This window comes from Takifugu rubripes, chromosome 10 (genome assembly GCF_901000725.2).
Source record: "Takifugu rubripes chromosome 10, fTakRub1.2, whole genome shotgun sequence".
NCBI classification, from domain to species: Eukaryota; Metazoa; Chordata; class Actinopteri; order Tetraodontiformes; family Tetraodontidae; genus Takifugu; species Takifugu rubripes.
This window is the reverse complement of record NC_042294.1, coordinates 4,516,538-4,657,944: the sequence shown is the minus strand read 5'-3', so window position 1 is coordinate 4,657,944 and position 141,407 is coordinate 4,516,538. Positions and strand designations below refer to the sequence as shown.

Below are 141,407 nucleotides of genomic sequence, written 5' to 3'. Positions count from 1 at the left end.
TAACTTGACCCACTTTCAAGCTGTTATAATTATGTTTAAGAATAAAGAAGCCTGGCGTTTCTTCTTGTAGTCTTTTACCTCAAGGCAATTAAGTTGCTCCCAGAAAGTACGGCAGCGTGGCATGTTGGGATGATGTTATGATTGCTAATTATCCTCTGATGCGGCTCCGAGAACTGCGCGGCGCTCTGGCTTTTGTCTGGCCGCGTTTGCCAGGCCCAGATAATATTTATGAAATGTAGACATTCTTGGGGCTAAAGCAGAGGCTTTATAATTCGAGACAGATGGGGTCTGCTTCGGATTACCAACGTCGGCTCTGCTATCTGTGGGAACACCTTCTCTCCACGTGCGCACGCACTTAAATGCGCCTCAGTGTTTTGCATGTGTGTGTGTGTGCGCGCGTGTGTGTGTCAAGGCGATTGTCTTTGACAGCTGCAGTGTAGTTATTTTTTTATGCATTTCTGAGCTATGATAACCATCGCGGTCAGCCCTTTTCAGTGGCTCGTACGTCTGGCAGTCAAAATGGGAATAATTGCACAAAATAACACTTTCAAAAAAAAGAAATGCCTCACAATTATATCGCTGCAGTTCATTTGGACCAAAGATATTTGCCAACTAAATGTCTCTCTGATGGTGGTTCATCAGAACCAACGACCCTCTGGTACCTCCGTGGGATGAAGACGGACGCAACAGGATGGCAAATTATACACGATAACAGCAACAATATACGCTGTGGTGCATTGCACCACCCTAATGACGTCAAACTAACGCGCTAATGGAGATTCCAAGAGCGCAAATGAACTGAACATCTTCCAACGGCCAAAGTGTCGTTGTGACCGTCTATGTTTTGCAGTCATTGAGATTTAATTATGTGATTCCCAGAAAGGGCGATGAGAAGCGAAGGTGTCGTGTTATGTTCAGGGCTGCAGTAGGTTGCGTTGTGTTCATTAGCTTCCAGAACATCCATAAGATCAAATAAAACCTTAGAATTCACATTCTAGGTACTTCCGACAGGCACTGATGATAATGATGCCGGGATATCAGCATGTTTCGTTTTATCTCTGTGGTTTCTTCACTCTTGAGTGTGAATATTTCCCTCCCTTATTCTCTACACTACTTCCATCTTCCCATTCCTTTTGCTCCTTCTATCTTTCCCTGACAACCATCTCCAATCGCTCTGGAAAGGAAGCTGACCCACATGGTCCAGGAAAGGGTTAATGCACATATTTATGTGTGTTTGTTAGGGTTCCTACATGCGTGTGCTGCTGTCCAAGCCCCACAGTCGGCTATCTCAGACGAAAGAGACAGAAAATGGAGTCAAACTTGGCTGATCACATTACCATTGAACGGGGCTCAGATTTAACCGGCCAAACGCCGCCTCTGTGAAATACGCTGGCAGAAATTCATCAGGACACTGAGGCTCCAGGGAATCGATATTTTTTAAAAATATTTCTTCCACTTTGGACTCCTCCAGTAATGCCGGAGTTCACCTCTCTCGCACTAATTCTGAATAAAAGGTTATTAAACACCACAATATCCATATTCATGTCAGCGATAAATCCCCAGCCAGCGGTTTCAAAGACAAGAGAAACAAGGTTGAAAAGTCCATTTTGGCCCATATTAATACTTACCCTCTGCCAAAATGAGCAGATGGAAATTAACTGAATCTATTGAGGCCATATTAGTCCCATTTGGGTAAGTGTCATGGAAAAGATAGCGCGCACTGACACTTTTCAGCTCAATGAATTAGGCACAGTTAAGGATTAGCCTACAATGGAGGTCAATTGATTAACAGTGTTAAACACAGCATTAAATGTTGAAGTTTGAATAAAGGAAACACGGAGGGGAAGAAAAGAGAGGGGGTGAGTCCAGTTTCTCCCCCTCATCTTTCAACATGTCAGGTTTGTATAATTGTAATTTACCAACTCCGTTTACGATTCTCGTTCGGGAGTATCACAGGCTCAGATCTTCCTTCCTTTCTTCTGTCCTTCACTCTTCTCTCTTTCCAGCCTCTTTTTTTTATCCCTTGCCCCCCTCCGCCATATCTTCCCTGTCATATCCCATCCCATCCCTTTTTTTGTTGTTTGCTTGGTTTCATCCGGCAACAATGAGGGCGAAAATTACATTTTAGCTGGAACGTTTCATGTCGCGTGGCGCCGGCCGCTGTAATCTTTTTCTTCTCTCTCTCTCTTTCTCTCTCTCTCTCTTTTTTGCAAAGGTGAAAACATCAGGCTGCATTTGCAGCACTTCCTTTATGGAAATCAGACGGGTGATGCACACCTTCTGAGACCAGCGTGATGATGTGTTTAGACTGCTTAGATACTGAGTAAGCTCTTGTCTCTTGTGTGTGTGCCCACGCGCGTGCGTGTGTGTTTACACCCTTTAGTGACAGCTTCAACATAATCTGGGTTTGCACTACAGGCCTGGTGGGATGATACTTCAAAGTAAGTAGCTGCTAACAGACATTAGCCCATGTAAACAGGGCCCACCTGCCTAAGCTGGCTGTGCAGCAGCGTGTGTGCATGCACTTTTGTTCATCTGCACACACTACTGATACAATTACACACTTGTGTAATGAATGTGCATGCGCGGTGACGGCATTAAGCCACGCTGCGCCGGACATTTTGGCGTGCGTGCACAAGAGAACGCAGGAGTAGGCACAAGCGCGCCGTGCGTTGGTGTGTCGCGTCGACTCGGCGGCGGCAGGTGAGGGAGTTAAACGTAATGAGGCTGTTTCCCCTCATGATTTAAACATGAGAGGCAAGACAGACAGAGAGAATGAGTTTAGTGTCTTGAGGCAGAGGGATGAGAAGAGGCAGCCTTCAGCCGGTTAACAGTTTGATGCGTTTATTACAGCACCAGATAAAAAAAAAAGGCAAAATACAATAGATATTTTTTGCATCTGTGCATAGATTCATTTAACAGGCATTTATTTGGTCCGCTTTTGAGTGCACAGGGCATGAAAAACACAATAAAACCACCATTACCGACCGCATTCCTGGAGTGCTCCTCGAATTTCGAGGCCGAACGTAGGAGTGATTATGGATTATGGCACATCTGGTTCATGCTGTGATCTGTTCTTTCAAGCTCCTGAAGACATCCAGTATATAGGGCACCATATATATGTTTCTGTCAGATATGGGTTGATCTCAGCATGTTGCAATGGAATATTAAGCTTTTGTAAATATGCACATTTGGTATTTAAGATACTGAGAATGAACACAAGACTGCAAACTGTGCTCAAGCATGGCAACTCAACCATACAGACAAAAACAATATCTATCTCTCTGTCTGTCCGTCCGTCCGTCCGTCTACCATCCTTCCTCAAATTCAGGCTGTAGAGAGAAAAGAGAGCAAGAACTGAAACTGCCAGAAATCTAACCTGAATTCAAGAAAATTGCACTGAAGATTAATTAAACAAACGGCACCTCTGTGATTTTTTTTTTACACTATTTGTGGGAGAAAATGAGGTTTAAGAACCCAGCATGATTCACTGACGGAGATGAGATCTGTTGGGGCAGATAACCTCAGAACCACCACCTTTAGCCCACACTTCCATGTGATGCTGATGGGATATACATCAAGAGCCCTTATCAAACACCATTATCACACCTTTGGATGCCTCGCTAGTTAACCAGACTGGCCAGTTCATCACGTCACCATCTGCTTCTTTTTTACACCTCCCAAATAACACACACACAAAAAAGAGGAATTCACATTTGGGATTTCATTTCATTCAAACCTACTTTTTATCTACACGTTTTCTTCTGTGTTCTTCACTCCTGTGTTTCACGCCACCTTCCTTCCATGTCTGGGCTCGTCTCTTATCGGCGCATGTCAAACACAGGCCGGGGGACATGTCTCCCTCTCTGTCCACTCTTCCTTCTCCCTCCCTCCATACTCCCGCTGAGACAATAGGCGGTCAGGATAACCCTTACTCCAGAATTAATTATCTACTCCTTTAATTCTGGGCCACACTGATTAGCCTCGCGTGTAAAATGGAGTTCACATTAACATAATATTTGGCTATATACTCTAAGCTGAGGTCCCTTGACCTTTTCAGCCTCCTAAGTCCACCCCCCCCCCCCCCCCACACACACACACACACACACTCACTCCCTCACCCACACTCTCTGTCATCATTTCCTCTCAGGAGGTACCTGACAGTCCCAGCCTATGAATGTGATTTGAAGGGGCAAATTAGATTTTACTTCTCTCTTTCTGTCCATCTCTCTCTGCCGTTGGTATCTGAAACCAACGGCAGTTCATTTCACAGCCTGGGTATAATTATGTCCTGTTATTTTCTTCTTTTTATTTTCCATCATTGACTTCTCTGATGGCAATGCTGATATGCTGTTTTAGGATAAACGTTTAGCTGGGTTATTATGAGCCCAGAGAGTCATAAAGGACATCTAGCTTGTAGTCTTATTGTCTCCCGGACAGAATGTCCACCTTTGCTGCCTGCTGCTATTCTTTCCGTTATCAGCCCACCCTCTTTCTTCCAGTTATCACCATCTTGTTGCATTTTCTCCATCTTTGTCTCCACCAAAGGTAATGTTCCTTAGCACAATTAGAGAGCCAGGAGAGCTCTTTAATTAGCTTTCTCCCGTCTCTGCGAATGGTTGGCAGGGAGATGGTGGCTTCTGTGTGAATTAAGATCATTTGAAGAAATGGATGTCAGCGCCGCGCCGCCGATCAGGGGAGCTAACGTGCCATCGCTTTTATGGCAGAGTCATCTAGCGGAGACATCTAAAAAAGCAGCAGTTTATTCTCATAAGGCAACGCTCCAAATGTCCCACAGGCCCACGCGTCAGGTGAAAAATATAATCAAAGAGGAAGAGCCAAGCCCCCTGCACAGTTAGAATTAGAAATACCAGTAAGATGCTGGTCGGTTGCAGAAAATAAAAATTAAACGGTTGTTTCAATCACAGATGCAGGAAAGAAAATCTACACATTAAAAAAAAACAATGAAAGTCCTATCCAGACCTTTACATTTGAGCCGCCTGAGATGGCGATGGCGTTCAAGTTTGCCTTGTTCAGTTTTTTTGGACATTTTCCCAACGTGTGTGTATTGTTCCCAGTTGTTAAATACAGTTCCACTGTTATTTGAATTTATTGCAGCGCTGCCCCAACATTCTTTCACACAGAATTAGCAAGGATCCATGATATCATCTGGGAAATTGGCCTTTAATTGCTCACTGGTGTGCAGGAGCTGGTGCGCGCATCCCGCCGCTCTCCTCAGGCCATTAGACACGGTAGGTGTTATTTTAGCTCTGAGCAGGTAAACAGTTAGAAGGGCATTAGCTTCTAATCAGCCCACACTATATCACCTAGAAGTTTAATTAATTTGAATCCATAGGCCATGTGGTATAGAGGTCTGTGCATTTGTGTTTGTGTCCACTTTGCCTCCCTTAAAAAACATGCACAGTCTAAACCTGCAGGAAAAGGTTAGCGCTCTCTTTAACTCGCCTCGCATTTTAATTGACTATCTCCCATGTGCCGTCCCAACACGCGTGCACCTTCATAGGCCCCGTCATTATGGCGGGTATGGATTCCAGTATGAATTGATGATGTCCTATCTGAAGCCTAATCAGTCTGCCAGAACTCGGCAAGGCTCCCGTCATCCATTTCCCTCCTGTTATCCACAGGAATCTCGCTTTCACATGCTGAGCCTGTTGATGAGGAGAAAATGAGCATCCTACCTGGTTTATTGGAGTTCACGGAAAATTCCCGTGAAAAATTGGAACAGACATGGCGTCGGCACCGGGTGCCACTGGCAATGGGTGAAATTGATGGATGTGAAAGCATTAGTAGGAACATACAGCAAACAGTAGCATGTAAACGCAAATTTAGACATAACGTGGCAAAATAATTAGCTTTTTATTTGTAATTTTTCAAAAATAATTGCTGCATAGGCATCTATAAGACAGGGTAAGTGCTGGAGGCGCGGATAGAGCACAACTGGTTTTTGGTCAATGGCAAGTTAAAGGAACAGCACATTCTTTGATTCTGCGTATTTATTGAGAACTGGATTCTTGCTGCGTGCTTAGTGCTCTAGTCACTTCCGCAGTGGAAATGTGTCTGCAGATTCTAGTGTAGTTGTGAATTCAGGGTTTTTCTAACCTCTAGTACATCACTGGTAGTCGTTGTCGGGTTTGGACCCCACCACGACACAGGAGCCACCTCATGACTGAGATCATTGCAGTTACTGCAGTGCCTTCAAGACAAGAATACAGTAAGCATAGATCAGTAGGGCCGTTCCTCCAGCTTGATAGAACCTCCACAAGAAAGCTTTCACTCTCTGTCGCATCCTCAATCAACAGGGTCCTTTTTCTTCTTCTTTCACAGTCGAGCCTGCACAGTTATTCCATCTGTTCCGTTATTGCAGACGGATGCACAAAGAACATGGTGCTTCGGTGTGCTTGGTTCGGCAGACAGGTAGATGTTCTAATGTGTATAATGAACCTGTTTCAGAGGAAAAGAAGAGTGAAAAATGTGCCCCAGTGATATTTAAAGATGAAAAATGTCTCTGTGGATCAACAAAAATTTGAGAGTAAATAAGGCTGGACTGTGCAAGCATGTGTTAAATTTTACATTTTTACACACTGTAAGTTTATTTGGGACCCACAAGAAAATTACTTTTTCCTGCATCTGCGTTCAGCACCGGCTGTTGAGCAAGTTAACCCGCATCATTATATTCCACTAGAACACACAAGATGAAACAATTTTGATGAAAAAAGAGGGAAAAGACACACGTGAGCTTTTTTGGAGAGGAAAAATTTGCATTGATAATTTAATTGGTAATAATAAAGGTTTCAAGCTTAAGTACATCATAGCTAATTACATTCTCGGTCTTCCCACATTCCCAATAGCCGTTTTATGTAAAAAAAAAAAGAAAAAAAAAATGTTTTTCCTTTTTCTTGTAGTGTTTATATGCTATATTAAAATGTTATAATTATCTGCACCTTGTGTAATGACTATTAAGGAGCCAGACATGCAGACCCTGGGTGGTTTTTTAAACTTTTCCCTAAAGCCCATTGATGCACCAGTTCTTGAACAAGAAGACCTCCACATCGACACACACCCCAAGATACACACGTACACATGCACACAATGGCCCTGACACAGGCTCATCTTTGTCTCAGACTTTTGCAAGTACAGAAGTGGGAGTGTGAAAATGAGCAAGCCAGAAAAGAGGGGCCCAGGATGAGGTGCGTTATTCATTTTCACCACGGGGGGTGAGGACAACCAGGAGCTGAGGAGAGTCTGCCCATTGTCCACGTGCACCGCACACATATGCACATGTCAGACAGAGAGTGGCCACTTCCGCAGCTCAGCCCAATATGTTGCAACATTTGCCAAAGAAAAGTGAAAATGAGTGTAAATTGAGGTTATTTTATCCACCTCGCCGTCTCTGCCTCACACTCGTTATTAAGTCGCTCTCAGCTGCGACTGTGGGGGGGAGCAGAGACTGTCGGCGGGGGGAGGTGCCTGACATCTGCCACTAAAAAAGTAGGAAACAAGAAGCACTCTTCTGCTTTTCCCTTTTCTCTTTGTAAGCCAGATTTTATGAAACAACGAGGAGTGACCTGTCAGTCTTATAGAAATCCGTGACATCACACAAGCAAGTAAATAATGAATGTTCCAAATTCACTGTTGTGTGTTTAGTGTTTCATTTGTAACTCACTGCCTTGGTGATGCAAGCCTGCTGAGGGAACAATTTGCAACAGCCTCTCTGAAATCTTCTTGGTAACCACGTTAACCAGGTCATGAGTAATTTTGTCTTCCTCTCTGCTTTTATCTGAATTTGACTAAGCGGTTTGACCGATTATTTTGTTACACCGAAGACGACATATTCACATTTCAGACGTCCTGAAACCCCCGTGCCAACGGCGAAGCTTCTGTTGCATCCCGTTACACTGAGGCTTATGCAGCCTCCCGCCGGTGCGACAGGATGTACAGGATGAGCCGACAAGCTTATTTCCTGATGGCCTCTTATTTCCTTTTGGTGTGGCTCCCGGTGTCGGGCGGCGGCCCTGTCCCTGAGGCGCGGACGGCCTTCCTGAGACGCTGTCGGTAATTAAACCTGGGAAAGTCTCTATTTTCCACAGACTTTCTCATCTTGGTTGATATCACTGAATAGATAGCTAGCTAGCTTTTGTCATAAATGGTGTTATAACCCTCATATACTGTATACGTGAATATAAAATAGATGACTATTTACAAATAAAATAAATGTAAATCCTGAAATACCGACCTCGCAAATTGTAAAATGTAATGAAACACCAGCCTCTCGGACAAACTGTGAGACAGCCATAAAAAAGTGTTTCAGTTTCACACTAACAACATTTCCATCTCTCACATGTCTCAGATGCCATGGCAACCAAAAATGTCCCAACAGAAGTATCGCACATGTCAGGAACACCTGACCACAACAGCGAGCGCACTGGTGCGTCAGTCTGTGGGAGAATGGCACCAGAGACCGGTTTCTGGTTCGACACCCGGATGTGGATGGAAAAAAAAAATTGTGAGGTGGTGCTGGTAGCAGGAGAGACATTTCTAGAATAGTGCTGAAGTTCCCTTGAGCAAGGTACACTCTGACACCGCTCCCTTAATGGTTACATACGCTATATTAATTGCTTCTCCTCTTCACCTTCAAATCATAACATGCTTAATTTCACTTCCTCATTCTCAAATATATATGTCGACGACTGATAGTTTTCTTTGTTCTCCTTTGTTGTTTTCTCCTGGCTTCATTTCCTTTTTGCTGGTTTTGAGCAGAAGATCTGTAGTGGTTTATTATATGTGAGGAACATAGATTTTAATATATCTCATACTTGACCTAAATTTAAGGCTTTTTTTTTTTTTTTTTTTTTTTTGCTGTGTCCTGTCTAAATTCAAGTAAATCCAACTGTGCCAAACACACCCGTTTTTATAGAGATGACGAGATCAGGGGCTTTAGGATGAACTCTTCGATCCCATATTGATTCCCCACTTTAAACTATGTCTCTTGGGGCTTTAGGAGAAACGCGCAGGTTAAGAAAAGGATTTGCAAATTGACAACCGGATTGTGAAAAATTGGATGGGGCTCATTATTAAAATGTCGTTTCCAATATTTTGTGTGCGCTGGTTATTAGTGCGGCAGAGGTCTTAATTTGAACTGTCTTTGCACATACATCTTATTACCAGACACCAGCTTCCTTTCTTCTTTTGGTGCATGTTTCCCAGTACACAGTGGGGACATGTAGTGCACATGTAGTAGATGCTTTAAAGAAATAAAATTAAATAAAAAAAAGTTAAGGGTTGGTGATGATATAGACAACAACAAGAGGAACTGTCATCAATTGTTCTTTGTGCAGTCTCACAAATCAAAACTCCAAACTGGAGGCTCTCTGTTTGTCCCTGAACATTTTGATCATCAGGCTTTATCGCTTTCAAAGGCAATGCTGCGATGAAAAATCAGAGCTACGACAGTGATGCTTGGGAAAGGAAAGCTGGAGCTTCGATGAAGGCGTTCATTGTTGTTCAGCATGTCTGTTTGTGTTCTCATTCTGCGCTTTGCTGATGGCGCTGTGCAGCTGCTTTACGGAGGTGAAGGTAATTTGTAAGTGTTGACTTCTATCAGGTACAATTTTTGAGCAAGAAAATTACATTTTATTAGGTTTCACACAGCAAAGCTCCAAAATGTATGCATTTGACATTGGTGACTGAAAATACATTGAAACAGAAGCGTCTCATGCATCTTTTTGTCACTGACGGTGTGTTTACTAAGGTTTAATAATGCTGCTTTTTGCCGAAAAAGTTTCTGTCAGGCCCAGAGAGAAAAGAGCTCCTCAAATTAGTGAGCTTCAGAGTCAAGGGGAAGAAAATGATGGACCACTAAAGCAAAGTCCTCATCATTTTAAATTATGGCTGTCACTTAAACAAATGCACATCTGTCGCCTTGTTAAACGTTCCATAATGTGTTCCCAGAGAGGCTGAGAATGGCGACGTGAGTCTTCCCTTTAATTGCTGCAGCTCTGGATGTGTGTGTGAGTGTCTGTCCTGATTTACCCTGCCACACACATGTGCGCTGTATGTTTATGAGTGTTTAATGATAGATTCACAAGCTGCTCCTGGAGGACTGCGGTTCCTCTGACCTCTGACCTTTAAATCTCCAGTCAGGTTTAATGATCCAATCCTCTCACACCCTGGAATATGTAACCATGGAAACATAGCCTCTTCCCCCCTGCTCATAATGCAGGAGAGGTCTTCCTCTCCCATGTCTAATTCAGTCTCAAGCCAAGTCAGTGACCTCTGAAGAGGTGTTTGCAGTCTGGAGAGGCGCAGACGTACTGTTCTTCTCCCTGAAGATGATGTGAGGATTTCTCCAGGTTAAATACTGCAGTTAATGTAATTGGCACTGACCTCTAAGAAGCAGCGCTATGCAAAAGAGTGCTCCCAATGAAAGAGGCGCTAGCATTGCACGGTTGAGGAAAACTAGGGGAAGAAAAGCTCAAAATAGAAGTCAACTGAAAAAACATTTGACTATTTGGAAGTTATTTTAGCTCCAGGATATATTTCTGGGGCATCAACATTGGCAGGAAGCTGCTCTTACGACTAAATATTTTGAATTAATTGGTCGGCGTATTCCATCTTGTGTATTTTAATGCCTTCCCTTTTCTTTTAAAAATGCACGTTTTACAACCACGATGAAATATTTAAAGAGGAATCCGATTTTATCACAACCGTGAATATTAAAAGTCAGAATAAAGTTGGCTTGAAATCTGCATTTTACTCAACCACGTTACATCATCGACGCAATAAAAGTGGCAGCAAGCCACGTGTTAGCTACATAAAGTTGGCGGAATATGGATTCGGCCATATCGTTGAGCCACTGCGAAAGAGGAAGGAATGATCCCTTTTAATCAATGTGAGTAATATTTGTGTCTATGAGCAGGGAAGCAGCCACATTATCATGTCAAGTTACAAATTAAAATGCCCGGCCGCTAACAGAGCGGGAATATAAATGGACCATCTCGGCCATCTGCAGTAAGTGTTCTAATGACGCTTTTTGCCTGTCAGACAATTAATTCTATCAATCTGCATAACCTTTCCCAAAGCTCGGAAAACAATGCCATTTTTATGGGTCAAAATGAATGAAGTCCGAGTGAAAAGCACGCTTAGGCAATCATTACATTATTTAACAAACGGGTTTAATTGGATTTTGATCCCAGTGTGTCTGTTTCTGGAGCGCCTGCACCAGTGCGGCGACTTGGGCTCCAGCTAATTCAATAGGCTAAATGGAATCACTGGAAACACTCTGCAGTCATCACTGCATTAGGACGCTCGTTCCCATCATGTAAACATTGCTGCGAGCTCTCGCCATTTATCCTCCGGTCTCTCTGTCTCTGTTTCCTCTCTATTTCCACCACTTCTCAAGACATTCTTTCATCCTCTGCCTAATGAAAGTTGGGGTTGAGTTCCGTTTTGGACTCAAGTGAATTCGCAAAAAGCAATTTAACTGAAAAAGCTAGCACTTCTAGACGCATGAATTGCTTAGCTCCTCACTTTTCAGAAATTAGGCGTGGAAGGCTTCCATCAGGCGGTGTCTCGGAGGGATTAGGAAGGTGCTAAGCATGTCTGCCTTTAACGGAGGTGAAAAACAGACTAATTCATTAAGCATTGATCACCCCAAATGACAGCAAAGTGCTTCGACATTTAGCGGGCAAATAACTGACAAATTGGCACACAATTTTTGTACATTTCCAACTCTTTAATGGCTAAAGTATGGAGCAAAAAGGCAATAAAAATGTTAGCAGACAACCCGATGAACCCACACCCAACCCATTATGCTCACCACTCCTTACAGCTAAATGCCCTTAATGTCTTAAACTGTGGCCGAGGGCTGCCCTAATGACGCATTTTGGTGAGTGTTTCTTACTTTTTGATCAAAATTACATGTCTTATTTGATTCTTTTAAATGCAGTTTGTAACAGGAGCCCCATTACACTGTGGACGGATGGACCCATTATGATACAGGCTGAAAGTACCTGAGTATGTATTCGACTAAATGTTCTTAATCTCACACAGCCTAATATAATTTCTATCAATACTCCACCCTGTTCCGGCCAGTGCGATGAATACTTGTATGACCTCATTATTTTATTATTGGTCGATTTCTCACCTAACAGTCTTATGCCACATACACACACGCACGCGCTTTTGTCTGCAGACTTTTGTGAGGGCTGGAATAATGTATAATGTATAAAACTGAGGGTATAGATGCTGCCTGCAGACACGTACGGTATACGGTCCCACTATGACTACCGATTTAATGGATTCAGCCTTTGCCACGGCTTCTGCTCAAGGACAATTAAAAGGGGTTAGGCCATGTCAGTCAATACAGGAATGCTGGCAGACAGCGCAAACACATGTGTGTGTGCGTGCGTGTGTGTGTGCGTGCGTGTGTGTGTGTGTATAAGCGATGGCTCGGCAGTACTAGATGAGCAGCGAGCTGACCTAAGCCCCAGCCAGACTTTATTAATCAAGGCAGGAAACGTGCACAACCTCTAACGCTTGGCCTAAAGACTCTGCTCGCCACGTTCCTGCCATCTCTGTTCCTCCGTCTCGGCGCTCTTTCTGCCCGCCGCCGCTTCAGTCTTCTTAGATCCTGCTCTACCCCTTAACTATCTCTCAGCTGATAACTCTGGGAAGGTTTGCAGCACAGAGGATTTTAGAACAATACCTCTCTGAGGGAGAATCTGAGAGCTGCTAACGATTGAACCCAGGAACACGTGGCCAGCAAAGCTACTGATACTTTTCAATCACCAGGTCAGCTTTGCTCCCCTCGTTGCGTGTTTTTGTGTGGCTACTTTATTGTTCGGTTGATGTATGATTGTTGTTGTTGTCATTATTTGCGACCTGTCCGCTCTTCTCCATCTTTTACAGCTTTCTTTGTGTTCACTGGAGATGTTCGTGGAAATGTTTTTCATCCTTCCTTGCCCTTTCTTTTATGGTCTAAAAATGCTAAGTAAAGTTCCTGTTAGCTCGGTGCCAGATGCTAAATTGAATTGGTGATAATTGAATCCACAAAGTTTTTGTCTGAAAGTCACATTTTCAAGGACTTTCTTTGACATATTTTTAGTCATTGGAAGGTGCAATTTAGGGTGCATGGCTCTTATTTTTCAAAAACATACACTTGTTTTACTAAGGCAGAAGGTTTATGTCAGTCTCTTTAATGTAAAGTCTGATAGGTGTTTTTTAACATGAAAAACAATCAGAGGTCTTTTTTTTATTACAATTTTTATATACTGTCTGTTGCAATAAAAAATGACTTGCTTACAGTAAAAATAGTTGCAGTAGGAGCCAAAGAGAAATTCTGAAAGTTTGAGAAACCTTAAAGAAGTTAAACTTTTGAATCCTGCTGACATGATTTCACATGAAGAAAAGAACACATTGAAGCAAAGTACATCTTGCTGGCGGGGGGCACTGTCTTATAGCACATGATGCAAATAAGGCAGAGGAAAATGATTAGTGTGATTGCACGAGTGATTGCAGGATCGATTGATGGCTGGCAACGTTTAATGAAAACTTTGCGACAAATAACGTTTTTCTCGCGACGGGGGAGTCAGAGAGGAAACCACCCAGAGAAGTTGGTGCAATATTGACGGTGCCATCTGTGATGTGTGTGACTTCAAAGCCAAAATTACTTTGAGCGGGTTTTTAAGGCCGATACCTGTTCGTGTTAAAAGGAAGGCGCTCACCTCCGGAGAGCCGCCTGCCAGTTGAGAAATAATTCAGTTTCCTTTTCTGAAGAAACTGAAGGGAGGGCAAAATCTGCTGTGCAGCTCTCTTCAAAACTTCAAAGAAACCCAAGTTCCTACATGAAACAATAGAATATTTGGCTTCTTATTCATGTCATGAACCTTTTTTTCCTGCCAGTGCAGGGTTCTTTAATTCCTCTATTGTTGCTGATGTGCCATACTGGGAGCACATAAGAGGCTTTTTTTCACCCCACTGGACACTCTTAAACACAGACCCATCAAACGCATAATAACAAGTGCAACATTTGTTCCAGAACTGCGGGGAATTTGCTATCAAGATGATCTCTATCTTTAAAACAACAATAAAATAGTCCCAAAGACATACCGGCTATTTCCATGAGAGGCCATTTTGTTCAGTTTGGCGGCTTCCTCGCGTCTTTTAAATGACAGCTTTGCTGCAGCCATTAACATGCGTGCCACTGAAACAAGTATTATAGTTTAATTCCTACCATGAAAAGCTTCCAGAGGCATAAAAAGGAGCGACCATATGAAGGGAGGGGGTGCGGAGTCAGACAAGCTCCAGAGGCCTCATTGCTTGTCTGTTGCTTTGACTTAATGGCAAATGGATGTCATTGGAATTTTGAGCGCAGCAGCAAGATCTTATCGAGCAGATAAATGAATTAATATTTTACACTTACGCCAGAGTTTTCCCTCTGCTACATGAAGCCTAGAGTTGAGAAGGAAGTCAAGTAAATTAAGGGAAAAAAGAAAATAGAATGGAAAGAATGGGAAAGAAATAAGAGCTGGAACTTCTCTAATGTTATTCAGAGGCAATGAGTCAGGTGAGAGAAAAGGATCTTTTCTTGTACTATTCAAGGACATTATCTCCTCCTGCTAGCAGTTATTAGCATTAGCATTTATATATTCAATGCAATTTTGAGGTCTGGTGATACTCTGAGGGGGTCAGGAGGGAGAAATGAAATGAGGGAAGGAAGGATAAAAAAGGTCTTTTCTCTGTGTGCAATTGGCGCTAACCAGGACAGAATAAGCAATGAGGTAAAACACAAGGACATCTCATGGCGGAATTCAATCTGTGATCACGGCTCAAATTTTCGGAAGAGAGCAGGTATAATACAGACAATTTAAATACGATCAGGAAATGAAGGAATTGTTGCGCTCAAGCAATTGTGCGTATTTATTAAAACTTATGAATATCGGTGATTTGTGGAGTTAAAGCCTGAAAACGTTTGGCGGTCAGATTGTATTCACAGCAAATGGCTTGAATAATTTGAAATTGGCTGTTAAATTGTGTTTTCTATGAAAGCGGGGGGACGGTTATTCACTAGATGAACACACACGCGCGCGCACACACACACACAAAGCATAGCTAATGATGTGTGCCCCGCCCACCCGCACGGAGGGGTCAGAGGTCATGAGCTGAAGCACTCAGACATTTTGATGCATCATCTGTTCAAATTAAAGACCAGAAAAGAGAATAACTACATCACTGGGAGAGTTTTGGTCTCCGGCTCTCCCCTCCCCAAAAAAATTTCGACACATTTTTGTGAAATCTGCCTAAAAAGTGGTTACTATGGTTACATACACGATATAACCCCAGTTTCAGTTACATGTTGAATGATAGTTGTAATCATAACCGACACAAGAGACGAAAGGGGTGCAGTAAAAAGTGGATATTGGTGGATGTGGCCCATTTTTCTACAACAAGACTAAAAGAATAGCCTATTGTGACTGGTAAAATGATTGTATTTTCTTCTGGGACTCATTAAATAAGAAAATTATAGCACACACAAGGTAACCATATGATCTCCTCTTATTTAATTATCATATATATGGTCAAATGCCGCATGCTTGAATGTGCTATTTCAAATGCGTAAGCTCTATAACATAATATGTTGGACTTGGAAAACAACAGGAACTCCCGCCTCCATGATCGGTCCGTATTTCACGCATCTACATCCTTTTTGAAGGCAGGAGTAATGTAATGCCCTCTTTTCTGCTTGTGATATGCAATAAGGAATGTCGGTGAAACAAAATGGGCCTTTTTCTGTCGAGACAACGGCTATAGGAGGGGAACAAAAGCTTGTGACTAAAACAGCAGCCGTTGTTCATTTTAATATGGAGCTGGAAGATGGAGCTGGAAACCATGAATGTTTTATAGACATTCGTATTTCAATGTAGCTTCACCTTTCTGAGAAATCATTGTTACCTAAATCCCTCCCACAAACGTCATCTAATCTCCACTATAATGAGCTTCATCATCTTTTTGTTTGTTCCGTAAGTAATTCGCGGGGGCCTTAAGTGTCACAATTTGGACCCCCACCCTGCCGTGTTCCCTCCACACACACAGGGCCCACCTTGTCCTCAGCAGCCATTGTGCAGTTGTATTAAGTGGTAGGGGGCAGACGAGGAGGGGATGGAGCACAGCCAGGGGAGCACATACTCTTCTGAGGCCGACTTTGAGATTGTTATTATCATTTTCAAAGCATCAAAGCTTTCTCTCGCGCTTTTTCTCACTCTCTCTCCATCCGAGCTTAAAGAGATGAAAGTTTGCCTTTGTTCCATCCCCTGCTACATTACCTCTATGCATTAGGCCTCCTCTTTATCCGTGAAATTACCTTTTAGCTTTCTCATTCAGTGCAGGCAGTCTGCATGCGACGAGATGGCTCGCAGTTTTTCACCACATCATATCCTCCCCCTGCACACCTCTCTCTCTCCCTCTCTCTACCTCTCTCTCTCTCTCTGAAACGATTGTTACATTTTGCAGTTTGATTTTGTCTACATCTCTCTCCCTCAATGGCCCTGCATCTCTCTCCTTCCATCTCTCCCTTTTCCACTCCATATGAAGTCCATCTGTCCCTTCATTATGTGGTTAGCGCTGTTCTTTGATCGCTCCATCTCAAAAGCAAACACAGGGGTCTGTGTTGTTCCCCCCATCGCGCAGATGGGTCGGAGATGACGGCTGAGATGCTTCTGTTCTCGTGGCGGTTCTGAGAGCCACTTTCTAGGCCTCTTAACGTGTTCTTTGATGCTGACAGGAAGCACTCCAAGAGAGAAAAGTTGCCTGATCACAATTCAAAACACACTTTCTTACCCTCTATTTGTGATAAATGTTACCTCTTTTTGTTTATGAATGTTTATCTATCTATCTATATACCTATCTATCTATCTATCTATCTATCTATCTATCTATCTATCTATCTATCTATCTATCTATCTATCTATCTATCTATCTATCTATCTATCTATCTATCTATCTATCTATCTATCGTTACAAGCACACAACAGGAAGTAGCAGAAAGGTAATTTCCTGTACAACCGCTGCCAACTCAATAGATTTAACAAATGTTTCTCTGCTCTGTAAAATGTTTGTGCTGTAGGAGCCACCAAAGATGAGTAAAAGTCCCCTTTTCCCCCCTCATAAACTCATGTCTCGAAAACTTAGCGGCGTTGTTTGGCCCCGAGCCCTCATATACAAATGAGGAAAAGTGTACCCATGTAAAAGTGGAAGCTCCACACAGGCGGAGATACACACATAGTCTCCTCAGTTGGAATGAAGCTTTGCTGCGCACTAATGTAATTAATAGCTTTTTATCCATGTAGAATTTGAAATGAAGATGTAAATTGTTCGTTTAACATAGCCATAGGACATGGAGGCTTCTGCTGTCAGAGTCAATTACAGACTCAGCATAGCCCCAGACTTTATGAAAACCTAATCACAACGTGTGTGTGTGTGCATGCGTGTGTGTATGTGTGTGTGTGTGTGTGCGTGTGTGTGTGTGTGTGTGTGTGTTAAACACAGATTGTGTCCAGTTACGCCAATGTACAATTATCTACAAATCCCATCTTATCACCAGATGTAGAGGTTCTGTGGCTATAATCTTAAAAAGCCGTCTGATCGCTGAGGCTGTTTTTATTCCATTTTCATTAGCCTCACCAAAAAAGTGATTTGAAGCAAACACAGAAGTAGTTTAGCACCGCGATCCCTTTAGAATTGTTACAACTGTGAAACTGAGTATTGGAAACTGTCAAGGTGCACGTGTTTACATGCTTGGGGAAATAAATTATCCTATTATTTGTTCATCATTTTTATGTTCCTATATTATTGATCATATAAAACAGATACGACTAAGCTAAACTGAGCCTAAACTTACCCAGGCTGTACCTACAGGTTCCCCCAGGACCACCGTGGGGCTTCAGGTGACGGATGGAGCTGCTCCTTGTGGCCAAAGTGTAACATTACACCTAGAAATACCCCTAAATCTAATCAGACATCAGAGACACAAAGCATATACACCTAATCTTTTACACCTTTTTAAACCAATGCTTCATATTGCTGCCATGTTTCATTATCTTGATGATTCATTTGTTTAGGTGATTGACAAGCACGTGTTTTGCAAATTGTAACCACATTAGCCTCTTCAAAAACAATGAAATAACCACTTGGGTGATCCCAGGATGGCTGTGCTGTCGCCTTGAACACAGATTTACAATTAAAATCACCATATTATCTTCTTAAATGTCAATATGTCGTATTTCGCGTTGTGTTTGAACATGACCTTACCGTTCGTCCGGCGCTTTCCTGTAGTTTTTCTGCCCCTTAAAGACCAAACAGTTGATCCATTAACCAGAAAAATCACTGGTAATCAAGGCAATTGTTGACTGGTTCACATTAACGAGACTTTGACATTAGGACGTCATTTTAATCAGTGTCTTCTTTTTCGAGTAGAACCCATGATTGTTACTATTATCGGAGACATACAGACGCCATTCTCCTGTCTACCCGTTGAGCTTCAACCAAAGCTCTTTGGTTCATCTATTTAGCAACAAAACAACATTGTTTTTTTTTTTTAACACAAAGGTCCGAGTATTGTGGACAAACCTCGTTAAACCTCATTGGAGCTCAAATACCCAAATGACTTTGGTGGAGTGAGTCGTGCCAGCAGAGGTTGGCTTGGGCGGAGAGCCATTTACAACCAGCAAGGGTAGCCATTCATGCTCAATGATTTAGGACTTTCAAAACACATTTCTAGCTCATTTGAATAATAATGGGCATAAAAAACATTGCCAGAGGCGCAGCAAGCATACATCAAGCTACAACAAATGCCTTCTGAAGTTGTCGAAAGGCCACAAACACGGAAACAATTAGGACGCACAACTTAATTTGAGAAGGGTATGTTTCCCTCTAATGCCGCCCTCATTTTAATGAGTTTGAAGGCAGCGGCGGCGGCGGCCGGTGCCGAATGATTGACTGTTCCATCCGTACGAGTTCAGACAGGCCCTTTATTAGAACCTCTCCATCTCCTGTATACCCTTTTTTTTTTTTTGCACAGAGAAGCAAATTTTCACCCGCCTTTGTTCCTTATGCCTGATTTAATCGCGCCAGGTAGCTGATGATAAGACATTCAAACACCCACGTGCACACACTCGCACAAAGATGGATCAAACAAGCTGCTCCACTTCAAACAAATGACCTCATGATTGCGCTACATCAAAACTAGCAAGCAATTAAGGCTGAGTAGTGTTCATCAGTCCGCTGTCGCTTTGTCCAGAGGCTTTTCATTGTCCAGCTTACTTTGTAGCAAAGAGCAGTGAAGTGAATCAGAAAGATGAATGTAATTACATATTGCCAGTCAGAGGCAGAAAAGTCAACCCTTAAGTCTAAATAGGATGAAAATGTGATTTCTTCAAACAGTGTTGCCATGTGAATTGCTCGAACCCACAAGCACAAAAAAAATGTAGATAACATGGAGAAAAGAATCAGTTCTTCTGTCTATCTTCCATCTCCAGGTGCTTCTTTGATGGGGGAGCAAATCCATCATTGAGTTAGACAGCACGGGAGCCTCAAGAACCCCTTTAATTAGACTGTTAAAGAGAGCTGGCGTGTTTTTTTTAAAAAGGGAAGGTTAGCACCGAGGCCGATAGGTTTATATGTTAATTCAATTCAACTATATTTATGTAGCTTCTGTTACAATTAAAAAGGCCTCATAGAAGAAACCTAGAGTCTGACCCCCAAACAAGCCACAGTGGCAAGGAGACGCTCTTGAGCAGGACCAACTTCAGGACCCTCCTGCTGATGGCCGGATGGGAAAAGGAGTAAACGAGCTAACAATGCAGCAAACAGTTTTTTTTTCTTTTTATTCTTTGGAATAAATGTCTTTTCCAGGATGGTTTGACCGTGAGAAAGGAGGTAAAGCTCAAGCTAAAATGCTCTGAAAAGGTCCACTTGGTTAATGCAGCCCGCTAGAAATTTGGAATATCAGGTAATCTAAAATAACCAGAGAAAACAGAGGAAGAGTGTATCCCATAAACGTTATTGAAACTTTGTTTCTGGCCTCTTCCATTAACTTCATTACACTGTTTATTGTCTGTAAAAAATAAACCTACTATTGTCTCAGCACAAACCCAGACTACACGTGCACAAACGCACACACTCAGCACAGCGAGAACAACATAGTCTAGATGGAAGTGACAAACAAACACGCACGGCGCGCCGACTAAAAAAGCTCCCAGCTAGCATTGTCAAGTGAAAAGATATTAATATTTAAATAGATCATTTGCAAGATTGGTATAATTAGTGACTCATATTCATGTATTCACTTCAGGGATATCACGTTGAGACACGTCTACTTATTCAAATAAGATGCAACATGTCACCGGGTGCGTATATGCAAATGCACATATGCCGCTAATTACACAATGCCTGTCACAAAGAGAGAGACGCTTTCAGCAAAAATGTTCAAAGTTTTCTATGAACTGTTCAACCATGCTGCCGAGGCTGCTCAGGTCTAATTAAAACATGCACGTCCCCCAGGCCTTATCAAAGCTACCGTTGGAATATGTACATCTCAAATAGTGGAGAATTAGCTAAATAAAGGACCTCCCTGGTGCTTTTGTCCTGCTCAGATTTCAGGCTGCGCGCTAACAAACTTTATTTCTGATTGGTACTGATAGCCCACCGCAGGGATTCGAGAATATTTTGACCTGAGGCGGGGGACGTTAATTTTGACATCTCCTCCCGCGGCACAATCCCAGATTTAATAGCGCGCTTGACACCAACTGTAGTGAAGGCTGTCGTGACAGAGATTGTTATTTTAATGAGGTTGAAATGAGAGGTAAACCTTCTTGGAAATGTTTTCTAATTAACCAAATGATTTGGCCTATAGGGGTGACGAATTCCACGTCCGTCGCCGGGCGGGAACGCTGCTTTATTTTAAGGCATCAAAGCAAATCAAGCAAAGGGTTGGGCTCTTCCACGAGCGCAGCAACTTTTGATTGACACGCTAAGGGGGGTAATTTCATTGAGTTTGGGTTTGATGTAATAACAAAAGTGAATCATTTATGATTAATGATCAGAAGTTCTGTTTTTATCCAAATAGCCGGGAATATTCCAAATTTATTCTTCCGCAGCGTGGCAAAATTGCGTTAACTTGTCAAAACAGCTACTTCTGTCATTCCATGCTGTATGTATAGTAGATTATACATTTGACATATTTATTGCAGTGTGCCACAATGAAAATATCAAACTCACTCGTTTCTTTTCTCTTCACATTGTGGATCCAACGTGTCAGCGCGGCGTTTTGGTTTTTTTGTTTGTTTGTTTTTTTGGTGACGGCAAAACTGCTTGTGAAATTTCTGTACACCTCTGACAGGTGTAACAAACACAGGCATTATTTCCAAAAGACGTTTGGGGGAAATGTGGCGGATATACGTCCGTGTTGACATGCGTTTTTGCATTCCGGCACACAGCGCGGCTCCTTTCCCGCCCGAAAAAGCTCATCTGTGTGAGTCAAATGTACGCGTCTCCAAACCAAAGCGGCCCTGCCCACGGTAATCTTTCTCCATTAAGGATGTCACTTTTTGCAATCTTTTCGCAATTGCGGCCTAATATCCCCGACCACACCAGTGCTCAGGGTCGGCGAGCTGCCACTGGCGCCCACGGCTCCATCACGCACATCATAGCGTGGAGGTATCTGCTCAGAGAGGCAGCCATGTGTGTCTTTCAGATAGGAGATGAGAAAACCCTTGATTAGGACAGGAAGTCATGTGTGTAAAACTCACGGGTTCCTCGGTGCACAACGGGTGTCTGGCGCCTACGTGCATCACACGCACGTCCGCAGAGTTTGCAATTAACTTACGTAAAGGTAAATAGCAATATAAAATTAATTACATGCCAACAGTGGGTTCCTTTGTACCTTTTAAAAGTGATCTGTTCTCATTTTCGGGGTAAAAAAATAATTATATCCAGAGCTGTTTTGGAAATGGGACGCCTTTCTTCTGTTATGAAAGTGCAAATTATTTACACTTGGTTTGTTTCCGCTGATGAAATTCAAAATTGAGGAGCACCAGTCTTGTGAACAGGAGATAAAGGGGAGCCATTGTCTAATTCGACTGATCTTCCTCAAGCGAGTTTTGATCGTTTTTTTCGTTATTAAACCTCATTTACTTGAAACCTGCCCTGATTCGCTCTGATGGTCACGCAAATTTCCCTCAGAATGCTAATGTGAGATATTTGAAAGCATGGTTACACGTCTAATTCTGTATTATCTGCAATATCCTACATTTTAACTACATTTTACAACTACATTTTAGAAAATCAGACCCAAATGTTGAACTTCCTAAAGGACACCCCATGGTGATGTGAACTATGGAGACAATAGTTCAACTGTATGGTTAGGCTAACGGCTAATGTTCTAAAAGGCTTACATAAGGCTAGCCCGAAGCCACCTTCTGGCCACCCCTAGTTTAAAAGTCTAGCTCCACCACTGACGTTTACCCATCTAATTCTGAATTATCTGCACTATAATCTAATTATTAAATGACATTATGAGAAAACACACTTGCTAATGTTGCTAATGTTGAAGGTGAATGCTAACATGACCACTTGCAACCTCCACCAAAGCAGATGAAAAGAAATTTGAAAGCAGGGTTAACTGTCAACAGAGATGCTACACTTATAAAAACATCCAAATGTTGACCTTATTGCTTCCAGCAGTTGAGGTACGTGAGTGGGTGCAGCGGCCAGAAGATAGACTGAGGGGCAAGATTTTCCATTTGAGAAAAAGTGAGGGTCACCAATTACTCAAGACACAACATGTCTCATGACTGCATTATCACATTATGGACTATTGATGTGACTGTCAGTGGGGAAATTGCCATCTCTGCCTCTTCCATGATGGATTTCTCCCTGATTGCCGAACGTGGAAAACGGTAAAAGGTCCTTCCTCCTTAATTTCCCGGTGCTGAAAAAACAAACATCTATGATTTGAAGAGGCTGTTTTGCACACAATTTTACAGCCATTCAGCGCACATTTATCTGCACGAATATGCGTTGCTGTGACCATTATATCAAAATTTCTCATGCTTGATTGCAGACAGAGGTGTTTTTTCATTCGGGTTGATTGCCATTTACACTGCTATTTGTCTCAGAAAGAGACCTCTGGATGGCAAAGGGGCCCGAGTCTCAACACTGTTTTTTTTTCCCTCAACCTATACATCTAAAGCACCTCTACCTCTTTTCAGACCTTTTAAGAGGCGTTTTTGTCCTCAGTGACATTTTTTTAGCCAAATTGTGCTCTTTTACATGGATTTCCCTTGAATTTTGGCCAACCTGCGTCATTGGTGAGCTACACCTACACACAGTAACCCTCACAGAACCACTAATGTTGTGCTTTTTTCCCCCCCAAGTTCTTAACAAACACGAGGTCAGTGACGTGATCATCCATCCTTTCCTTTTCAGAGTGAACGCGCAAGCTGCGCCGCTCCGAATCCCTTTGAATGCCGAGGCTGTCGTTTGAACCGCACACCAAAGCATCTCATTTAGCCGAACAACGCACCTCTAACCGGGGGAAGTGGGAGGACGGCGGCGAATCGGTGGCTCGTTTGGAAACAACGAAAAACCCCGTTTGTCTGGATGTCAGATCGACTGTGCTGACGGCATTTTCAAAGTATCCTGAACATCTGCACTTAACTTTGATGGCGGGCTTGTGCCTGCTTTGATACCACCTCTCACGGGGAGGGCACAGCGCATGTAAGGAGCATTTCTCAGTGCATTTGCATTATTGACCAAGTTCCAGAGGTGTCCACGGCTCCCAGGATCTGGAGGATCCTGGGAGAATTTTCCTCATGCAGATGTAGTTATCTGAAATCACAGCTCGGGCGTTTCAGGCCTCTCCTCGCTCCCTCCTTGCCCGTCACCCCCTCTCAATTGTGTCCCTTGCCTCCGGCAAATGGGAGTCATTTGTTTGTGTGAACTTCCCATAACCCGCCGCGCGCGAGACACTTATCATTCAAAGTGGGGCTGCCACCCCCCCACCCCCTGACGCACAACTCCTCTCCTAGTCTTCCTCCTCTTCCTGTGGCTTCCACTGCAGCAGCGGCTTGCATGTTCCTGCAGACTCTCACCATGGTTCATCAGAAATTAGTCCCCCCCCCCAAACACACACACACTCACACACACCCTGCAATCTCATTCTCTGTGTAATCTCGGGGTCCAGAGGACCGATTTTATTACCACACTGCTCATCTTATCATCCACCCTGTCATCTCTTCTGTCTTCTTTATTTTCCTTTATTCCAACAAGGCGGCATCTCAGAAGCCATCGCTGGTCCACCCCGTTTCATTTCCCTAATGTGTACCCCCCACCCCACACACACAAACACACCATCCCCCTTCATACCTGACTCTCGGGTCTAACCCCTACTTTCATTGCCCCTAACCCACATCCCATCATCATGATGCTGAGCACCCCCACCCTCCCACTCCACCCCAATGAGTATGCAGCTGTGTGTGTTTTACATTTTATCCTTTATTCCACAAGCAAAGGGGGGGTGGATGGAGGGGGGGCAAAGGTGGGGGGTGGTAAATGAGGAATGAAGGGAGACGAACATCAGTGAATTCTATAAAAAGTGACACATTCTACCTTTTTTGTCAGGGTTTAGTCCACTGTTGGATGTCACGCCATAAGAGAGAGAAGAGGGGGAGAGAGGGGGGAAAAGGGGGAGAGACAGGTGAGGACGTGGGATTTAAGGCGGGGACGCTGCCACCGACGGCCGAGGTGAGCCTTAACCCTCTTGCTTGCTTGATTTAATCCCTCATTTACGTGAACTCAGCATTGGAAATGAAGCTGTCACTGTGTTTCCCTTCCCTTCACCCATGCTGGGGTATAATGAGAATCCATGCATGCAACACACACGCACACGCGCACACACACACACACACACACACACACACATGCACGATCATAGGACAGAAACACAGAAAATCACTCAGAAGAGGGTTTTTTTTAGATTCATTCTGAGTTAGATGCAGAACTCTGCACCAGCTCACCTCGTCAGTGGAGGGACGGGGGTATATGTTGGAGACAGAGGGGAATTGTGGGTAAATGCACCTGTGAGGAATATAGCTTGCAATCTCCAGGTCTGATCTGGGATCTGTTTTCACTGACACGTGCCATTCACTTCAGCTTTGGCCCAGAGAAACCTGCTTGATTTTCCCTTTTTGGTTTGTGTTTATTTAAAATAGTAATGCAAAACCTGATGTATCATCATCAATCATCATCATCACCATTATTATTATAAATGGGAAAAATCTAAATGCAAGTACTGTTTCTGAGAGGACTGCAAATATAATTACCAAAGATATGTATCCCATTGGAAAACACCGCAATGAGTTCATAACACTCTAAATTCATTAAGATGGTACTAAAGACTTTTACAAATTCATTTGCCTCCTATTTTTTATTATTTTTGAGTTAAATTGACAGAAGGACGTTTGTTGTAAGACAAAGTGGAATTTGCCCTTTGAAAACCACAGAGCTGTACTGCCATCTGCTGGCCATAAAAGGAAAATCATAGGGAAAGATTATGAATGCTATCAAATCTCCGCTGTGATTCAATGTTTTGAATGAAATCATCACGTTTTAATGTTTGTTTTTATATTCTTGAAATGTTTTTTCTTCATTTTAAATATTATAAACTAGTGATCCTATAAAAATACAGAAAAGCAACAATGGGGGCGATGAAGACAAAGGAGTCATTTTTTTAAAATGGTAACTTCAAATAAAAATAAATTCAATTAAATAATAAGGCAGATTTCATATTCCCATCCTTCCTTTGCTCCTCTGTATGTCCATCCCTCTATTTTCCTCCTCCTCAGGTGGAGTGAGCGTCACACTGTTGGGTAATAGGGTGCTGTCAGCGTGGGCAGCAGGGAGGAGAGCGCTGCGTCTCAGATGAGATATGTGACTGGCATGCTAACGCAGAGTTTTATCTGATGAAAAAAGACAGACAGAGCCTCCATGTCTCTTTACTACACACCTTTGATTAAAGCAATCAAAAAAAGCCCACCATACATTCGGGAGTGTACACACATTTGCACAGATTAGAAATAAAGGCAGGAAGGAGCAAACACACATACAGTATATATGCATACACACACCCTGCTATTGTCAGTGCTGTTGAATTGACCTCGGTTGCTTGTCCATTATGGAGTCGATAGGAGGATTTGGCCATGTTGATTCTGGGCAGCATCAGCTCCTCTGCCTTAAATAACCTGAGTGTTTTCTCCAAGTCGCACAACAATAGGAGAGGAAGAGTTCTTAGCTTTGTCCCTTGCTTTCTTCCTCCACGTACTAATGCTCACCGACACACATGTAAACCCGGAGAAAATGATTTGTCTGAATGACCAAAATAAGATATTTCAAAACTCAGTTTCCCGGAGCACATTATCATTTTACATTCCAGTTTAGCTTCAGGAAGAGTGTGTTTTCTCAGATGGTCGGAGGGGCAAAACTAGTTTCTGATTTTAGATGAGCAGCGTCATACAGCAGTGTAGTCTCAATGACTTGCCAATAAAGTTTTTGGATACAATATACACTTGATTACTGCGACTATGGGGAAGCTTGATGGCTTCCAAAATGGAAGAAATGAACAAATTACACTTCCCTTTTCCCCACTAAAAGCCACGGTGGTGATGTGTTGTAGCTACAGACAAATCGTTTTCTTACAGAAAAGCTTTGAATGCATGCTCATTTTCACATGGAGCACCATGCAGCATACAAAAAGACGTGTATTTACAATTGGCCACTAGGGGGCACCGTTTCACCAAAACGCCATTATCTTGTATTATCACTTTGAGTAATTATGAAAAGTACACATCATCAACCCAAATTAACAGAAAGAAAACTGACATTTAGAATTTTACATTGGAATTTAATTATTGAATTATATAACTTAAACAAATAAAAAATGGTAAAGATGGTTAACATATTAGAATTATGTTATTTGTATATATTGGCTAATCTGCTCTTGTTTTTGCATTTATTAAAGCTCTGCATTAAATAAAGCTAGTTACAATATCTAATTGCACATTCACACCTTTAACCATGAACAAAAACAATCACAAAATCCGTAAAACTATTATAGTTATAGTTATAAATGACATTTTGTTTTCATAAACCTTCGGTTAAAGTATTGAACAATTTCCTTAAATTTCCCATCAACTACAGAGTTATTCAAACAAAACCTGTTACCACCTATTTACAGAAGAGTTTTGTTTAGAATAAGCTTTTGTGTTTTAATAGCTGGCTACATCTTCATATTGACACTTTTGACTTCACAAAGTGCAGATTTAAAGTATTTCAATCCAATGTTTTGGTAGACTGAAGTGGACAACAGGAAGGGGCAGATCTGACCTCTCAGCGAGAAGTCAGGGGTCTTTCTGCGAGGACAGCGAGGGGCTGGCTGGAGGACAGAGAGGCTGGGCAAAGGGCTTGTACTTGTCTGGCGCAGGCCCCTGAGGGGGAGATGGGATGGGAGTGTCTGGAGAGGCTGCAGGGTGACGGATAAGGACAGAGAGACATTTGCATTTTATCTTTAAAAAGGATCATTTACGTTTGTGCGGGCAACATCGGCTGGAAACAAAATGAAATCTACGACTTTTGCGTTACAGATGCAGGTTCAATCAATCCTGTGTGTCCATTAGGTGGTGTAATATGGCCAAATGCATTTTTTTAAATGAAAGCATACAATTTGGCCAATTCTCATCAGTTATTTTTATAGACTCTTTTCAGCTCCAGGGTTCATATTTATTCATTTTAACTAAGTTAATGGAAACAGTCTGGCACATGTTTAGCATTTTATGAAAGGTAATAAATTGTGATGTGGCTCTCACCTATCAAAGGAGTGTGAGCTGCAGATACAGCGCTGATGACCAGTGTGTGACCAGTCAAAGGGTCCTGGGCCAGCTGGGTGTGTGCAGGGTGGTGCAGGTGGGAGGGCTCCGACGTGAGACCTGAACAAATAAACGGGCAACTCTCCATAAAAATGTTGTGGACTTGCTTAAATCATGGTTGTGTTACATGCTATTTCATTTGACATCACTGTAAAATTCACATATATAATTAAATATAATCTCAAACAGGTAAATACACCAAGAAGCAGCCACCTAAGAAAAGCAGTTGCACATTTACACAGTAAGAGATTAATAAATGAGCACAGGGATGAAAGATGAAGCACATACAGCCATTCACATTCTGTCCTGTGAGTTTCCTCAAAGCCAATTTAAATTTAAGACCTTTTTAGAGCGAGAGATGAGCAGATATGATAGTTCTGCTCGTTGGTGCATCTGATTTAAAGAGAATTCTCTATTTGTAAAAATTACAAATACTTTAGCAGCAACTCTTGAATCTACTTTGCCTCATCTGTTTTTGCTGCAGATTCCTGCAGAAGCTGGGCAGAAACCTACGTGGCTGGTGCTGAAGGCCACCACGTGTTTGGTACTGGGAGTTCAGCCTCACAGTTTTACCTCCGAGGAGCATCTCCTGCAGCAGGTTGTCGATCTTGGCCAGGCCGCACAGCTTGATGAACTGGAGCTGCTCGATCATCTGCCAGGTGATGCTCTGCAGGGTGGGCAGTAGAAGTAACAGCTCTCCAAAACGACCCCTGGAGTCATACTGGCGGTCGTTGATGTAGTCTTCCAGGCTCATCTGGACCTGTGTAAAAAAGGTATATTTCATAGAAATCACTCTAAAACTGATTTTTTTTTTGTCACCCATCTGGAACTAAAATAAGGGCAGCATTCAGCAGGAAGTCAGATGATTGGTGTACCTGCAGTCGCATGGCCTTGATCTTTGAAGGATTCCTTAAAGATTTCGCATCTGCAGATTAGGGAGAGAAGCGCAGGATTGAGGGGATTGAAGGACAGCTGAACAACAAAAACAGAAAGATCAGGCACAGTATTGAAGATATGAATAAAATTGATGGAATATTTAAAGTCAAGCTGGGCTTTGAAGGCAAAATCAGGAGATTTAGCGTGTGTGTGTAGGGGGGGGCGGGGGGGGGTCGATTGTCATCAAAGCAAAGAGAGAAAAAGGTAATGGGGGGCTTGAATCTAACATTGAGGTGAAATGTAACCAAAGGGAATGATCTGCATGGGGAAAAGAGGGATTTGAGTTAAAAATGTTGTCCCATGTTGTTTTTAATGGTTTTAATGCAACTTGGAAAATGTACATATAATTTATATTTAATGGCAGGTCTTTGACAAGTCACCAGTACACTTGTGCCTCATTATAAGACTCCAGATGAAAAAAGTTATAATAAAACACACAAAGTTACTGATTAAAACTAGATCTTATATCCTTCCCCATCCAACAATTGTGTATCTCAGAGAGATGGGTTTTTTTTACTACCTGGATCAAAAAAGACGATGGCCTTGAGGGCCGCATACTCGTTGTCGTCGATCTGAATATCCTGGAAAGGCTGCACCAGCTCGTCCAGCACTCTGTTGGCTATCCTGCAGATCTCCGGTTCAGGACTGTTCCTGTGGATCACGCAGCCATTGCCTGCAGACACCAAGCGTGTGGTTCAGTGGGGAATGTGTCGGGATGGGAGGGGTGCAGCGCTGGTATCAAAGAGTAGGAGAAATAGTTCATCTGGATGGGAATATGCATGGTTTTATTGGGCTTTCTTAAGGGTCCAGTTAAGTCTGCAAAAGCAGGTTGAGCAAAATAATGAAGTGCTGTGCACATGTGTGCCTGGGTGTTGGGACCTGTCATATTCTCTTACAGTATGTTCAAGCACGCCCCTGTCATGAGTAATGCTGTTTGCATTTTCCAATTACAAAGGAAGAAACCCCCTCAGTTAATGATTCTCAGCTAGCACAACATTTGATTACACTCCAGCTCCAAACCGCCACATATGAGCAGCACGGCTGGTCCGTACCTAAGAGCAGGAAGTCCCTGAAGGACATGGACCTTTTAGCGACCCCGAGCAAGAGGTGTTCGCCTGCATGAGCCCTGAGCAAGCTCACCTGAAGATGAAGAAGAGCACAGAAGATTGAGAGATATACCGTGATACAGTCTCATACATGGAAACACTGAACTGAAACAGAACAGGCTGACTTACTGACAGACTATTGAGTGTTTAAGATGGAAAGTTACCAGGTTAAGTCACTGATAAGCCCTGTTACCTGGTCGTCCAATGGCAGTTCTCCAAAGGCAGGAATGTATTTGGCCCATTCCACCAACACCAGTAACTGCTGCCTCATAGAGTCACAGACGTCCCCAACGGTGGCTGCCTTCTGCTCTGACATATCTACTATCCCAACTGGAGATGTGATCTGGATGGAAACAGAGAATCAGATCAGGAGCAGGCTCATATGGGGAGGGAAGGAGGGATGGAGCAGGGAGAAGGGCAGAAAGAGAAAGAGAAGAGACACATGCAGCTACACATACAAATATATCAGGATGCAGGATAGAAACTGAGCAGGTCAGTGGGGTCAAAGGTCACCAGGTCACATACACATAAACACAGGAAACGTTACCTGCTTGGACAACGTTTCTGCTTGGGCCAAAATGGTGATGGGAGGCAATTCTTGAGAGTCGGGAATGCTTCTTCTGGAGCTGATGCGATCTCTTTCATTCTGTACAGCTAGTAGAAGAGAAAGAAACCCGCATCTTTAGGAATTTGCAGAGGAGTGAATTCAGTCTCGAGTTGCAAGAATGGCAGACGAGTCTGCAGTTAATATTTAGGAAAATAGCCACACAGGCAGGCCTCAGCAGAAGGAGTCAAATATTAACCTGTTGCGATCCAGAACAACATGCTTGAATAACTATGATTAGGTGTCATAAAAGTGAGGTGCCAAGGTTATACTCCTCATAAACACACACACACACACACGCACACACGTACACACCAAGCAACCACTTGTTTTATGGCGTGGCCAGTTTCAACTATCTTGAAACTGCTCCCAGGCTCGCTTTATTTCCTCAAATGTTCAGGCTATTTTTAAAGTAATAGTTCATCCAAAATTCACCGTCATGAGGGAGGGAAGCTAAGTCAGGTTCAGTTTTCGTGCATAAAACATACAAAAATACAGGGAAAAACTAAAATGCTTCACAGGGCTTGAGAAAAAGTTACCTTGGGTTAAGGGTAAATTGTCAAAAATCAGTACATCTAAGCACATGCCACAGTATAGAACCATTGATATTAATCAAATATTTCACAATGCAGTCATTGCTTTCTGCAGTCCCCCATTTCTCTTGATTCCTAAACTATTTTGTGAACAAAGACAACTACTAATGCGCAAAAAACTGAAACATTTGAAGGGGAACCAACTCATACATGTATCTTATGTCAACTAATGGCATCAAAGGAAGGAGATTACAGTTTGTGAGGTAACCATCAGGGTTCCTTACCTTCTTTTTTCATGCCGGCCCTGAAACATTTGTTCAGTCGACAGAAACGACACTGGTTCCTCTTGTCTTTATCAACAATACACTGCCTGCTGAACCTGAACACAAGTCAGTGACGCAAGCAGCTACCATTAAAAGATGCTGTGAGCAAGTTTAAGTTGCATATCTGCATTTGTGCAAGCTCGATTAGGTTCCAGCTGCACGTATGGGCGCTCACCCTTGCATGGTTTCCGTACCTGCATGTATAGATGTGGCTCTTGCGTATCGAGCGTCTGAAGAAGCCTTTGCAGCCATCACAGCTGGAGGCTCCGTAGTGCTTCCCTGTGGCCTTGTCCCCACAGATGGCGCAGTTGGTGGTGACCCCATCTGGACCGGGCAGGCTGGGCTCCGTTGGCATGCTGTCTGCTTCACACAAAAACAGAGCTATGCAGGTAAGTACACACATGCCGCAAATCAATGAGCTGTGCTGCCATGATGGGACATACTAACAGCAGTTCATTGAACCGTATTGGCAATGGTCTAATTTCAGCAAAACAACAGCGTTTTATGACTGTTGCTCAGTATATTCGACATAACAACAACATATCTGTGCTTGGGTTCTGTAATTGCAAAGTAGTTTATGCACATTTAATTCAGGGAATGGAAGAAATGGAAGTTCAGCCACCAGCCGTGTAATATCGCTGATATTTCATTTTTATTGTCCTCTCTACGCTGTCATGACAATCATCGTGATCATTTTCATTATCTGAAACTGTAACGGCGCCGTCTCCATAATCAAAGCTGTAATCATCACCGCTGGCTACACATTTATGGTTCACTCAAAGCTTAACTAATAGAAGGGAATGTTCTATTAGGCACATGCGAAAACCCATTGGCACAGGTGGCCATAGCACCACCTCCGTACCAAACGCCCTGTAGCCCCGTTTTGGCAAAATGAGTCAGCGTTTCACTTCATTACTGTCTTCATGCTCAGGTGACATCAGCGTAACGTATAGATGTACCGGGCTATAAAAATGTATTTTATGACACATTTCTACTTCCACATTAACAAATATACACATTTGTATTTAGTACTAGATGGATATTGTATGATTTAGGGTAAAAACCATATCCATCAATGCCTTTAGCCAATCTCATTAATCAATCAGTCCAATCAATTAAAATTCTGTGTGTGTGTGTGTGTGTGAGTGTGTGTGTGTTACCTCCTCCTCCATAGAACACCTCTGCATTCTCAAAACCAAGGGTGCTGTACGAGGGATCCAGGCCTTCACAATAGTTGGCTACTTCCATATCTAACAGAGACTTACTCTGAGAAGGATACTTCATTCTTCCTCACCCTCGGGCCGTCCTCGTCTTCAGACCAACTGAGTCAGCTGGTCTGGGCCTAATCTAAAATTTACAGGTATGACAGGGGACATCCCTGACATAAACGATGGATAATCCCATCTGATTGGGCAGAAGACAAGAGGAGGGGCGGGGCTGTGCTAAAGGCTTCTCACCTTATTGCAAGTACTTATCTGTTTTTCTCTGTTATCACAAGGAAGAAGTGATAGTGTTGAATGAGTTTCTTCACTTTTTTTTACCTTTTCACCTTTTCTTTTAAACCACAAAGCAGAAATCATTAGTGTATTGTTGGTACATGGGACAGGTTTATTAGAGGAGACCCCAATGTGTATGTGCGTGTTTGTGTGTACATGTGTACTTTGGGATAAATCTCAGCTCAGCTAAACCCTCAATAATTAGGCACGCATAATCAAGTTTAGGGTTAGCAAAAGCAATACATGCACAAATATATAAATGACTGCTAGTAAAGACCTCACAAATACAGCTATGCAAACCTGTACGTGTGTGTGCGTGCGTGCGTGTGTGTGTGTGTGTGTGTGTGTGTGTGTGAGAGAGAGAGAGAGAGAGCTTTCCTAATCTAATCAATCATGAGGTAATAACACCACCACCTCAGCAGATAAAATTTGCAGAGACTGTGAAGTGAAAAATACTGATAAGTTCCCATAAAGACCCTTTTTGTGTTTGATTGGTTAAACCAATCCTGTCCTGATGCTCCTGTATGTCACACATTTAAACAGCTTGACCACTGATTAGAGCTTGTCTGAAATCTTTGTTTTAGGTTAGAATCAATCACTTTTCCTTAAAACGCTTGTCTTTTTGTTTGTGACATCCAACATTTGGGCACATGTATCAACTCCTTGTCCTTTTCCTTAATAATCAAGGACCAATCAGCTGGTAAGAACCAAAGAAATCTAATCAAACTACTTAAAAATAAATTAAACTTCCACCCAAAACTCAAGACACAACTTCTCACTAAGATGGCTCCTCTTTTAGTGGAGGAATGCTGCCAACATTCCAATTTACTGTCATAAAAGAGTTAAAGTGTCCCAGCCTGCCCCTTTCACATCAGGAATTACATTGCACTAAATCTGGTGTGGCTTGCAGGTAATCAGTTAGAGGCCTTGTGTTGGGGAGGCTGTAAATGATAAGGAGCACCGTTGTTGCAGATTTGATGTCCTACATCAGAAAAGCACCCACCCTCCTTCTGAAAGCGCATTTTCAATCGTGAGCAGACAGCGATGACAGCACAGCAGTGACGGCTGTTACTTCATGGAAGAGGTTGGATTGAATCACACACTAATCCTGCGAATTAATGGAGGTCAGACATCCCAGCTAATTTGTGGAAGCAGTGAATTTGTTTTTGTGACAGTAGCGGTCACCTAATGCACTAATGTGCACAAAGAAGCATTAAACTGACATTAATATAATCCTGGCCTCACAGAGACAAAGGTGGGAAAATTTAAAATGTGTGATGTCTTAGAGGTGTTGGATCAGATGTTTGTGACCAGTCAATTTTCCTCCTTAGACCAACGGTGCTAAAAGCCAGTCCTCAAGGGCTGGATGCTTCCTCCAAGGAACCTGGGATCCCAGGTTAGAGGATGTCTACCTGGTAGGACGGAAAACCCTGTCCCTCTGCAGCCCTTGAGGACTGGATTTAGGCACCCCTGCCAAGAGGGCAGCTAAAAGTTTCTGAAAGTCAAATTTTCATCACATAAATACTGTATAGAAAAGATCTCTTCCATGATTTTGTGCCTATTTCATATCAATACTTTTCAAGCTATATTATCAATCCAAACATATGGGTCCATTGAAAATAATACAAAACTTTAAAAAATCGAACTACACTGAGATATATATATAAAGTTATGAAACCTCTCACGACTATGTTGGGTACATTGTGTACACCTAGCAACCAAAACCTCTCAGAAGCCATAAAACCCTGCGTTAAGAGGCTATCTGTGTGTGAACCTGCCATAATACTGCCACTTCTATTTAGCTTAGAGCCTTTAACAGCCGCAGATGATCAGACAGCAAACTGTCTCCCGTAAACCAACACTGCGAATGTCCCAACAGCAAAGTACTGAAAAATGATGCTCCAAAAATTGTAATAAATAATAATAAACTCACAAATAACCAAAAAAGACTCAAAGTACTTCGTTATTAATGAAGTATTATAGAGAAAAAGACGGGGTTGTAAATTTCTAGTTACAATTGATTTCATGAAGAGATTTCTTTGTACATTCCATAGATACTCAATCAATCAATCACTCAATCAATCAATCAATCAATCAGTCAATCAATTTCACTACTTCCTGTGTTGAGCTTCAAATGTTATCAAGAGATTAAATCATCATGGAGATAATTCAATTAATCACATCATCTTTACAGCCCAACATGCACGACAAGGTAAGTTTCTTATCTCTGTTAATTAAATGCTCCATCAGACACACAGACCAATACTCAATACTCAGCAACATGCTAGAGAAAATGTGGTCCACTCGGGCCACCGTACTGCGCACCACAACTTTCAGCACAGGTTTTGACAGACACAGTGTGTGAAAGTGGACCGCAGCCACAGTGGAACGCAAAAGCATGTAGTTTATTTTAGAACCTGGTACGAAACATGCCTAAATTTACAAGAAGAGACAAAACAGCCGCTCTTATCAGCATGTTTTTGGCCTCACAGGCACAGAAGACTTCATAGGATGAGACCGTCTTACCTGGTTTTCTTTTTCCAGCTGGGATGTGCATTTATCCAGGTGCACCGCTCTCAGGGCGACATGGATTTCAATGAGACAGAGTTGGTGAAATGTTGAAGGTGTCCAATAACAATGAAAGGGAAGGTTGGAGAAGCGAGCAGCTTATGATTCATGGAGCGACACATTGGATGGCGCCACCATAGTCCTGTCATTAGATCGATTTACTAAACAAACTCAAAGTAGGGTGGGGATGTTAAACAGTAACCCAGTGCCATAAAACCTGAAGAAAAAAAAACGAACACCAGGTGTGTGTGTGTGTGTGTGTGTGTGTGTGTGTGTGTGTGTGTGTGTGTTTGTGTGTGTGTTTGTGTGTGTGTGTGTCAGCCAGGGCCTCTAACACCACTCTGAGAAGAAGGTAAGAGATCCATGAGGGCTGAGGTAATGTTTCACAATAATGGTAGAAAAGTAACAATTTTAGACATTTATTTCTCAGCTCTTTAGGTAAATGCTACAAATGTGCACATCAGGGTGAAGGTTTGAAATGCTCATAACATACAGGAAGAGGTTATGACAAATGGTTTGCTTTAAACACCAAAGCAAAGCAAAACAGTAGCCCTGACCAGGAGTGTATCTTGTTTTTATTCCCAGTCCACCGCTTTAATCTAACATTTCCTTTCCGGCATCCACGGCACTAAAACAGGCTCTCAAAAACTAAAGGCAACTTTTGAGGTGTTTCTGAACTTAGAGTATGAGCAAATTAATCAACTGGGTTAATCTCTGAGGTACATCAGCCACTAACAGCAGATAGGTATAAGTAAAACAGATGTATATAATTTAATATGGCTTCAATGTAAACACTTATGTAATGGGTGTCATGGTGGTGTAGAGGTCAGCACACTTATCAATCCTAGGTTCTGGTTTGGATTCTTCTATGTCTTCTCTGTTTCTTCCACTTTTCTCCCCCAGTCCTCAAATGTGACCATTAGGATGATTAAAGGAGCCAAATTTCCCCAGATCAAAGTGTGTGAGCAAACAGCATACCAGGAACCTGTCCAGAATGTACTGTCTCTCACCTGGTGACAGCTAATTTGGTCTCCAGCCCCGCCACGAGCAGATTAGGAATAAGTGACAGCTACTATTATAATGATGAACAAAATTGTGCATAAGTATAAAAGCCACAAATAATTTTCAACATTAAATTCATTCTAGCAATGACTTCACTGTTCTCTGATATATTATGTTACATGGAAATAATTACAGTAATTATATATTTTTTTAAATTCTTAAACCTAAATCATCCTTTGCGTTGTGACAGCCAGCCAAAATGTCCTCACTTCAATTGTAGATTGATTAATTTGGTACTCAATCTGTAGCAAGAACGAACACACACACACAAATCATTGTACTTCTATCTTTGTGAAGACTTTCATAAATATAATACATTCTCCAGCTGTAGCTCTCCACCCTTAAACTAAACCTCGAACTCCAACCAAATCTTCACCCCTCAGAACTTTGAAGTCCCCCTCCCCCCAAATTCCCAATATTTATTTGTGATAAATCATTTATTTATTATATGAAAAATGCCATTTGTATGTGATAAGCTGATCAAAAAACACATTTTGAGAAAGAATAATCTTAAATGTATTGAAGAAAATAAAAGAAGCAAACTAGTAACAAATATTTCGTTGAGGTTATTCAACTTGCATAATTTCATTTTATATGACAATAGGAAAAAAAAAAAATTTCACATCTTCTTTCGGACTAGTACTACTAAAAGGTTTCAAATGTTCTTTCCAAGCAGACACATGATGCACCGCCTGTTTCCTAAGAATGTGAGCATGTCTACACAGTTTAGAGTGGTCAGACTTAAAAACACCTCATTGACATTTTGCAGATCAAGGTTTTCCAAATATGTCAGCCGGAAGATGTGATAGGGAATGAAGCAGACTGCCATGATGGCTGCAAAGTACAAGCTCTTCAAATGGGCCGCAAAGTCCTGCTGGAAAGTGCAGGACTCCCGATGCTTTCTGTACAGAACCCACGTAGCGTTGGCCTGAAGGGCCGTCAGCATGGAGGACACCAATATGATCGCTATGCTAACGATGTAGTTGAACACCTTGCCTCCAGACTTGATGTGTTTGCCGAAGACGAAGCAGTGTGTTATGTTGTGTGACCTGCTCTGCTCTGGATCGTTACCGTAGTAAACGAACATTACGCATGGGAACACCACGAGCACCACCAGCCACACCACGATGCTGACAAAGAGGGCGTGAACCCTGTTGATGGAGACCTTCCGCCCTGATCTGCAGTAGAACGTGACTAGACGCATGGACAGGATGATCACGTAGAAAATGAAGGACATGTACATGTGGATGTGGATCATCCCACTGATGGCCCTGCACCAGCCGTGGCCCAGGTTCCAGCAAGTGGTGGCGTGATAGTACATCCTGAAAGGCACAGTGAGGAGGAAGATGAAGTGGGTGAAGATCAGGTTCAGCATGGCAATGGAGGTGCTGGAGGTCACGTTTGACTTCATCATGTACATCATCAGGCTCAGGCTGATGGTGCCGCTGAAGAGAACCACACAGTAGATAGCCAGGAGAGCGGTGTGGTGCTGTCCCGTTGGCTTGTTGTCATCCGTTGAAGTTGGTGTTACTAAAGATATATTCAACTCCATTCCGAAAGGTACAGAACTGGACGGAACATTCGGTACCATAGAAGTCATGTTGTGCAAGGAGACTGCAGACAGATTAAAAAGTGTTAGAAAGAGAGCAAAGTTGGTAATGACCATCATGGGATTTTTGCTAAAAAACCTGCAATTACACAAGAAGTTTAAACTGCTCACTTTCAATGATGAAACGGGAACTACAGCCTGTAATTCTACCCATTTTGGTTTGCAATTGTACTATTGTTGAGCAGTTTGATCTGCTGTTTAAGAGTCTTACATTGTCTATACTCTCCAAAGGTAGCATCATATTGACCGAGTACAAAGTCAAAACAATGCTCACCGTTCTTACTTACCGTACATTGTGTTTCGCAGAAGCCCCCGCTGTTGATTGCTTTTGACTACGACGATCAACACATCCTCTAGTCCATTATGCTGGCAACAATGTCAAACAGTTGGTGTTTTACATTGGACAAGCACACAAAACGTCCAAAGAAAATGCCCGAGTCTGACAAGCCTCAGTATGTAGCAGCATGAAGGGTGGAAGTTGGCATCTTCATTTGTGAGAAACCAAACTTCTAGTTTTGCATATTGTGTGCACTGTCTATGTGTGTGTGTGTGTGTGTGTGTGTGTGTGTGTAGGGTTGTGTGTGCGCTCTCTCAGGCAGATGGGGGGTGATTTCACACATGCGGACTCAACCACAGCCTGTTACTTCCTCCTTCCTGATACTTACAGGCAATTAAAATGGCTCATTTATATTCTTTCTGCATTCTACACCTAAACAATTAGAATAGGAAAACAAAGAAAACAAAGGCACTATAGTATGGTTCAGTTAGGGAAACTCACAAAAAAGGAAGATTAATGTAATTTACAGTTGTACAGGCAGTTTCTGCATTTTCTTAAAATGAAGAAAACAATAATGTAACACATTATTAATATAGTATATTATTTTACCAACATTGCTACACACATTTTCATACAGTTGAGCCAGGTAGAGTTCAGGATGTGGTCACATTGGTTATAACTGAATGATTTCTGATGAAACGCACTCTTCATATTACTGCAGTACTATGAGCCCTCTAAGGTGATGGTCGTGATGTTTACTTGGTCAGAAAAATGATGCTACTTTAAGTGGAAAAAGGAGGAAAATGTCACACAACAGAATTGGATAATTTATTTTTATTTTTCAGTTTCAATAATCACTGTCCCCACATTAACAAACATTCCCCACCTAGTACTTTAAATGCACCCAAGCCTGACTTTTATCTGTAAGCCATATTTAAATTTTGCCCATCATTCTCTGCCCATCACAATAGTTAGAATGTAAAAAATATAATTGCTAGAATGAAATCTGTTTTCCGCCATTTGTACATGCAGTAGTCCTGTACAGTTGAACTGATACAGTAAGTTAGATCAACTTCCCTTTTTTAGAAAGTGCTACAGACAGCTTGACAGGAACTTGTGCCAGACACTTTTTTTTTAAAGTTTTCATTCTCTGGGAGCTCATAACTCAGCAGAGTGGCTTATTAATTATTTAACAATGATTAATAAAAACACAATGGGCATAGACATAATGTACAAAGTATATAAATGAAGTAATACAACAAATATTACTTCATAATTAATAATTAATCATTTGATTTTGCTTATAACATCTAACAGTTTCATGTCATTTTCACAGCAATAGACAGTAAAAGACAGTCCTACACACCTCACATAAATACTCTAATATTGTAAGAAAATATATTAAAAAAAAGATTAAAGGCAATTCCTCAACCAACCAATATTTCCTCTCTAGTAGAGTGTGTGTGTGTGTGTGTGTGTGTCTTGTGCACAATAACACATTTTGTCTAAGGAAAATGGATCTTGGGTCTCCTCCACAGCGCCAGTCTTTGTGAGGTGAAAGTGTGTGTGACCACGCTGAGCAGCATCAGAAAAATGGTCATCGACATCACGATCACGTAATGACTAATGCTGCAAGAGACAAGAGTGAACGTGCAGTTGAAAGCCACGGAACAGGGAGGGGGCGTTTGTGTGCACAAGCCAAGTTTTTAATCTGTTATTAATTAGGACTTTAAGAGCCCGAGCTGCTCAGCTCGCTCACCTTGTACCAATGTCCAACCAGCTCCCGTAGTCTTGCACCAGGAAGAAAAAATGCTGTGCGTAAAAAGAGCAAGTTAAAAATTCATTGTGCAAGTTTCACATCCTGTGTTCTAAAAGGTGCAAATGAAACATCTTCTACATGAACTGGAAATGTCTTACAAGGGCCATCAAGTCAGATATGACCAGGACGATGAGGAATAGGCTGGAAGACAATAAGAATTTATCGATGAGTAAGAACTTTAATCCATCTGCCTATAGAATCAAACCTTATATTAACAAATTAACTGATACAATACCTTCTTGAAGACAGCTGTGTTACAACTTGAATAGTCTCAAATGTGCACATGACTATAATGAATGGGATGATGACCTAAAAGAACAAAGAATAAGATAGCTAAACAATTGACAATAACTTTTATAAACTGGGACTTTATTGTAACAAGGACTATTGAAGAAAATGCTTTAAAGGTCATTAAAAAGTAAGTAATATCCCATGGTTAATTATCAACCTGCTCACAGGAAGTAGACAGAGAAATTACGGCTCCAGGCTGGTTTACCATGCAAGGGTCAATAATATGCAATTCCTAGTTTGGTCACTAAACAAGGTGAAGCATTTTATAAAATGTATGCAGCAAAAAGTGGATCCACAGCCTAACACATTTGGTTGCCATGTTCATGAGGTAGATGATAACAAGTCAAACACAGAGACACAAGAGGCCTTTTTTGGGGGGGGTACATATCAAAATACATTACCTTCCACATCATCAGGCCTCCCATGATGAAGGGGTTGAAGACAGTGAGGAAACAATAAACTGATGTTGGATCAAAACTAGGAAATAAAGGAGAAAGAAGCACTTTGTAAAACTATGCACATCCATATACGTCTCTAAATATGAATATATACATGCCTGTTGATAGATGCTATGTTCCCTGTGCCAAAGAAAGCAGTTATTATAAAAAACACCTGCAGAAAAAATGTTAAGGACAAAGTGTGTTTTCTACTCTTAAACACCACACTAAAATATGGTGCAAGTTTAATACTCTGCTAGTGTGATTTAAATAACATGGATACAAAAAAATAAGATCTTCTGATGTCATCCAGCTTCAACTGACGGATCTTGGAGATGTCGATGTTTGCTGAAAAATCAATGGTGGAGAGCTGAAAGGAGATGTGGACAGGATAGCCAAATTATTCTCCAATCTGCTCACACTCAGGGTACTTTAACTTTCACTCAACATGTATGCATGTCTTTGTACTGGGACAGGAAACCAGAGTCACTGGAGGAAACGAGCGATGGCATTAAGACAACCATGCTGTCCGTCTGAATAGTGCTGGTCACGTGTAAAGAATCAAATCTAAGCTATTGAATGCGCTACCTCCTGTCTGCCAGGAACACCCTGAGCCAGCATGGCCTCCTGTTCAATATTGATCCACACATACATCAGCCAAGATAACGCCGGGGGAAACAGTGCTTCCGATCTGTGGAGAATGTATTTGCATCAAGAAGGTTTTACTTAATGTTTAATTTGCAGCACTGTTGGGAGACTTACCCAGTGCTGAGAAGCAGGTACGTGGCAGTGAGTGAAAGGAGGATGCTGAGGAGCCTGTGGAAAAGTCGCGTGGAACTCAGCAACGGAACCAGTAGTGAAGAAGCTGGTGAGGGAGGAATGGTAAATAACAATGACATAAATTAATGTATGGATGAGCTATCAATTTAAATCTCTAATTATTTAGTGGTCTCTTGAACCCATCTACCCAATGTGGTCCAGCTGATGATCTGATTTAGAAGGGGCAGACCCTGTTTCTGCTGCAGACTGGAGTGTGTGAGGAATGGTACATACGCACACACCACCACGTGGAGCATCTGTATAGTTCAAAAGCTCAGGTTTGTGATTTTTGTTCGGAATTCACACACTCAATTGCATTCTAAATCAGTAGAGGTGCTACCTGGACGGCAAACTGTTGTCTGTCACATGGATGTAGCACTGATCTCTGCCACAATGAGAACAGGAAGCAGGCTGAAGTGAAGAAAGTCAATACACCACCGCACAAGCTGAGGAAACAATTGTCACATGTGGTCTTATTTTTGGCATCAGCCATTAAAATGAACACTTGTGTCTCATAGTATGCACTGTGATGATGATGCATAAATAAATAGAGGAAGCACTCACACCAGATGAATATTAGATTCTCTACCCATAACAGGCATCAAGGGGAACACAGCCAGACACAGACAGCTGAAGAACCAGCTTAATGACCGCAGCTACACAAATACAAGAAATCATAACTTTAGGCATTGTGGGGAAACTGTCACAGTAGACTGCTCATATGTGCAAAAAACCATAAGTCAATTTAAAGAAAAATAATACAGTTTTTTCACTGGTTTATTTCTAAATTCAGTCAGACTCAATCTGACTTTCTTTTAATTAATTTTGTCCATAAAAAAAATAATAGTTTGAAGATTCAGTGCTGTTAAGGCTTGTAGGTAGCAGAGAATAGCTAAAATGTAACCTTAAGAAATGCCGAATTGTGTACAGAAGTAGAATAAAATATGTTTATCGATATAAATAAAGATTTCATCGTGTCACCCTGCATTTGTAATTTTCTTTGCTTTTCAGGTATGCAGAAAATCTATTTTTCATTACAGCGCTTTGGTTTAAGTACCAGTGCTGTAATTACCTTGGACCTGCCAAAAATTCCACACACGAAAGGCCAGAGAGAGAGGACGGCCAGGCCCAGGGTCAACATGGCGCGGTGGAAGAAACTCACCACCTGGGGGCAGCAAAGGTGAACATTCAGCATTATTCAGCGCATGAAATAATTATGAGCGCCAAATAATCCAGATTCAGTGTATTTAATCACCTACCAGCAGCTCAACTCCTAATGCTACCAGCAGAAAATAACTTAAACATTTCCAGAGTGGCAGAGAGGGAGCAGAGTGAATCAAATCTGTCAGAGTTCCAGACCTGCAAAGGATCAATAAAGCTGTTTAAAGAAGAAAAGAGAGAAGAAAAACCTAAAAATCTAAAATATTATACAACAGCTCTCAGGAGCCGATAACAATGAAGGAAGTGACATGTAATGTAAATAACTTCAAGATACAGCTGCTATGTATTGATTATTCATTGATGATTATTATTTTGGCGCTGGTTAAGATCCAATGCTTGCAAGACAAGATTTGCTAATCCAGCCTCGCAACCGTAGGTGGTAGTTACACAGATAACTGAGCAGACTGCAATAACTCTGCATTTATAATCTGCACCTGTTTACATTTTCTGTGTTTTACTCACTCTTTAAGGACAGAATACCACACAGGGACAGGCAGCAGGCAGTAAATATAGTAGGTCATCGGGCTCTTTTGGACAAGTAGGAATGCAACAATCGCCACAGCCAAGCACATAAAAACCCTCGCTAATGTGTGATTCGGGATCTGCAAAGAAGTAAGAATCTAGTCTGACCCACGTGTTTAATAGAAAGTGATTACAAAGTTGGGTACATTAACTTGTATGCTCTGACCTGTCGGAGGATGCTGGGATTTCTGATGAGGCTGGCGTGTGTCTTCAGTATTAGAAGGACAACATAAGATGTCCAGCCTACAAATCCAAGAACAACACTGCAACCCAGAAAAAACCTGTCGTAGGTGTGGTAGTAGACCAGACCTTCCAGTGCGTGGGATATCAGAGACTGACACAGAGAAACCTGATGGGAGACAAAAGAAAGGCGGACTAATTTTAGCAAATGGTTCAAATCTAAGCAGTCTAACTGGCTTTTAGTTGTTTTCAGAATACTCACAGCATCAACATACTTCTGTAACCGAATCAGCATTTTGGCTCTTTCGATAAATTCTTCTTGTTTTGACTCAGTCAGAAGTCTGGAAGAAAGGTTTAGCGTGAACAATAACAATTGCAAAAATCTCCCTCTTCTTGATTATAAACCCAAATGTGTTTCTTTTGCCCTGATACAGACATTAGTATATAAACGACAGTGACCTGATATATGTTCTTGGCTGCACTTACTGATATGGGGTGAAGAAAAATGACAGCGTTGTATCCTTTCTCTGGGACATTTTAATCTATATTAAAAAAAATAGTTTACACAAATTTCTGTAAAAATATTTAAATACAATATAGGAAGACGGTGTGTAAAGTTACTGCTTTCAAGTTACTACGATAAACCAATTCTACTGTGAATAGCACTACATCTTATCACCTGATTATACAGTTACCTATTATTGCTAATGAAAACTAATATTTCCTTTCATTCAATAACTAAGGAAGAAGTGGTGTGTTTATAGTCATTTACAATCCTGATTAAGGATAAATCTTAAGTTAGGGCAGTGCTGCATGATTTAGTACCTTGAATTGCTCCAGTACTTGAAGAGCATTTGTGTACATGCTTTGTGCCTTGAAGTGGTCAGTGTTGTTGAGGTAGGGAAGAGGTAAAACACCCTGAAATTACACATAGCATTAAGATACATAGAAAGTGAATTTAAAAAAAAAATGTGTACAACCAGATTGTTGTTGAGAGTTTTATGGAGAATCAAGATAAGCATTTTAAGCTACAAATGGTTTGTGTATGTCCATTATGATGAACATATTTGTGGACTTACAACAGAGTTGACAGGGATGGGAATGCCAATGAGAGATGCCATGAGGGTGGCTATGTCAGCCTGCAGAAAAGAGTTTTGTACTGTCAAATTTGATTTATTTGCATATTTACATATATGTCAGCAACAATTTGATCCTGACCTGATTGACGTCAACTCTACGAATCTCCTCCAATTTCCAATCTCAGTAAAAAGAAATTGAAAACGTTAGCATAATAACAGTCAGCCAATGTCACAAAACAACCAAAATGTGTGTGAGTTTAGTACCTTGTAGGTACTCATCGATGTAGGGTTGGGGATCAGTCGCTCTCTGAGCAGTTTGGACTCCAGCTCCCCACACCACCAAAGGAGTAAGAGTCTCTGAGGGATGGCCTGCGCCATGTGAACCTGGAGACACGGGCATAAAGTAATTCTTGAGAGGAAACATACTGTGCGACAGACATTTGTGAGGCATATATTAGAGAAATAATTTCACCCCAGTTTGTCATTCCATGATCAGAAGTAAACACGTAAGCTGTTCTCCCATCATAATTAAAAAACTCCTCTATGATAGAAACCACCTCAGCAACACCACTGTCCACCAAACCAATGTTGTTAAGATACTGCCTGGAAAAAACAAGAAATAGAAGTAATTCAGCAAACAATTAGTATTGAGCAGATTTACATTCGATATTAAAATGCATAAATAAAGAAACAAGGAGTCATAATGTTATCCTTAGTCTTACTGTGACATTGGTCTGTGTGCGTGTCCATTTGTGTCGATGCCCAGCAGATGTAGAAAGAAGACATTTTTATCTTCAAGGAGATAGGCCTTCAGGCTGGAGTTTGACTTTGCTGAATGAAAGAATGACTAGTACACAAAAAGAAAAGTCAACACAGACATTCACTTTGGTGAATTCTTTCTTTAAAAGAGAGCCACCTCTGAAAAAAAGCCTTTATCGATTACAATATTTATCATTGGCAATGTTATTAGCAATTCCACTAGCATACTTTTACTTGAGTGAACACCCAGGTGTCCAGTCTGGACGCATCTGTGGAGGCAAAATCCTCTTCTTCTGCTGGGTACGTGTGTGTGTACACATGATCTCCACTAGCACCTGGGGAAAATGGCACAGCATGAAATGGCATTACGGTTTTCTATCAATGATAAAAAAAAACAACAACACGTTTTTAAAACCACAAGAGAATATTTCACATAGTTTAGTAACTCATTATGTGCAAGAGAGTGTGTGTACCTTTGGCAAACATGGGCAGAATATCAGGGCTGCCCCAGCACCAGGTGCGTCTGCTCTGGTTAAACACAGAGTCGAACTCAACTGGATTCTCCTTCCACCCTAAACAGACACATGAGTACATATAACCCAAGCTTCAGCCAAATATAAGCAAAAAATGTCATGCAGCATAGGGCACACACCCACCTTTAGCAACGGCACTAACATCCTCATAAAAACCTGCGATGAGAGCAACATGACCAGGACGAGACTCAGTGGGAACCCGTGTGTGTGACACCCCCCAGGTGCCCTTCTCTTCGATAATACTTCTGATATTTGAGAATCACATCGTGGCACAGTAAATTACGTACCACAATATGGTAAAGGCAAGCTAGAACACAGGAAAACTGTATCCTAGATCTATAAATAAGGTACCTAGTAGCACCCAATCAATTACAGTTTAGAGCCATACCTTAGGTATGGGGTCCTGGAAGAACCATTGTGCAGAGGCATGAAAAGACTGTCTGCTCTGAGACCGTCAGCAACAATTAAGATAAGTCTGGAAGCAGGAGGTGGCAATAGCGTGGCATGGGGAGGCATGCCATGGACCAGAGGGGATGTGAAGTAGATGTCAAAAATAGACAGGAAGAAGACAATGTGCACTGTTAATCCAACCAGGAAGAAGGTGATCATCCTCATTTTGGAGTGAGCCGAGTCTGCAGGGCATTAGAAGGGTGAAGACCTAAATTAAAACACAATACACATGACAAATGAAGCGGAAAAGCATGATTTGTTTGTCCTTGTGTTCAAGATGAAGATATTTCAACCCCAAAACGTGTTAATGACCCTTTATTCAACATGAAGAGAAGGTTTCTGTAGTATGACAATGGAGAATTCCAACGTGTTTTCAATCGATGTTTATTTCTGACAGACCACAATCGGTAAAGTACGCTTGTTGACATAGGTAATCGGTTACAACGTTGCCGTGACAGAATAAGAAACCTTACCTGTTTGTTACGTAGTATTCGTGAGTAGAGTTAGCCAAAAGAAAGGGAGAATAGAGTCTGTTTATGAATGAATGGGAGAGTAGTGAGATTTACAACCAATTTAGCCATTCCCCTGATTCAGCATCCACTCCTCGCGTGTAACGAAAAACAAAACCCGACGGATGCTTTACTTAAGGGAAGCAAGATCAACATAATCTTTAAACGCTGCCAATTACAAAACCAACTGTGCCGGCGTTTAAGAAGATTAGCTCAAGACATTCAGCTATAACTGACATCAACTTCCTTATTGTGACTGACGTTCGACGCTGTTGCGCGTCCTAGTAATTTACATGGAATTATGGGTATTGTAGTTAAATTCGGACAATGGGATTTCTTTAAATATTATGTTTAAAATCAAAAGCATTTTCACATCAAGATACATAATTGTGTTTTATATTTTACGTTGTGTGAAAATGCGCGTTTTTTTCTCCATATCGACATTTTCATAATTTATCGTTCGATTATAGCACACCAGCTAGCACACATTTGTGCCCTGCCTGTCTTTCTGTTTCACTGGCATCCAATCATATTACGCTGTCCAATTTAAGAGGCGGGATTTTACGAAAGGGTTTGGATAATTTGGCCTATCACGTGTTCGTATTTTCTCTCCATCGTCAAAGCCGCTAACACCCATGCCATTCAGGAAGAAGTGGGTCTAGCTAGCATAGCTAGCTCGTATTGCTAAAAATCTTTATAGTGGAAAAATGGCGTCGGTCAACCCGTTTACTCTCAGTGATTCAGAGGAAGAAGCTGAGCAGCGCCCAAATGAAACAGTTGACACAGAGCGAAGCCCAAGTGACGGCGCGCCAGGACCCCCGACAGGCAATCCATTCTCTCAACCTGCGGACGCCGACCCTCCAACGCTCCTGCTGTCTAGCAACCGCACCAGCCCCAGTGGTGAAGGCGTCTCGATCTCAGCCACCTCAGCTATGGCAGCAAGCACCGAGGCGCGAGTATCTATGGATGTAATCGCTGCTCAGCTCTTACGGGACCAATACATTCTCACGGCCCTAGAGTTTCATACCGAGCTACTAGAAGCAGGCAGGGAGCTCCCCAGGTTGAGGGATTATTTCTCTAACCCTGGTAACTTCGAGCGACAGAGCGGCACCCCGCCCGCCAAAGACCAGGTACTCGTACCGGGAGGACCACTGAGTAAGTACCGCCATGGAAATAGTGACAGTCATAAAGCTAGCCGGTGTTGCACTATTGGATGTTGGTCCGATAGCTAATGAACGTGAGGCTGAATGATTGATTGATTTGGAATGGCAGCCAACCGACACCTGCCGTCCCGGTGCAGGGCCCACAAGTAGCAACGTTCATGTGTTTGCTGTCATGCTGACGAGACATCCCAGACGGGAGCACTGGTTGCTTTTGCGTCCATCCAATGGGATCAGCTGGGTGTGTAACATTATGACCGCCTGTCTGCTTATTTATTGTCAAAAATTGTCAGGATAAGATCCATAAAAGGAAAGATATATTTTTAAAAAAAAATAAAACGTTGCCTATCCTAGCCTTTTAGTTGGACGTTATAGGGCCATGAAGCCAGAATAATACCTTTTATGGTGGCAATATTACCCACATCCCTTCAGAGGCCCTATCTACTGGAAAAACCTGTAGCATTTCATGGTGGCTGAAGCTTCTGGACCTATAAACTAACATGGGGTGCTAACGTAAGCATAGAGATGAGCTGAGCCACAAATCAACAAAACCCACTCAGAACAATAAGACTGGACTTAATTGATGTATATGTGCTGTTTATGTAGCTTTTTTTTTTTTTTTTTAAACATAATGTGTGACTACATGCATGTATTCAATGCTGCTAATTGATGCCCTGGTCTTCAGTGATGGTGTTTGGTCCTATGCACATATTTCCTAACAATCTTCAGATATTCAGCCGCAGGGGTAGTTTCACATTCACCCTCCCAAAAACAAATCATAGACAGTCTTTGCATTGTACACCATATCAAGGCCAGCGTGATGGCTCTCACATGCTCTCCATCAGCACGCCCATGGCTGTTTGCACTATGTTACTCTTCTTTCTTTCTTTTTCTCCGTTCTCACTTTAATGCATTGAGGAACTGACAGCCAAAGGCAAAGCAATACCAGTGACAAACCAGAGAGAAATAAAAGTAAAAATACCAGAAATGATATTGTGATTTAAAGCAGCTGATGACTGATGCATGCTTAGAGGACAGAAGTTAGAGTTCTTATAGTTGTAGATCATCTTTTCATCTCTTTTCTGTTGTTGACAGAGAAAGTAGCTGTTTAGGCAATAGAATTAAATTCAGCATGTAATGTAACACAATCAATCCAATATCTTCCGATGCCTAGATGCTGATATTGGTCTATATTTAGCTTGCTAAAACACTGAGCAATGGCTAAAACGATGCTTTCATTGAAAAATTCCAATCCCTGAGGTTTGTGAGTTTAATCTTAAATTCAAACATTGTCCCCAAAACAAATACGATGAATTCGGTCTTCCTGACTTTGTTTGCACAACCAGTGGCTGTTAGTTGTTGGTCCAAGCAGCGTTTGGTTGCATAATGAGAGTGTTCTATGTAATTTACCACCAGATCCGCAGCTGCGGCTTGAAGATGCGTCACGTTAAACATCTCTCACCCGCTTGCTAATTTGCCAACAGTAAGCCTAATGAAAGTCCATTTCACTCGTCAGTGGCCTGTGAGGTGATTATTTACGTTGAACTAACTCGCTCTTTAAAGGCATAAGTCAAGCTAATTACATTTCTATTCACGTCACTGAGAATAAAATTCATTGTGAGCAAGTAACTCCAGTTTGTTCTTTTAATCTGTTATTATTTTAATCTGTAGAAGTAGATGTGGCTGATGGTCTGCTGGAACTTTAACAGGCAGAGACTTGCTGCTGTGTGAAGGTGATAAATGATGGAGTTGTAGCCTGCAGGGTCCCTGCAGTTGCACTTTTATTAAGGTTATTTTCATTCATTGTGCATGTGTAAATGACTCAATTGTTATTTTCTTTTTACATTGTGAAAAAAAGTCTTTTAATTTTTAAAAACTTTGTTGTCACAGTTATTACCTCACATACAAGAAAACATATTTATCTAAAATACTTATGCACGGTTTAGTTAAAGTCCTCCAGTAGTTTTTTCCATTTGCCAAACACAAAAACATGCTCATTACCATGATTAAAATGCTCCTTCAAACCAGCATTTTCATTAGACCTTTTGAGATTCTTTTTCAGCAAATGTGTATTGGTTCTTTTGAAGATGCTGCTACATGTGTGCAGGATTTCCAAGGTGTGTGACAGCACTAAAGAGGTGACTTCTGAACCCAGGCAATGATTGCTGCAAGCATTTAACTAAAGGTCACCACAAGGAGGTTGGTTTTTAGTGGTAACCATCTTTTTTTACGTAGTGAAGATGTGGTTGTTTTTAACATCCCAACATTCACAGAAGACATTCAATCATCAGGAAGCGAGGACAGTCAGATGAATCCGCCGCAGGGAAATTTGTCCCCCTGATGTTAGCGTGACAACACAATCGTCAAACACTTGCTCTCCAGCCACAAGACTGAGGTCGTCTACATTTACGCTTCACATCTTGCATGTTTTGTTTACCATATCACCATTCAAAGAAAACTGGAGAATCTGTATTAGTACAGGACAATCTATTTGTGGAACACAAACATCTTTGACTAAGCTGTGAGGAATGTGGAGCCCAGTGAAATAGGAGCACCAACACAGGGCGTGGCTCAAATAATAGATATAGTAGGAACAATTACTGAAATTGTTATGCAATGATAATTCATTTTTAAAGTGTGTTATAGTTCAAGAAATCACACTAAGTGTCTCACTAATGACACTTAAATAAGGTATTAAAACATTCTTTCAGCTTCGCACCAACGTTACCCGGACATGAAGCCATTGTTAATAATTAACATGGGTTTTGTCTTGGTTAGTAAAGGTTACTTGGGGCCATTATTCTATGTGAACAAGGCTTTTTATGACTTATAACCATTTTGTGTGCGTGTGTGAATGTGTGTGTGTGTGTGTGTGTGTGTATATATATATATATATATATATATATATATATATATATATATATATATATATATATATATATATATAAATAAAATGTACGTGTTTTTGTGTGTGTGTATACATAGTGAGGGTTGGTCTCCACCAGGGCTGCCCTTTGTCACCGATTCTGTTCATAACTTTTATGGACAGAATTTCTAGGTGCAGTCATGATGTTGAGGGGGTCTGGTTTGGCGACCTCAGGATCGGGTCTCTGCTCTTTGCAGATGATGTGGTCCTGTTGGCGTCATCGGCCCGTGACCTCCAACGATCAGCGGATCGGTTCGCCGCCGCGTGTGAAGCGGCTGGGATGAGAATCAGCACCTCCAAATCCGAGGCCATGGTTCTCAACCGGAAAAAGGTGGAGTGCCTTCTCCGGGTCAAGGAGGAGATCCTGCCCCAAGTGGAGGAGTTCAAGTACCTCGGGGTCTTGTTCACAAATGAGGGAAGAATGGAGCAGGAGATCGACAGGCAGATTGGTGCGGCGTCTGCACTAATGCGGACTCTGCACCGGTCCGTTGTGGTGAAGAGAGAGCTGAGCCGAAAGGCGAAGCTCTTGATTTACCGGTTGATCTTTGTTGCTACCCTCACCTATGGTCATGAGCTTTGGGTAATGACCCAAAGAACAAGATCACGGGTACAAGTGGCCGAAATGAGCTTCCTCCGTAGGGTGGCTGGGCTCTCCCTTAGAGATAGGGTGAGAAGCTCTGCCATCTGGGAGGAGCTCGGAGTTGAGCTGCTGCTCTTCCGCGTTGAGAGGAGCCAGATGAGGTGGCTTGGGCATCTAGTTAGGATGCTCCCTGGACGCCTCCCTGGTGAGGTGTTCAGGGCATGTCCCTCCGGTAGGAGGCCCCAGGGAAGAACCAGGACACGTTGGAGAGACTATGTCTCTCGACTGGTCTGGGAATGCCTGGGGATCCCCCCGGATGAGCTGGAAGAAGTAGCTGGGGAGAGGGAAGTCTGGGCCTCTCTGCTTAAGCTGCTACCCCCGCGACCCGACCCCGGATAAGCGGTAGAGGATGGATGGATGGATTTTTTTTTCTTTCTGTCTCACAAAGAGATCAACCACCTACATCTTGTATGTTCTTTATAAATATAAGTATAGTCCTGTAAGATTGCTGCTTTTTAGTGCTTAGAAGTCCTAAATTTTTACTCTGAACCATAAACTGAAGTCCTGTTTCTGATTGTCTGTTGTCTCCATCTGTGTCCTCTGTGCAGACCGAGCAGGCAGCATCAGCACCTTGGATTCTCTGGACTTTGCCCGTTACTCAGATGACGGTAATCGAGAGTCAGACGAGAGGGTGGCAGGTAAGACGAGGCGCTTAGAGCGGACACAAAATGATTCTGATGATTCTGCTGCTGGTCTCAGCATTGTTGAAAATCACACCTTGTTGATCCGGGGGCCCTGACACGAAGCACCAATCAGTCAGAAGGGTGTTACATGAGGCTGCCGCTGACGGTGCCTAAAAACAGAATAGTTTGGTATATCTCTGATGTTAAAATAATCCGCCTCCTTTTCTATCTCACCAGCATTCGTTAGCCATCTTGAAAAGGTCAATTCCATTTGACATTTCCTTTTCTTTTTGTCTTTAGCATAAGATCATTTGTACTGTGTGCACATTGCTACCGTGCATGAGAGTTAGGATTCTCTGTCGCGTAGACAGGATATTTTCTACAGTAGGTTGGAGCCTTCGGTGATATTTCCACAAGGACAAATAAAACTGCTGTCCAAGTCCATCATAACTACACATGCAGCAGAGATGTTGGTTTCCTACTCCCAAAAGCAAATTGGGCATCTTTTTCAAAGACTCTGCACATGCTGCCAGATTGGCACCTTTCCTTCTCTCTATTCCTCCTTCACCTACTCTTTCCTTTCTTTGGTTCTTCCTGCCAAGACACACCTGCCCCCCAGCTGTCTGACTCTGGGTTTTCTGCTTTCTCTTGACGTTGATCAAACCCCAGTGAACAATACTGGACAAGTCACTCCATCCAGATTAGCTGTTTACTTAATTTTCTTTCTTTAAAAAAGGAAAAAAAAAACTTGTCCTTGTTACTCTGTTCTTAGTTTTCCCATTTTGTTGCAATTGCATCCTGTGCACTCTTTATCTGTAAGAATCATTAAGAATTATGGAGTGGCTTAAATTTGTCGATTGAATAAGTTGACATTGCTGATATCTCTTTCTGCAGATGTTAAACCTTTGCAAATGGACACAAAATTTAAAATTCCTAGAGATATTGCTGCCAAACCAGAAGCAATACAATGGTAACAAGAGAGGGAATAAGCCCAACAGAGGAAATCAGATTTTCAGTGCACACCTATGCAACATTTTTTCTCCTGTTCCATTGCTTTTAAGTTTGTGTGTGTTTTTAATCTAGTTTGTGAATCTTTTGTTCTTTTTCTCTCCTTGGTGTTCAGTTTACACTTTGAAATTTGAATTATCTGCTTCTTCTGAATGTGTATGTCAGAAAGAGCAGGCTTGACTGTTGTGGTCGATGAATGAAAATGAAAACCAGCAAAGGAGTTCTACAATCATTTGTTGTTCTTATAACATAGACTGATTTGTTCCTAGTTTGATGGTCTTACTGATGAGAATTAAAACCTAAACAGTGGCTGTCCATTGAGTGGCTTGAAACCAGTTAATTTATTCCTTTGTTTGAAAGGAAAGTCCTTTGTCAGACAGCTCCTAGAATAAACAAGAACCATTTGAGCAGTTCAGTAGTTTTGCTGACTCCAGCTGAAGTAAAATCAAAACTCACTGAGATTTATGTTCAACATGTCACTTGAGCAAACATGTCATTTAGCTGGCTTTACCATGATCCTCTGCTGCATGTGTTTCCTGCAATCATGACTTGCATGCGTCTTTTTTAAATTTTGTTTTGGTTTATGACATGATCTTTTGTGTGCTGTTTTTGTTTTTCATACCCATCTTGTTTTATTTGTTTATCCCCCCTTCTTTGGTTGGATGCACTTCCTGTGTGTCTGTGTTGTCACTTCCTGTCCAGTGCTGGAGTTTGAGCTACGGAAAGCAAAGGAGACCATTCAGGCTCTGCGCACCAACTTGACTCAGGCAGCAGGTGTGGCGTTCTTTTTACCTTTTCTGAACCTGAAGCCTTTTTATTACAGCCTTCTCTCTTTCTTGGTTTCCTATGTGAATTCCTGTGGATGATTAGTGCTAAGCATCTTTCCAGACTGATCTTTCTTCTCACTTATTCAGAGAGTGAAATTCCCTCCCAGGAGAGGAAAAACTACAAATCAAGTCCTGAAATTCAGGTGGGTAAACCTGAAATGTTAAAAACAGTTCAGAAAGATGGTGAGGGATTTGACACATTCTTGTGAGGCACTCTGATGTTAAAACTGCTTCATGTTCCCTTCCTTCAGGAGCCCATACGCCCACTGGAAAAAAGAGCCTTAAACTTCCTTGTGAATGAATATTTACTGAAAAATGAATACAAACTCTCATCAATCACCTTTTCTGATGAAAATGATGATCAGGTAAAGTCCAGTGCTGTGGTATCATTAAAACAAAAGAAAAGTCATCTTATTACAGTTAATCATGTGTTAATATTCACATTTGCTTCCTTTTTAATTCAAAAATCCCCATTTCTTGACAAATAATGAACGAAAAGAATTAACAACATGGTCAAGTCACTCCTAGTAATATAACTTTCTGCCTTTCAACTTGTTTTCAGGACTTTGAGTTGTGGGATGACGTCGGTCTCAACATCCCAAAGCCCCCTGACCTACTACAGCTGTACCGGAACAGCGGCACCCCCCTCTCTTCACCCAGGGACATGGTAGATGTGTCAGTAGAGGTGGATTTGGGTGATCTTCCGGGAAACAGCAACAACCAAGATCCTCCAAAGAAGCCTGACCTCTCACAACAGGTGGGTGTATGATGATTGCATAGGCTTGTTTGATTAAAACCTTTTTGGTCAGACAAGACTGACAACATTGAGGCACAGTGATGTGAAAGTGGGGGAAGCTGGCTAATCTTTTTTGTCACTTCATAGCAGCAAACAGAAGTTGTCCAAGAGTTGGAGTACCAGATAAGCCTTCTGAGCAATGAAAAGCAGAGCCTCGTTGAACAAATTAAGAAACTGCAAAGGTGTGACAATGAGGATAACGTTATGTATGACTGTGTTTTTTGGTAATAATGGATTATTTACTCACTCTTCATTTCATCTTGTTTTGCAGTGAGCTCGAGACACTGAAGAAGGCTGTCTCCTCACCTCCTCCCTCCACTCTGGACTCAGATTCTCAGAACATATCCAATCCCTCCTGTTTCTCCTCCAACACCAACAGTTCGTCCACCGAACCGCTCTCTGTGGTGTGTTTTAAATACGTAGTTCAGAGATTTTTGATTATTTGCACCAGTGTTAGACCTTTCTTATAGCTAAATAGTCATTGATGAAGTAATCATTCAAAATAATTTAGATGATTCCAGAATAACTGCATTTTCTTGACATGCCTGTTTAGGATTTAACCTAGTTTTACTTTCAGCCTGATACCGACAATGATAAATATCTGGATACCCAGGAGGGACCACAGCCTGAAACTGACACCAACTTCCCCTCCTCTCAGAACTCATCACATCCACACACACAGATCAACAGCAAGCTTAAAAAGCGACCTCCTGTCCAGTTCGATCAGCCAAACAGGTCAGTGAATTTAGAATTACATAGTTTTCATTCTAAGCCCAGTCTTTTAAGGAGTAATACTTTGTTTCACCTGGAAGGTGTAAATGACTTAATATACCGTAAATTACGGACTATAAGCCGCTACTTTTTTCTACACTAAACACTGCGGCTTATTCTACGATGCGGCTTAAAATTGAAAATAAAATTGATCAGAGGTCTAATGAAATTGTATGATCAGTCAAGCACACTGATTCACAACTATTTTTACTAACCCTCATCAACATGGAAAATACTAAAAGAAAAGCATATGATGCGACTTTTAAGTTAAGAGCGATCACTCTGGCGGTTGAAGAAGGAAATCAACCTGCCGCACGTAATCGTGGCATAAATGAATCAATGGTGAGAAGGTGGAGACGCCAACCTGAAGAACTGATTGAAATCAAAAATATGACAAAAGCTTTTAGATAGCTTGAAAACTTTCTGGAAGACTGGGTCAACACACAGAGAGCAGGCGGCCGCGGTGTTTCCGCTATACAAATCAGACAGAAGGCAGAAGCAATCGCCATCGCGATGAAAATATAAGATTTTAAAGGTGGGCCATGGGGTTGTTTTAGATTGTCCATTGTTTGAGTAAAAAAGCATAAGCAACGTAATTAGTGTGTAGCTGATACAAACGTATATTTCAAGGTAGCTGCATTACAGAAAGTTAGAAAAAAAACCATTTATCAGTACAGTGATCCCTCGTTTATCGCGGGAGTTGCGTTCCAAAAATAACACGCGAAAAGTGAAATCCGTGAAGTAGTCAGCTTTATTTTTTTTTATTATTTTACAATGCAATACTGAACTATAGAATGAAACCAAAAATCAAAACCTGTTTTAAAGCCCAAAATTTGTTTAAAACAATAATTTTAATATAGTAATACAAGGTTGGAAACATTGTCACTCGCGTATTTCACAGTCCCAGCTGTGCCTCTTCGTCCTGACTCCGCTCCGCTGTAGCGTCTGTTTCTACTGAAGGCGCAGGAGTCTTTCTCCGAGAGAAGAACATTGTTATGGGTAGTTGTTGGCGCTCTTTCTTTTTCTGAGCAAGAAGATTTTTATAAACGGATATGCCACCTTCGATTATATTTGAGAACTGCAATGAACGACTCGCAAAACAAATCCGTGAAGCAGCGAAGCCGTGAAAGATGAAACGCGATATAGCGAGGGATCACTGTACATTATATTTGTTTATGTTGCTAAGCAGATTAAATTAAAAGTTAAAAAAATCCTTACATGTGATAAAAAATTGGATTTAAGGTCTCTGTATAAACATACAATTGAAAAGAGCGGATGTTGTTTCTTACCTGTCTGTTTATCACTCCTCAGTGACTCATTTCTTACAGTAATAAAAACATATACCGGTACTGAATGTTATTGAGCTAATTTTTCATATTACTACGTGGGATACCTGCGGCTTAAAATCCGGTGCGACTTGTATAAGTAAAAAATTGATTTTCTTTCTAAAATTAGATTATGCGACTTTTAATTAGGTGCGCTCTGTAGTCCAGAATTTACGGTAAATATAAATTAAATCAATTTTGATTAGGTTTAGCAGTGTAGCCACTAGATGGAGCCATCATTCTTTATCAAAAGTGCACAGAAGCTGCCAGCTTGTGGAAAAATGTAACTTACTCTGAACATGTACATTGGACTTCATTGTGTAACGTCAACTTGTGACTTTTGGCCGTGTAGAAACATTTTCTACCACAAACTCACCACCCATACTGTGGTGTGCTTGCAAAATCGCTTCTGAATCAATTAATATGTACATCTGTTATGCCCTCTGCCATTTTGAAATGTTGTTACATCCCTCAGGATGCAGTAATATGAGTGGCAGCACAAACCGCTCTAGCAAATGTCTAATCCTCAGTCAGAGGAGGTCTCTGGTTGGGGGAATAAACTTTGAACTGTCCTGTCTGTAATAACTGTTATTTTTTCTTTGTCTCTGTGGGCTTGTCTTTATTCTCTTGCTCATAGGAAGTTGTCCCCAGCCTTCTTGCAAGCACTGCTCTCTTTCTGCAGAATGTGCTCTGACAGTCGCCTGGGAGCAGAGGTAAGATTCCATCCTTCCTATAGAACACTTAAAGCTGTACGTTCATTATAAAGTTCACCCCAGCAACGTCTTTTGTTGCAGGTTTCTCGTATAGCTGACAGTGAGGACAGTGTGATGTTGATGCTGGGCCGCTGTCTTCCCCACATTGTCCCTAATGTTCTGCTTGCTAAGCGAGAGGTACAATAATCCATATTCTTTCTGCTCATCATATATCTATATCTATATCAGCATCTCCATCAGCAAGGCTTCTTTCATATTGTCCAATAGATGAACATGCGGCAGCAGGGCTTTGCAGGGTGTTTAGGGAAGATAGGAACATTAGTTTTCATTTTATTTCAGTCAAATAAGCTGCATTAATGTAGACGGCCCCCCTCCCCCCGGTTTATACACAATTTATATATTTTCTCCTGCTAATTCCTAGCTGACTTGTGTCTATCTATTGGTTTAGAGTTTCACCTCACTGGTCGCGTGGCTCTTGTTTACACCACTGTAAACTGTCATCATTTCGCTGATTTTTTTTTTCCGACTCCCATTCTTTTTCCACCTTCACTGGTTTGACTTTTCCGTTCTTTCCCCGTCTCACCCATTCTCTTCACTCTCACGCATGCCTCTCTTCTAGAGAATGGTTGCACACCTTTGCCAGGTGAGTCTTTCACGCGCTCATCTGCATGGTTCTAACGTGTCCTGTTAAATCCACGTAACAAATGCCTAAAGCCTGTAGGCTACAACTGCATTCACACAGGTCAGAAATGAGTAAGAACTAAAATAATAACTCAAACAGGCCTTAAGTATTCAGTTTTAGCCTCAGGTGTCTGCTACACCCTGTGTATTTATTCCTTCCCTGTGTTTTATTTGCTGCAACTTTCATCCTTTTTTGACTTGTGTTTTGGTTTCATATCTTCAGAGGAAGCAAAGGGAAGGCTTTTAATGCCATCTGCAACTTTTCTGTGCCTGGACAAATACTGTAGGCTTATTTTGCTCCTAAACACCTGAAACGTGCAAAGCTATAAAAACACACGTCTGGTTGGAGCAGTTCTTAGACTTGCGTAGATTTGCATATCCGTATGGTTTGTTATTCTTATTAACGTTCACAGTTTTGAGATCTTGCTCTCAAGATCGAAACTAACGTCATATGTAAGACTGCTGAAAACTACAGAAAAACAGCAGAACTTTAAGATGTTGAGACTCTTCAATGATTTGGACTTTGTTCCTTGTCCGTTAGATTCACTTAACCATAACATTACATTCACATGAGCGCATGCATGCACACGCAGCTGCTCACACCTCTATCATGCAACTTGAAGCTCTCTAACCCCTTCAGGACCGGAGGAGCCCTTTGTTGGTGTTTAAACGTAACACCCTCTTAAGAACAAAAAGTGTTTGACTTGAAACGGTCCAGTGACACATCGGAACTGTGCCTGCCACCTGGCCACATTATCAGACACTGTCAATCATTAAACGTTATTATTTCTGTTGCAATGATTCCCCACAAGGGCTCGGCCTGATTTCTGTTACATTTTTAGTAACCTTTCCTGATAATGAAAAATCCAGTCTTTTTTAATAAGGCCCTTCAATCAACACTAAAGAATAAGCCTTTTGTTTTGTTTTTTTGGGGTGGTCACCACTAATACTATAAATATGCCATAGTGACCGACTTCCCTTTTCACTGTGAGGATTTCTCTGTGATCTTTAATGTACGACTCACAGGACAAAGAACATTGTCAGTTTTATCAGGGCTCTTCCGTCGAACTGGGTAGTGTAGGATGAAGAGTGACTTATGAAGAGTTATTTGGTCTCTGGTTAATTTGCACTACTACAAACATCGCTCCTCTCAAAAGATGGTAAATGCATTTTCTGTTATCAGCATATAATGAAACTCTTGGCATTATGTTGTGGTTATAATACACTTTATGCCTGAGATTTTCATGAGAAATAAGGCGTCTTAGAGATGTCAGAGTCAACCTTTTAGCTTCAATATAGTGCAGATAATATAGCTTACAGAGTTTGAATTGTCTGCTTTGTTGCTTTCATTCATCATTTTGGCACCAGCTGTGTTCCTTTTGAGGGGGGGTCCATGTATTAATGTTCCTGGGAATATGCCAAGTAAATTATTATTTACAGGAAAAGCCCCTGACATCTGGAAGACAGAATCTTTATAGTCCCTTGCTGAATCTGCAAGCATTTATTCATTCTTTCTTTGTCTTTATTTTCTTTTCTTTTTTTTCTTTCATTCAAGAACCGGAACATGCAGCAAAGTCAAGCATAGAAACTGATGTTAACAATGAAATACATGTGAGAGTAAACTGTTGGCTGAAATTATTGGACAGATCTTAAGATATAGACTTTTTTTGTCTCTAAAACTTGACTTCATGTCCTAATGTTCATGAAATTTGCAGATGGTGGCTCTCAGTACATCAAATCTGAATTTTAACATCTCTCTGGCTTAGTTTTGAGCCTTAGTTTTTGTTCTCCCATCCCTCGTGCAACTCAAGCCAAAGCCTTTCCTTTGAATGTGCAATGGGCAACATGAGCAAAGCAGACTCTTATTGTTTAGATGAGTATTTCTTTCTCTCATGGCAGACTATAGTATTTTCTTAGGCCAAGGAGGCAGAAAACAAATTTTAGCCTACTTGAACCATTCATGTAACCACTTAATATAGTCCAGCGCTTCTTAATTGCCATGTTGAAAACGTTTGTTGGTATCTGTCACCTCTCAGGTCCCTCTGTCTCTCCAGCTTTGGGGTTTTGCTTGTTCTTCCAAGTACATTGACAGGAAACTATGAGATCTTAGTTGAGGAAAGGGAGAAAAAAAACGAAATCGTATTTTTAACTTTGTGTGCACTCTCTAATTTGGGTGTATCTGGCGGGAATAGCCTGGCCATAATTTTGGCAATGGACGCCCTGTATCAAGTGCGGCTCTGGCTGGAGTCTCCATAAACTCTGTGTGAACTCTGCAATCGAGCTGCTGTGTAAAAGAGGAGCAGATTGACTGTTTATCTGTCGGTTTATGTGCAGCCGTGTCCCGCTGTCTGCATGCACTACTTAAATCAACTCCAATTGCCTGTATGCAAATCCAAATCCAAACAATTGGTTTCAGAGATGGTTCCTTGTTTTCTTTTTCCTAACTTCCTTATATTGTTTCTTTTTAAAGACTTTTACGTGTCCTTTCTCTGGTCTCTCCAGGCCAATTTTATTGTTATCAAATTGTGCTTCATGAATAGTAATTCAAGCTGATACTTCTTTTCTGTGTGTCCTTGCCTCCCTTGATCTCCTCCAGGAGTTGATCCCTTTAATCTTGTGTACTGCCTGCCTTCACCCGGAGCCTAAAGAGAGGGACCAGCTTCTCCACATCCTCTTTAATTTAATCAAGAGGCCGGATGATGATCAGAGGTGATAGAACAATACAAGTTTAGTTTGTCTGATTAGCCTTTAATGCCCCAGCTTTTCTCTAGCAGTGTGTTCTCACTGGTGTCCGTGTGTTGTGTCTCTCCAAAGACAAATGATCTTGACAGGGTGCGTCGCCTTCGCAAAGCATGTAGGCCCCACACGTGTTGAAGCCGAACTACTTCCTCAGTGCTGGGAACAGGTAATGTAGTTTGAACACTCACTGTGGCTAACCATTACCCTCGACTTCTCTTCTAATAGAGAAATGTCTTTTTCATCTTTACTTTCGCGTTGTCCTTGAATGTGAGAGCTCAGTCTGGTTTTCATTGCCACCTGTGTCACCTAATGTGTGTATGCTTAACAGCTGCCAGCAGCTACTAGCCTGAGAATGAGACTGGAGAGCTTGGTAGCCATTTCCACAGGGTCAGCATGTTGATGATACATGAGTTGTTTTCCATTCTGTGTGGCTGCCCTCCAGTCTACTTCTCTCCTCCCCTGTTTCCTTTAACACTTTTCACTCTTTAAATATTGTTCTCTTTCTCTGAAGATCAACCACAAATATCCAGAAAGGAGATTGTTGGTCGCAGAGGCCTGCGGAGCATTGGCACCGTACCTTCCTGTAAGAAAATATGTTCACAGAGAATCAGAGATTGTACATAAATCACTGGGAATAAAGCTAAAAAGTATTTTTCTCTCTTTCTCTTCAGAAGGAAATCCGTAGCTCGCTGGTGTTGTCCATGCTGCAGCAGATGCTCGCTGAGGATAAAGCTGACATGGTCAGAGAGGCTGTGATCAAGAGTCTGGGTATCATCATGGGTTACATTGATGACCCTGACAAGTATTCCCAGGTATGTCAGCTGAGAGCAGAATTGATGTTTATTGTGTTTCTAAAAGTAGTTTTATTCTATTTTATTTTATTCTAACTAGTTTATATTCTATATACATTGCAGTGGTAAAATATATACAGTAAATTAGCATCAGATACTCTTGAATTACATCATGTTTACTCTTGAGTGGTTGTCTTTCAGGGTTTCGAGCTGATGCTGCTGTCACTTGCAGACCCATCGGAACGGGTGGTTAATGCGGTCCACCAGGTCTTCATTCCTGCTTTTGCTGCCTGGGCCACAGAGCTGGGCATCCTGCACACCACACTCATTCCCTCCCTGTTGACACGTATAGAAAAACTACTTATGGTACGTGCAGAAAATTATAAAACATATAAAGCACATAATCACAGTTTACCTCCATGTGCGCCCTCTTTTCTGCAGCAAGGAGAACATGGACTGGATGAGCACAAGCTGCATGTGTTCCTCTCAGCTCTGCAGTCTCTCATTCCTCCTCTGTTTGCTGTGGTGCTTCAGAATGCACCCTTCACCAGCAGAGTTAAACTTCATGGAGACATACCTGCAATAGAGGGTAGGAGACACAAATATGGCAATTATAAGTAGCGATTCTTAAAGGTCTCCTGATCGTTCTGTTCTGCATCTGCAGTGACCCGCTTCCCTCGACCAGCATCTCCCCTACAGGATGTAGCAACCATTATCGGAAGCAGGGAGATGTTGAGCGCACTGCTGTTGCTCTATGACCACCAGCTGGAGCACGAAGGAACCACCGGATGGGAGAGTCTGTTATGGGTGGTCAATCAGTTGTAAGATACATGCACACGGCTGTAAATAGTAATATACAGGGAGTTTTTTAAAAGTTTGCACATTTTGTCTTCAGCCTTCCTCAGCTCATAGAAATAGTGGGTCGTATTAACGTGACTTCGTCCACCTGCGTACATGAGTTTTCTCGCTTCTTCTGGAGGTTCTGTCGCACGTTTGGCAAAATCTTTACCAGCACAAAGGTAAAACCTTTATGAAATAAATGTAAAGCATTTGTGTTATCTTACCTTATCTATCCAATAACCACTGACCTTTATAATTCTAAGTATCAAATATTTGTTTATGTCCCTTTCTGATTCAAAATAGTAATAAAAAGTCTATTTAGACATTTGTGTATTTAGAAATATGATGATCCTTTGTGTGTCATCAGATTAAACCACAGTTTCAAGAAATTCTTCGATTATCTGAAGAAAATGTTGGTGAGTTCACACACACACACACACACACACACACACACACACACACACACTCTCTCTCTCTCTCTCACTCTGTATGTTGTCACCTTTTTTGGCTGTTTGATCAGAATGTTAGTAGGTGGAGTTCAGACACAAACATCCACAGAGGTAAACAAGCTATTTGCAGTGCATTGTGGTTTTTTTCCTGACTTTTTTTCCCCACGTTTCTGTAGTTATAAGAAGTGTTTGGCCAAATGTTTTGCCTTTGTGGCCTCTCAAGAAGTATTTTTGGTGTTACCCAGTCGGCACTTATGTCATTGTCAACTTAATTTTCACTTCCGTAGATATTTGTGAATACACAATAACATATTTGCAGGGTCGTGTTGACAAACATCCCACGCACAATGTTAAACATAGTATCTTTGCTACATTTCTAGGTTATTAGCTGGTTATAGATACATCATTAGGCGTACATAATACTGTATTTCACTTTCAGATGCTTCAACTGGGAACGATATCCTCACCAAAGCCACAGTTCCTATCTATGCTACGGGGGTCCTCACCTGTTACAACCAGGTAACGAAATAACATCCAAACCTGTTTGTGATGCACATTTCCTGTAGTTTTGTGACCCATCTGCTTTGGGTTATGGGTTTGAGCATTATATCTGTGCTATATTAGATACATTTTGCAATTATTTATGATCCCTTCACAGGAGGAGGATCGGAAATTACTGGTGGGTTTCCTAGAGGACGTCATGACAACCCTGTCGCTGTCTCATGCGCCTCTAAACAGTCTGAAGGCATCTTTTGTAGAGCTTGGGTAAGAAAATGCATACTGTTTTAAGTATCTACCAGATCATGTTGATGTGGATAAGGAATTTATTATCAGATTAATTAATGTTGTCTTTTCCAGAGCGAATCCAGTTTATCATGAATTGCTGCTGACTGTTCTGTGGTATGGGGTGGTCCATACCTCTGCACTGGTGCGATGTACTGCTGCGCGGATGTTTGAGGTGCTGAACACTCAAAGTTGACACACTGAAATGTGTTTAGATTCATCTCAATAAGTTTTACAAAAGCTGCTTTGTGACAAATGCAACTGAATAAGTTACACTGATTCAAAGTCTTACAATTTATTCCATGTTTTAGTTTAATTTAATTTGGTAATTGACATGTTTAGCCACTTGCTGTATATCTGCTTTGCTTGGTATTGCTGCTGTTTAACATGCTAGCTGCTGTCTGTCTTATTAATGTGAGTAAAGGCGGCAATTTGAGCGATGGTTCCAAATTTCTAGATTTCTAATCAGAACTTTTACTGTTTACCGATCACACAACTTGACTTTATGATATATGTTGGGAAAGTTTTGGAAACATCCATGTTCATAAAGATTAAAGGGGCAGTTCACCCACAATTTAAAATTCACTTTATTTTCAGGGAGCCATTGGTCGCGATAAACTTCTCCCTGTTAGGTTGAAAGTTATAAATACATCAGTTAGCTTTCGCACTTACTTCCCACAGTGGAAACAGGAACTTTCTGTTACCATGGGTTCATACCAAAGCTGATATAAATTTCAGGACACGTTTACCTCCTACTGATGCTAATAATAGGTTATACACTGGGAGCAGTATGGAGAAGTGGCCCCAGTGAATAGAGTGGATTTTAATTTAGGGGTAAAATGGTTCTTTAATGCCTGAAGTTTAGCTGAAACCAAGACCTGATTAAACACAACCAACATATCAAAGCTCCCTGTTCTTTGAGAGCTGTGAACAGTAAAAGGTCAGATGCTGAGGAGGAGGTTTAGTGGAACAACAGAAGTCTGTTGATGTAAACCTGAGGGAGGAGGAGCGGTAGGTCATATCCATGCCACCTCCCCTCTCCCACCACACCCCACTCTCACCATTCCACTTTGAATAGCTGTCCACCATCGTCCAAACCATGATGAAAATGTGGTCCTCTACAACAGATCCCAGACCAGATCAATTCTTTCTCAGTACATAGGAAGGAAAATCTGATCTGGGGTCTGTGAAATGAAGCCACAGCATTTAAAGCTCACACAGTATTTGTACAGTTCAGCTGCAACCCTGTTTCTACAGCAGTTGGAGAAAATCTTGTTGTATGTCTTCATACTCATTATGTTTTCAGCAACAAGACTGAGAAAAAAGCACATTTAAGTGTCAAAAATAACCCATTTTTTTAAATGATCCATATTGTTATTGTTTTTAACATATTACACAGCATTCCGGCTTTTCTTGGAAACAGGGTTTCGTTTAACTATATCTGTGTTTGCATGTGTGAGCGTTTGTGTGTAGAGACACTTGCTCGATACACGCAGTACCGTTTTGTGTCCTGCGTCTATAGTTCTTGTCATTGTGTATCACTTTCTTCCTATCTTTTTGTATTTTTCTTTATCCCTCCCTTCTCCTTTCTCGCTTCTTTTTTTTAATTTTCTCTCTATGTGTTGGCGGTGTTGCTCGCTCTTGTCCCAATGCCCCGCCCACCTCTGTGACATCGCGGCTGGCTCTGTCCAATCCGATCAGCTGCTGGTGAAGGGGGTGAATGAGACGCTGGTAGCTCAGAGAGTTGTGCCGGCTCTCATCACACTGTCCTCCGACCCAGAAATGTAAGTGGAACCACGACAATCAACCGTGCCGCGTCTCTCCCCCCTTCTCTCCGCTGTCTGAGAACTAACCCAAACCAGTCTGTACCCGCCAGGAGCCAAAACACTTTCTCAAAACTCTCTGATTTGCTTTTTGTTTTTTGTTTTTTTTTAAATTCCAACTGATCACTTTTAGGTCTTGGCTGCCACCCTAGCGCGGTTCACAGTGGCTGTGCGGAGTTTGTCCCACTCAGGTTTAGGCTGGGATAGGGGGGTGGATGTAGTTCATCAGCATAGCCACTGTTCACACACTGCACGTGCAATTCCAGCCCACGCATGCTTGCTTCCATTGCCTCATCAGTCTCGATCATATTGACTGCACACAGCAGTATCATGGACCTAGCATGCTCCTCTGTAACCTGTCCCCTCCTCCTCTTCAGTTTGATTAGGGACCCCTCCTTCAGCCGACCCGTCGATTAGTGGCCGGGCTGTCTCGGTTTTATCCTGTCACTGTTCTCGCTGTCTCTCTCTCTCTCTCTCTTTCTCTCTCATTCTCACTTCCATATCATCCCCTGTCTTTGCCTCCTCCTGTCATCTCTCTCCTCCTTCCTCCTGTCTCTCTGACTCCTCCCACCCTGCCTCTCCCTCTCTCATCGTGCTGTATGGTGGGTTTGCAGTTGGTTCTCCGAGGCATGAGTGAAGCATTAATAGATCGCCGGGCGGCTCCGGCCCTTATAACTCTGTGCAGTGGGCCTGAATTGTGAGTTAATTGACACAAGAAATCCTCTCCCTCAACACTTGTTTGTTTGTTTGTTTCTTGGGCTGCATCCTTACAGTGTAATCAGGATCTTCTGAGCTTTAGTGCTACAAAATACTGTCCTTAACTACTGTTATATTTCATATTTCACTGATATCTTCAACATAAAGCAACCTAAAGACATGAATAAGAATAAACAGAGAAATTTTGGACATCTATAATCTGCTTTTCCAGCTGCACCACTGTTAGAATGCAGCCTGTTTCATATCATCATTTTTTAGCAAACTGTAATGCTGATGGATGCACACATCCCCAATTCCTAGATTTACCACCTGTCCTTATTTTTAAATAACTTTTAGTTGTCATGAACTTATCACTTATTTTTGTGCACAATCATGATGAAAGATGACCCAAGGGTCAGTTTTGGGCTCAATCTGGAACTATTTGCTAATGTTTTCCTTTCTTTGTATGATAACATGTAGGAGTTCCCCCGATCCCAAGTAATGCCCTTCAGAAGGAGCTATGACCTTGTTTTCAGGACAGAATCCTTTTAGGTGCTATTCAGATTAACCGTTTACAGTAAAGGAAATCATTTGCATTCAGTATAATTTTATTTAACTACACTCCAAAATCAAAGGATAATTGGCACTACTGTCCATATTTCTGTCATTGCAGAAATATAATAATTTAAAAAACATTTAAAAAGTTGACAGTAACCACACAATTTCAATCCAAATCAGCATGAAATGTCACTTCAAAATCACAGACTATATTATTTAATTTTTGTAAAGCTTGTTATCAAATGAATAGAATTATAACATCTGTCAGATTATTCACTACTAGATTATTGAGGGCCAATTAAGGCCATTTAGTATCAAGCAAATATAGCTGAAACATTCACAGATAATATCTGGCTCATTCTGATTTTTCTTTGGGACATTAATTAAGAAAATGTGATACATTTGTGAGTGAATTGTAAAGCTTTGTTTTTGTGCTGCTTCCAGCTCAGTGAGGATATCCACCATCCCTGCCTTTGGGACCATCATGGAAACTGTCACACAAAAGGAGGTGGGAACACACACGAGCTGCCTGTCTGCGGTTAAAAAAAAAAGAAAGAAAGAAAATAAATATGTTAACGGTTCTGCGTTCATTTGTGTATTCTATGTAGCTGCTGGAGCGTGTAAAAATGCAGTTGGCATCCTTCCTAGAGGACCCTCAGTATCAAGATCAGCACTCTTTGCACATGGAGATCATCAGGACATTTGGGAGAGTGGGGCCCAATGCGGAGCCCCGCTTTAGGGATGAGTGTATGAAACGAAGTCCATTGTGTAAGAATTCAAATTATTGCTTTAGAAGCCCTTTGATTTCCTCCATTTCTCCTTTAGTTGTGTTGCCACACCTTCACAAGCTTGCACTCGCTAACAACAGCCAGGCAGTGGAGAACAAGAGGATCGACATCGCCACGCAGCTGTTTGAAGCCTACAGCGCCCTCTCCTGCTGCTGTATCCTTCCATAGCACAGCTCTGTTAGTTGGCCAACAAATTAATAATATTTTTCTTCACATAATAAGTTGGCCATACGTTTCCAAAGCATTTACTCGAAACCTGCGTCAAAGTTGGCTCAAGTTTGGGGTTGGCTGTCGCGGTAGCGAGTCATCCAGAAGGTCAAATGTACAGTCGGTCAGCTGTGTGTGTGTGTGTGTGTTTGTGTGTCTGTTGGCAGGACTGGCCTGTCATTTGGCAGGAGGAGAAAGGAAAAATGAGCCTCCTCCATTTTTGGGGTTTTGAGGTAATTACAGGGTTGGTGAAGTGAAGGAAAGGATGAGAGAGGCAGAAAAAAGCGTGAGAGCAGCGAAGGACAGAACATCAGCTCTAGCCTTCAGTAATACTTCCCAAAGAGACGCTCACTTTTACCTCCATGTTATTTCTTACATTTTTTCCTCTGTTCTGTTGCCCCTCTGTCAAACCCCACCCAGGTCTAACACACACACACACACACATATGCACATACAGGACAGCTGGTCTGAGGTTCATTCCTGTGGATCTTTGTCAGGCTGTGATTTTACAGCGCATTAGTGTCCAGGAGGAAAAGCCCATAACCTCAGAGGCTGCCCCCCACAACAGGTCTTTCTCTTTTAATCAGTGTGACCAGCTCTCAGATGGGATGCTGCCATCACTGAAAATACACATTTATTTGCTGTGGGCCCATTACGGCACTGCTGACAGAGACAGGTGGCAGAACACACCCAGGCGGGGCGTGGTGGACAAAGTGCTCCTGAATTAGATCAAACAGCTGTCGAAGTGTGCAGGAAAAAAATAATTAATGTGTTAGTTTTACCTCTTAATCTGTTTCTGATTATCATTCATTTTTAATTAGATCTGATTTTTAACGCTTTTATCAGTTATTTCTTTTTAAGGAATGTATTTAGTATTTATGTATGTGTAAAACCCAGTTTGCGTGACCTCTAATTTGTCCTTGTGTTTTTTATGATGAACGGGGTTCATTTAACTGATTTTCAGTGTCCCTTAACTTCCTGAGCAGTCATTTCTGAGGAAGTGATGGTCAACCACTTCCTGCCGGGCCTCAGGTGTCTCCACACTGACATGGAGCAACTTTCACCTGAGCACGAGGTCTGGAAACGCACACACATCTCTTTACAGACGTCCCACTAATGCCAGACGACTTCCACCCTGTGTCTGTTACTCTCGGGGATTTCACAGAATATATACGTAAAGATGGCTGCAGATGTCTTATAGACAACTCTGCTGTATTTATTCTTGTCACAGTTCCACAGCATCTGTTTCATGTGAGCGTCGGCACAGGGTGAAGAATGACTAATGAGTTCTGACACATTCACTCTGTCTGCAAGCAGGCAAAGAGTGGAACGTTTATATATTCATACAGTTGAACAAATGCAAAGTTTTTGTGGTATTTGGACACAATCATTGATACGTTTTATAGCTCTGCCATTGGTATAAGCATGAAATTGCAACCCTTGATTGTTATTTTAAGTGTCCGTCATGTGTTCTGCAGGTTATTCTGAGTTCTATGATCAAGGAGTGTGAAATCAAGGTGGAAAACCGAGGGATGGCAGATGCGCAAGGGTGAGGAACAAGAAAACCTCTTCAGCTAACATCACTTTGTTCTGATTGGCAAAATAATTGCTACCTAAATGGCTGTAACACCACTATTAGAGGGAGCTAATTTGGAACTTCATCCTTCAGTGGGATTTGACCCACCATGTGGTTTTACTTCCTATTCTACGACTGGAGATATTTTAGTTTCCAAAAATCTGAGATTGCAAACTTAATCAGACACTTTATAAATCTGGAACTGCCAAATAGACAATGAAATCATGCTGTAAAATCACAGGAAATGTGAATGTGTGTTGATGCTGTCACCAGTATGTGTTGATGGCCCATGAAAATTAAAACCCCCCTTTCAATCAATCAATCAATCTTTATTTATATAGCGTCTGTTACAATCAAAATTGTTTCTAGGCGCCTTACAGAATCCTTTACACAGCAACATTTTGGGTGAAAATCTAAAACTAGTTCCATTTTGTTTGGCTGTCTCCACTAGAATCCATGAAACCGGAGCATTCCTAAAACATCTCCAGAGTGGAAGATTTTGAAAAGTTGCATTCTTTGTTTTTAACATAAAGCAGGGTGTTAGCAGCAAATTCGGGCACGTGCGCTACAGCTGCAGGCAGCTAAGCTTGCGTGAGTACCGGTAGTAGTAGACCATAGGCAAGCATAGGAGAAGAACGTGCCCCACACATGTTTATGTCTGGTTTTGCAACCAATTCTGAAAACATTGTTGTGCCAAAGGGGCCTAAAACTCACATTAAAATAACAGTGATTACAGAAGAACTTTTGTCAGTTATGCTTAATTTCCTGGTCAAGACAAGGACAAAAACTTGAAAATGTGTCTAAGTACATGCCAGTTGAGTTTACTTTGTCTTGTTTTTCCATCTTTTCGTTGAGGAACCGTTGGTCATGAGTGGTCTCTTCTCTATCGGACCAACTCAAAAGAGGAACTCATAGAGCCGTTGGACTGTAAAAATCAGGAGGGGCTGTATTGGCAAACAGTGTTTCCTCATCCGTGAACACGGACATAAAACTGAGAGGGGATAGAGGAGGATTGTAGATTTACTTTCTAGTGATTTGCTTTTATTGTTTAGTCCATATATGGTGCAGACCAGACGTAATTCTGTTGCTTTGCTATGGCTGAATTTGCTTTTTTTTTTTTTAAAAAAAATTCCCGACAGCTCCATTTCAATCGCCTCCAGTTTAGTGGGCGAGGACGCCAAGACCAAGTTCCTGAGCAAGATGGGTCAGCTGACCACCTCCAGCGCCATGCTGGCCAACGTCTTCCAGAGAAAGAAGTGAATGCAACGCCGGCCACCTCACGGAACTGACGGGTCCCACCACCATGCGCGCGTGGGACTTTTTCAGTTTGCTGGGAAGAAAAAGCGCCGGTTCCTTTTTAAGTGTAGATGAAAATCAAATGTCGTTGATTCACTTAACAGAAATGAAGGCTGTGCTGACAGTTTTTCATTTTAGAGTTTTTGTGCGAGAGGACGTCTTCGATTTACAGACGAGCGACCGTGTTTTTAAGGTTGGTTGCAAGAAAGCAATTTCACGGACTCGGGGGGTGAAAGAGGAGAGTGTGGAAGAAGACACTGGACAGTATTTAGATTCACCAAAAAGTGAGAGCGAAAGACGTCATTTTTGGACTTGAATGCGTCAGAATAAATTTGGTTCGAGTGCAGTACTTGTACAAGAAGAGCTCCACACGTCTCAGCCTGCTAGTTTGATGTAGAATTTTGGAGGAAAGTGTTGCCAGATGTTTGACATTTCGCTGTCAAACAATTGTCTCGACACACAACAAAATGGCTGCGAGTCTCGTTAAGAACGCCAACCGTGGCGTACCTGCACAGCTCGAAAGTATCGCCTACTTGAAGTTATGAAGTGTCTTGCCTTTACGTCATCAGTCTTTTGTTTTGATAGCTTCTATTTTATAACTTATTTATGTCTTAATGAAGGAAAAAAAAAACTTATTCCAGCTTCCAAAGAAATTTGCACTTCAAATTTGGGTTCTTTATTTTACAAATGTGTGTTTTAATTCTAATCATAGTCATCACTACTGTTAATGGGTTTCTTTTTTTATTCATTCCAGCATTGTAAAGCTAAAGAGAACACTGGACAAACCGATTCCCTGTGTGTCTGTTGCATATGTCTCCGTGTTTGCAGTGTCTTTGATTGTATTGCTTTTTTCTATAAAGGGTATTTGGTCTTATTTTTTGCAGTATGCTAAGAGAAACGGTAAATACCTGTATCATACACTAAATTGAAGAGGTCGGTGCCTATGTATATTTGAAAGTTGTGTCGTTGTGTAATAAAGATGGATTCAGTAGTGTACCTGACCTGAAGCCTCGCATGGTGCCTGCACCACGTTTTTTTTTCCTCTTAGGGTGTTGGAGCGTGGACAGGTGTTAGCGACCATAAAACAAAGTCATTTCACAGACAAACAGACATTCTTCTGGCTGCGGCCCCCGCGTACGAACCCTTTGATGTGCACTCTATTGTCTCACAAATACAACGCGCCAAAGTCCAACTCGAGAGCCATTGCTGATAAAAGCAACCCACAGGTGAGATTAGGCTGTCTTTCCTTTTTAATCCATCTCTTTTGTCAGCAATTCAGGCCTTGGTTCTTCGGGACACCTGGATTCTGTAATCAGTCTGGACAGCTGCATCTTGTAGTTGTGCTGGGATTGATCTATGCTCCCCTGATCAATAGATGTGTGAATGGCTGGTGATAAAGAGCAGCATTTTCATATTCAGGCTAATATTCAACCTTCTGCACTGATAACTTGACAGGTGAACAAATAATCGATAAACGTGGGGTTGCAGTAAAGGCTATGGCTTTATTTTCATAAAGGTGTGGTCTAAATATGTGAGGAAATCGACATAAGGAAGGTGATCTGCGTGCACAGTAAAGAGTTCAGCAGTTTTCAGCCCTTATTCAAACACCTGTAAAGGAATGTCATCAGTATGCAACCCTAACTGACCCCGGTGAGCCTGGGGTCACGTCAATAGCGCAGCCTCAAAAACCAGCAGAACACAATAGCCCAGCCCTTAATATTGCCAACCTGAACCGAAACCTTCCCCTGAACTCCAGTCAAAACAGGCTGTGGCTGCTTTCTGTCTGTGCTTCTGCATCAGTGGAAACAAATTTGCTGCATTTTGGAGCGCAAGCTGTCTGAAACGGTGTCGACTCTGTGAACTCCGTCACTGGTGCGGTGCCCATAAAAGCAGCGTGGTGTTATCCTGCAGCACGCCTGCACTTTAACCCATCAAAATCAAGTTGGCTTCTGCCTAAATATTTGGGATGTATGCAGAGGCTTCCTGAGGTTTGGGACTGACCAGAGATGGAAATTACAGAGGCCCCAGACACAAAGCAGCTTTTCTCTTTTTTAACAAGATGAGGAAGTCGGAGCCTCCTCTCTGTCTACCACCTCTGGCTCTTCCTCAAACCCAAAATTCTGCTTCTTTTTTTTAGCATCATGAATATGTTGAAATGATGTCATTCTCAGGTGAATGGAGTTTTACAATTTCCTGCACAGCACTTGAAGGTACATCTAAGCTATAAATAAGCTCTGTTTTACTGTATTTTAAACTTCTGTTCTTAGGAATGAGAACAGCCAAACGTTAGTCCTTATATAAGAGTTTAGTAACTAAGTTCTTATTTTTATTTCAGTGCCAGGAAAATAACTGCAAGTATATTTTCAGATTGTATTTGTTACGCTATGAGAGACAAACGCTGCTGATCTTCTGGTTACTGGTCTTCTCCTAAACTCTGACACAGTTCTTCCTGCTCTGTTTTCATGACTGAAGAAATTTTCATTTCCTCACATTGCTTTTTTAACTGCTCTCTGGCCCTGATCTTTATGTTTTCTCCATTTGGAGGGCGGTGGGGGGCACATGCACATTGGTATTTGCATAACTGTCATAACGAGGAGAAACTTCTCCACTCTCCCAAACCTTTCCTCTTGTGATTTGACAGGGTTGAATGAATCTAATCAAACATGCAAATTTAGAAATACACTCAGTCACTCACTTTCTCTCTCTCTCTATCTCACTTCCTCTATATTTTAAGGACTCTAGTTTGTATAACCTTTTTTTTTTTTAACTGTTTACAGATTTGGCTATTTGAAAGGAAAATATTGATTCTAATAACGATGCTGCTCAGATCATGTTTTTTTTTTTTTTTAAATTAATATACAGTGAATACATGTGTGTTATAGGACCTGTGTGTGGGATTTGGTGTCATCATTTGGTGAGATAACGTGTTGTCTTTCTCAGCAAGAGTGTCAGCCAAACTAAGGTAGCTGCTGAAGGAGAAATCCATTTCCAGCCAAGAGGTTTGTTTTTCGATAGTACCACTAAGAAATACTAAAATAAGACTTGGATTCGCAATGTTGGAATTGTCAGATGAGCTCAATGAAGATGATTTTCTGTCAATTCTATATGTAGCTATGTTGAAATGATGATGAATCATTCTTATGTTTTTGTGAAAATGTGCCAAACTTTAAAAAAAAAAAAAAAAAAGTTTCTTAACAAGCTGACAACCGAAAAATTGACAGAATATTATTGCGGGGTCTTGAAGGTTCAGGTTACAGAGACTGATGCACATCATGGACAGACACACCTCTCACTTTCAAACGGGGAAGAAGCCTCGGGGTCAGATAAGAGAGGCGGGATGAAGCTGCTTTACGCACATGACAGCGTGCAGGAGATCCCACCCTCTCTCTTTTGGGAGGTTTTTACAAGCGGTTGCGCGCTGTTTCCCCTCACAACGCGTGGGTGAAAACTTGCAAGAGGAACATGAAATGAAGAGACAAGTGAGAGCTGCAGCCGCCTGACCGGGAATGACGGCGCAAGAATGCGCGGTGAGACGGTGCGGAGGACCCGCCACTTTTACGCACACGAGGGGAAGAATTGACCGAGAGCTTGACCGAACCGGTGTTGACAACCATCGTCTGAACTGAAGATTCGTTTGCAGATTGTTGACAATCAGAAAGATGGAATTATTTACAAGTTGGGTCGCCAGAGCCTGGATAATGTGCGCCTTCGTCACCTTTTACGCACAGGTAAAAACACTAGCTGCCTAAACATGGGGTGGATCTTTATTTTCTGTCCTGTCCTTTATTCTTACTGATACAGTAGAGTCTGAGTAGATTAGCTCTTTTTCTTGCGGGTTAAGTAGATTTGCAAATCAACTTGACATCACAGTAAACGGTCGAGAGAATCGAAGAGTTGGGAGAGGGTTCGAGGTTCGATGTGTATGCTTGGAATCCTCCTGGATTAAGTTTGGTTTGGGTCGAGCTCCTTTTTGCCATCGAAACACCGCCGTAGCAGCTGGTCACTCGCTTTGCGCCTCACTGAGCAAAACAGCTCCACCAAAACTGGAAAGAACAGTATCGTAATCGTCGCCTGAGCAACCACTAACGGAGAAAAGAGGGTTCAATGCGTCGTTAAAAGCACAATTTGTGTTGCCGAAGATTCTCATCTTAGTAAGACGTTTTGCAATTAAAAGACATAAAGGAGTGAATCAGCCGTCACACGCCGGTGTTCTTTAGTCCAGGGAACTAACTCAGAGCAGTTTATGAGCTGCGGTCTCAGTGGTGGGACTGTTGGGCACCAATAATCTGTCACTGCCTGTGTGCCTGTAAGTCACTTGTGACTTTTAACTGGAAGAGACGCGTTTGATTCCCTGCTGTTGTTCCAAGTGTCAGTGTTTTACAGGAGATGCTGCAGTTTTGCGAAATCTTCTGCTTGCTCTTGCCAGGATCGACTGACAGTTTCCTGCAGGAATCACCCCATCACCCCGTTCAAAGGCATAGTCATCCATCATCATCCATCCATCATTTAGCGCATTTGTTCCTGTTTTAAGGTGTGCAGTGGGGGCAGTCACCTCATTGCAAGAAGGTTATACTTTATGTCCAATCCCCCAGGCTCTGGCCTGTCTACATGGACCTGACACATCTTCCCAGTCAATGCGTGGATTTTCTCCATGTTCCACAGTCGTTACTCCCCCCCCCACCCCCACCCCCACCAACACACACACTCCGACCCTGTTCACCAGACAATGTTTGTTTTTTATTCCAGTAGCAACTTGGTCTGCCGTTCCATAACTAGTTTTTGCTGTCAGCAAAACATCAGGACTTTGTAGGAGGTGGGAAAGCACAGTTATTATTTTAGATGCTCAGATCAAAAGTTTTAGAAGAACATATTGTGATTATTTTAGCTTGTACTCTTTATACTTGGTACAAACACAGTTGTTATCTACAGTGTTGTGCTTTTGCAGAACCTTATCAGAGATCAGTGGGGATATCAAAGTCAAATCGTGCTTCTTGCTTGGCCGAAAGCCACCAGCCATCACAGCCGTTATGCAAATTCTCCAGTTTTCTGACAGCAAATGGAATGCCCTCTGAGTCACACCTACAATCTACAACATTGCATTGCCAAAACAATGCTTTTAAAGATTTTTAAAACAAGAACTATTATTGGGCATCACATGAGCTTCTGGTGGAGAGAAGATATAGTTCTGAGGGTGGAAGTCCTGTCTTAACCCTGGTGGCAGCCTATAATCATATAGGGTGGACCTGCTCTTTCCCTCCTGCATATTTGCTGTATTTAGGGAAGGAAAAAAACTGTTCCGTATCACCGTTACACAAAGTTTAGATACAGTGGGAACAAAAATACAATACCCAGCATTTTTTGGCTTCTTGATGTCCGGTTTGACCACACCTCCACATCTATCACATACTATCATTTTCGTATCATGGGAGCCTTCCCCCGTAGGTATGGCATCAGTCTGCTGCAGCACGTGGTCCTGGTTAGCGCTGCGGTTAGAGCTGTGAGAGAGTGGATGTCATTACCTCTCTGGTTGGATAATAAAAAAAAGCTTGGTTGATGCATAAGAGAATGGGGGTAATTAAAAGCTTGAAGGGGTTTATTGAGTGGTGTCTTAGCTCAAGGCTTCTAAAATATTTTTTTTTTAAAACAACAGAAGGATCACTTTTGTATTGTGCATGTGGGGAGGGCAGCCAGTCTGGTTTGTCACATTTTGCATCAGTGATTTCTGCAGGAACAGCATTTCTTTTTAGAGCACCTCCATAATTTTGCTGGAAAAACAGAATGGTTGCATGAGAAAAGTAAGTAGTTGAGAGTGCAGTCGGGTCTATAGGTTTTTCTGCATTTATATATAGACCAATGTGGCTTTGGCAGCATTTCTGTCATAACAGCCAGGTTCTGTAATTCAGCAAGTTCAGCAGTCTGTGTGTGTGTGTGTGTGTGTGTGTGTGTGTGTGTGTGTGTGTGTGTGTGTGTGTGAGAGAGTGTGTGTGTGTGAGTGTGTGAGAGAGTGACCTTACAATCTCACTTTTTGCTTATGTGTATACTAAAAATATTTCATTTTTACCAGCTTTGAAGCAACTTAAACACTTTGACATCTGTGAAGTGCTTAGCGGCAATAGTCACCGTAACAGACACTATATAAAGATGAATTGAAGTGAATTGAAATTGAACTGATATGTTCGCTGCTACCAGAGGTAAATGATTCCTCCAATTCCTAGTACAAAAAACAATGTCCTCGTCACATCATGTCCACCGTTGTGTGTTGTTTTCGTCTCCTCTTCAGTGCTAATTTAGATGCTGTTCCAGTCTTGCTGTTGCAGACGTTAACAGGATTATTTATAGAGCAAAGCGTTTGATTCACAATCAAAATGACCTAAACGTGTAAATTTCCACTGCTTATGTTTGCGTAGTTTGAGACCTGCTGTGGTCAGGTGACTCTGAGCGTGTGGAAAACATTTCTGGTCAAGTCTTGGAAACATTCTAACCATCCTCATCCTCTCATTAGTCACCGTGATGTCAAAATATCAATGATGTGCTATTGTGAAAATTGCAAAGAATGGCCAACTGATGTTTTTGTGTTCTGATTTTTCACCACCTCATCTTTTCAGGTCGTATTCTCTAAATCGTCCGTCATGTGCGATGAGAAGCACTACTGGAAAAACTCCAGATGCTGCAAGAAATGTGAACCAGGTATTCTGACACACACACACGCACACACGCACATACACACGCAAATACACACAAACACACAATTGGTTTGCAGAATTGAAAATAAAAATAACTTTTCCATTCATAAAGATGCTAAATCAAAAGAGGAAGGATGTGTGTGCTTAAAATAACCCATAAACACACTTACTCACACAGTTTACTGTGACATTTGACCCAGTATTGAAAAAGTGGAAGTTGATCCTGTTATCCTTTTTGGCCTCACCATAGTCTCATCATGGGTCTGCCGTTTATTCACCACGTGTCACTTTCCTTTTTTGCTCCGGTTAGGCTTCCACGTGTTTTCTCACTGCACGGAGTCACACCAGACCATTTGTGTCAAATGCAGCAGTGGAGAATATCAGCCGGGCTGGACCGACAAGGCGCGCTGTCTCCAGCAGAAGTACTGTGATCCAAGTCAGTCCACAGAGAGAGATCTCCGCTATTTACCCCAACTTATTTTGTTAGAAAGCTGTTTGCAACAATTCTTCATGACCTTAATATACTTTATGACCTTCAGTTAAAGGTTTCATGGAACGGCCCGAAAACCCAGTAGCAGAGGAGCCGTGTCGCTGCTTTCCCGGCCTGCAGTGCTCCCCCATTAACTGTGAGTACTGCGAGAGGATCCCAACCTGCGCCGCCGGACATGGCCTGGAGCCGGACTCTGGTGAGATGCACAGCTGAAAATCACTAGCTGAAGAGCGCCAGCTGGAGCTGTACTTAAAAAAATGTTGGTTACAGAGTCCGTTCATGGGAGGAAGAAGTGTGTGGCATGTAAGAAAGGCTTCTTTTCTGTTGGCAACAAAGCTGAACCATGCAAACAGTGGACTCGGTAAGTTTCCACACAATGGTACACATATGCACACACACAGGCACACACAGTGGACTTGTGAAGACCTGCCAGAATGTCCTCACTTCCAAAATTGTCCTTCTTAAGCCAGGAAAATATGTGGTTTAGTATTCCCTATATAGCATGTATCCGTAAGAACACGCATGCACATTTGTTCTTGTGAAACATCATCATGGTGGTAGCTCAGTCTGGAGGGGAATGGGCTGAGAAGCGGAGAGTTCTTGGGTTAAGCCACAGTGCAAGGTGATCTGATAGCAGATACTTGAGGAACTGATGAGGTGATGGGGTGTACCCTGCCTTCATATTCTGATGGAAGAGGCTCCAGCACCCTCACCACAACCCTGCATGGGATACAGCGCTATATAATAAACAAAAAAACAAGTACCGTAGTAGAAAATAGTCTTCCTTGGTCCGCCCATATATGCATTAGATATGACTTGTGGGGACTTGGGAGAGCCAAATATCCCTCAATACCTTCCACCTCAGCCAGTAACAGTAGACAATGCCGACCAAATGGTGCAAGACTTTACCCTCAAATAATGAACTAAAACTACTAGAATGCATTCATTTGCCAATGTAATGCTTAGTCTGGTCCTCACTACATGGTATACTCAGGAACACACACACTCACTATCATAAGGATAGTTTTGACTTATTTATCCATCGCTACTGCCGATCTGTCTATAAAAGAATAAAACACATCTGAGTGGACGGCTGATTCATTCTGTCTTCCAGCTGTAAAACCGAAGGAAGGAGCGAAACGCAGACGGGCAGCGCCGAGGCTGACGCAGTGTGTGGACAGTCTGTTTCTGGTAAGATTCTTTCACTGTCTCCATTGAGATGCTACTTAAAGGGACGTCTGCACAAGTGAGAGTGGCGGCAGGGAAAAGAAGTTCAGCTTTATGACTGGATGATACGCAGTATGTCTTCAACAACAGACTCTTGTGACCAGCAGATGCGGCGCCATCTTGGGTCATAGTCTCGGTGCTGTCTGCCATCACTGTTGTTTGCCTCCTCATCCTATTGCTCTTCTGCAACAAGGATAAACTGAAATTACTCTCTGGTAGGTTAACCTCAAATTTCACCTCTAGTGAGAGCTTTCAGTGTTATTCTTCAATTTGTATTCTTAATTACATGTACAGTTTTGTGCGTGTAATTAGAAGAACCTGTGAAGTCCAAACCTCTTTGTGGTACATTTTTGACTAAAATGTCCCTTTTTTTTGTTCAGTAAATTTGCGATCATGTGTCCAGAATCTGAAGAGGACACGGATACAGCAGGTAAAGTAGATTATAGTAGTATAGTAGTATAGTAGTAGATCATTTTTCACTATACTGGAAACTTAAAATAATTAACAATGCTACTTACACATTTCTTTGTTTCACTTATAAGGAGACTTTAGCTCCTCTTTACCACAGTGGAGCAGCAGGAGGCCCTGGAGGACCTAAATGTTCGCCATGTGAGACAACCAAACTCATCTGCCAGTCACCCCCCTGTGTGACCGACAAGACCCTGTGCACCTTCCCCACGTCTGTGCCCGAAGTCAAAATCACAGTGACGAATGAAACTACAGGAAAGAAGTCAGAGGAAGTAGAGGCCCATGGGGACAGAGTGGCAGAGGATTCAAACCAAGGCTGTGGAGAGCCCGAGGAGGTGTCGGAAGAAGAGGAGGGTGACAGCGAGTCTCGTCTTCTAACCGGTTCTTGCACGTGTGACGTGCCAGTCCGCCAACCGCTAGAAGTGGGTGAAAACGAGGACTGCAGCCAGGCAGTTAGCCCAGGGACTCTGGGAAACTGCTCATGTGGAAGTGAAATTCGGAAAGACGAGAAACAAAAAGAGGACAATGTGAAAACGTCGCCTGGCAGGAGCAAGAGTTTTGAAAAGAGAGACAAGATGCTGTTATCCAAGAGTGAGACGACTGCTACTGCTCCACTTGTCTCATTTTCTTCCCAAATAACTCGCTCGTCTATCAGCCCTCCGTCCACTCCACTTTCTGAACTTGGCCCCCAGCTGTCTGAGGATCAGTCAGGAATCAAACCACCCCTGACTGACAGCTCACTGTTGAAACAGGAGGAGTTAGACGGGATAACGAGCGCGGTCTCGGTCAGCCCCAAGACAACGTTTGCATCGGCCAGAGACCCATTGAAGCCCCTCGGGGCTTTGAGCCCGGATCAAGGCCTGGGACATTCCTGTGGGGACAGCAGGGGATCTAAGCTTTCTTCAACTGAGGCCCAGCTAGATTGCACCCCAGAGAGCCTCCACAGTCAGCTGAATGAACCAAATCTTACCTCAGGTTGGTCAAAATTAAACAAACTTACTTGAAAGTCCAGTTGAACATGTGGTTGCCAAATGGTATCGATCTGGAAATGTCTCCAATTTTTGGGCATATCCCCAAACTTATTTGCTACGGGTTAGGGGATATACCTCTAAATTATTTGCTATAGGAATACAGACCCATTTTGAAGCATGTGTCAGGCCATAGGTGCAGTTGCCAGGCCAAATCTGTCCTCTTTGTTTATGTAGGCATTGCGCCACTGTATTGCCGCAGGGTATCAGCTTTACATTTGATCGACAATACCGCAGTTTACCCAGTTTTCACGTTCCCAGTTTGTGGCAAAAGCCACCGTCAACAACAGAATGTTGTAAGTCAATGCTGGACATTTTCATTCTCAGTCAACCTTGTATTGTTTTTGTTGGGAGGAAAAAAACATACATATGTGTCCTGGAGACATATTTGTTTGCCTTAAAGATAGAGTGGTCAGGGTTGGGAGCAGCCGTTCTTGAATATTCAGACAAGTGATTCGCTCACAATAGGGTGTTATTACATCAACACAACTTATAACAAAGGATCGATTTCAGGGCAAAAATCAGAGGTTTATGTTTTTCCAAGAAATGTTTTTATTTAAATTTGGCATTGATAGGATTCCACATTTTTGGGGAGACCACACAGAGAGCTGTAATGAGATACGGGAATGTTTGATGAGCTTGTGGCCTCACCAGAACCGCAGACTAGCATAATGTTTTGTGTGCGTGTCAGACCGAACTGTGCCATCTACAGAACTCCTGTTTATGCACGGCTCCATCACGTTGCACAAAGTGGCCACGGCCTTAATCGAAGCAAGATGTGCACAGCTTGAGTAATGCTCCTAGAACCCCGGCCACCCAACAAAAACACACACGCACGCACCGTGAGCGGTACACACGCGCTGCTTTGCAAACTTGTGAACGTGTTTTTCAGCTCTCACAGATGACTGTGTGTTTTAATGACACACCTGCGGCCCGGCATGAAACCCATTTCCCATCATCCACTAATTAAATTTTACGATCAAATACGACTTCTTTAGTTTTCTGTTTAATGGCCAGTGTGAAGGCTTTTTCTCACATCTGAATTTAGACAAAATAAAATAGACGTGCTTATTTTGAATATAGTACTATGAGATATTTATATAAATGCTGACACAGGCCTGCATCCGTGTTGATCCATCATGTGGCTCCAGTAGCCCCGGATGGACAAAATAATATTACAAACCAGCTGTATCACTTTTGCATTTACATTTCTGGGCTTATTTCTAAAAAATAAGTTCAACTTTTTTATATTTATAGCCTCTGTTGCAATCAAGTCTTACAATCATTGCCTCCGGGCAGGCATGTCCATGGACCCCCTGCAATGAGGGGAGAACTAGACGTGCAGGCAGTTGCCACCGTAGCTTCTTGAGAAAAGTTATTCAGTATTTGCAAACTGCTTTCTGACGGTTAAATGGAAATTGATGCTAACACGTGTCTGCATGAATTTTATTCTACTTGAACGAGAGCAACTTTGGTCCAGAACTGTTGGTTTAAGGCAATGCCACAAATAACATGATCCTGATAGGTTTGACTGATTGAAGGGTTGCCCAGTGGCAGCCGTCCAGGGAGAATCTGCCAAGATTGGTGCAGAACAGTTTGGACTCGTTGGTTATCCCCGGTAAATAAAATCCCTGCCTGCTTCATTACAATTGTCGGACATCCAGACAAATCATCTCAGCGTCGGGGAAGGACAAACACAAGAAGCCAAGCGGATTCCATCCACTCTTTGTTTTCTAATTTGTGGTGAAATTGCATACTTTTGATCCAGGGCGCCCCAAATGGCGTTCTGGGAAAGTTTCTCAAGTGGGGAACACGCAGACTGCGCGTGTGTGTGTGTGTGTGTGTCTTTGCGACAGCTATGTGTACTTTGCAGTGAATAGTCTGCTAATGCTTTCATGCTCATTTTAACTGTGTGTGTGTGTGTGTGTGTGTGTGTGTGTGTGTGTGTGTGTGTGTGTCTGTGTGTGTGTGTGTGTGTGTGTGTGAGTGTGTGTGTGTGTGTGTGTGTGTGTGTGTGCTGTGCGCGCAGACAAGGCATGAGCTGTGAGTCACACAGGGTCTGTTAGTAAGGTCTGCTGGAAAGTCAGACAGGAGGCTGGATAAAAAAAGAAGCAGAGGCGAAGCAAGTGTGAGAGCCTAAAACGTTTTGCTCAATATGTACAGCAGCAGATCTCTGAGGGTCCACAGGAGTACAGGATTACGTACACACCCCCAATCTGTGAAGGCTTGATGAGCTGAAGAGGTTTCTCACACTCAGACTTGCTGCATTTTAGAGAAGCAGGAAGGATATGGTATGGTGGTCCATGAGGCCACTCTGTGCTCCATCTGCATGGTCCTCACAACCACTGTCCATTTGTCATCTGAGGCCCCTCTTCAGTGATGTCACAAACAGTGGAAGCCGCTTTAGGCAACACATTACACATGTTGATATCTCAGCCTATTTCCCAACAGGGCATATTTCTTGTTGCCCACGCCAGAGTCCAGAATGACTCATATGTCACAACCTTTGACCCACTGGTTTGCTCTGTGGCTAATGGCAATTTAGTCAGATCCCATTTCTTCTTCTGTTCAGCTCAGGTGTCTGGGAGCAACAACACCACCTTCATCTCCAGCGGCCAGGTAATGAACTTCAGCGGTGAAGTCATCGTTGTCTACGTCGGTCACTCATCTCCAGGCAGCGACGGGACAGATCAGGGGGGCGTTTTTCGAAACCCTGTCCAGGAAGAGGCCAACGAGTCAGCTCTGCATTTTCAAAGTATTCCAAGGGCACAGGACTCCATTTCCCACGATGCCTTGCAGGACGAGACGTTGCCAGTTCAGGAAATGATGGAACGTGAATGTTAACAGGTCTTCTTGTCGCGTGTCCACTCAATTAGCTTTAACAAACAAAAGCATGAACTGAGGCTTTTGGTTAACTCGGTGGAATGTAATAGTCACTCAATCTCAGGCATCTCCAAAGAGCCTTTATGGTTTTTCCAGTGGAAGACATTTTTTATAATGGACACTCCCTCCATTCCAGACAATATTAGGGAAATTTTGTTGGAAATTGAATGTGGAACCAGAATTCACACTGAACAGCAGCCTTCTTCTTTTTTCTTTTTCTTTTTTTACAGTTGAATGGAAATTGTAAGTGGCTCCTAAGCGGAAAGAGAATTATTGCATGTCTTTTTGCCTGTTTTATTTTAATTTGACATTTCATTGATTCACTGGGTTTTTTCTTATGTAACAAACTGTCCACAATGTGGAAAGATTACCCTTTTTGTTATAGTCAAAAATTCAACAGTCAGGGTTTTCAGGGTTTCTCAGAAGCTGTTTTACAGTAATTGAACATAATTTTTTTGCTACAAAGCTTTGCTCAAACTGTACAAGGACTCACTTTTGTCTCATTGCACCACAGATCTTGTTTGTGTCTAGAAATAAAAAGAAATGCTGTGCATTTTGATAAGCTATTTTATTACTGGATTGTTTTTTAAAAAAAAATCTCATTATATATGTATTTCTTTTGTACAAGGCTTAATGAAGTAAAAAGTCGGCCTGTTTCTACTTAGCTTTAATTAATTTGATAAAGGAGATTGTTTATTGGGAAAAAAATTACTTTATGATCCTGTTTGTACATACTGTATTTCAAAATTTTTGACTACAAGAATGAATATTCTGTTTTTCTTTCCTTTCATTTGTGTTGTGGTGTCAGTGACAAGCAAAGAACGCAAACGGCAACCTCACTGCACGTATGCAACATTTTAAAGATTAGCGATTACACATCACGAATGATGGCAATGAACGGTTGAATGAATATTTTGATTAAAAGAGAATACGTTTTGCATAAGATTGAAGGTGCCTTCTTTCCTGGCTTCTTTGTTTTAAATCACTTCTTTCTATTTTGGACCTGACAAATTACAAGTCATTCATCTCCTCCAGATGATCTATAATCTGAGAAGAAAAGCTAATTGTACATGTGGCAGTGCCTTGGTGTCTTTGTCCCCATGTTGACAGAAAAGGCAGCCTTTCATCAGATGCAGCGAGGATGGCGAGCAGCTGTGAGCACAAACTAAATAGCAGTCAGGCTCGCTAGCGTCACAGAGAGACCACATGAGAGGAGCAGGCAGCGTTCATTTGGGTCTGCTTTGGGTCAGCATACCACTGTGTGTGTGTGTGTGTGTGTGTGTGTGTGCGTGTGTGTGTGTGTGTGTGTGTGTGTGTGTGTGTGTTGCCTCAGCTTATTTTCTGGTTGTTTGTGCAAACAGGAAGTTATGACTAGCTTTCACATGGTTTACGTGAGTCCTGATTGGAGACTTCAGGTTCTGTGCTGGAGGTTGCTGAATTCCTCCCTCTAGTGGTGAGTGTTGGTTAAAACCAGAAGAGAAGATTTAATCTCAAAGCGGGGTTTTACAGGACCTGTTGGCTGTTTCGCAGTCTCCCATTAAGGTCTGTGGTCTGTATGGAGGGAGGTGACCAGTACTGAAATAAATATGCCTAATTATAAGGAATTATTCTTTCTGTATAATTAAGAATTGAAAATGAAAGGTCATTATGGTCATGAAAGAAATAGTCCACATTGTCATAACATTAACATGGAAATCAAGATGTGATAATTGTATTGTAATAATCATTTTGAATATTTGAAAAACAAAAGCCCTCCCATCTGTGACCACATCTAAACTAATATCAGTTTAATAATTTAAGTATTCTGCACGTTCCTTCTTAATAAACTGGCTTCCATAAGAGGAAGCTGCTGCCACATTTAGTGTCCTACTTTTGGGGCGTCCTTGTAAATGTGATGCCCGAACGCACGTTGTTCTAGAACAAGAGGAGATATTTTAGTTCCAGTGTTTGCACAGTGTAACACAAACCAACCCTCCTGTGGAAAGCACCAGTAAATCCACATTTGCTGAGATCACCTGTGGATCCCGCTTCTTCATTTTCACGTGTGCCCATTAGACCCTCCAGTTCTTGCACCACATTTTACAGATTAAGTTTAATCGTCTCACATGACAGTAAAAACACTGTCGATAGAGAAAAAAATAAAATAAAAGACTGTTTGAAGCCAGGTTATAAATAGCCCTCTGTTCCTCTTCATTAATCTTCATCATTATCATGTGAATCCTAACAAGGAGCCCATTTCAGACCGTGTCTGATTGATTGGTTACATTTGCAAACATCGTTTAATAAGTATTCCCAAACATCTTCTCAGTCTCAGTCTTCACAGAGTCAACATTGCAGTTGGAGCTCAACAAACCTCAGACATGCAGGCGATCCGGTAAGAAGCTTCTGAGCAGATCTCAGTATATTTGAGCTATTTTAAGGAATGCTTGACCACATTTTTGTATGATGATATCGAATGATACAAATGGAGACGTTTCCACGTCTTTTGGAACCTTTAATCTTTAACTTGCTGCATGACCGCGGTTCCAGGAATTTACTGTTTTGACTTAGGTGGTAAACCTCACCGCCCTCCTAATTCAGTTACCATGAGGTCAAACCAACATCTCACAAACACACTCCTTTATTTTTACACACACTCCTCTTATCCTCTTACAAAGCTCTTCTTTAACTTCCTTGGCAGTAAAAGAATGCCTTCACCACCACTTTGGGTGACTCTATTTCTCGTATGCTTTCGCATCTCACCTCCATCAGGTCTCTGTTTTTCAAGAACTGGAGCTCGGACGTGCGTTTGGATGGGAAGACAGCTATAGTGACGGGAGGAAATGCCGGAATAGGCAAAGAGACGGTGAAAGATCTGGCCTCCAGAGGCAAGAAGTATCAATTTGAAGCTCTTTAACTGTTTGGCACAATGTGTGAACCAACACAGAGACTTCTGGCAGTCGAGTTAGAAATCAGCGCTTCAAATTCAAACAAAAGCAGAATTGTTTAACAGTGATTTATCCGGTGAACTGTAGGTGCCCGGGTGATTTTGGCGTGCAGAGACATGGCAAAAGGGGAGCAGGCCGCCCGTGACATCATGAGGGAGGTGAGGGGAGCCAAGGTAGTTGCCAGGCTACTGGATCTGGCTGACACCAAATCCATCTGCCAGTTCGCTGAGAATATATACAACAGTGAGTCACACACACACACACAGACACACACACACACACACACACACACACACACACACACACACACACACACACACACACACACACACACAGAATATTACAGAGTTACTTGCACAGGCATGTAATACACATGCTGTTTATTTTCCAGCTGAAAAGTCTCTTCACTACCTGATCAACAATGCAGGAGTGGCATTTTGTCCTTACAGCACCACAGCAGATGGATATGAGACACAGTTTGGGGTCAATCATTTGGGTATGATGTTATAAAACATTAATAATACACAAATCCATTTATATACTCTCCAATTACTTTCTGTAAACTGTCCATCTCCATCTCTCTCCATTCAGGTCATTTCTTCTTGACCTACCTGTTGCTGGATTTGTTAAAACACTCAGCCCCCTCACGGGTCATAAATCTGTCCTCAACGGCTCACAACATTGGCAAGATCCAGTTTGATGACCTGAACGGGGAGAACAACTACCACCCCATCAAAGCCTATGCCCAGAGTAAGCTGGCCAACGTCCTGTTCACCCGAGAGCTCGCCAAAAGGACTGAAGGTAGCGCTCACTCGCCCCAACCACATGGGTGTTCTTACTCCTGAAATGATGGCTCTATTTTTAAATTATACTGTCAATAATGAGTCTGGTGAGAGTACATTTTCTCTTGAGTACATCACAAAGTGCTTCTTGGTGCAAAAATCAGACAAAACATTGATTTGATGAATAGAAAAATAAAAAAACTATTCAAGTAATGCTTTAATGAGGAAATAAAAAGGTGCTCTTTAATGAAAGGAACGTACCAATGAATGCACATAAAAATGAACAAATAGCAATTATTGAAATTACTCATACATGTCTTTATGCGAATGGATTTATGTAAGTCACTAACCAATTGTGGTTGGAAAATACCAGCAAATTGTACAATACTATCAGGCAGTAACAATATAATTATCAAGTTTAAAGACAAATCAAATTACATCATGTTAGAAAGCGTCATGATGTTTCATTCTCAACGTATTTGATGTGGATTTGGAATTTTCCATAGTGGTTCAGCTGCAACTGATCCACACTACACTTGAACTACACTTCACAGAGTAAATCAAGTACACAATTAGTTTGAAATGCATTAAAACAGTATTTGATACAATACAATTTGATGTTCTTTGACCACAGCTCTTGGCGTGAGCACGTACTCAGTGGACCCGGGCATGGTGGACACTGGAATCACGAGGCATTTGATGCGCCCTCTCGTAAGCTTTGTGAAAACCTTCGGGTTTCTCATCAGGACCCCTGCAGAGGGGGCCTACACCACCATCTACTGCATCGTCACCCCTGAGGACCAGATGCACAATGGCGGATACTACAGGTGGGGTTCAACAACAGCATGGATGGTGGTCATGAAGCAGAACATCAATGTTGTCACACTTCTGTGTCCTCCCTACAGCAACTGTGCTGCTGCACAGAGCTCCATCGCAGGTCAGGACGATGGCACGGCATTGAAGCTGTGGGCCGCCAGCTGCCACATGCTGGGCACCCGCTGGAGATGATGCGTTGCACGTAAACAGATTTTCCATAAGGGTGCCGCAACTGCTGTTTAGGGCCAAATGTAGTTTTCAGTGATGATTGAGTCTGATGGTGAATGTGTGACATAGAATAAATGCTGCAAGTAGATAAAGAGGTGATTTTAATGGATGTTTTTTAATGGCAGAACAGAAGGTTTTTGTTTTTTTTCGAAAGCAAATTGGAAAACAGTTAAAAAATAAAATAGCTCCCATATTGTATTTCCATATTGTATGTTACACATGTGTATTAATACACATGTGTAACATGTGTATCAATAGTAGTAATTTTAACCTAAGGGAGCTGTGAAGTGCAATATTAACTATTCATTTGCAAAAGAAATCTCTCACAACGCTCCATTTAAACACTACAATTGTGAAATAAAATCATCATCTATGGACATAGACGTTAAATTTGATATTGGACGACATCTTGTGGTCATGTTATAGTATTGCAATCAATTTCTAACTTTCAACTCCTAGTTGGACTAGTTGGAATAGTTGTTTGTGATTTTTTTTGGTTTGTTTTAATCCATTTTTCTTTCACAGTTGTGTGTACACATGCACGTTTTACAACCTTCTCAACACATTCCTTAAATACAATTCACACAAGTTCGTATTTCATTTGTGCATTTGTCTGTGGTTGAATAAACAGCTTTAAAAAAAAAAGATAAAATTATAAAATAAATGTTCACAGTCAGGCTGACAAATTCAAATCTCCAAAATGAGTTCAACAGCCTATAAATGAAGCCTGTATGATGAAGGTGAAGGCTGGTGATGAAACTCGTATGATGAAGGTGGAGGCAGGTGAACAGCCCATAATTGAAGCCTGTATGATGAAGGTGGAGGATGGTGAACAGCCTATAAATGAAGCCCATATGTTGAAAGTGGAAGCTGGTGAGCAGCCTATAAATGAAGCTGGTATGATGAAGGTGGAGGCTGGTGAACAGCCTATAAATGAAGCTGGTATGATGAAGGTGGAGGCTGGTGAACAGCCGATAAATGAAGCGGCTATGACGATGATGGAGGCTGGTGATGAAGCCTGTATGATGAAGGTGGAGGCTGGTGAACAACCTATAAATGAAGCAGCTATGATGAAGGTGGATGTTGGTGAACAGCCTATAAATAAAGCCCGTATGATGAAGATGGAGGCTGGTGGAGGGAGACTTGTGGAAGGCTTCCAGCATTTACGCCTTTCAGCAGGAGGCACGAGCGCCTGGTGGTGAACTTGAGAAACAATCACACGCCTGCTCGCACCTGATTGGCTGAGCTGTGGCCGCGCTGTGCACGCGGCGGTGTGGCAGACGAAGCGGACCGAGTAGAGCCGAAGGTGTGCCGAAGGCAGAGGTGTCGTTGCAGAAGTAGCTGCCTTCTGCTCCGCGGGCGCTTATTTATCTGTAGGGAAGGATGTCCTGCAGGTAGGACCAGTCATTTCTACGCCTGTTTCTTTTCCCCCAAGTATTTATTGACTCAAGTGACGGCACTTCTCGCAAATCGGTCCGTGAGTCTGAATATTATACAGGAAATTTGACAGCTTATTTGTTCAGCCTCTTTTAATGAAGTGCCAAGTTTGTGCTGTATGAATACTAAAATGGCCGTTTGAAAATGTATGGTTCACATATAATTTGTATTGTCTGTTATGTTTCTTTACATTTTCCCAACATTCCACAACAGGTCTTATTATTGGCTGAATGTGCATTCTTGACAAAGTAGCTTAATTGTGACCTTTAACTAGTTTTCTGGAGGCTCCTTTTTTCATGTTGTGACAGGAAATAATTGCAATTGTTTCCTCTTGTTTTGATGTGCTGTTTGTGATGCCCAGGAGTGTGTGCTGTTATCACTGGTCATCAGAAGAGAGGTTAGATGGGAAAACAGTCATTATCACTGGAGCCAACACCGGCATCGGCAAGGAAACAGCCAAAGATCTGGCCAGAAGAGGTGACATCTTGCTTCAGCAGGCAACGGCTCTTGTTCATTCAGTGGAGCACTTCTTAATGCAACAGTGGTTTTTAAGCTACAAAGCCTGAGCATTATGTGTGGGCTTTGCCCTCAATACCCCCTCTCCAGACAGAAAGATAAAAAGAACACCCACATTTTGGTGGCAAAGAAGCACAGATGGAATGATTTATGAATTCAGTATCGTGTCTATTTCCCAACTCCAGACACAGGAGATATGTCAGCAATATGCATCTTGCAACTAATTAGAGGGAAAGACAAAAGGCCGTGATGACAGACGAGCCATCGCAGGGACAGAGGGAGCATTGTGAGGAGCTGCTCTCCCCTCCTGAGCCAGACAGGCAACAAAGGGACACACAGACACATGCAGAGAGAGGAATATTAACACTCGTCCTGCATATGTGATCCTGTCTACTCATGAGGTGCACCTACTTTTGTTCTCACATGTACACCAAAACTGGCTTTGTTTTTATATATAAGATCAATGTCTTTGTCACGCTGGGGCAGCATCATAACGTTGCCTGGAGAGTTTCACCAGCTGAATTAATCTATACGTGTAACTCCACAATGACAACATGATTAGATTTGGGAAGGATTCATTGCAGATGGTGCTTCCTCCAGGCGGAACATCAGCGTTTTTAATCACTTCTAACATTCATTTTTCCTCATGACTGCTGCACATGCATATCACTGGTGTTTGTGAAGCAAAATGAGGGAGCATGACTGTAATGTATTATTACCATTTTGCCTGATGATGGGGCCCATTTGCACAAATAACATTATGTAAGAAGGGCTCTTTAACTTGACCTTTTATGTCGCATTACACCAAATTGAGGGAAATAGCTGGGAAATTCAAGGCCAGCTGGGTTTTCCCACACGGGAACAACGGGGTGAGAAACAAAGGCCCTGTGATGGGGTGCAGATGCTACGCATCATCTGCTTATTGGCTCTCCTCCTGTATAATTGCTGGGCACGGTGATAATTTTGCGCAATGGGGGAGATTTCTGTCTGTTCACTGTTTGTGTGGGAAGAGCTTCATGCTCATTGGCGAGCGTGTGTGTGTGTGTGTGTGCAGGGATCATTAAGAAGTATGCATTGTAATTTCTGTGAGAAATGAATCAGAATAACGCACTTGAGAGGGTCTTTTCCTGACAACAGTTGGTTGGACGAGCATTTTTGGAGTTCTAGAAGCAACTGTTCAATCATATTATACTGTTTTTCAGCTCAACATAGTTTTCATTTACAAAGAAATAAAGCAATAAATTGCAGAGAAATCTATTTATTTGGATTTGGAGTTCATTTAAATGCTGTTAACAGATGTGTTTTTTTAATATCTGTACTTGTGTCTCAGGGGCCCGTATCGTGATGGCGTGCAGGGACCTTGAGAGGGCCGAGGAGGCACGGACAAACATTCTGGAAGACACGGGAAATGAAAACGTGGTCATCAGGAAACTGGATCTGTCCGACACCAAGTCCATTAAAGCCTTTGCTGAGCTAATCGCTAAAGGTCTGTTGATCCGGCTTCTGCTGGTGCTGCCTCTGAAAGTGTGAATAAGACGTTTTTCATATTAGAAAACCTTGCTTCTCTGATTTTCCAGAGGAGAAACAAGTGAATATTCTAATAAACAACGCGGGCATCATGATGTGTCCCCACTCCAAGACTGCAGATGGATTTGAAATGCAGCTGGGCGTCAACCATTTGGGTGAGTCCTGCTGCAGCCTCACAATCTGTAGCTGTACTTTCATTAACCTGCTAAAATATTTTCACTCTCAATCTGACCTACAGATTAGCTATCTCCCCCAACCCTAACCCCCCTGGTTACAGCATTGCATCATGGCTTCCTTCCATAGATTTTCACAGATTTGCTTTTCTTAGCATGCTGATGATGAGAACAATGTGCTCACCAACTCACATATGTGCACACGTTTGCACACACAAACTGTAGGTACTCATTGACAAACATTCTTCACTTCTATACCTTCAATAAAGATGAACTCCTTCTGGGGTCATGGAAAAAACAGGAAGTGGATACAATAGCCAGAGGCCACATCCTTACATGTACTTGGTCACAGGGCTCTCTGGAATATTCTTTGAGATGGGAAAATATGTTGTTCAGTATATTATTTTCAGCATTAGTTTTCTGGTATTTTGGCCTCACGTTTAGGTTAATATAGTTAAATTACAGCATATATCTGACAATAAAATTGCCATTTTCTTTATTCAAACCGGTTAAATGAGCATTGTGATAACTGCACAATTTCCACAACTTTGCTCAGGCCATTTCCTGCTGACATACCTGCTGTTGGACCTCATCAAACGCTCAACTCCTGCCCGTATCGTCATTGTGGCGTCGGTGGCACACACCTGGACGGGACTTCGCCTGGATGACATCAACAGTGAGAGCAGCTACGACACCATGAAGGCCTACGGACAGAGCAAGCTGGCTAATGTGCTGTTTGCACGCTCACTCGCAAAAAGGTTACAAGGTGAGCTAAAATATTGCATTTCTTGGAAATGTATGATCCTTTTGCTTGGAGGTTTATTTTGACACAATAATTCAATGCATCCATGTCACAGGTTCGGGTGTGAGTGTATTTTCTCTTCACCCGGGGGTGGTGCAATCTGATCTGTGGAGGCACCAGCACCAGTGCATCCAGATGGCTGTGAAAATCTTTAGAATTTTCACCAAGACAACAGTGGAAGGAGCCCAAACCACCATCTACTGCGCTGTGGAGCCTCACCTGGAGAGCCAGAGTGGAGGGTACTTTAGGTAGAAGCAGCACTTCAACCCAAGGATAGTTATAAAAGAGCTTTTAGGACACAGGCTTCATGCTGCTAAGTACTTCCTGTTGAGAAAAGGTCAATTGTTTGTTGTAAATACAATGCACCATGTTGTAATGGCAATTCTCTCTCACTGTGTGTCCTTAGTGACTGCGCTCCTGCAACGTGCTCAAGGGCTGCTTCCGATGATGACCTGGCCCAAAAACTGTGGGAAATCAGCTGCAACATGCTGGGCATCACCTGGCAGTAAAACCTTTCAACAATACAGTGTTTGGAATTTAGTACTGAGGCATTAATGTTCTATTTTGTGTTGAAATGACAAAAGAGGCCTTACATTTAGCCTGTACCTTAAAACACAATATCATTAGTCCTGATGGCTATATGTAGTAGTAGTAATGTTTATTTTTATTTGTATATTGAGCATAGATACTGTTCTATAATGATGTTATCTTTTATCTATTATCTTATTATTATCTAGATTTGCTTGAATTGTGCAAAACCCTCTCGTGCAATTTATATGGTCTACTTCTTCTCAGAATGGTAAAGAGTCTAAATCATGATTCAATTTCCAGATGAAGATATTCCACGAGAGACTCTTATCGGTTTCCCATGCAGCGCTGTCGTTAACAGTTATAGAATGTGGTCTCTGGGGTGTATTTACAGCTCTGCATTTTTAAAATGAGACGCATCTTCAATGATCAGTCTCGCTGCACAGCTTTGTATCACTCACCTGTGAAAATGCAGAACATGCATAACATGATGCAAATTGTCCCCTCAGAATGGGAACAATTTATTGACCCTGCAGCACTGTTACTCCAAATTGTGACAACATGCACAATCGGTTAATAAGTTTGAAGAGGTTGGCAAGGTTTTTTTGTGCCATTTACATATTAGTTACTGTACTTTCTCCGTGGTTTCTGTTAGCTGAGGTGAAGGGTTAGCTTTTTGTGATGCAGCAGGTTTTTATCACCAAAAATGTGCACCTTTTTAATAGTGAAATGGAAAAAAGGACCTGATATGACTTCTTTATTAAAGTGCAAAAATACACACAAAAAAACGTTATTTTAGAGAAGAGACCACGTTTGTGCAAAGTAGAATCAAACAACCAAGTAGCAGACATTTGCTCTTTCAATTATTAAATATCAAAAGAGCTTTGATTCAAAATAACACACAGTGCTGCAAAAGAAGGTCCAACACAATGCCTCAAACGCATCACAAATACACCTTTTCCATTAAAGTGTCTCTCATCAGAGTTGAGCAGCCCTGAAGAGGAACAAGGTTAGTACAAATACTGTTTACATTCTGTTTAGGGTTCTTTAAATACCTTGGTTTAATAAAGTCATTAAGGTTAAGGTTTAAAGGATGAACAAGTCTCATATTAGGGTAAAATAAAAGTACTAATGTGAAAAAGTTCATTAGAATGAAAGAACAATGTCATGATTATGAGCAACTTTATTTTATAACTGTTGTACACTATTTTTTGAATGTATAATGTATTCTGTCAGCTTTTATTGATCCAAGGATTCTTAGTAACTTCTCAACCCTCAATCTTTACTATAATTCGGATGGGGCTTCTAGAGTAATGTTCTTGAAAATGCTAGAATTCTATTAAGCAACAGTACTGCAGTCTTAATCACATGAGGGATTATTCAAGGCTTAAGAAATGTGGCATGAATCAAAAGAATGGCTACAATGCCTCCACGGCTAATATTCCTTCACAGCAATATATGCATTTTGTGCTTTACATCTTTACCAGTATTCAATCCATAGTGCTTTTTCAAATGGTACAGAACTATATATGTGTATCTAGTAAACACAAATGTTAGGTGATTAAAACGTGAAGAAAGATTTTTGTAGGAAGGTGTTTAGTACAAACACTTGGATGGAGGGAATGCAGGTCTCTTGAGAGTTAAACAAAAATCAGATGTTTTAAAAGTTGGCAAAAACAGGACTGTGCTGCGATTTCAGCTCTTTGAGCAGAGACACCGCCCAGCCTCTAGGTGACGTTTGTTAATGAAAACCTTCCAGAAACCATAGAAGAAGATCATGCGCACGCGCGTCTAAAGTCTACGTCAGCTCTCGACCATATCAAGCTTCTTCAGGCTACGTGGCCTTCGGTCTTTTCTTCGACTTCTCCACTAACACGACAAACAGGTAAATTTGACGCTTTTCCTGTAAAACATTGTGTGAATCAAGGAATCTTTGCAGTAAGTCTTGAGAGCTCTGTGGCCTTTTTATTTTATTTAAAAAAAACTATAATTTCATTTCATTGTAATTCACCTCGACCTGATTTTATGGCTGACGTTAGTTGGCTGTGACGGTTTGAACAAAAAACAGTCACGTTTGGTGATACTGGCTTACAATTAATGCTTGGAACGAGATATTTTAGGGTTAAAGTTACTGTGCATATAGTTTTGAGGTTTATGAATCGTCCGTGGTGTTAATCCCCGAGGCTGCTCAGGTCAACGTCAGCATTGAACGAGCCTGATCACAGCTGAAATTTGTCTTTTCCACCGTCCACAGCCCAGAACCATGGATCAGGTCATGCAGTTCGTCGAACCTGGCCGACAGTTCATTAAAGACTCTGTAAGACTCGTCAAACGATGCACAAAGCCAGACAGAAAAGGTAGGATCTTGCTGTTTGGCAGCGCATCAATCCTGATAAACCCAGCTTAGTTGAGAACTCATGACATGATCGGAACCACTGAGCACACTCGGTTACTGCCTTTTGATAACACTTTGTGGATTTCTTACCTCTAGAATTCCAGAAGATCGCCATGGCTACTGCTATTGGATTTGCCATCATGGGTTTCATTGGGTTCTTTGTTAAACTCATTCACATCCCCATCAACAACATCATTGTGTAAGTAGTCCTGTCATAAATATTACTATCATAAATGATTGCGTGATTTAATTTGTATTGAAGTATCGAACTGATTACCATTTAAATGATCTGGTCAATGCCTGTGATTATCAGTTCAAGCAACAGAGAAAGTGTCATCTGGGAAATCTCATTCTAACTTTTTAAAGGAATTTTAAGTGTACAAATTAAAGTGTTTTGTGAGGGTGTGGATCTCTTATGCAGTTGATTATATAGAGTTTTCTGCTTATTTTAAACTGTCCTAACACTACTGGTATTTTCTCCAGGGGTGGTTAAATGCTGCTTTGGCAGAAACTCAAACATGAATATCTGGTTAAAGAAGACTGTCGGCAGATGGGACTGAGGACTGTAAGGATGGCATTTTTACATTGTTCCCAACATTTGTATTTCATTGTAAATAAAAACAAATGGGAACCCATGTAACGATGTGTCCTTGCTATTTTTGCAGCAATTAAATGTTTTTGTTTTTAACTGATTTGTGTGAGTGCTAATAAAGGAACTCATTTTTATCTTGGTCTTTTCTTGACTCTGGATCAGTTGCTGGTTCAATTAGCACTTGTGGGTTTGGTGTCTTGCTGTGGTGCTGCTTTTGGGGGTGTTCTGGCACCTTCCATATCTTGTTCTGCATGGTGTGGGGGTGTTAGTTCCCACCTATAATTTATTTTTATACATAATTTACATATTAAACTAATCTCTAACTGAGACCAAGAACACAGGAGGAAAATTATTTTATCATACTACACTATTAAACATTCCAGGCTTTAGATGTTGCAGTAAAGTAGCCCCACAGTTCTGAAAGATTATTGGTATGCAGCAATTGCACTTATGTTAAGATTAATAATCCAAAAAATCAAGTCTTTAATGTTGTCTTTCATTCTTGGTATCCATGTATCCCCATGCTCCAGAGCAGTGGCTGGTCTGTGGTTACCATTACAGGTTTCCTGGGGTTTCCATGGGCAACAGGTTCATAGGTGTTGGAGGTGCTTACAAGCTTTCCAAACTGCAGGACCTGGTTATCTGTGGAGGACAGAGGAAACTGTTTAAATAGTGGTTTTGAGTTCTGTAATGCATTCTGCTGTTGAGGATGTCCTAATTTTAGTGACAATGTCTTCTGAAGTGACTTGTATGTAGAGGCGGTTTACTTGACTTTGAACGTAGACTCGATCAGAGTCCAGGTCAGGATCACAGACAGAACCACACAGTAAACTCACTGCACTTGATAGTCCTACAGGCAGGACAAATACTCCTGAGACAGATTCAGCTGCCATTAAGAGGCTGACCAATGAGGTGTGAGGCTTTTGTTTGGGGATCCTTTCTAAAATCAAGTAGTTGGTGAAGGAGAATGAACTCAATTCCATTCAGAGGGAAAAAAAAAATTGAAAAATGTTTTTTAAAAGGCTTGACAAACGCACAGTGTTTATGCTTAGAATACTAAAAATCGAACATTTGATTAATTTAGAAATGAAGGTATTTCCGGGCCAATCACAACTGAATCGGAAGCTGGCAGATACTGACACCTACTGGCCAAATCGGGGAGTGCAAAAATTAGTCCCAGTATGATTCAAATTACTTATTTTAAAGTAAATAAATATATAGCTTAATACCCATCTTTTGTGTGATACACCATAATTGAGGGTAATGTCCTGAGTACCCTCACGAACTATTTGATGTAACATTTGTGTAAATTTGCTTTATGAAAATTTAAATGTGAAAATTATAGCAAAGAATTCAATATGCTTCAGTGGGCCAAAATGAGAGAAGATTTTTTCCCCATTGTGGGTTGATTTAATTCACAAAGCATTCGCTCTGAATAAGCTGTGGTGACAAATGTCCTGAGAGTGGAGCTGTTGGATTGTGTCTAATGTAAAAATGTGCCTAAGGCTATTTCTACCTGAAGCTTTCTATTATTCATTTACTGTTATCTGCATTCCTCAAATCTACAGCAGATGGGGGAAAAAAAGGACACTTTTACACTTAATTTTGTCTGAGCCAGCAAGTTTAAACAACAAAAATCCCCTCCTGCTCTGGACCGGGTTATTATGGGAAGCTTTCTCTTGTTTTTAATCTATATTGATCTTCATGATTTCATGTCTGGGTTCAGTCAAAAGTATTTTGGCTGTCAGATCTGTCTGAACTGTTCTGTCTATCAAACACAAATCATCAGGAAGTGATGAGCCAACTTTAATTGCCATGTAAATTAGGTCATTGTAATTTGAAAGACCAGGGAATATCCTGTATTAGCCTCCAGAGTACAGATTGTAACCACTGAGTTTCAGTACTTTACCATTTAAAACCTTCATAATGTTAAAAAGTTAAAAGCTGGAGTGAGAGTGAGCACCAAAGTGAGATGGAAACAGCTGTCTCAGGCCATTAGAAACTACAGTAGATTTTAGCACCCTGGAAAAATAGTCCACACATGGGCACAACTGCCAACGTGGCCAGGTCTGGCTTTCCAAACAAGTTCACTCTGAGAGCAGACTGAGAGATGCTAAAGATGTCTCCAAAACCCCTAAAATGTCCCCCCAGTACCTGAGACAAGCATTCCTCTTCAGTCAGAACAGGTGATTAGCCCTTCTCTCTGAGGAGGAAACCTTTGCTCTCTACTGGTATAATAAACTCTGCTCTGAAGAGTCCTAAACTGATTTATTTGGACACCAGAACAGAGGACATGTTTGAACTAAACCAAAAACAGAATTCAAGGAAAAGAAGCTCACCCTGACTGTGAAGCATGGAGGTGTCATATTTAGGAACCTGACCAGCTCTCAACATAGAAGCTACCATGATGTTTTTAGCCTGAGGGTTCTTGAGCAACCTCTGGAAAGCCAAAACCCAACTGGACTCCTGCAACATGACAATGACCCCAAAGTGCCAGTAAATCCATTAACTGCTGACTGAAACCTGAGAAACAGAGGATCCCGGGATCATAATCAATCAATCAAGACCCAGATCTTAATCCCACTGAGATGGTGGAGGTGCTGGAAACAGACTGTGCATGCAAGGAACCCCCAATCATCTCACAGCTGAAAGAGAGCTTAAAGAATTCTGCATTGAAGAGGGGGCACATATTCAGATAGTGGTAGAAAAAGCATCTCACTGAGGTATTTCCAGCTGGAGCGATTTTGTGGATATCGACCTACAATTATTAAATTACAGATTAATCAAAGCAATGTTACACATCGATATGTAAACATCTCTAAAACACTGGTCATTTAAAGAGATTTGCTTAAAAAAACCCTCATGTTCTAAAAATAATTAGTTATTGATATATTCTGTCCTTCATTTATGTAACTAACTGATTTCAATGTTGTGTTTAAGTTTCCAATCAACACAGAAAATATCTGATGGATGACATTTTCTCCCTATAATAGATAGAATTAAAAACTGATTTAATTTTAATGCATTTATTTATTAAAATGCTACATTAATTGCTGAGCCACAAGTTCAAGAGCCTTAAAAGCGCCAACCGTCGTGTACAATTAATGCAAAATATCTACAGATGTCTTTTTAATGACAATGATTCCCTTCATAATCCTTTTCTTTTATCAATGATGATGAACACATTCAATACTTTCCACAAGCAGGGGAATTTCCTGAATAAATGCAATTTCATGCAGAAAATATGGTTATAGAGTATGTTTCACCACATAAGTACATTGTTTCACCATATAAGTACAAGTGCTGGTGTTCATGTGTGGCGCATTTAAAGAAAACAAATAAATAAATAAATAACAGCTTCAAAGGGTGTACAGGGATGGTGTTAGAGCAGTGTGACTGAGAATGGTGGGGAAAATAAGCTGGATGTGAAGTTTGGGTACTTAATAATTGAGTAACCACAGAGGTACAGCCACTGTGCTCAGGGTGCATGAGAATAATGTCCAACTGGGTTAAAGTGCTGCCCCTGAAGTTTTTACTCTGTGGGATAATGGTCCCCACTAAGTTTATACCCGCAGAGCTGCAAAGGTCACCAAAACTAGAAAATACAGACGAGGCACAAATCGCCGTGTAACACAAGAAATGGACCTGTTTCTAACTCCTGAAAAGATTCCTGCAGGGGGGATGGAAAGATTACACAACACATCTTAAAGCTTGGCTCAGATGAAAATAAACCTCCTATACACAGTTAACTGGCTCACAAATCAGAATTTTGCAGTGAAATTAAAGGTAATCACATTTCATCAAAACTTATTTACCCATTTTAGCGATGAACATCCATCCATTAGCCTCTTAGATCTCATTTATGCAGCATCTCTCGAGGCTGTTCCAGTCACCAGTTTATCACTGGACGCACGTAAAGTACAGCAACTGGGAAACACTGATCTGACTTGTGTTACTACTGGGATGGAATTGTGTTACTGGACAGCGTGACACAGTCAATGGCAACAAAGAAAGAGGTCCTGTACTCAGGCTGCAAGAAAAAGCACAGTGGAGTATTCTGATGGCAGATGTCAGACAAACAAATGTGCCTCGTGCAACTCTTGAGGGTCAGACATTTCCTCTTAGCTCAACATGTTTGATTGTACAAACAGGTGATGATGGATCAAGTAATTAAAAAATAAATAAATCACAAAATCATTGTACGTTCACACTGTGTACATTGCAAAAAAGGGAAAATTAAATAGTAAAATAAGAAAATATACACCAGACATATGTTGTAGTTACTAAAGCCGCCACCAGAGGCAGCAAAGTGCAAGGGGTAAAGTATGAGAAGTGTAAGGGTATCTACATTTACTATCAAACATTACTTGTGCCCCCCATCCCCAAACACACACACACACACACACACACACACACACACTCCTTACTGAGCAGAAAGGGTTTTCAGATGGCTTCATTAGTAATCCCCTCCTCAAAGCTGATAGTGATCAATAACGGCCCCCGTTGCAAAGGGGACCAAAATGAGCATCGCACCCTCCGGTGATAACAATGGAGATGTTTGCAGCCTGTAATTGCATTTCCAGCTCCACAGCTGAAAGAGCCCGTCAGCTGTAAGTAGACCATATTTACACAACAAATTACCCAGGAGAGAGGGAGGGTGAGGAGAGGAGACACACACAAGGCACTCACACTGCACAGGGCAGCTGAGAGGGGAATTATAGGTGGTCAGGGGCATTTCTGAAAAAGAGAGATCATTATGCTTCTCTATTTGTGCCCCAGGTAGTTCAGTGATATGTTAAAGGTGCAGTATGGAGCATTTTACGAGCTCAAGTGCTAAATTGTCTGCAGAACAGCTCAGTGTAAACACAAATAGGACCACACGAAAGGCAACTGGTCTTTATCTAAAGGTTGTTTATGTTATTTGGCTCAGGAATAATATGACAAAAAGGTTGACTTCATGTTCCCATAATCTCTGAATGAGCATGAAACACAAGATCTTTCTGCCAGACTTTCACCAAGACTCAAAAACAGTTTGACTGATGAACAACACCATCATTAGACAGATCTGAGCTCTGACAGAGTCAGCTTGAAAAGATTTGCAGATGCAGCTCAGCAGGAGAAAAAACTGCCTGTATATCTTCACACGTTGCAGACATCCTCCCTCATCCGTTGTTCACAAACGCTCTCTGGTTAAAAAGATGGAGTGACGTGGCTTAAAGAAAGTAGACGGCTGTTTCGGTGTCCACTAGTCTGGTTTACAGCCGGAGTTTATGGAAATCTCTGATCCAGTGGGCTCTTTGATTCAAAGTGTCAGAGACGTGTGGCGCAGAGGCAGAAATGTTTCAAAACCCTCCTGGGTGACACAGCTGCACACCAGCTCAGCTATTGAAGATGCTTTATACTCACTTACGCCCAGTTGTCTGCTGTAGAAAAGCCTTTATGATTACAAAAAGTGCATGAAGGCATGCAAGAGAATCTCGATATACTTGACTGTGTTTTTGTTTATTGTGCACATGCAGAAATCAGGATTTATTTATCTAGAGCCAATATCCAAAAAGTCAATATTGTAGCATTCTTTGTAGGGTCAAGGTCAATTTTTATATGTTACAATAAACAAAATGATTTGCATGCTAATGTTATTATACCATAAACTATAGAAGCTAACCATTTCCTAATATGCATACTTGTCCTTGTGTTCTCATGTTCTTATGAAATGCCATCATTTGCTGATGTACAGTTGCAATACTACGTACCCAAGCTCCCAAGTACGCGCCAAGCTTCTCCGATGTGTAGTTGTTTATATCAATCAGTCAGCCGGTCAGTAAGTCTATGTTATACATATCCAGTGTATGTATATATGTACACTCTGGACAAGTCTCCTGCTCAAACTCACAACATTCTTGCAGTGAGGTGACAGTACCAGTGCGCCGCATATGCAGTACATGTGTCTAAAAAAAGTAGTGACCTCACTTTTCTTCTTGACATGTATGTATTTATGGCTACTTACTGGTTATGGCATGAGGCAAGGCAGGCACTGCCATTGTTAGCACCATCTGCTGTGTAATGATAACCTCTTCCATTAAATGTTTATGGCACTACTGGTGGGTTTGTCTGGGAGTGTGAGGTGACAAATGTCATTCTGGCTTAAGGTCACCTTCAGATAAAAACTAAACGTATTCACAGTCAGTCAATAAACACGTGCAAACAGACAGCACAGCAATTTAAACCATATTTTGGTTGTGTCTAAAGCTCCAAAACAGGTGAACATGCATGCGAGTCATTTTCCTTCAACTCTCCAGGGGGATGTTCTAACAGTCATTCATATCAGGCTGCTCCAGCACACACCCACCCAACTTGTGTGAGGTGCACGGCTTCAGAAATCTTCACGTCCATACATAAAAGAGCAGCGCTCCCGCTTTCAGAACACTTTTCATTTCCCCTCAAGGAAATAAGAAAGAAAGAAGCTATTTTGGGAAGGGGCAACTCTGCTAAAAGGTCAGTGGCAATGTTGATATGTAGGTTTGACAGAGGGAGAGTGAGAATGCAGTAGGAAATAAAAGGAAAAAGGTTGGAGAAGACTTCAGATTTCCTGAAGGTCGCAGTCCAGATGGAAAAACAGAAGGATCAGGATGTATCAGTTTTAAAGGAGGGAAAGGAGAGTTCATACGGTAAAGATGTACGCCTCTGGCAGGAATGCTGTTTATGACCTTCCTGAACCGTGTTAGACACATTCATCCGCATGACTAAAAGAAGTACAAGAACATTTCTTTACTTTGAGGATGATTCCTTCAGGCTGGAGTGGCTTTATCTTAGTGACAAAAACTTTAAACACAACCCCGTCAACTCATTGTTGGAGTTATTGATTCTGAATTCATGTCAAAATGTTCTAAAAAGGCCTAGCTTGCCCCCTCTCCCTCCGAAACCAAGCAGATTCTGCAGCTTTGAAGATGACTTAAAATGTCAACACATGGAAATCCCTGCAGGTTTAGTCGTTTTTGTGACACCTAGTCAAAAGCATCTGCCTTCACAGGTTGGCCAGGCAGGAAAGTTAGCTTAAACGTTCCTTTAAGAAGTCACCAAACGGAATTAGACATGAATACATCTGTAGCAACAAAGATGACCGACTAATTAAATACAGGCGACAGATCTTTATTGTGAATATCGCGTCTGTATCATCGTGTTCACAGTCAAACTAAAGATACGGAACAAACGTAGATGCAACATTGTTTGCATGCTGATGTGTTTTAGAAGGCTCACATTTTAGAAACGGCCCACTCTCATTAACAGTGAGGGCGAGCCTTCTAATCTTACCCAAAGTTTATTTTTAATTAAGATTTCTCAATGGCGTCGTCTCTCTGAGACTATTCCATCTGTGATCACATTTGTTCTTATCAGACTCTACACCTGTGCTGGCTTTGTGTTCCTGCGTGTTGCTGTGCTGATATGCACAGGTGTTGGCATCTTTGGATGTGTCGGTGTCACCCAGCACTGGGAGAAGGAGTTTGGGAACCCATCTGGAGGATCATATGATGATTCTTCACCATTCCCCTGACATTTAAAACACTGCCTGTGGAATTCCTTCTGAGTAATTGAATGTGTATTGAGTGGGAGATTTGGAATATCGAAAAGCTGGAGAAATGGGAGTAACAGAGCAAAACAAAATAATCACAAGGATACAAAAATGACAGCAAGGTTTGGATGATTTTACATTTACATGATAAACATCACAATATTTCTCTTTTAAACCTAAAACACAATATCAGCATAATTCACCACATCCTTCCCAGGTCGAGACTTCAGAGTTGTAAGATGTACGTTCATTAATGTAAGTTTGATCAATAAATCCAAAAATCCCCGAACATCAGATCATTTGATTGATTGATGACAAGGTTAATTCTTTAGCAAACACAATCAGGATACGGAGCCTCCTTTTGTCAATAAAGAGCTTTATTTAAATTTAGCTTAGATATGGATCAATTTTTTGGGACCGTTTTATTTGCATTAGGATCTGGAAGGATCAGCTGGTCCAGAGGTTTTTCCAATCCATTTCTTGGATAACTATAAGCTAAATCTATGTTCTAAGCAACAATATACACATGTATGGTGATTCATTTAATCAGAGCAAAGAGATCTGACCAACATTAGACTTTAAATTGGATACGTATGAGAATATTTCTAAAAATTACAATTCCAGTTCAGGGTCTGCACATGCACATTATGTTGCCTGGAGACGCTAAACTGTGAGGGCACTTTAAACCTGTCTCAGCTATATCCTAATCCTGTGCGTGGTGACTGCTGGGACAGACTTTAGCACCCCCCCCTCCATGACTCTAATCAGGAATAAGCTGCAGTCAAAACAAGACAGATGGGTGATACATAAGGTCTCACCACCATAAACAACATTTATGGATGCATGCACCACCCATAACTGCATTTTTAACATTTGCTTGTGTCTAATTACACATTGGCACTGCCAATGGTGGCTACTTCCTCCCAATATTCCATCCTTAAATACTACTATATGACCTGTGCGTATAACTAATCTGACTTTAGTGTAGATAACAGTGATTTACTCAGCTACACAAAATCCCATATTCCAAAAAATCTTTGTCACATTATTTATTCCCAGCCCCGTGTGCTTGAGTTTGTGGCTGTTTTAACCCGATAAAGAGGAAATTATTAGATACAGAGGAAGAAATGTTGCGGGAAAACACGAGCAGCTTATTTGCATATCATGCTGAATGCAAACCTCACAGAGGAAATCCTCCTCACCCTTCCTGCGGGGTGACAGCCATTGTTCCGGCTCTTCACAAGTTTCTCTCCCAGTGTTCTCAAAAGCATTAAGCTCCACGTCACCATACATAAAGAGAAACTTTCACACAATGAACCACAAACAAGAGGACAATGTGTTGAATGCACGTGTGCATATGCACACTATCAAATGCAAAAACCAAGCAAATAAAAGATAAGATGCTTTTTTTAAAATCCCCTCCCTTCCCACGTATACCATGTGCACAGGAGCTGGTTTGCGGATGACAGCTATTCAAATTACTTGTTCATTATGATCCATGCTGAGCCAAAAACACCACCACAGTGCAGGTTTTATCACAAGTGCATGCACACACACACAAACACACACACACACACACACACATCCTTGTGCTTCTATCTTCATGAGGACTTTCTTAGACATAATGCATGACCCAGCTCCTAACCAACCCTAACATCACAACTAACTCACCAGCTCTAAATGTAACCATAACCAAAACCCAATTCCAGCCTCAACCTTGAAGCCATGAACCCTCAAACAGCCCTGCTATCTTATATGCGTACAAGTTTTTCCTATTTTAATTTATCCTTCTTCAATAAAATGTGCTCTGTAAATCTTTGATTATCAAGTTGGGCACATCTTGATAATCTTAGTTCTAATTTCACCCACTCCCCACACACATTTAGATGCAACTTCTGTTGTTAATGAGTTGTCCACTCAACCCTGTTCCGTATATAGTGAGTATCTAATTGTGAAGGAGTCTGTGATTTTGGACCCAGCAATAGATTATTGTTTCTCCTGCGGTGGATGAACTCATCACCTCGTTGTATATCTGTTAGAATTGGCACTAATTTCTGTTAGTACCTTTGAAAATCGCTCCTGTGAATGTCACGTTGAACATGTCGCAGCTTCCTATTGTCCCTTCTGCTTTGCCACATCACCCAATTTATATAAATTTTGCTAGGGCTTAAATTCTGACTGTGTCTCTTTGATGATATACAGAAGGTGCAACAGGTCTGTTTACACAGCCTGGGTAATGGTGCACATTTTTTTTTCCTGATTGAATTATTCTGACCTTTAAGCCCAACGTGGATTTCAGTCTTAACTAACTTTTTGTGTGGATTGCCACTTAGGGCATGGGGTTGGTATTTAATTAGAAGCTATCTTATCTCAGGATATTCTTTAAAAATAAGACTTTTCCCCTGGTGCTTAGCTTTAGAAGAGATTAATACTGAACGCACTATCAAAAAATGTAATTCTGTGCTTATACTGTCGGTAGAAACTTGTATGTAACAGCACACGATGATCATGTTTAACTGGGTTAAAAGAGCAGTTTGATTTGCTGGAAAATAGAGCCAGCAAGAATTGCATAGGTGGCCTAAAAAGCCTTCCTTTTCACAAATGTGGACATAAGGAGGTTAGTTTGGAGCAAAAATGGAATTTTCCAATCAAGTAAAATATAAAAGTCATGTCTCACACATTGTGTTTGGTTTCTGGCAAAATATGAACACATGTAATAACCTTTATATTAATCTGGAACTTTTAAATCATGTGAATAGTTTTTTGAAACTTTATCTAGTTTACGTTAAGTCAAAATTAGTCACTTAAAAAATAAACAAATGTAGTAATTCATAAAACCTGCACAAACAAACTGTGCGTGTGAAGTCTGTACTTGATGTACCTCCCTACAACCCAGCATGATGGCTTAATTCATTCATGCACATGAGGAAGAACTTCAATCTCAGAATCTGTTGGTAGAATTATGGCTTTATGAAGGCCACTTTTATTGGGATACTTTATTAACCATGGCACGTTCAGAATTACAGGGTTTAAGAAGAGAAACATTTACTAAAGAGTACTTTTATGCTGTAAGACTGTGGTTGAAGATGTTGCTGAATGAATACCTGTGTATGGTTCTCCTCATGTAGCTAAGGAGAAAGAATGCATGATGCAAATGAGTTGAGGAGAGGCAAGAATTAATGACCCTGCCTTTTCAAGTATGCATTACATGTGTCTTATTAAAACAGGGAGCACACACAGCAGGGGCAGGAAGTAAACCAGGTCACCTAAATTACAATATTACTTGAATATGGAGTATCACTTTGAGTAGCAGACCACCTTGGCTTTGGCATATTCATAAGAATAAACCACACTGAAGCTTGCAGTAAAGGAATGGGTGAGGAAAGGGAGGGGGAGGGGGAGTTAACAGACAAATTTGTTCCAGTGCAGAGCCCCAGCAGCAGCCTTTTACGTCACATTAATGTTAACATTGGACACTTGCCTTGGCTGGTACGCTAACGGTCATTTTCTGCAAGGTAGAGCGAAGACAATGGAAGGCACAAGAGCAAAGAAAACTAGTGGGGAAAATCGAGGTTAGGGCTCCTTAATGCGTATAAATCGACAGGGGTCTTTAAGTGTTACTGCAGCTATTGCCAATCAAGAGTCAGAGGCCCAACCAGCAAAAGTCTGTCTGGGGTTTATGGTCCCAGGACTGGCTGATTCACAAAGAATTAAACCTTAATTCAGTCGGCGTCACATGGTAGGACATGCTGGGGTCAGCAAACAATTTTAGCATTTCATTTCAAGAAAGTAGTCGTCTCCCCTTGATTTTATAATAAACATCTAGCGATTGGAAATGTGGTCATTTGGTGTGGCTTTGCCTTCCTTGTTCACACACACACACACACACACACACACACACACACACACGAGTCATGAAATACGGAATTAAAAGTAGTAAAAGCAGCCTGGTGAGTGCGACAGAAACACATAAAGCATTTTCATCTAAAAGCTTTTGATTTTGTAAGTGTTGTGTGCGTGGGTGTGTGTGTGTGTGTGTGGGAAGGGGGTTACACATTTTTCATTTTTCAGACTATTTCCTCCTTTGTATAATCATCATGAAACATCAAATAAGTGCCACAGCCTCAACATTCATCCATTTCCTCCGTCTTAAATATGATTTTGCCAGTATAGAAAGACAGACATAAGTCATGTGACTTCCCCCTTTTATGTGGTTATTACATTTCATCTTTTCTCAGACTATATTATTGAATTATTGATCTAATGAGCATATCTCTAGCTAACATCCATGCTAATTTTAGGGCAGCTCATTACTCAATAGAACAGCCTCAATTACACCGTGTTATGTCTCATTGGCATTCATTTGAACTTAATTTAAAAATATTATCCTCATCCAATTTCTTGTACAGTGAATGCCTTTATATAAAAGCACTATGACTGTAGAGTGTATATAATGTAGCAGGTGTGTGTTTATGTCACACAGTGTCATTTCAAAAATGGGCACAGCTGGTTGCTTATGCATCTGGTTTTCTCTTAATTACGCTGTAAGCACAGCAGTTAACATTTCTCCTGCGAGGGGGTGGTTAACAGCAGGAGCCTCACACAACAGGACCTTAAATGGTAAGTTTTTTGCCCCTCTCAGGGCAGAAAGAAAACATTGGTGGGAGAGACTGTGTTGAATTAACTAACCAGGAATGGAAGCAAACTTCCTGACTGACAGGACTTGACGGACGTTGCTGGAGAAAAAACCCAAGTGGAAACTGCTCATGCTGCGCAGCAGCACTACTTTGAACCCATTAGCTGTTTATATTGACCTTGATCCAAAAATCCGATGGCTTAAATCATCCGTCTTGATTGGAAACACATTTATTTCCAAATAAGCCCACCAGAAATTGACACAACAAATAGGGACAATTCAATAAAAGCAAGGGTAACCTCTTATGCCAGTATATATAAGTGTTTATTACTTGACCTCTGTCTAAACACCACAACCCATGTTAAATACACATAAATTTATAAAAAAACATAACAGCAATGGTGACAATATTGTGCATGTAGATTCCCAACAGAGATTAATTATTGTGTCCTCTGAGAGTCTAACAACTAAGGAGTGGAAATTCATTCTTGATAGTCAAGAAATAAAGACACTTGACAGCGGGAGGTTGAGAGATGAGTGAAATGATCTCCACTTGGAAGGTAAATATCAGGTATTCATATTTCAGTTCATTCCTTTATTGTGGACTCTCATCAGATTAATGACTGCAGAAAATGGACACTACCCTCCAAGATGTGAGTCTCCTCATTAGAGCAGACTAGATTCTCCTTACATCCCTACCTGCATTTAGCACTCTGTACATTATTTCTGAATGCACCCCTTTCCTATACGGTACTTTTCTGTGTTGCAGTCCTTTCATTAGAGAGCATTCTCAGCAAAGCTGATGCTTCCCCTGCTGTTGAGCTTCATCCTTCATCATCCTCTATTATCTAATGCTGTCAAAAAGGCTGAACAAATTGCTGGATCCTCTTTATTTGTAGAGCACTTTTAATTAAAGAAATCCAGCTTTATAGAAAGGAATATATGGTATGTTTAGGTAATACATCATGAACAGGCGGTGGTATATGCTCATTATATCACGGCCAAAGGGCGTTCTTCGGCCCAACACGAAGGAAATTTTATAAAACAGTTACCAACAATTTCAAGGTTGCTGAGCAAGGAGAACCGTAAAGCTACTCAGTCCAGGTAGTTTCCCTTAGAGTTCCTGTTTGGACGATAATAACAATGTTGTTTGGACCTCCTCTTAACATCCACTGACACACCTTTAGCCTGAAAAAGTCTTCAAAGTGCTTCATTTCCATTTTATCTCTGTCTAATTTATCAGTGAGGCTAGCGTCACTGTGAGCTGTTCCTCAATCAATCAATCAATCTTTAATTATATAGCATCTTTTACAATCAAAATTGTTTCAAGGCGCTTTCCAGAATCCCAGGGCCTAACCCCAGACAAGCAACAGTGGCAAGGAAAAACTCCCCTTTAACAGGAAGAAACCTTGAGTAGGACCACGCTCATGTAGGGGGACCCTCCTGCTGATGGCTGGCAGAGAGAGAGGAGAGGGGGGGAGGACAGGTAGAGGATAGAATAGGTAGGAGAGGAGAGGAGAGGAGAGGAGAGGAGAGGAGAGGAGAGGAGAGGAGAGGACGGGCACAGAGCACAGAAACACACACAAAAATACACTATTTATACAGCAGGTCAGCGGGGCCGGAGGTCATCATGCAGCTCCGAAAGCGGCGATACCTGTAAATGAATAGGGGGGGGGGGGAAGGAGAAGCAGAAAAACTACACAAGAATCAGCATAACTAGTCTGCTCGATGAGGAGGAGGAAAGGAGAGGAAAGGAGAGGATTTCTTCGATGTGGAGTGATACAATGTTAACAGGTAAACCTCTGGTATACTCATACCACGGCTAAAAACCAACCAGATGGCTTGAATTCACTTTTCCACTTTATATAACACTCTTTTGTTACAACTGCTGGAGGATTGAGCTGAGTAGTGGCTAGATGATAGATTCATCTTTACTGGAACAGACTGAAAAGTACACAAGCAACTCTGCAGCACATGACCACCAGGACTTCTGTACCGGTACTTTTATGAGAAACTCGCAAGCTGCATAAAATGTTGACAAGCTAGAAGGAGGTCCCGAGATGGCTACAAGACAGGAAATGATCAATATCTCATGGAGAGGCGGTGGCTTGAACAACTGAAAAAAACTCTTCCAGACAATCCTTTGAAAAAATGATTGGGGCAAATATTATGCTTTCAGACATCTAATTTGTCTAGACAGAAGATCTTCACAGTGTTACAGCACTTCAATACTCCAAGACCTTGCCTGTAATTTTTCCATTCAGAACAAAGCTTTTGTGTAATTCTTAGACACTATTAATGATAGAAATACCAACAGCTTTTGATCTTATTGCAAAATATTAATCACCCAATATAATAATGACCCTGCTGAACATGCTGAATAACTGTTGAATTATTTGAGTATTCACCATGAACCACAAATATATAAATCACTGCAAATCTTATTAGTTAAAGCAAAAGTTAAACCAAGTTCTCTAAAGTCTCCGGGTCAGCAGGGATTTAACGGCTGACAGACCAAAACTCATTTTTACAGAAAGATTATATACTTTTAATTACACGCAGGCTTTGAACACAAGTCGGGGGAAACATTTCAACAACTTCTAAAGCATTTTGCTGTCATCTCAGGGAGTATTTGCACACACGTTAGGCCCCATTAAAGATGCATCAAAAAGACCAAGATATAAAGAGTAAAAACAAAAGCACAAATCACTGACAAATAATCAAGATGACATGTCACTATGTAAACACATCAGGCGCTCCAACATTTGAGGAAAATACCAGATTTCCTGATGTGGTTGCAGATTCTGGAACTTGCTCACAATCCCGATGGGAGATTATTACTTCCAGCCTCTAAATATGCATGTGATTAATTAGGCATCATATTCTAATTGGCTAATCTGCATAGGCCTCTCATGTGGACCTCCTCTCATTACCATTCACATGTCCGTTGGCAGGTGTGCTCAGTAAATACGGATCATGTCTGACCAAAGCAAAAACACACAAGTGTGCGCAGCTATCTTTGTGAGGACTTGTAATACATTATGATACAAACAGGCTCAAGAATTGCAAAAAATCGAAAGCTAAACTTAGAAAAAAGGTGCCGACATCCCTCCCAATGGTGGCACTTTAGTCTCTGCCAAATTTTTAATAACAAAACAAGTGAACATAAGGTCAGACAGAGGGGCCACAGGGGTCTTAAACAGCTGTCAACTATAATTTTACACAAGATTTAACAATACAGCAAACTATGGTAACTTTTAACTTTGAAACTAGGAAAATGGCCCTTTTGTCCATAAAAACAAATGAGCAATTTGGTAATTTAAAATTTAGACATAACGTTGCAAATAACACAGGTTTTTTTAATGGTGGTAAAAAGAAGCCATCTACTGGTCTGTAACAGAGACTGTAATATTTCTAACAACAACATCAACAACAACAACAATAACAACAACAACAACAATAATAATAATATAAAATACTAAAATGTTTGCTCACACCACCTTGATGTTTGAGGAGATTTACTCAATTATTTTTCAAAAAGAGGACTCACCCAAGTTCCATTTGAGACCAGTGGTTGTTGTCCGACAGGGTCCACCAACAGGAATAAGGCTGCACCAGTTCCCCTCCAGGCCAGAGTTCACCCCCAGTCTGTGGCTGCCCTGTCCACATAAAGAAGATTTACTTGATTTTGAGGCTTTCTTAAGAGCAAAAGAAAGAGGAAAAAGTTCTAGAAATGTAAAAACTCCTTCACAGAATAAAACAGTCTGAAGGAACATTGTTTCTGTTGCTTCCCATCACCATCTCATATCCAAGACCCCCAAAACTTTACATATACATATATCCCCAAATGGACAGGGTGAAAAGCTAATTAATAATCTTGGGGCACTATACGGTGGTGCAGTGGTCTGTAATGTTGCCTCACGTGAATCGCTGTGCCAGTGTGGCTCCTCTTTGGGTGATGCAGCTATTCTAAACTGGTTGTGGTGTCAACGTCAACAATTGTTTGTCTTTCAATGTCATCCCTCTGACTGGTGACTTGTCCAGGGTGGATCCCACTTCATGCCCAACGCTGGGAAAGGCACCATGATTTTCACATAAAATAGAGATGCATTCAAATGTTGTGTTGCAGTTTCCCTATAGCTCAATGGCAATGAATAACACATATTCTCTGAATGCACTAATAATGTACTGAAAATGAACAGCTGAAGCTACATTTTGTTCTTTCCCAACAAAAAAAAAAGAAAGTACATTTAATTTCAGTAAAAAAACATATTTAAATAAGGACAAGGGTTTCTGCATTTAAAAACAAGAAGCAAGTTTAAAGTCTGAAGTCATTAGAGTGTTGTGTTCAAAGACAGCGTTCCTCTGTGTGGCTTTTAGAGTGGCACGGTGTCATGAAAAAGACTGAAAAACGGGAACATTTTGCATTCTAAAAACTTCCCTGGGGTTGTTCTCTATACAATAAAAGATGTCTTGTTGTTCAAGTGTGTCAGAGAGAGAATGACAGAGCACAAAAAAAGTTATTACAGACGGTTTACGGCTTGTGCTGCTTAAGTAATCAGGTCTTTTTTAAGCTGAGAAAAAAAAGTTTACAATTCTCCTCTGTATATATTTATTATAGTATCACAGTCAAACTAAAACTAATATAACTTGAGCGGTTCTGGACCAACCCTTCCAAGGTCATTTCCATATTATACTTCAGGTTTTTTACCCAAACAGAATGTAAGATCAACTTGCTCCAGCCTCCAGCCAAGTTTCACACCTCAGCTATCATACTTTATCATTGAAATCAGCTCTTGCACTGACAAAGTGTTACTCCTCAAAAGGGCATCATGAAAACAAGTCTGCTTGTTTGACCCAGACTGTGTAAGCTTATAGAATGATTTATAGCACCATTTGGGCTGAGACAGCTTCTGCTCCACAGAGAGACGCCTATCTGGAGAAGAGGCTAGCTTAATTTTCATTGTGTAAGATAATAACAATAATGGCAGTGGTAGCAATATTAAATGCAATAACAATAAGAACAAAAATAATAAAGATTAAACAAACACTCTTATGAACTTTTTCACTTTCTTCTTTTGGTATAAAATGACTAAATTTAGCATCACTGACACATTTTCTCACCATGTCGGGACTTGGATGTCCCAGCCCAGAATATTGAAATGACATGAAATTATGAATGCAAACAACTAGGGAGGAACAAAAGGTGCACAATAACAATGATGCTAATAACAAGAAGAATAAGAATAAGGATAATAATAATAATATTAACACATTTGACACCTCACCTAGGAAACAGAAGCTCAAATAAAAAGGTGTAGTCCTGGTTAGATCAAATAACTGGCATAAGTACACTACAATTACAGATGTAGTTTGAACAAACAGCAGTGAGTCTTTCAAAGGTTGGGTTCACCTTCATGTAAAGGCATCTGCGTTCATCAGACATAACTGAATCGGAGCCGCGTTGACAAATTAGCTTAATTTGCCCTCCCCAAAGTAAGATTAATTGAAGGTGTCGAGATATGAAGAGGCAAATGACAACGCTCCTTTGGAATAATGACAAGATGTAGGAGGGAAGTAAATAACAGAGGTATATGCGACCCATTATGAGGAATCATCAGGAAGTGCTGCGAGCTTCTTGTTTGTCTCAGAAAGGTGTGCGGGTCCTAAATGCTGGAATCTGAGGTGCCAGGGAAATTGGCATCTGCTGAAACTAAACGGTGTGGATGATAGAAAAGAGTCCCACTGATAAACAACACAACACTAAATAAGAACATCTTGAGCATCTCACACCGTGGAGACCAAACTCAACATTCCCATTTCATTTAAAACTCAAATTTATGGGCAGCTTAAACTTCAAAGTAAAATTAAACCTAAGAAAAAGACTACAGAATACACTATGTGCAAACATATTCTAAAGTCTAGTGGAATAGTTACTTTACTCCTGTGAAACCAGCAACAGCAAACTGATCAACGTCGGCATGGTCAACAATTAGTGGTTGCTTGTTTAATGTTCTATTATGTCCTAAATATTTACATTAAATAATCAGCACCTAGAATGCTCCAAGGATGATGGTATGTGTTGGTACGTGCACACTACTCTTCACAAAGCATTATGAGATACATTGGGCACACTAAATATAGGGTACAGTATCATTTGGACACCCCTAAAAAATAGAATACGGTACTTCCTAGATAGTGCAATTCATAGGGAATAAGGAGTCATTTTGGACAATTTTGAATGAAGTAAATAGAAGTAAAGTGTACGGATGTCATTCTCGCTGATCAGAAAAGATGGTGGAGGGTCTCCGTGTGTGTATCTCACTTACGGCTCTGAGCAGATATGCCAGGCTGCTGTCCTGTATGATCAACAGAGGCAGTTGTGTCATTGACAGAGCATGATGGAGAGTCTCAACAGACGCCATTGTCTGGTCAAACCTGCCGGCCAGGCCGCCTAATACTACGATGGCATTGACCTGGGAGAAAATAATGATGAAACAAAAAACACACAGCTTGAGAAATGAATACAACTTTCGATTTATGTGATGCAATGACTGAAAATACAGGAACACATTTTTATTTTCACCCCGTTATCCTGTTAAAAAATGATCCTCAAAAGAAAGGCTGTGAAAATGATGCTGCTTATTCCTTCCTTTCTCTATAAGCGATTTAAAAACACAACAGTGAGCTGCACTATTTCCTAAGGGGGCTTGTTTCTTTATTACCATACCATAAAGCCAGAATGTAATGAGCAACGGACTAATGCTTTAGTGGCTTTGCTCTTTTTATGGAATTTGTTGATAATGGCAAAAAAATGGAGTTTATAACAAGCATTGTCATTTGAATAAAAAGGGGAAAAATAAGCATGCAGCCCAACAAATACCAGTGGGACATTAAAGGGAAGAAACAGGAAGGACACAGAATTTTAATAGAGGACCCATAAAAGGAGAAGCAACTTGAGACACAAATGATGGTGAATTGAGTAAGCCGAGTAGGATTTTCTGCAGCTTGTGAACTAAAATTAGGTTCTTTTCCAATTTGAGCCAGCATGTGGTTTGAGTGCAACTTTTAGACCTCTCAGCATTTATACTCTCATGGAGTCCCTGAGCAGTCAAGCACCAGTGCTGACAGCATTTAAACCCAGCAGAGTTAAGAGGGCAGAGGTGCTGTCAGACAGTAGCGACTGACAGACACACTGGGAAGCAAAATAAACCTAATAGCATCAATCAGAAAGAGTGTCACATCAAAAAAAAAGAAGGGTTGAGAACTAACAGCAGTGTTTTTTTAATGGGCAGTGAAATAAGCGAACATACACAACGCAGCAAAGACCCAACACTAATGATGTCAGAAAACATCCAGAACGGTCCCTTTATTATTCCAGCTCATGTGTTTGCAGGTGATGTTTTCCTGGGCGATGGAAATATCCTTTAGGTTTGTGGTTCCAGAAAAAGGGCATTTTGGTGCAGGTCAGAGTTCAAGTGTGGGAGGAAATATGGAGCAAAGGATGCAGGTAAAGGTAAAGCGCTCAAATTATTGGTGATTCTAAATGTCACGTTCCGTCAGGAGTGGCAAAAGAAAAACAGCACTATACAATATGAAAGTATTTTCCAGCAGGAGCAATTGCACATTTAAAAAAATAGCGGTGTGATTCAAGAAGAGCGAGCTAAGGTGGTTAAACATGTCTTCTGGATTGACTTGGGTGGTGTTTCAGCCAGTCTGACCTTGAGGCCAAACAGGATATGCAGGATCTTCCAGGACATGCCAGGATTACCCTCTCCTGTCCAGTTCAGGAATAAAGGGACTTTATAATCATGAAAGAGTGAGTCAGTATGGTTAGGGAGAGGAGGGTTTGGGACTGTTGTCCCCATTGGCCAACAATGGGCCACAATTAAATTTGTTTTTTTGCCACATGAAAACAGATAGCTTACTAAACTGAATAACAACACCAAATCTCCGTCTTGGGGTCACTGTAACATTTGGCTGACACCCCGATACATGCAGGCAACAATACAGTAAACACAAGGGAGATTTTTAAGTTGTCATAGTGATGTCTCTGAAAATACTTATTTTCCACAGTCATGACCTGTAAAGTTTAGATAGTTACTTTTCACAGAGAGCTACATTTATCTGGTACTTCCTACCATTCCAAATCCTTTGTAACTTAACCTTTGGTAGAAAAAGGTTGGTATACCTCCCCTCTTTATACTTAGGTACAACAGGACTTTTTATTAGACCAGGTACCCCTGGAAGCATATATATGTTGCATGTATGTATCTGTTCTTCTTCTCTGCCTCTCTTTTTTTCCTTCCCTCCTGTCCTAGCCCCATTCCTCCTTTACCCAGCTGGCCATCAACAGAAGGGTCCCCCTATATGGGCCTGGTTCTCCTCAAAGTTTATTCCTGATAAAGGGATTTTGTTCTTTCCACTGTTGTTTGTTCAGGGGTCAGGCTTTGGGGTTCTGTAAAGTGCCTAGAGACAACTTTGATTGTAACAGATCCTATATAAATAAAAAGAAGAAGAAGAAAGAAGAAGAAAAGCACCTATCATCAGCCAGAATATAAAGGTCATGGTGGGATCAAGCCGAGCGAGAACAATATCAGGAAAGAATATCAGTCGTAGGAGTGAAAAGTGAGAAAAAGTAAATAAAGTTTAAAGAAAACCAGAAGTAAGGAAACACATTATGTTTGAGCATCCAATGACACACTGTCTCAATCTTACATTTCACATCACTACTTTTTGCGTTTGTCATGCATACCCCGTGTCAGCAAGCAAATTCTCCTTGCTACCCATTTCATATTGCTTACCACATACGAATACGAGCAAACCAAAGAAAATCTAACAAGTGAATGGATAAAATTCACAAAGATCAACACATCTGATCATATTCTTTCTTGATTGGTTATTGGAAGCAGAATGCGAAATGGTGCCTTGACAAGAGCCAACCATTTCACCATAAAAAAAATCCATTTTCTTTTGATGATGAAGAGATAACTGATGTAAAATGCTTGTAAGAGTGCAGTGAGAGATAATCACAGCTAAGTCAAAAAGCACAGAAAAGAAAAGTTTTAAAGAAAGAGCAACACACAAAGAGACATAAACAGGGGCCAGAAATATTACATAAACAATATATCAAACTCCACTGAAAACAGTTTGATCTTGTTATATAGATTTGACGCGAGTAACAAATTTCATAAATCTATGGTACCAATAAAACGCCTATTTGAATTGTTTAAATCAAGGTGTCGGGAGGCAAGCTGTGTGGGAGAAAACATTTAGGGGTTAATATGCTGAATCTAAAACAGGAGCACCGCGCTTGGCAATCACCCTGTTATTATTTAGTCTAAGTGCAAAATTCATTTAAACAGCCTAAGTGGATGGAAATAACTGAAGGTGCAGCTGAAGAGAAAATGACAGGCCTGATATTAAGCCATTAAAAAAGTTCTGCCTTCATATAAACACCTCCTACTCATAAAAGCGTTTACAGGAACCCAAAATTTAGGGGGCAGAGAGTCTTGGTAAAGACACAGAAAAGCGATTATCAGCAACTCTTCTGGAGCATTTAATGTTGATTCCCGGGCTCCTATCTCTCCGAGGCAGACGGATGGACAAACACTCGCCACAACAAACACACAACAGTTCAAACACAGGGTAAATATTAGCCTTAACAATAAAGGCCCAAAAGCTGTGGAGGACAAAAGTATATCTTCCCATAAAGCTAGACACCAAAAACAAACTAAAAATGCACGGCGTAACCCCGCGGTTGTGTTTAGAACGGCGTGGACACCCTTTTTGTGTGAAGTGTTTACGCAGGCATCTTTTTGACGCGGTTTCATCAGCTTAGAGATGTGAAGTGATTTGGACACTTAACGGTGATTGGAGCAACACTCGGCACACGGCATTAATAAAAAGCTTAAAGAGAGAAAGGCTGCAAGCGAAAGATTCACAAATACACTCGGGCAGAAACAGAAACTTTGGGAAAATTCTTGAAAAAAAAACTGGGACAGTGTTTTGTTTTAAACCATGTAAATCCCAATTTGTAAGTATAGATCGATATGTTTCTGTAGAGGTCTTGCGGGAGATGCTGAGGGGGCGTGCATGCTTGTTTCTTGCTGTATGCTGTTTAATATTCACACGCTGATGCATGCTTGCACACCTGCCTGCAGCCAAGCATGGTCTGTTCTTATTGACCTCTTCACAGCTCAGCCCAGGCACCTAAGGAATGAGTGTCTAACCTGAGGGCATAAAACTCACAGAGGCTGAAGAGAGGAAAGTTTTATTTATCTGTTTAATGCAGTGCTAACGTGCTGCTACTCATCTGAATAATAACAGACACTTTCTGCAAAAAACAATTTGCGACAAGAAGTTGCTGCTCCTCGTCCAAGAAATGTCCATCCCAGCATAAAGAGAGGCAAAATAAGCCAAATAATAGATAAAATGAAGTGTTTACTTGTTCTTTACCTTTCAGAAAGGAGGTGTTAGTGCTAGAGCAACACCACATATATAAAACACACCTATTGATATTTTCAAAGATGAAACACAGTTTAACTCTCTTCTGTCTTGTGTGTGCAGTGTTGTTACCTTTAACTGCTGTTTCTTAATTTCCTCCAACAGGATTGTGAGGCATTTAGTGAAATCTGTTTGGTCCTGGTTGGCTGTTTCTATCAGTCTGCATCCCTGTGCAAGAAGAGAAATGGAAACAGAAACACCGGCAATAAATAATCAGATGCGCACACGCGCAGATAAAAGTGAAACAAAAAGCAGGCAGAGATAAGGGATGGGGGACAGAAAGGTAAAGAAAAGCAGAAAGTGATAGATGGATGGAGAGATTAATCAGTGTTTTAGCGCTGTCTGGCTGTCTGCAGGCCGCACTGCTGAATAATGTAGAAGCTCCAGTCAGTGGCCCTAAACCCTAACATCTAGCTAAATAACTCTTTCTCTCTCTTACACACACGCACACACACATGCTCCTCTCACAAGTTCACACAAACTTGTTCACTATGTCGTTTGATCCCATCCATTCACGGCCTCTTCATCCCTGCCTCCCCTTGTCTCTCCGCTCCCTCCCTTGTGGATGCTTTTCTCTTCCTTCCTTTTATGCAGAGTTATTCACGCTTTCTCACAAATCTCACTGGAAACATTTCAAACTTTCCTTTTGTTCTGACGCTAAAACATTACCATAAATGTCATTTCACTCAATAATATTTTTAGGGATCATATACACACACACACACACACACACATACCGTACATACATCATTTGTCTTCATATTTTTTATCCATTGTTAAAGATGAGAAAGGTAATTCATTTTAATTTGTGCTCTTTTTAAAGATTATTCACCTTAACTGATAAATGTAAAATTATCAAACTTCTTTCCTTGTGGCCATTATGATGATCCAGTGAAAATGTTCTCACCACTACAGGTGGGGGAACTCCTGCCACATCTACAGCAAAAAAAATAAATAAACTTTTTGACTTTCATCAGCTCTGGCATTACTTTTACATGACGTGACCTCAACTGTTCGCCTGCAGCACCATTCAAGCTTTTTAAGAACGTTCTTTTAGGACAAGTTCTGGCAGAGTGATGGAACATCTAACTGCTGGTTTTGAAAGAATCGGTGTACAAAACCAGGATAAGATCACCTGGAATCTCTTCATCATTATTCACAAGCACAGCAGAAGAAAACTGGTTTGGACGTTTATAGTGGAGACATAGCAAACGGTTACAGGCTGCGTTTATATATCTTTGACTAAAGCGCTTCACATTCAGTCTGACTCCACATTCATAAACTGGTGGCATCGGCTCACAGGAGTAACTTATTAGGTATAAGGAATAACCAATCATGCACGTTCCTGCAGCGGGGAGGCCTGCAGGGCATCGACCCAATGACAATTGTATGAATGGAGCAGCCACTCTACCACTTCAGCTAAGTTCAAACTTCATTATGTCTGTCTGAAGTCCTTTGGCCTCTATTTCTATGCATTTCTGTGTGTACATCTGCAGTATAGTGTGTGCAAATTGTGTGCCACTCACCTTATCTGAAAAAAAAGCTCTGACCTCAGCTGTAATGGAATCAAAATCTCCACTGATATAGTCGGGGAGGAAGCTGGATAGAAGGACAGAAAGAGAGGATGAGTGACGGCAGAAGAGAGTTCCGATTGGGAGACAGACAGAGGGTGTGAGGCAGAGATAGCAGGGAGGACATCGGGGCATTTGTCAGTTCTCTGATATATGCTGCAAGGGAGAGGACTGACACCACCGGGGGAAGCCGAAAGACATGAGGAGTGACAGGGTGAGTCTTTGTGCTCTTACACACACACACACACACATACACACACGCACGCACGCACACACACACACCCACACACACACACACGTTTCCAACAGTGTTGGTGAAGCACTGAATCTGATAGCAACCATCCTTAAGAAAATCAAAGGTCTAGGCTACAAATATAAAACTTATATCATCAATCATTAATATCGCTAACATTTGTTGTGAGTGATTAAATAGCTGCTCAACTTTTAGTGCTAGAATGTAGCACAACAGATTCTCTAAGGGGTTCAGATTGGGGACATTTTCTGGTGGAAAACAAACATCTGTTTTACTTATGAGCCGCAGTGCATTTGTCTTACAAAAAGAAGCCCAAAATAAACAAACTAGTAATACATTATTGATAAATTATATAATCAAATTAAAGGCAATATGCATGTAATACCACAAATAATTAAAACTGATATTTGGTTTATCAAAAAAATGAATTGGCTGCTTAAACTAAAGATTCATTGGTATTCATAAAATTAAAAAGCTTTAGAACCTTTTTACTCCGGAGTCCACTGTATGTGCCCAGTATTTATAAAAAGCAATTACAGATTTGAAAAAATAATATAAAAATTCCAATCTAAAGGGCTGACATTTGATTCAGCCAGCTGTAGGCTTCCCTGTAGCTTTCCACTCGTGTAAACACCCACTGAACAAATCGATGATAACAAGTAGTTAGTCATTCAGAATATTAGCAATCTGTCATCAACAATAACCTAGGTACAACACAATGTTAATAAAGGTAATTAAGAAGATTACAACTGCACATCTAGGCTTTTCTGAATATAAATTTCACAATGCCTTTCACTCAACCAGAAAAAAACACACTTTGTTTTGAGGCAACATGCACTGCCAGGCTTTAGGAATTAACGTGGCCCACCGGAGCCATCGCTGGAAAGACCGCAAATGTGCCAGCATCTACCGGGTAGAACATTTTTATTAGAGCAAAGACAGGCAGCACTTTGTTTATTCTGTGCAAAGAGCAAGACCAAGCAGGGATGCCGTTGCCACTATCTGGAAGCACTAAGATGCCTTACATTACGATTTCATGGTTGGACGGATGGTATATTTGTTTGTTCGCGTGCGTGTGTGTGCATGTGTGCTTGGCCGTTCCCCAGCAAGAGCCAATAGCAATGTTCTGCTTGGTTGAAGTAACAGATACTGGGGGATTATCCCTACCCTTCCTTCCCACTGTTCCCATTTATGCCAACAAGATACAGCAGGACAAATAAGGACACACCAGCGGTCATCTGTGGTACAAAGCAATTCGACTTTCCTAGTCTGCACAAATTCACCTCCATTTCCGTAAAAGCACTTTTTTGCTTCTTTAAACAACAGCCACCCACAACTGCATCTCACTTTAGAAATAGCCTTCATGAGACAGATGGGATGAGACGTGACATTGGGCCTGATCAGACTCACACATCCCTCCGTGACCCGTGCGCATGACTCCATCAACTGACAACGGCTGGTCAGGGTGGGATTTGAAATTCCAAACTCGTGTCTGTGAGCGTAAATGCTGTTTGTGTGTCCATGCATTGTGTGCTTGGCACTCTTCGCGTCCACATTAATATTAACTGACACTTTAATTTGGATGGGAAATAGAGCATTTTACCACCAGTCTGACTGAGTATTGGGTGGTACGGCTGGCGGTGTGACCTTTGCCTGTGTTTGTGTTTGGCTATCAGCCTGCACATGGGTCCCTCTCCTCTTCACCCACTTTTTCCTCCTTCCAGGGCTGCTTCCTTCGTTAGATTCCCATCCAGTCTCGTTTGTGCTCTCCAATACTTGAATTAAAAGAAGCTCCCTCCATCTCCCTCATTTATTAGACCACCAAAACATGTTTTCTTGTGGACTATATTCCAGTTCTATTAAATCCTAATGCCATCCTTCCATATGACTACTTAATCACAACTAAATGTTGCTTTGTGTGTGGTTCCTTCTTCCATTATCTCCTTCATCACAGCATGATAAGCAGTCTTCTTCTTTCTCTCTTCTCTTCATCGGCTGAGTAGATGTGTCACTGATTATTCCCTCTCGTCCTTTCATTCTCCCAATCAGAGAGGATCCATGGAGTTGGATGAAGAAATTTTCCCAGATGAGAACAGCAATGACCAAAGTGCATAAACAAGTAATAGCAAATGCTTTGACACAGTCGGCAGTCTGGCTCATATTAAAAATGATGTGAACTGTAGGCAAAAACTAGCTGTCAAAAAAAGCTACCAGACGCAGACGACCAGAGATTAAAAAATGTTTTGGGCATTACTGTTAAGAAGAATTACTAATTGCCATCTTTTGATGTAAGTGTTCTAAATTTAAAGTAAAAAGGGATAGATGAATTTCCCATCTTCCCTCAAAAGGAGCTGGTTCTGATTACATTTTCAAGGTGCCGCCTGTGATGGTGTATGGCTCTTGTTTTAATGTGGCTGAAGCATATTAACAGCAATCATGATGGTTGGAGTATGACTTTGACTCTTTTTTGATTTATTTACATTCTTCTCCTTAGTCTCAGATCAAGATGTGTGCTGTTTTATATTATTTGCTTTATTTTCTTCTGAAAAAGATGGCTGGTTCTTTTAAATTTGGAGTCAAAAGATAATTTTGACCTTGGAGCATGAATCATCAGACGTTCTAAAAAAGCCAGGGCAGGAATTTCCAATGGGTATGGCAGCCACAGCAATATATTATTTTAAAAGTTGTGCTCTGCGGCCTTGCACTGTGAATGGCTAAAATCTGTGACCTGTAAAAGAATGCCTGACAAGGGTTATGTACTGTTTGTGACCAATAGAAAAAGAATTTAGTAACTCACCAAGAGGTCTGCCAATATTTTATAAATGTCTCATGGCTAAAATAATAAAAGCAGTTATTAGCTATTATGTAAAAAACAAGACCTTTCGTTAAACACATCGTTACATTTTGGTAGATGTTGTAGCATATTTATTTGTGAACAGCTGGTCTACAGTGGGCCTTAAATTAATGAATGCAAATTAATGGTAGCAATATTTAAAAAAAATAAAATGAAAACAATACTAACACAATCACCAATACTTACAAGATCAGATCAGATCAACATTGGCGCTAGTCAAATATATTTTCCTTTACTGATTAATAAGTATGAATCACTCACTTGTGGTTTGTTGGTTAACACAGAACTACATCCTTAATGCTTTATTTTATCAGGTGATACTTTGAATGAGCTAAACAGGGTACAGTGATCCTCAGTCAACAATTTGGTCAGCCCTGAAGGTGTCAAACACCCTTGTTAGTGCACTATATAGGAAGCAGGGAGTGACTTTGGACACGGCACATGTCAACTTACGCGGCTCTCTCAGAAAAACAATCTTCTCCTTCAACACGAACTTTTGTCAAGCAAATAAAAAGTAATACTGTCAGAGGGAGATATTGATATGCCACTAAGCATTAAAAAAATAAGTAGTCGAGCTGCTGACACCTTCATTTGCTGAAGCTGACAGCATTATCAGTGACACCCCAAAATGCATACACAATGCTGACTACTGCTCCTAAAATCCCTTCCACACATGCACAAGCTCTAACACCTCCTCCTGCTGGAGTAATTCCACACAGACATCCGTGCTAGGCTGGAGATTTTATACACTCTGCTTCTGAGCAATTATCGCCTCCCACATTCAACGTTCCCATTCCTCTTCATCCATCTCTTGGCTTCCTATTCTCACAGAGGATTTGATGAGACGCAGGAATTATACACAACACAATTTTGTTTAGAAGGGGAGAAAATATGGGATTACTTTTAGAAGAATGCCAGAAGGTCTGAGCAGCCAAGTCAAACAAAGCTAAATAATACTTTAGCAAAGGTGAGAGTACTTTCTTTATGAATGACTGGTCAGTTAGACAGTGAAGGTCTAAAATGAGCTGAAAATCAGATAAACATTAAAGTAAAAGCAGGTTATTCACCCAACATCGATTTGAGGGATTGATACTTAAATCTTAGTTTCACTGTGCATGAGCTGCAAAGGAAGCAAACGAAGGTATTTAAGAGTCCACCTCAATGTCCATATCAACACATCCACATCTCTCTTCAGTTTAGACAGAACATTATGTAGCACTGTTCTTTGTAATCGTAGCAGGTCATCCATCGACTGAGTTCATGTGCCAGTGAGAGGCAACAGAAGCTCTAGAACATTTATTATTTTGTAATGGAAACACACAATGGCAGTAAGTACATATCACCTCAAATATATATCATTATGTCATATGTACAAAAAAGTTCCTCGTACAGCGAAATTCTTACATTGCTGCCCACGAGAAATGCCAGAACAAACGTTAAAAAAAAGTAGTATAAAAATAGTACAAAAAATATTGCAAAAAGAAATAGTCCAGAAATACTTTGGTTACAGCAATTGAAATACAATAAAACAAAGTACAAACTGTGCATGAATAAACATGTAGTATATACAAATAATAGTAATGTGCAAGTGCAGTGCAGATATGTGCAAATGTGCAACAGAGGAATGTGTGTAAATCTATTGTGTGAGGTAGTCTGTGGTTGTAGGTCCTGTCAACTGTTCAGGAGTCTGATGGCAGTTGGATAGTGAGAGTTCTTCAGCCTGGAATTCCTGCATTTCACACTTCTGTACCTCTGGCCTGAGGGCAGAAATGTGAACAGTCCGTGCTGGGGGTGGGTGGGGTCCTTCAAGATGGAGGCAGCACTACTGGGGGCTCGGCGGTGGTAGATGCTCTGCAGGGAGGGCAGCGGAGTCCTGGTGAGCTTCTCCACTCAGTCTTCACCACTTTCTGCGGGCATTTGTTACTGAGGATTTCCTGCGACATGCCAAACTTCCTCAGCCTCCTCATGAAGTACAGCCACTGTTGAGCCCTCCTGTCCAGCTGTGTGTTGTTACATGTCCAGTAAAGGTCCTCACTGATGTGGACGCCCAGGTTATTGAAGCTGCTCACCCTCTCCACTTCAAGCTCCCGGATGACTAGTGGCCAATGAAGTCTCCTCTCCTTCCTCATGTCCCCTATCATCTCCTTCATCTTGTCTGTGTTGAGGGTGAGGTTGTTGTCCTCGCACCATGACACCAAACTGGCCACCTCCCTTCTATAGGCCGCCTCGTCCCCGTCAGTCACCCCGTCCCTATCACTGCGGTGTCGTCCGTGAACTTTAGGATGATGTTGTCCTTGTCGGAGGTGACACAGGGTGTAGAGGATGGGGCTGAGGACACATCCCTGAGGGGTGCCAATGTTTGTGGTGATGCTGGTTGAAGTCCTATTTCGTGACAGACTGGGGCCTGCCAGTCAGAAAGTCCAGGAGCCAGTCATAGAGGGTAGGGTGCAGACCAAGTATGGACAGTTTGTGGGTGAGTTTGTGAGGGACCGTGTTCAAGGCAGAGCTGTAGTCGATAAAGAATATCCTGATGTAAGAATCTTTATTTTCCAGATGGAGGAGGGAATAGTGGAGGGCAGCAGCGACAGCATCTGAGGTGGACCTGTTGGGCCAGTAGGCATACTGCAGGAGGTCCAGGGTGTCCGGTATGCTGCTCTGAATGTGGGTCAGCACCACTCTCTTGAAACAAATCATAATGATTGGAGTGAGTGCTACTGGCCTGTAGTCATTCATGCAGGTGGGTGGACTCTTCTTGGGGAGGGGGACGATGGTTGTGGTTTTGAAGCAGAGTGGAACAATGCTCAGGCTAAAGGAAAGGTTGAAGATGGAGGTGAGAACATCAGCCAGCTCGTTGGCACATGCTCTGAGGGCCCGCTCAGGGATGTTATCTGGTCCAGCTGCCTTGCGGGGGTTGGTCTTCCTCAGGGCCCTGTGTACTTGGTCTGATGATACGGTTGGTGAGGGGGGGGGGGGGTGTCCCAGTGTGTATATGTCGCCTCTCTGTGTGCTTAAGGTCTCGAAGTGTGCTTAAGGTTTCGAAGTGGGTGTAAAAGGTATTGAGGTTGTCCGTTAGGCTGTTGTTGGGGCTGATGGTGCTGGTGGTGGTCCTGTAGTCTGTGATGTGCTACCTACCTTGCCACATCCGCCCAGAGTCAGCAGTGCTGTATCAAAACAGTAGCTGTTCACCAAAACTTTGTCATCATTTGCATGTTCAAAATCTCAACACCATCTGCAACTCATTTTTCAGTTGATGCTGCAAATAAACACACAAAATTTGCATCTGTTTGCCTTTTTTTTTTGAAAGCTTATGTAATGAAGTAAACCACAAGCAAAAATTATGATTGTTCTAGAAAAAATAATGAAACTGTACTCCATTACACCACTGTGTTTGAAATCAACCCTGAACTGACCACAGGTCGGCTGTAACCTTAACATCTCTAAATCTCCTTGAATGAAGTTTATTTAATGGGGGTGGGTTGATTTAGGAGTGAAAAGTGTAGAAGATGCCCACTAACACACAACACTGCTGATGTTTTTTATTCTTTTTTTAAACCTCTAATCTTCCCCCCTTTATTTGAATGAGCACTCGAGTACTGTCTCTGTTGCCGGCACTCATAAAAACCAGCCTTTGATTGATTACTGGCATCTCACTCTTTATCCCTCCTCTTCCTCCCTGTAGCTCATTAGTTACTGTAATGTTAGGTTAAGTACATTTTAACTTCATGGTGATTGATTTATATACTACAACCCATAAACATTCTGCTTTTCTCCCATCATCATCATCCTTCATTTTTTTTATCCATTGCTCTGGGTTTTATAAATAACTTTTGAGGCAAGTGGTGCTGTTTTCGAGACCTTTGTTAAGAGGCTTCTGGCTGTCAGCTGCTTGGGGGTGTGTGTGTGTGGGGGGGGGGGTATCAGCTGTGTCAAACAGACAGAAATGACGCATCTGATTCACATATATTATTTAACTATGTATATCATTACTCTGATCTGTCTGAAAAAAATCATATACACATCGTGTACAAAACATGTGCATGTAAAAATTATTAGAAAAATATACTATTATTATAATAATACTAGACGAAGGTTAAGCCAATGGTAAAAAAAACAAAAAAAACACTGAAATAAGACAAGGAATCAGAGCAAAAACAAGAAGTGGAGGAGGGAGAGGAAGAAGAAGAGGAGGAAGAAGAAGAAAAAAAAAGGAGGAGAAGAAGTAGTATCTATTTTCATGGTAAGAAAGGGTAAATGGCTCTCAAAATGAATGTTCACCCTTGAGATATCTACAACGTTGGACAGCTGTGATGGCAACAGTGAGACACGGACATTCACGCGTCACATTCACAACCTAACACAACTTGCTCACGCTCTGGGTGCGAATGTGAAAGCTTTGACACTTCAGGGATGCACCGAAGCCAGATCCTTATAGCACAGGTCCATTTGACACACACATTGAAAACACACAGCAGGAAGCGCACAGACGAGAAAGCTTATTCATAAAATTTCATTTTTCCCTCAGACACTGACAATACAGTGGTGCTTCTGTAGAAAATACACAACATGGAACTGGAGGATAAGTGGGCCACATTAGCTGTCACAGACTGACCTGTCTCTGTCTCCAGCAGTTATGCTGTAAAGATGATTGGCAGCTCCATCAGCACATGCCTTCAAAATGGCTGCAGAGAGACAAACACAGTGAAGGTTTTCATTACTGGTGCAACTACATGTGAGTAGTAATCACCAAAAGTTACTTTTCTATCTTCAACAAACGCAGAGTTACTTAAGTGCACCACTTCAGTGATAGGTGCCAAGACTAAAGGGTGCATTCAGAACCTGATGTCATTCAAAATTCTGTTTTTACATCCAGGAAGCCTTTCCTTTGCGAGAGCAGAATGTATTATTTGACACTGAATGCAATACTGCAGTGATGAATAATTAAACGTGACCTGTCATTCACAAGTGCAAAAAGGAATGTCTAATAAGGTTGAGTGTGCTGTTTGCAGTGAATATGTGCATGTGTTTTGTGTTTGCCCAAGTGCACTTTTCAAAATTTCTTCTACTGTGCCAAGATTCTTCTTCTGACTTATCTTAAGAGACATGCGGCATAATCTCAGTGAATCTTTTTATCTTTACGTCTGTCAGATGGTCCTACAAAACAGCATGTGTGAACACAGCACTGTGGATTAAGAAATGCATTTACATCGCTTCTAAATGATGAATTGAGGAATTGTCCAAATTCATAATTTTAGACAAACAAACCGACTGCCAGAGAAAATATAATAAAAATATCACAATAACCCTTTGAAAATGACACAAGACTAACTTTCTTTTCTGATTTCAAGATCATAAAATGGAGCTATTTGCTTTCTTTGAAATAAGACTCAAGGTTCACTTAATCAGATGCAAAGTATTTGCTAATGCATGTATTTCTGAGCACATTCTTTTCCATCTCCAGTTTCACACTGTCTGTTTTTCCTGTTTCAAACTGCTACAATGCAAACAAGACAAGAACTTCAAAGAATAATGTGAAGTTTTTGTACTACTTTGCTTAAAAATGTCCGAAGTCTTCAAAAAAGGAGTGAGTGGTCATGAGTCCAGTGTTTTCTGATCCAAGGTCTGTCATCCACTGCATGCGTGCATGTGAACATGTGGCTTTTTTAACATCACAATCTGGAAAAGATTGTAGATTGAGCAGGAGTAAATCACAAATAGAGTCTAATTTTAGCATCTCGAGGCCATTTGGGGCAATTTTCTTGGAACATGTTACAAATGCTACCAGAATTAACTATGAAATATCCATAAAACTAATGTAAAAAAAAAAAATCACTGTAGCCTTTGGCGTTGATGGTGGCCACAGTGTGTCTTTAAGGGGATTATTTTAAATTAGATACATGAAGCACACCCTTAAGGATGAAGTGATTGCATTTAAAGATCAAAGGTCAAGGTTAAAGTGGTTATTACACCGATACCAATACAGTCTGGCATATCTATAGCTTTGCCAATCTTGCAAAGGTACCAATGATAATTAAAATGTTTATCATTTTAAAAAGTAATATATTCTTTATATTTTGTATATTAGTAATTGTTGCTTCACAGTAATAAGGCTCCAGTATGGAACCCCCAAAGTTTGCATGTTTTGTTGTCTGAGTGGACTCTTTTCAGGTCCTCCCACAGTCCAAGGAAATGCATTTGGATATCAGGATGTTCGCCAACGCTAGCTCTGAATGGTTGTTTCTTCTATATGTATATATAGCCTAGGGTGTCCCCCACCTCTCAACCAGAGCACCTCCAAAGCTGTTTGATGTCAAAAGTTCATTTTAACACGTCTTATCCCTCCATGATACCCAAACACAAGAAAAGACACTCACAATAAAATGTTGCTGGTAGATACAGATAAATGAAGATTTGTCTTTGCCACAATTGAACAGGTCGTTCTTCAGCAGACAGAATCCAAAAGTGTTTATGCAGACGTAATAAGAAACTCGAGGTTGCTCTTTTATTCATAACCTCCACCAACTGTTATCATTGTTTCCTGTTAAGGAACGACTGGAACGTACGGCTCATTATCTCTGACAGAGTTCAAGGGCTGAGAAGATTTTAAGATAAGGTCTCAGAGAAGGAGGAAAACTCCAGCTGTCAGTCATTTACTTGTACAGGCCTCTACACTCACAACACATAGTTGAGTGTTTGAGGGTCAGGTTCTAACCGAATTTATTGCTGTCAGTCATTCACTCAGCTCATTTTGCTTTACGTTAAAACAAACAAAAAAAGTAAAAAGTGAAGCCCTCCAAGTTAAGTTCTATAGGCATCTTCAACTCAATAAGTGACATATAGATTTCTAAAGCTTCTCCATAGCAACAACACCCTTTAACACACACACACACACACACACACACACTCAAGTGTTGATTTCTGCTCCTCACTGCAGTTCCTTCACGTTCAGAAATGGACGGTTGACAGTGATGTGATGAGAGTTTTATGGGGGCAGTAGAAGCAGTCAGAGAACATGACCTTGTAAATTATCCAGCCATAATAATCCCTCCCTGCAGGCTTCAATACCTGCTCTTCCCTGTCACTCCGTGCTGTGCGATCGGCACGCTGCTTGGGAGATAATACACCTTCCCACAATAATGAACCTGTCATTTCAGCCTTCACCTTTTTAATCGTCCATTTCACTGGTGATGTTCTGGCAGGAAGAGTACATGTTCATTTTCATGCTTAAAACTCCATGCTTGCACATGTAGCTCTGGGCTAAAGTCCATAGTGGGCAATTATTGATGAGGTTAGTGGTGGGATGCCAGTCAGGTTGGGGCACACAGTCACAGAGTTTTAAAATGACTATTATCCTTATGTGGATGTCCTCCTACCCTCGCTTGCTATCAGTCACAATCTGCCACCGTGTCTGCACAGCCACCTTTGATATCTTCCTTCAAATTGAATTGATTTCCAGCACAAAGGTCTCATTTTCTTTCTCTCCAGCTCCACCGCGTTTCTACCAATGCCCTGTCCTTCTCTTTTGATATTCTGGATCATCCAATGCCACCGCATCTTCTCTTTTCCCCTCACTGACAGATTTAAAAACATGAACTTTTTACCTTTTTGAACACTATAATTGATCCTTGCCAATAGGTCTGAACTAAAATGCAGAAGTGCTGGAGGTTTGCACGAGCACATTTTCCCACTACCCCGATCTGAATCAAGAAACCTGATAATTGTATACCATGCAGTGTTCACAAAACTCTGCATCTCTGTAGCTAGCTGCTTAACACCATGACAGATGAAACAAACCCTGTTGTTGTCTCATCAAGCAAACCTTCACTGATTACATTATTGATCTGCTTCCTTGTAAGAGAGAGATCTGTAAGTGAATGATTGAGGGGCAGACTTACTAGATGAGCAGGTGGAAGACTAACACACTTGATGAGGGAAATGGTGTCTAAGTGAGATAAGCAGCCTGATCCAATTTCACAGCATCGCTCTGTGCACCTGTAAACGAGATCCCCTTTGATCAGCACTGCTCTCTTCTCACATTCAACCCGCCTTTGCTCCCAGCTGCTCTACCTCAGCCTCAGGTAGAGAAGGGGGCCCAGGGGGCAGCACATCAGAGGACCTGAGAGTCCACAAGTGCACAAAGGGGCAGATGTCTCTGTAAGGACGGGGACCTCGATAGGCGGCCTCCAGGCAAACAACTATCTAGGGAGTAAAGCTCGCCTCCAACATAATACAATCAAAGATCAGTTATTCACCCAAAACATCATTAAAAGTACACAAAATATCCAGTCAGGAATGGTAATTTGTTAGAATCATTTTGGCATCATACAGGGGCATATCTCAGATCTGACATTGTGTGAAAAACCATTCAAGAATGGTGTGAAACCACCTTAATTCCTAGTTGCAAAACTTGTTGTGCCGGACCAACTGGTCTGCTCATCTCACAGCAGCTGCATTTCATGCAAGTTTTTGGTCCTGTTTTGATCGGGATGACCTTGTGTTACATCATGCATGTTTTAAGTTATAATTGACTGATTCTGTCACAGCACGGATTTCAATTACAACAACTACAATCATTTACATCACTGAACATTAGTTACATTTATCAGTATGTCAATAGTTTAAAATACATATAAGAAAAAAATTACATGTAAGAAATAAAATTACATATAAGAAATAAAAAAAGGACTGTATTCATAAAAGTGATGGAGACTTCTCTCTGAATGCTACAACCTTGAACTTTGAGGCAGACAAGAGCGTTGATGTTGGCCACAGCCTCACAGTGAAAACATACCCAGGGACACAATCTGCAGTTTGCCTTTCACCCCAAAACCAGACAAGTTCAGCACAAAATGATTCTTTTGTGTATGTCAGCTCTTTGTATCATCCGACAATTCAGCACTAGAGGCTTTAGAGTACGTCTACCTTGGCAACATGGAAGCGTAACTTCTTTCTGTAACAACAACGCTACTCAAACATTTCTTCTTTGAGCTGGCCTTTGACTGTAACACTGTTTCTAAGTACATTAATTATTTAATAGACTACAAAAATGCTGTCTTGAGCCAGTATACAGCATCTGATGGGGCATCAGCTGAGAGAATTGCCATGTAAAATACTGTGTTTTTTAAATTGAATTATTGTTTGATACTGACTGAAAAGACAGTCAGGTTTAAAAGCTCTTTGCATATGCATCACAGCCAAGAGGCACAACCACAATGCATCAGCATATCTCATAAGAAACAACTCTGGAATCTGGAGCTCAACTTTGCTTCGCAGGCTTTGTTTTCTACTCTCCACCAAATACCATTTTGAATTTGTCTTTTTCTGTTAGAAAATTTAAGTTGGTATGAAGGATCCATTTTAATCCTTGGAATTCCTGTCTGTCGAGACTGGGCAAGAATAGCTTTTATCTGTTCCAAACTATGGTGAACACTGTAACCTGCAAGTTGGCATTGTAAAGGTGAAAAAGCACTATTCCTTCTATTATCAGTTTTATTATGCAACTCATCTAAAGCACTTTTGCTGCATCACTACACTGGGTGTTATCTTCACTTTATTACGAGTCATCGGAATATAATCACATGCCAATTTTTCCCTGGTATCATAATTTCAAGCTTAGTGAAAGTTATCTGAACTATCATTTAAATTTTACTGGGCTCTACTGGAAACCACTACGTCCGCGTAATCAAGACATCTGTGAACTCTGCATTTTAATATGATTATGAATGATGCAATGTAAATGATATAATCGTTTTTTATAATATAATTTAATCTATAATAAAAATATATTAGGTAGCAAGATTATATAAGACTGTTTGGTGGCTTTGACCTTTGCAAATCCACATTCTACCTTTCCCTGTCAGCATTTGTACCAAATTTAAATAAATGTCCTTAATTATGTCCTGAAAACTGCAATTACATTTATTTTATATGTACAAACCGACCCATGGACAGCTCAAAAGTGTCAGTGTCAGTAGCTGCACCTATTTTTTTTGTCTGGAGGCATAAAAATGATGTCAACTTTAACCTCATTAAACTTCATCTCAAGGAAAATGTGTGCCAGAAGAAAGAGGAGAGCAGTTTGTATGACATTAATTATTTTTTTTATTTTTTTAAAGAGCACTAAAAGAAGCTAAAGAGATGGATAAGAAAGAGACAAAAGGGGAACCTTCAGTATGAGCTGAGTGCGAACCACTGAGAGGATAACTTTGGTAGGCTTGTGTGAGATATACTTCACCTTTACGCCAGAGGATGTTGAGGTAGTTCTTGTCCAGTGGTTGGTTCAGAATGATCAGACAGATCTTGTTTGTCCCTTTACAAACACAGTGGAAGGACAGTTATCAGACAATTATAAAAGGTACAGGGGGCAACAATTAATTTCATTTAATAAGATCATTAAATCCCATAATACAGTAAAGGGGTATTATCAAAGTTATAAAATAGCACAAATCTGTTAACTGCCTTTTTGCAAATTTTTGCTAAGTTCAGTAAGGACCCAAGACTGTAACTGGACTTTATTTTCAAAAGTTTCAAGTACAACTGCATTTGCCACCCAAACTCTGATTATTTCTTTTTTCCTAAATGATTGTGAAGCACCAACTCAAAAATCCATTTTCCTCCCTCAGATCCCCATTTACTGTGCTTTTATCTTTGCATATGTTCTGCTGCTAATGTAGATCCCATGACTAACACTTTAGAATACAATCAGTAGGAGATGAAAAGGAATACATTGCATATGCAGATAAATGAAAAAAACAGTGCTGCTAAGAAACTTTAATGGCCCAAAATGGTGAAGCATAACCTCCCTCCCCTTTACAGAACACCATTATGTGCTCATTTAGCTGTCAAGAGGTTTATTCTGGGCTCTGGTTTTTCTTTCGGAGTTGGCATGTTCTCATGGTGCATGGAGTGGGTTTTCTCCAAGGGCACAGGCCAAAGACACACACATTAGGTTGATTGAAACTCTAAAAAAACCCTAGACGTGAGTATGGGCACCAGGAACAAACAGCAGGCAAGAAGAGAGGGATGGATAAAAGGTTAAAAAGTGATTTCTTTTGTGAAATGAAAATGGCACACTTTGGCATGGCTGATGAAAAAAAATGAGAAAGGGGTGAAAAATGCTATTTGGATTTGGTGTCAGCATTTGATGTTTAAATTACACATTAATGGAAGGTCAATTCCAAAAAAAGAACAGTCAACTCCAGCAGTGTATCGTTTAAAAAAAATAAAATAAAAGCAGAAAAACACCAAAGAAGGGAGATAAGAAAGGAGGACAAGAGAAAGAATAGGTGAGGAGGAGCACGGAGAATGGGCGGAGGATTTGTCAGTCTCGTCACTTAATTGGCCGTAGATGGAGCGAGAGCGAAAGAAGAACTCAGCCAACTGTGACTTACCACATAACAACCCCCCCCCCCCCCCCCAGGAGTACAAATACTCACCACTTTTTACACAAACAAGGGGAGGAGCATGGTCTTTTCTGCCCCCCCTCAAAGAAATGTCACCTTGAGATTTTTTTTAAGAGTCAGACAGCATAAATACCACCAAGGCACACATACAGAGGCACAGAGACATAAGCCCGCTCATTGATATTCCAAAAATAGACATTTCTAATTCAACTAGAGAAATTTAGAAAGCCAGTCTTGCACACTGGAGATGTTAAAATGCAGACCTTCCAGCCTGTTTTGTATTCACAGTGTGCACATTTTCTGCAAGAGATTAAATTAAAGAAGCCGTAGAAATAAACTGCAAATATATCCGAGTGTCTCACTGTAGCTTTGATAGCAAGTGACAGATTTATCGCAAAATTGTATGTATGGGAGGAGCTGCGCCCTGCGATCTGCCCTGCTTGGGAACTATTATTATTTGTAAACTTAGAGAAATCTGGAGAATAAATCTCAGATTTTTCCAGGGAGAAGACGGCAGAGTTGAGCACACAAAACATATCTAAGCAAACATTTGCTCCTACAGCAACTTCAAAACTGCTGATAGCATCTGATCAGTGAGTGTCTCTTGACGGATGTTGGCCTTTGTGCACTATTGATTTTTGGGGCCCATACGAGCATAGGAAATCAGCACCGTTACCGAGCTTCCGTTTCCACGCAAATCATGCACACGCACTGAGAAATGTCAAGTGGCCGCCAAGCATACAGTACGCCCAGCACGGTACATGGGCACAAATGCAGCTATTTGAGTTTAACAAGCAGGCTGATGCTTCATTGGAGAAGAGCCGCAAGGACCGCAAAGCGAAATGAAAACTACCTCAACGTAAGCAACGCAATCATGCACACCCGTGTTTTACAAGGTCACGCGGTGGCAAAAATCAATTGTTTCCAGTCAATTTCTAGCAAAATGATGCAAGACAATTGCTGGATTCTTGAAAGTGTAAATACACCTCAAAATCACTTTCAACACATTTTAGTCTAGGCCGTGTCAAAATCCAACATTTAATTTGGATTCATTGATTTTTCTGTTTTGCTGACCTTACAGGGTAAAAATAGAACGGAGCCCAGAGAAGGAGGTAAGGACATGGGACAAAATGTCCTCCCCACATTAACACGCCACCAGGGAGGGCACATAAACCTCGACCTGAGTGGCCACAGGCAGCTATAACAAATTTACACATCACACTGTTGAGGACATCAACCAGAATGGAAAGCCTTTGGGGAAATAGAAAGATTTTCAAGCCAAATGTCAGATTGAGGCAGGTTTTCTAGCGTCCCTGTTTGGATGAGTGAAAAGAGGAAATCATTGAAAATAAGAAATGGGCTTAAAAGGGATAATCAAAAACTTTTTCAAATACTATTATCCCCCCACTGCACATTGTAAATATACAAGAAAATACAACATATATCAAGCCATATCTCCATTAGGATTAATTATGGTTGGTATTTAACAAAAAAGGCACAGAAGCATATTTCATACATAGATACATGGAAGTGCCCGTGGTTAGCTTTTCAGTTTCAGCTCTCTAAGGATATTTGTGTGTCAGAGAGTGGAGAGACACAGAGAAAAAGGAAGACAGGGACGTAAGGAAGTGCGTGTTTTGATTAAACGCACACCTCTCTGTTTCAGTTGGGAGTATAAGCTTTCACTGTATGAAAGATTGCATATGTGTAAAGAAAATGAAATGAATAAGCAGGTACCTGAGGGCATCAGACAGTCCAGAGGGGTCAACTCTTCATCCATGACAATGGTCCACCAGAAATCTGCTCTTAATCAGTTCAGCCACTGTGGGGAAACGGGTATTCGATGTGTTAAAGAAAAACTATTACTACTGTTAACCCATGACACCACAGTAGTAGTATCAAGTGGTAAAGTAGCAGAAAAGAGGCTTAAAAAAAATGAGTAATTTTGTTACTTTGAATATTGTAGTTTTCTTTTTGGTAAATAATTATCTGCATATGGAAGTAGGCTTTTATGCATTACAAAACACAAAAGATTTACAGACACATCTACGTATTGGGGAATTAAAGGAGTATCTAAAGATAAAAGAAACCTGTAAAATCATTCAAATGTGATATAAAAATATATACCATGAAAATGAGCAAATCATTTGAAAATTAACAATGTAGGCATATTTTTGTAACACGATGGGCTATTTTGTGTTATTTCATGTTCATACAGATTATTTAATAATAGAAACAGTTCTTGTAAACTTACACAAACAGAGATATATGGGTCAAATGGATGAATGGTTAAGAAACGTTAAAGTATAATGAAGGGCAAGAGTAAATTATTAATAACAACCACATGAAATAAACTGGATGCCCAAAGCATTAATGACACATTCTTTTCTCTTCTGAGGTTCATCTAAATGTTTCACACGTTGACGTGTGGAGATTATTGTGCAAAAATATATTGTGTGCTAAATCACTGCTTAATAAATTGGGGTTTTTTTAACAAATAATTTGGGATATTTTAAAATCTGATAAAACTTCAAGACCTTTCTTACATATATTTTTAATGATGCTACACGTGTTTAATCTGGACTGAAACTAACTGTGGCAATCTAGGATTCTAGATTATGGAAGACCTCAACCGGAAAATGCTGCCATTTTATTATGCAGTTCCGTTACTTCATATGCTGTTCATCTCCAGGAAGTGCCACTTTGTTATGCTTACAACAGAAATGATATGAACGAAGTGAGGTCTCTAATCACACACACAACCTCGCTTATGGTGTCAAGGTAACTTCAAACAGTAGTTAAATAGATCAGTAATTATAACTTAATCAATAAGCCAGTAACACAGAGAGTTGCCAAACTGCAACAAATAACATTTATAACGGATAAAAAAACACTAACTTGAATTTACAGACACACTGTTACAAAGCATGCTGGGAAATCCTTACATTGACCCTCCCCAACACGCTACACAACCTTTAATGTCCAGGTACAGGCTGACCCGGTTACCATAACGACACTAACGATGCTTAATTTAAAGCGTTCACCATATTTCGGAAACGGACACCGACGATGTTCCCGATAACTGTTCCCGGTACTGCGGTCCAGTAAAGCAGACCACTGCCGGCTCTAGGTACGACAGTAACACATCCACACGCAACATGTCGGACTGGTTGTCTTTTTACAAATTAGAAAAACTTACGTTTTGAAAACATTCAAAACTTACCGAATTGAGGACCTTCCGCCTTCGGAACCGGAAAGAATCAAGGAGAGCGAAAGGAGCGGCCACTCAGGAGGGTCGAGAAGAGTGAATATGTTATGGGGACATCTAGAGGCTAAAGAGGTTTTTTTTTTTTTTTTTTTTTTTTTTTTACAGCATAATTGGCCTCAAGCGTTAATATTTAGCCCCAAGATCGGTTCTTAATTAATTTAAAAGAAGTGCAACTAAAAAAATGGAATAGAATTAAAATGTCATGTAATAAAATAAAAAAAGGAGCACAGCTTAATTTTAGACAGCTTCTATCCCAGCTGCTGACAGACTGACGACCACTGGAACATGTTTTGTCATCATCTGTCAACTTAGTTTAGTCACAAAAAATTACTGTCTCATGATTATGTGTGTTGGTTAAATATGGTTACACTTAGGTAAAAGTCCATATTTTCACTTTCACGTCAAATAAATCAGAAACCAAAGAAATTAGTCAATGTTCAACGAGCCAATCCCAGATCTAACTGGCTTTAAATACTATACCACTTCTGAAAATACTGGAAATTTTACAGATTTTACAGTAATTGGGAACAACAGACCAAAAATTATCACAAATATTATACATTAGCATTTATAACCTTTATAATTGAATTTTCCCCCCTACATCTCTGTAAAAACCTTGGCATTGGGAAAATAATGAATAGGAATTGTTATATGATTAATAATAATTCTTAAATGGGAATAAACATCAAAGGCCAAATGGAATGCCACTCATAGCACTAAATTCCAAAATTCTTAATGTCCCCACAACCAGTAATTTGGGTTTATTTAAACAGCAAACAATCTTTCATAAACATATTCAAGTAAAATGCTTGCAAACATCTATAGTGAGGACACAAAGTAAATTTTTCTCAAGGTGAATCCACTGGAGGCTCGTTAAAGCAAACCTTCTCTCATCAATCAGCACTTTTCTGTCAGAGACTGTAATTACATGCATACAGATGCAAAAAACACACACACACACGCACACACTATGGTGTGAGGAAAATCATTTCTGATTGGAGAATGCAGTATAAACACACTTATGAATACACTTTTGAATAAATTCCACTTCTCCCTAAAACCATTTAAAACAACTTTTGTGTGTCTGTCCATAGTTAATACTCACTTCTTTTCATGCTCTTTCAAAAAAAAATATTATTTGCTTTTCTTTCACTTTCTAAAGATAATTTTTGTCAGGGTGCTGAAGAAAACAAAAGCCGTCCAGCTCACTGATATTAAATTACCTTAAATTGATGATGACACAACAAAATGCAGACTAATGCAGATAGACTAGGCTGTATTAAATATAAATCATTGACAGAGCAATAGAAAAGAGACAGGCAACAATCCCCAAAACAATGCACATAAGTATTATCAGGGAAATTAGAAACGGTCACGCAAACACTGAAAATATCAAGGAATCACACAAATACAAACTCCACATTGGTGTGAATCAAAATGTGACTCAAAGGGAGCAATTTTGAAAATAAAACTGAAAACGTGTTTTCAATCGGAACGTTGAGAAAAAAAGGAAAAAACTGAGACTGTAAATCTTTCTATTCTCCTCAGTCAACTAAGCATAATGGGGAAACTGCTACTGGTAAGTGTGTGCGTGTATGTGTGTGTGTGTGTGTCCATGTGTGTGTGGATGGATGTATTGGTAGTACAAGTGCATTTAAACACCACTTGAACTACTACTACTACTACTACGACTATGACTGCTACTATTGCCACTACTATTACATTATGGATGGATGGATGGATGGACAGACGAACAAACGGACGGACGGATGGATGGATGGATGGACGGACGGATAGATGAATGGATGGATGAATGGATTGATAATGGACTGAATTTCACAATTTGGTAGCCTCCTCACTGCCTTATGTTTCTAAAAAATAAAGCACAATATCATAAATTCAGTTGTGCTAAAAACACCAACACCAACTTCACAGCTCATCTACAGATGTATGTATTTATAAATGTCTACGGCTCGTTACTGTGCTGGAGCCTAACAAAAATACATATTTTATTAAATTCAGCCCTCCTAATGAAGGTCATGAGGGTGTTGCTGGAGTCCCTAGTGTTACCAGTCAGAGGCAGTGGTACATCCTGGGCAGCTCTCCAGCCTCCAGTCACAACAAGGGGCAACTCAAAATCTCCAGCATATACTTTTGACCTGTGGGACGAAACTCATGTACATAGAGAAAACCCATTCTGTTCAGCAGAATGAGCCCAGAAGCTACAAGGCTAGCTGCTGCACCATTGTGTTGTCTCCCTGTCTCATGAATTCTGTCCCACCCTACTGTTCAATCTATCCCAATCAACATAAATAGACAGCGGAGCTGTAATAAATGCACTCCAGAACAGCTCCTGCCACTTGAAACAAATGTAAAACTTTCAGAGAAGCAAGTCTCGCGCAGCCATTTATTTGCAGCCGCTCTTTCTAGTGTGCAGGGTAATAATAGAAGTGCATCAAAGTCTCTTGCCAATTGCTTTTTAATTATCTTTTTGTTGAACATTTAGGTGGGTCTCTAGGTTGGCTATCTATTGTGTGCAGCTAATTAGCAGCAGGCACGTGTGAACCTGAGAGGAATGCTGCCAATTTCTCTCCTTGAAAACGTGCAATGTAACCCCAAGTAATAAACAAAATGATATGGTTATAGACTTCAACAGAGCCATGGTCATTCAATTCTCAAAATACCACCAGCTTACAAGGAGAGCTAT

The 141,407-nt window shown here is 41.2% G+C and overlaps 9 protein-coding genes and 1 long non-coding RNA gene across 33 annotated transcripts; 5 read left to right on the top strand and 5 right to left on the bottom strand.

Moving 5' to 3' along the window:
* Nucleotides 1-26,050: 26,050 nt before the first annotated feature.
* hnf4g (hepatocyte nuclear factor 4, gamma) lies at nt 26,051-35,751 on the bottom strand. Of its 4 annotated transcripts, none has more exons than XM_029842493.1 (11): nt 35,517-35,751; nt 31,689-31,854; nt 31,456-31,550; nt 30,582-30,688; nt 30,228-30,377; nt 29,981-30,068; nt 29,449-29,601; nt 28,868-28,917; nt 28,566-28,752; nt 27,933-28,052; nt 26,051-27,589 (listed from the first exon to the last, which is right to left on the bottom strand). In XM_029842493.1, the coding sequence occupies exons 1-11, from the start codon at nt 35,545-35,547 to the stop codon at nt 27,468-27,470; spliced, it is 1,269 nt and encodes a 422-aa protein (XP_029698353.1). In that variant the 5' UTR covers nt 35,548-35,751; the 3' UTR covers nt 26,051-27,467. The 4 variants fall into 4 exon arrangements, with proteins under 4 accessions (XP_029698353.1, XP_011606127.1, XP_029698351.1 ...); XM_011607825.2 differs by having other exon boundaries at nt 31,689-31,857; nt 35,517-35,750; XM_029842491.1 differs by lacking the exon at nt 35,517-35,751 and adding an exon at nt 32,655-33,280 and having other exon boundaries at nt 31,689-31,857.
* Nucleotides 35,752-35,961: 210 nt separating this feature from the next.
* On the bottom strand, nt 35,962-38,928 carry gpr141 (G protein-coupled receptor 141). Of its 2 annotated transcripts, none has more exons than XM_011607828.2 (2): nt 38,522-38,928; nt 35,962-38,234 (listed from the first exon to the last, which is right to left on the bottom strand). In XM_011607828.2, the coding sequence occupies exon 2, from the start codon at nt 38,218-38,220 to the stop codon at nt 37,276-37,278; it is 945 nt and encodes a 314-aa protein (XP_011606130.1). In that variant the 5' UTR covers nt 38,221-38,234; nt 38,522-38,928; the 3' UTR covers nt 35,962-37,275. The 2 variants fall into 2 exon arrangements, with proteins under 2 accessions (XP_011606130.1, XP_011606128.1); XM_011607826.2 differs by having other exon boundaries at nt 38,517-38,861.
* Nucleotides 38,929-39,325: 397 nt separating this feature from the next.
* Nucleotides 39,326-47,410, bottom strand: pign (phosphatidylinositol glycan anchor biosynthesis, class N). Of its 2 annotated transcripts, none has more exons than XM_003967886.3 (29): nt 47,090-47,410; nt 46,555-46,798; nt 46,290-46,411; nt 46,107-46,205; nt 45,862-45,968; nt 45,597-45,721; nt 45,347-45,477; nt 45,139-45,258; nt 45,014-45,054; nt 44,875-44,934; nt 44,621-44,713; nt 44,282-44,337; nt 44,058-44,136; nt 43,782-43,964; nt 43,556-43,695; nt 43,132-43,231; nt 42,945-43,037; nt 42,437-42,528; nt 42,213-42,318; nt 42,021-42,129; nt 41,816-41,918; nt 41,642-41,744; nt 41,337-41,423; nt 41,173-41,228; nt 41,018-41,093; nt 40,561-40,634; nt 40,424-40,466; nt 40,266-40,318; nt 39,326-40,135 (listed from the first exon to the last, which is right to left on the bottom strand). In XM_003967886.3, the coding sequence occupies exons 2-29, from the start codon at nt 46,779-46,781 to the stop codon at nt 40,012-40,014; spliced, it is 2,802 nt and encodes a 933-aa protein (XP_003967935.2). In that variant the 5' UTR covers nt 46,782-46,798; nt 47,090-47,410; the 3' UTR covers nt 39,326-40,011. The 2 variants fall into 2 exon arrangements, with proteins under 2 accessions (XP_003967935.2, XP_011606131.1); XM_011607829.2 differs by having other exon boundaries at nt 46,555-46,824; nt 47,090-47,409.
* A 259-nt stretch (nt 47,411-47,669) lies between these two features.
* On the top strand, nt 47,670-72,142 carry relch (RAB11 binding and LisH domain, coiled-coil and HEAT repeat containing). 11 transcript variants are annotated; one of them, XM_029842483.1, is made up of 31 exons: nt 47,678-48,280; nt 52,400-52,489; nt 54,185-54,256; nt 54,397-54,452; nt 54,561-54,674; nt 54,872-55,066; nt 55,193-55,287; nt 55,377-55,509; nt 55,683-55,840; nt 57,839-57,914; nt 57,996-58,091; nt 58,534-58,557; nt 61,192-61,304; nt 61,410-61,500; nt 61,846-61,917; nt 62,006-62,146; nt 62,327-62,491; nt 62,567-62,714; nt 62,790-62,946; nt 63,021-63,144; nt 63,333-63,381; nt 63,854-63,933; nt 64,073-64,179; nt 64,273-64,372; nt 66,635-66,717; nt 67,719-67,782; nt 67,883-68,021; nt 68,100-68,216; nt 69,256-69,344; nt 69,748-69,818; nt 70,985-72,142. In XM_029842483.1, the coding sequence occupies exons 1-31, from the start codon at nt 47,833-47,835 to the stop codon at nt 71,103-71,105; spliced, it is 3,588 nt and encodes a 1,195-aa protein (XP_029698343.1). In that variant the 5' UTR covers nt 47,678-47,832; the 3' UTR covers nt 71,106-72,142. The 11 variants fall into 11 exon arrangements, 9 of the variants coding, with proteins under 9 accessions (XP_029698343.1, XP_029698348.1, XP_029698344.1 ...); XM_029842484.1 differs by lacking the exon at nt 66,635-66,717 and adding an exon at nt 65,899-65,981 and having other exon boundaries at nt 47,679-48,280; nt 55,196-55,287; XM_029842482.1 differs by lacking the exon at nt 66,635-66,717 and adding an exon at nt 65,899-65,981 and having other exon boundaries at nt 47,681-48,280.
* A 2,355-nt stretch (nt 72,143-74,497) lies between these two features.
* tnfrsf11a (tumor necrosis factor receptor superfamily, member 11a, NFKB activator) lies at nt 74,498-84,865 on the top strand. 2 transcript variants are annotated; one of them, XM_003967893.3, is made up of 10 exons: nt 74,498-74,869; nt 77,747-77,828; nt 78,135-78,260; nt 78,364-78,510; nt 78,585-78,675; nt 79,429-79,505; nt 79,649-79,756; nt 79,922-79,971; nt 80,084-80,984; nt 83,610-84,865. In XM_003967893.3, exons 1-10 carry the CDS (start codon nt 74,801-74,803, stop codon nt 83,879-83,881), a joined length of 1,923 nt encoding a protein of 640 aa, XP_003967942.2. In that variant the 5' UTR covers nt 74,498-74,800; the 3' UTR covers nt 83,882-84,865. The 2 variants fall into 2 exon arrangements, with proteins under 2 accessions (XP_003967942.2, XP_029698954.1); XM_029843094.1 differs by having other exon boundaries at nt 79,646-79,756.
* Nucleotides 84,866-85,226: 361 nt separating this feature from the next.
* Nucleotides 85,227-89,254, top strand: LOC101073746 (retinol dehydrogenase 12). 3 transcript variants are annotated; one of them, XM_011607836.2, is made up of 8 exons: nt 85,227-85,373; nt 86,229-86,294; nt 86,672-86,787; nt 86,935-87,090; nt 87,239-87,343; nt 87,439-87,648; nt 88,264-88,456; nt 88,535-89,254. In XM_011607836.2, the coding sequence occupies exons 2-8, from the start codon at nt 86,281-86,283 to the stop codon at nt 88,635-88,637; spliced, it is 897 nt and encodes a 298-aa protein (XP_011606138.2). In that variant the 5' UTR covers nt 85,227-85,373; nt 86,229-86,280; the 3' UTR covers nt 88,638-89,254. The 3 variants fall into 3 exon arrangements, with proteins under 3 accessions (XP_011606138.2, XP_029698955.1, XP_029698956.1); XM_029843095.1 differs by lacking the exons at nt 85,227-85,373; nt 86,229-86,294 and having other exon boundaries at nt 86,410-86,787; XM_029843096.1 differs by lacking the exons at nt 85,227-85,373; nt 86,229-86,294; nt 87,239-87,343 and having other exon boundaries at nt 86,410-86,787.
* LOC115251314 (uncharacterized) lies at nt 86,782-87,595 on the bottom strand. Its single transcript, XR_003889884.1, has 3 exons — nt 87,459-87,595; nt 87,259-87,289; nt 86,782-87,072 (listed from the first exon to the last, which is right to left on the bottom strand). It is a non-coding gene; the product is annotated as an uncharacterized lncRNA (long non-coding RNA).
* A 701-nt stretch (nt 89,255-89,955) lies between the features above and the next one.
* On the top strand, nt 89,956-94,098 carry LOC101073971 (retinol dehydrogenase 12). Of its 4 annotated transcripts, none has more exons than XM_011607831.2 (7): nt 89,956-90,067; nt 90,472-90,587; nt 91,957-92,112; nt 92,204-92,308; nt 92,883-93,092; nt 93,184-93,376; nt 93,535-94,098. In XM_011607831.2, exons 1-7 carry the CDS (start codon nt 90,057-90,059, stop codon nt 93,635-93,637), a joined length of 894 nt encoding a protein of 297 aa, XP_011606133.1. In that variant the 5' UTR covers nt 89,956-90,056; the 3' UTR covers nt 93,638-94,098. The 4 variants fall into 4 exon arrangements, with proteins under 4 accessions (XP_011606133.1, XP_029698546.1, XP_029698544.1 ...); XM_029842686.1 differs by having other exon boundaries at nt 90,020-90,146; XM_029842684.1 differs by having other exon boundaries at nt 90,061-90,150.
* A 1,287-nt stretch (nt 94,099-95,385) lies between these two features.
* Nucleotides 95,386-96,777, top strand: sec61g (SEC61 translocon subunit gamma). Its single transcript, XM_029842688.1, has 4 exons — nt 95,386-95,541; nt 95,911-96,013; nt 96,148-96,250; nt 96,535-96,777. Exons 2-4 carry the CDS (start codon nt 95,920-95,922, stop codon nt 96,542-96,544), a joined length of 207 nt encoding a protein of 68 aa, XP_029698548.1. The 5' UTR covers nt 95,386-95,541; nt 95,911-95,919; the 3' UTR covers nt 96,545-96,777.
* A 131-nt stretch (nt 96,778-96,908) lies between these two features.
* Nucleotides 96,909-138,771, bottom strand: tpk1 (thiamin pyrophosphokinase 1). Of its 3 annotated transcripts, XM_011607833.2 has the most exons (10): nt 138,656-138,757; nt 138,477-138,558; nt 137,170-137,254; nt 134,265-134,339; nt 128,643-128,712; nt 120,882-120,954; nt 119,428-119,523; nt 115,179-115,325; nt 112,400-112,508; nt 96,909-97,285 (listed from the first exon to the last, which is right to left on the bottom strand). In XM_011607833.2, exons 3-10 carry the CDS (start codon nt 137,210-137,212, stop codon nt 97,140-97,142), a joined length of 759 nt encoding a protein of 252 aa, XP_011606135.1. In that variant the 5' UTR covers nt 137,213-137,254; nt 138,477-138,558; nt 138,656-138,757; the 3' UTR covers nt 96,909-97,139. The 3 variants fall into 3 exon arrangements, with proteins under 3 accessions (XP_011606135.1, XP_003967945.1, XP_029698547.1); XM_003967896.3 differs by lacking the exon at nt 138,477-138,558 and having other exon boundaries at nt 138,656-138,771; XM_029842687.1 differs by lacking the exons at nt 138,477-138,558; nt 138,656-138,757 and adding an exon at nt 138,632-138,649.
* Between the last annotated feature and the right edge of the window lie 2,636 nt (nt 138,772-141,407).

Bases quoted from the DNA above. Each gene is read 5' to 3' on its own strand.
- sec61g (XM_029842688.1), top strand. From the start codon at position 95,920: ATGGATCAGGTCATGCAGTTCGTCGAACCTGGCCGACAGTTCATTAAA. The intron at 96,014-96,147 runs GTAGGATCTTGC...TCTTACCTCTAG, and splicing joins CACAAAGCCAGACAGAAAAG to AATTCCAGAAGATCGCCATG.
- tpk1 (XM_003967896.3), bottom strand. From the start codon at position 137,212: ATGGATGAAGAGTTGACCCCTCTGGACTGTCTGATGCCCTCAG. The intron at 128,713-134,264 runs GTGAAGTATATC...GTCTCTCTGCAG, and splicing joins CAACATCCTCTGGCGTAAAG to CCATTTTGAAGGCATGTGCT. The intron at 115,326-119,427 runs GTAACAACACTG...ATTTTCTCCCAG, and splicing joins TTAAGAAACAGCAGTTAAAG to GTCAATGCCATCGTAGTATT.
- LOC101073971 (XM_011607831.2), top strand. The intron at 93,093-93,183 runs GTGAGCTAAAAT...TCCATGTCACAG, and splicing joins ACTCGCAAAAAGGTTACAAG to GTTCGGGTGTGAGTGTATTT. The intron at 93,377-93,534 runs GTAGAAGCAGCA...GTGTGTCCTTAG, and splicing joins CAGAGTGGAGGGTACTTTAG to TGACTGCGCTCCTGCAACGT.
- pign (XM_003967886.3), bottom strand. From the start codon at position 46,781: ATGAGGATGATCACCTTCTTCCTGGTTGGATTAACAGTGCACATTGTC. The intron at 44,338-44,620 runs GTACTAAATCAT...TTTTTAATATAG, and splicing joins AAGTACTGGAGCAATTCAAG to ATTAAAATGTCCCAGAGAAA. The intron at 40,319-40,423 runs GTAAGACATTTC...TTTTACGCACAG, and splicing joins TATCTGACTTGATGGCCCTT to CATTTTTTCTTCCTGGTGCA.
- LOC101073746 (XM_029843095.1), top strand. From the start codon at position 86,646: ATGCTTTCGCATCTCACCTCCATCAGGTCTCTGTTTTTCAAGAACTGG. The intron at 87,091-87,238 runs GTGAGTCACACA...TTTATTTTCCAG, and splicing joins CGCTGAGAATATATACAACA to CTGAAAAGTCTCTTCACTAC. The intron at 87,649-88,263 runs GTAGCGCTCACT...CTTTGACCACAG, and splicing joins GCTCGCCAAAAGGACTGAAG to CTCTTGGCGTGAGCACGTAC.
- hnf4g (XM_029842491.1), bottom strand. From the start codon at position 32,778: ATGAAGTATCCTTCTCAGAGTAAGTCTCTGTTAGATATGGAAGTAGCC. The intron at 31,551-31,688 runs GTACGGAAACCA...ACTTGTGTTCAG, and splicing joins AGCCACATCTATACATGCAG to GTTCAGCAGGCAGTGTATTG. The intron at 28,053-28,565 runs GTAAAACTGTGA...TTATTTGTTCAG, and splicing joins GCAGGAGATGCTCCTCGGAG to GTCTCACGTCGGAGCCCTCC.
- relch (XM_029842483.1), top strand. From the start codon at position 47,833: ATGGCGTCGGTCAACCCGTTTACTCTCAGTGATTCAGAGGAAGAAGCT. The intron at 62,947-63,020 runs GTAAGATACATG...TTTTGTCTTCAG, and splicing joins TTATGGGTGGTCAATCAGTT to CCTTCCTCAGCTCATAGAAA. The intron at 69,345-69,747 runs GTCTGGAAACGC...TGTGTTCTGCAG, and splicing joins AACTTTCACCTGAGCACGAG to GTTATTCTGAGTTCTATGAT.
- tnfrsf11a (XM_029843094.1), top strand. From the start codon at position 74,801: ATGGAATTATTTACAAGTTGGGTCGCCAGAGCCTGGATAATGTGCGCC. The intron at 78,261-78,363 runs GTCAGTCCACAG...TATGACCTTCAG, and splicing joins GCAGAAGTACTGTGATCCAA to TTAAAGGTTTCATGGAACGG. The intron at 79,972-80,083 runs GTAAAGTAGATT...TTCACTTATAAG, and splicing joins AGAGGACACGGATACAGCAG to GAGACTTTAGCTCCTCTTTA.